The sequence below is a fragment of the Phyllobates terribilis genome, unplaced genomic scaffold (genome assembly GCF_046119375.1).
Source record: "Phyllobates terribilis strain yellow unplaced genomic scaffold, ASM4611937v1 Scaffold_5__5_contigs__length_657084704, whole genome shotgun sequence".
Taxonomy (NCBI): domain Eukaryota; kingdom Metazoa; phylum Chordata; class Amphibia; order Anura; family Dendrobatidae; genus Phyllobates; species Phyllobates terribilis.
Window position 1 is genome coordinate 379,702,859 of NW_027362765.1, and position 136,073 is coordinate 379,838,931.

At 45.3% G+C, this 136,073-nt stretch overlaps 3 protein-coding genes and 1 non-coding gene across 9 annotated transcripts; all 4 read right to left on the reverse strand.

The window, feature by feature from the left end:
- Positions 1-9,054: 9,054 nt before the first annotated feature.
- On the reverse strand, positions 9,055-43,048 carry IFFO1 (intermediate filament family orphan 1). Its single transcript, XM_073684890.1, has 9 exons — positions 42,275-43,048; positions 22,673-22,733; positions 15,598-15,693; positions 14,671-14,811; positions 13,988-14,154; positions 13,492-13,612; positions 10,918-11,013; positions 10,707-10,837; positions 9,055-10,080 (listed from the first exon to the last, which is right to left on the reverse strand). The coding sequence occupies exons 1-9, from the start codon at positions 42,844-42,846 to the stop codon at positions 9,990-9,992; spliced, it is 1,476 nt and encodes a 491-aa protein (XP_073540991.1). The 5' UTR covers positions 42,847-43,048; the 3' UTR covers positions 9,055-9,989.
- Positions 43,049-46,857: 3,809 nt separating this feature from the next.
- NOP2 (NOP2 nucleolar protein) lies at positions 46,858-78,258 on the reverse strand. 2 transcript variants are annotated; one of them, XM_073684889.1, is made up of 17 exons: positions 78,110-78,258; positions 69,098-69,247; positions 67,180-67,219; positions 67,010-67,077; positions 66,595-66,926; positions 66,447-66,496; positions 64,596-64,690; positions 64,212-64,408; positions 64,008-64,097; positions 50,957-51,044; positions 50,730-50,870; positions 50,490-50,629; positions 50,100-50,189; positions 49,736-49,858; positions 49,076-49,173; positions 48,841-48,971; positions 46,858-48,376 (listed from the first exon to the last, which is right to left on the reverse strand). In XM_073684889.1, exons 2-17 carry the CDS (start codon positions 69,204-69,206, stop codon positions 47,646-47,648), a joined length of 2,523 nt encoding a protein of 840 aa, XP_073540990.1. In that variant the 5' UTR covers positions 69,207-69,247; positions 78,110-78,258; the 3' UTR covers positions 46,858-47,645. The 2 variants fall into 2 exon arrangements, with proteins under 2 accessions (XP_073540990.1, XP_073540989.1); XM_073684888.1 differs by having other exon boundaries at positions 46,858-48,379.
- A 7,573-nt stretch (positions 78,259-85,831) lies between these two features.
- CHD4 (chromodomain helicase DNA binding protein 4) lies at positions 85,832-111,794 on the reverse strand. 5 transcript variants are annotated; one of them, XM_073684895.1, is made up of 39 exons: positions 111,636-111,794; positions 110,498-110,651; positions 104,896-105,014; positions 104,542-104,727; positions 104,069-104,187; positions 103,726-103,976; positions 103,155-103,279; positions 102,862-102,997; positions 102,586-102,764; positions 102,276-102,512; positions 96,409-96,612; positions 96,107-96,315; positions 95,688-95,819; positions 95,435-95,531; positions 95,166-95,357; positions 94,863-95,063; positions 94,630-94,767; positions 94,428-94,549; positions 94,151-94,324; positions 93,927-94,068; positions 93,707-93,838; positions 93,316-93,433; positions 92,476-92,600; positions 92,157-92,391; positions 91,897-92,069; positions 91,368-91,548; positions 91,198-91,284; positions 91,005-91,093; positions 90,359-90,492; positions 90,112-90,256; positions 89,786-89,951; positions 89,245-89,327; positions 88,932-89,148; positions 88,721-88,846; positions 87,493-87,601; positions 87,190-87,322; positions 86,796-86,991; positions 86,527-86,690; positions 85,832-86,387 (listed from the first exon to the last, which is right to left on the reverse strand). In XM_073684895.1, the coding sequence occupies exons 2-39, from the start codon at positions 110,571-110,573 to the stop codon at positions 86,373-86,375; spliced, it is 5,667 nt and encodes a 1,888-aa protein (XP_073540996.1). In that variant the 5' UTR covers positions 110,574-110,651; positions 111,636-111,794; the 3' UTR covers positions 85,832-86,372. The 5 variants fall into 5 exon arrangements, with proteins under 5 accessions (XP_073540996.1, XP_073540995.1, XP_073540994.1 ...); XM_073684894.1 differs by having other exon boundaries at positions 85,832-86,390; XM_073684893.1 differs by having other exon boundaries at positions 86,521-86,690.
- Positions 89,399-89,534, reverse strand: LOC141151334 (small Cajal body-specific RNA 11). The gene has a single exon (XR_012247021.1).
- Positions 111,795-136,073: the final 24,279 nt, after the last annotated feature.

The window sequence follows — 136,073 nt, forward strand, 5'->3', positions numbered from 1 at the left end:
ACGCCCTGCTGTCCCGCGCTGCTCCCATGTATACGCCCTGCTTTCCAGCGCTGCCCCCGCGTATACGCCCTGCTGTCCCGCGCTGCCCCAGCGTATACGCCCTGCTGTCCCGCGCTGCCCCCGCGTATACGCCCTGCTGTTCCGCGCTGCTCCCGCATATACGCCCTGCTGTCCCGCGCTGCCCCCATGTATACGCCCTGCTTTCCAGCGCTGCCCCCGCGTATACGCCCTGCTGTCCCGCGCTGCCCCCGCGTATACGCCCTGCTGTCCCGCGCTGCCCCCATGTATACGCCCTGCTTTCCAGCGCTGCCCCCGCGTATACGCCCTGCTGTCCCGCGCTGCCCCCGCGTATACGCCCTGCTGTCCCGCGCTGCCCCCATGTATACGCCCTGCTGTCCCGCGCTGCCCCCGCGTATACGCCCTGCTGTCCCGCGCTGCCCCCGCGTATACGCCCTGCTGTCCCGCGCTGCCCCAGCGTATACGCCCTGCTGTCCCGCGCTGCCCCCGCGTATACGCCCTGCTGTCCCGCGCTGCTCCCGCGTATACGCCCTGCTGTCCCGCGCTGCTCCCGCATATACGCCCTGCTGTCCCGCGCTGCCCCCATGTATACGCCCTGCTTTCCAGCGCTGCCCCCGCGTATACGCCCTGCTGTCCCGCGCTGCCCCCGCGTATACGCCCTGCTGTCCCGCGCTGCCCCCATGTATACGCCCTGCTGTCCCGCGCTGCCCCCGCGTATACGCCCTGCTGTCCCGCGCTGCCCCCGCGTATACGCCCTGCTGTCCCGCGCTGCCCCCGCGTATACGCCCTGCTGTCCCGCGCTGCCCCCATGTATACGCCCTGCTGTCCCGCACTGCCCCGCGTATACGCCCTGCTGTCCTACACCACCCCTGTGTATACACCATTATCCTTCTCTGCCCCCCTGTTTTTACGCCCTCCTGTCCTGCGCCACCCTTGTATAGGGTTAAATACACAGCTCAGCAGACAGTATCACACAGGAGAGGATTAGATACACGGCTTAGCAGTCAGTATCACACAGGATAGGATTAGATACATGGCTCAGCAGACAGTATCACACAGGATAGGATTAGATACATGGCTCAGCAGTCAGTATCACACAGGATAGGATTAGATACATGGCTCAGCAGTCAGTATCACACAGGATAGGATTAGATACATGGCTCAGCAGACAGTATCACACAGGATAGGATTAGATACAGCTCAGCAGACGGTATCACACAGGATAGGATTAGATACAGGCTCAGCAGACAGTATCACACAGGATAGGATTAGATACACAGCTCAGCAGACAGTATCACACAGGATAGGATTAGATACACAGCTCAGCAGACAGTATCACACAGGAGAGGATTAGATGCACGGCTCAGCAGACAGTATCACACAGGATAGGATTAGATACTCAGCTCCGCAGACAGTATCACACAGGAGAGGATTAGATACACAGCTCAGCAGACAGTATCACACAGGAGAGGATTAGATGCACGGCTCAGCAGACAGTATCACACAGGATAGGATTAGATACACAGCTCAGCAGACAGTATCACACAGGAGAGGATTAGATACACAGCTCAGCAGACAGTATCACACAGGATAGGATTAGATACACAGCTCAGCAGACAGTATCACACAGGAGAGGATTAGATGCACGGCTCAGCAGACAGTATCACACAGGATAGGATTAGATACTCAGCTCCGCAGACAGTATCACACAGGAGAGGATTAGATACTCAGCTCCGCAGACAGTATCACACAGGAGAGGATTAGATACACAGCTCAGCAGACAGTATCACACAGGATAGGATTAGATACACGGCTCAGCAGTCAGTATCACACAGGATAGGATTAGATACTCAGCTCCGCAGACAGTATCACACAGGATAGGATTAGATACACGGCTCAGCAGACAGTATTAGGATAGGATTAGATACAGCTCAGCAGACAGTATCACACAGGATAGGATTAGATACACAGCTCAGCAGACAGTATCACACAGGATAGGATTAGATACACAGCTCAGCAATCAGTATCACACAGGATAGGATTAGATACACAGCTCAGCAGACAGTATCACACAGGAGAGGATTAGATACATGGCTCAGCAGTCAGTATCACACAGGATAGGATTAGATACTCAGCTCCGCAGACAGTATCACACAGGATAGGATTAGATACACGGCTCAGCAGACAGTATTAGGATAGGATTAGATACAGCTCAGCAGACAGTATCACACAGGATAGGATTAGATACACAGCTCAGCAGACAGTATCACACAGGATAGGATTAGATACACAGCTCAGCAATCAGTATCACACAGGATAGGATTAGATGCACGGCTCAGCAGACGGTATCACACAGGATATTAGTAAAACATTACATGGTGACATGTGATGATTATCAAGAATCATACGAATCTCAGAAGTGAATGTGATGCAGGATCCTGATATGATATTCACCATTTACAGTCTGATATTCTGGGAAATCTTTATTTCCAGCCGTCTTGTTTGTAGTTTGTGCTGTCAGCATGACCTTCCATATCCACACCACCAGGTGGCAGCATTGTCCTGTGTGTACTGCTCTGCGCATATCTGCCACCTAGTGTGATATGACTTCTAATTATCCGCCACTCCCATAGGAAATCGCCTTATTTACCATATAGAATTAAAACCGAAGGGTTTACAGGAAAAAAAAAGTAATAAAAAACGCCAAAAAGGAAAAGGGTTTATGGCGTTTATTTGTATAAATCGCATTGCATGTAGAAGCAGGATGGCTGGTAAGAGGCCTGGTCTGCATTGTGCGCAGCAATGAGCTCACGTTCCATTACAGGCAGCCACAGCTGCAAAGTGCTGACTCCAGTCCAGCACTCCGCACACCCACTGCAGCTGGATGTAGAAAGCACCATGCGCCGTGTAGTGGCCGTTCTCTGTAACTGCAGCTCAGATTGCATTGATGTGAACCGTAGCTGAGCTGCAGTACCAGTCAAGGGCCACTATATGGTGTATGGAGCTGTGGTGATCTGGCCAATGCACCCATTGTCACCGACATTGTAAACCGGATCAGGCGCTGGACCTCCGCTAATCTGATATTGATGACTAATTCTAAGGATATGTCATTTATATCAAAGTACGAGTATCCTAAGTGTCCTTAGGATAGACATTAAAGGAGTAACTCCAACGAAAATCACGAAGGACTGGATAAAGTGGATGGCACCATTCTACTGTCACATTCCCCTCCAACCACACCTTGATGACTTATCTTAAGGGCAGGTTCATCAAAGACGTCCTGGAGAATTCAAAACCAATATATCTAGTAGCTATAGAAGTTCTCTCGGTGTATTTTCTTCACCTTCTCTTACCTTCCTTATCCCTAAAGCTCCACGATTTCTTAAGATGGCCATATACGTTAAAAAAGGATTGGAGATGTTGAAAACCAACTGCCCGCTCCTCCTTTTCCTTAATGTTGTCAGGAGATTGGCAAATTTAGGTTTTCCAAAAATTAATTTGGCACCCCTCCTATACACAGGTCAAGCGGTTAGAGTAGTCGCCATGTGACCGCTCATATGCGATTTGGACACCTAACAGTCATGTGCCGACCAGCTGCCCTTCCTAATTTTCTCATGTTCAGTGAAAATCTACAGCCCCTGCTTCCTTCAGAGAAGTATAGTCAGCACATGATGTCAATATGAAAATCACAGATGAGTGGTTATTTGATGTCCATTGGAGCCTGCAAGCAGAGCTGAATCCTGACAATGAATATATTATGTGCTGTTAAGATTTGGCACTCTACACTGCTAAATTTTATTATCAATGCTCCTAATTGTAAATACAGATATAGTAACCCTTAACTTGTCAGACGGCACAATACTTTATTAACAACTGTGTATCAAGTTATCTGACAAGTTGTGGATTGCACCACGTGAACAGGATCAGAACCAATAACAGTACACAAATACAACACCAGAACCACAATCAGTACATGAATACATCACCAGAATCACCAACAGTACATTAATACAGCACTACAACCACAATGAGTTCAGGAATACAGCACCAGAACCAGCATCAATGCATAAATGCATCACAAGAAGCACAATCAGTACAAGAATACAGCACCAGAACCCTGTTGAATACAGAACCACCAACATTACAAATCTATAGCATCACAATGACCATCAGTACAGGAATACATCACCAGAACCACCAACAATAAAGGAAAACATCACCAGAAGTGGCAACACTACAGAAATACAGCATCGCAACCACCACCAGTACATGAATGCATCACCAGAAGCACCATCAATGTTTAAATAAAGTATAAGTAGGAGAACCACCAATATTACAAAAATGGAGCATCTCAACCACCATCAGTACATGAATACATCACCATGTTTAGTGCAGCGATCAATTGCAGTGCCAAGTCAGCCCCATATACAAGTGTGTTGCATGGATCTACAACTCTCAGTGTGTCCTTAAAGGTGACCTGACAGGTCCCCCATGCCCTCCAACCCACCAGTATTTGTATATTTGTTTTTAAATACCCTGTCTAACCAGCCCTCTATAGTGTACATACACATTTAAAAAAAGTTTTTAGAAACTTTACTTTTCATATGCTAATTAGCCCTTTGATTAGTCGATGGGGCATTGTTTTTAACAGAGAAGTGGGCCATCACAGCGTGTTACCATGCCCCTGTGGGCATGATAACATGATATTCAAGAGCTGGAGTCGTCGCCAGCTCTCTGAAAATCTTGCACATGAGTGCGGCTTTCTTCGCCCGTGTCACCTCTGAAGCCGAGTGTACGCTTACAGGCTTCAGAGGAGCGCTGCACATGTCCGAAAGTGAAGAAGACGGTTTCCTCTTTCCATGGTGAGGAGATGCTGGAAGTTGTTTTTAACAACTATCATTAATCTGTGAACCATACAGGAACCACAGTACTGATGAGACGCAGGCAGTGTTACAAATACACATTTACATCCACGTACCTTGTAGATGACATCTTCTCTGATAGGAGTCGTTCTGTTTCTTTTTTTTTCTCCATCTTATCCAAACGCCATGATCACTTTTGACATCTGCAGCTCATCTCTGCAGACTTCCATCTTCTCTGGTCTTCTGCAGCACATACCGTCATGGTGTCCTTAAAAATAAATGTCAGTATAGCGCATCTCAGAAAAAATATCTGCCCTATGCAGTGCCCTGTATAGACAATTGACCCTCACTGTGCTCCTTGCACAAAATATAGCCATACACTGTCCCTCTCATGGTACATGGCCTTCACACTGTCCTCCACACTTTCCATCCTTATGAACTATCACCACCAATGTCCGCCCTAAATATCTATAACAGCCACACTGTCATTATCTTAAGTATCCTCCACCACACTGCCCCCTTTCCTTACAGGGTCCCCTTTCCCACTGTCTCTTTAAACTGTGTACCCCTACACTGCCAAGTCTCTATACTGTGCCCCCTCTGCATACTGTCCCTTCCTTGGTGTACCCTCAGTCCCCCAACATTGCCCTCTCTCTATACAGCCGCCCCATACTACCCAGTTTCCATACTGTGCCTGCTTATTTTCCCCTCATACTGTCCCCTACTCTTTTTCTCATCCATACTGTCCCTTTACACTCCCTCCACACTGTCTCCTCACACTTTTCTCCTCTATACTGTCCCCATAACATTTTTTCTCCCCATACTGTTCCCTCACACTGTTCTCTCCCCATACTGTCTCCTCAATTTCTCTACAAACTGTCCCCTCACACTTGTCTGACCCTATACTATCCCTTCACACATTTCTTCCCTCATACTGTCCCCTCAAATCTCCCCATATTGTCACCTCTGAAGATTCCAAACCCAATAAGACTCCTGTTCCTTTGGCTCCATTGGAGCGCTTGCCTTATAGCCATCCTCCTCCTCTGCTGCGCAGGAGCTGACCTGGACATGTTGCTGACGTTGCCCTGACCTGGAAGTGCTGGCAATCAGAGCTGCAATTGCACTTGCGGCTCAGAGAACGACTGATCCTACTACCATGGGGTGGCAAAAAGATGCCACCTAGGAGACACCTCGGAGCGCCACATTGGGCAGCCCAACGACGCCCCCTGCTGGCTGCACTGGTGCAAATGCCCTGCCTGCCCCTTCTGTACTTACACCCCTAGTCAAAGTAGAGTCGAATGGTCCCCATACTGTACATTAGATGGTCATCCAGTCTCACTAAAATCTGCAGGTTCAGCCAACATCAATCTAATGTGTTTGGGTAACAGAAGTCGCATACAATCCTACAACAAGTCTGTGTAACATCGAGAGGCAGTCTGTGGTATAGTAGACATAACATCCTGCCATGTCTTAAGTGTAGTTACATGTGCTCAAACAGTGGTCACCCAGACAGAAAGATACCAGGCAACCTGAGCTCACATAACTGGTAGAATACTGTAAGACCGGGACGGGGAACCTTTTTTCTGCCAAGAGCCATTTATGTATTCAGAAACTCAGTTGGGGCTGTACAAAATTATCACCTAATGTGATGGATGAGACTGCTTCTCTATGGTGTGGCTGGGATGTTAGGTGTTATGGATGCTGTTGCTACTTGCAACTGCTTTTTTTACAGATTTGTGTTGGTCTGGAGCGCAGTCGACGATTTTGCGATAAGTTTTACAAAGAACTCGCAGTACATTCTGAACACAGTTGTATATTACACTACATGTCTCCTCACAGTGGGAAATTCATCACTGCTTATGTAGCATTTAGGGAACTCAAGCAGTGAAGCTCTGCAGTATACATCACATAGGAGACACTGAGACTGCTGTATATACATCACATAGGAGACACTGAGACTGCTGTATATACATCACATAGGAGACACTGAGACTGCTGTATATACATCACAAGGAGACACTGAGACTGCAGTATATACATCACATAGGAGACACAGACTGCTGTATATACATCACATAGGAGACACTGAGACTGCTGTATATACATCACATAGGAGACACTGAGACTGCTGTATATACATCACAAGGAGACACTGAGACTGCAGTATATACATCACATAGGAGACACTGAGACTGCTGTATATACATCACATAGGAGACACTGAGACTGCAGTATATACATCACATAGGAGACACTGAGACTGCAGTATATACATCACATAGGAGACACTGAGACTGCTGTATATACATCACATAGGAGACACTGAGACTGCAGTATATACATCACATAGGAGACACTGAGACTGCAGTATATACATCACATAGGAGACACTGAGACTGCAGTATATACATCACATAGGAGACACTGAGACTGCTGTATATACATCACATAGGAGACACTGAGACTGCAGTATATACATCACATAGGAGACACAGACTGCTGTATATACATCACATAGGAGACACTGAGACTGCTGTATATACATCACATAGGAGACACTGAGACTGCTGTATATACATCACAAGGAGACACTGAGACTGCAGTATATACATCACATAGGAGACACTGAGACTGCTGTATATACATCACATAGGAGACACTGAGACTGCAGTATATACATCACATAGGAGACACTGAGACAGCTGTATATACATCACATAGGAGACACTGAGACAGCTGTATATACATCACATAGGAGACACTGAGACAGCTGTATATACATCACATAGGAGACACTGAGACAGCTGTATATACATCACATAGGAGACACTGAGACAGCTGTATATACATCACATAGGAGACACTGAGACAGCTGTATATACATCACATAGGAGACACATAGTGCTGTATATACATCACATAGGAGACACATAGTGCTGTATACACATCACATAGGAGACACTGAGACTTCTATACATTCATCACATAGGAGACACTGAGACTGATGTATATACATCACAAGGAGACACTGAGACTGCAGTATATACATCACATAGGAGACACTGAGACTGCAGTATATACATCACATAGGAGACACTGAGACTGCAGTATATACATCACATAGGAGACACTGAGACTGCAGTATATACATCACATAGGAGACACTGAGACTGCAGTATATACATCACATAGGAGACACTGAGACTGCAGTATATACATCACATAGGAGACACTGAGACTGCAGCATATACATCACATAGGAGACACTGAGACTGCAGCATATACATCACATAGGAGACACTGAGACTGCAGTATATACATCACATAGGAGACACTGAGACTGCAGTATATACATCACATAGGAGACACTGAGACTGCAGTATATACATCACATAGGAGACACTGAGACTGCAGTATATACATCACATTGGAGACACTGAGACTGCAGTATTCATCATATAGGAGACACTGAGACTCAGTATTTATCACATAGGAGACACTGAGATTGCAGTATTCATCACATAGGAGACACAAACTACTGTATACATCACATGGGTAACATCGAAACTGATGTATGTACCTGACATAGGAGACACTGAGATTGCAGTATTCATCACATAGCAGACAGAGACTACTGTATACATCACATGGGCGACATTGATACTGCTGTATATACATCACATAGAAGACACTGAAGCATATGTATCAAATAGGGGACACTGAATCTGCTGTATATTCAGATCATATAGGATGTACTGGGGGACTGGTGCATAAACATCACAAAGGAGACACTTGGGCTGAAGCATATACATCACATAAGACACCAGGGCTGGAGTATATACATCACATAGGAGAAACTAGGGTATATACATACATTACATATGAGACGCTGGGGCTGCAGTATACACATCAGATGGGAGAAGCTGGGGCTGCATCCTATACATCAAATGAGAAATGTTGGGGCTGGAGCATCTACATCACAAAGGAGACACTGGGGTGGAGCATATACATCATAAAGGAGACCCTGGGGCTGCAGCATATACATCACATGGGAGACGCTGGATTTTGCGCAGTTTAGTACAACACTTTGGGAATCTTCAGTTCTCAAAAGTAGCCAAGAATGATTTAGCTCGGCCTATGGGGTGATCACCACATAAGAAATGAACACACTGGATTTAATTACATCTTTTATTCATCCATGAACATACATGACGTTCCTCACACATCATCTCATGGCACTTCCATCACCTCGCTATCACATGTTAGTGCCCGGCCCTAACCTCATCACTCATCCATTGTCATCATTGGTTTATAATATACGTAACCCGGGGTCCATATATCTGACTTTACATCTTATATCGCCCTTCCAGAGGGGCTATGGCCTTATAATATAGATTTTTATTTAAAAAATAGTGATCCATCAAGACTTTCTTACGATATAGATCTGTATTTATAGCGATGATTATGTACAGAATTTATATAGAGAGCTCTGTGACCGTATATATAGCGGATCTATATACACATGCTGAATGTACATTACATCTGTACACATGTACGATGGTTCCCATAAAGCCTATAAAACCCTCCTCCTGATATATGTGAACCCCAATCACAGCATATATATATATACATGAGATGGACACAGGGTTTATCAAAGACCTTACGGCTTCTATAGAAATGTTACTCTATAAGTAGCCTGGAGTGCATTGCACTTCTATATGTTCCCAACATCAGTCTACTATATACAGATTACCTTCAGGCGTAGGACGGCGATGTATAATCACCTGTACATTCCCAGTATTCGTCCCAGGAGACTATAGAAAATTCATGCCTAGTACTCACCTATAGAGACGCTATCTACAGACTGTATAGCAGCTATACTCAACCAGCATCGGATAAAGTATCACACCTATATATAGACCCAGCAGCATTGCACCCCCAAAACATGGGGTATGACCAGTATTGCACCCTTTATACACCCAGAGTCTGACTAGCATTTTGTAAGATTGCGCCCCCTATGTACCGAGCCAGTTAGGTAACATATATACATCCAGAGTCATATTTCCCGAGGCAGTGGTGGCAGGTGTGGGACGGCAGGCAGGTCATATATCATCTGGCCGAGCTGTCTGAAGATGCAGCGTCACGATCTGAGTCTTCAGGGTCTTCGTTACAGACGGATTCACTACTGGGGGGTGGAGACCTGATGAAGAGAATAAATAATACATAGAGTGCTCCAGGTGACCAGAATAAGCTCATGTGTCTCTCTGAGGACCCTACTTGACTTGTATCCTGCATCTTACTCCAGTTTTTTCCTCTGCAGTACACATTTCTAATTTTCAGTTGCCTCTGGGCTAGTGGATGAAGGCTAGCTGCTAAGAAGTCTCCCCATATACAGAACGCACAGACATGAGGAGTTCCTGCTCACCTGTTTATATGCAGCACATGCTCAGAAGTAACAGCAATATGAAGGGCACTATACAACACTGTTGAGCAGTGTAGCTGTGACTGCAGCTCTGAGGTGAGATAAACACTTTCTAGAAAGCTGCAGCAGCATAGATGACTATATACAGCAGTACTTAGCAGTGTAGCTGTGATTCCAGTAATGGGGTGAGAGAAACACTTACTAAAAATAAACTGCAGCAAAGAGGAAATTATACAGCAGTACTGAGCAGTGCAGCCGTGAATCCAGTCCCAGGGTGAGATCATACACTAATGAAGTGATCATAAGAACACTTCTTCAACGTGCTGCACAGGCTTCTGGAAGTCAAATCCCTTACTCCTGGGGGAAGGGGAAAACAGACCCTAATGAATGTGGGCAGCCCTCACCTCTCCTCTGACTGGGTGATTAATCTCCGACACGTCTCCATCTGTACGTCCAGTCCTCTCTTCATGCTGCACATTTCCATGTATTCATGAAGATGACGGGTCATGTCGTCTTTAGCCGTTGCCAGTTCCAGCTGGTAAAAAAGGATGAGCTTCATCTACAAGCCCCATGATCACCGCTAGGTCTCCCTCCGAGCTTCTGCACCCATCTTACCTCTATCTGGCCTATGGTCTCCTGATATTCCTTCTCTCGACTCTTGAAGAGAGACTCCGTGTCCTTTATGACCTCTTCTAGACTATCGTCCTGGGTCTGAAGAAGAAAATACTTAGTTGACACATTTGTCTTCAAAACTGGTCCCATATGCCAGTGGACATGGTCCTGAATTTTCAGTGGATGCCAACAAGAGCCTCCCTCTCAGAGGGCTTCATTAGTGTAGATTTTGGCCTAAAACTTGACGTATTTTCCAGAAATAGTGCCACCCTTATGTTTTATCAATTAACAAGATCCAAATTGAATGAACAAAAGAGAATTCTAAATCTCATCGATATTTGGTGACCGCACTTTGCCTTCATCAGTTCTTTTAGGTTACACTTGAACAAAGTCAGGGATTTTGTAGGATTATAGTTGAGTGTTCGTATAACCAATTACACAGGTGATAACGATCATCATTTTCATATGTAGGTTGAAACAGTCATTAAATGAATCAGAAAAAGCTCTGTAGGAGGCTTGAAACTGGGTGAGGAGCAGACAAAGTTTTCTACAAAGGTGAGGTTGTGGAAGACAGCTCCATGTCACCGGTCATACATCATGGCACGAAAGAGCACAGCAACAAGATCCAAGGTAGTTATACTGCATCAGCAAGGTCTCTCCCAGGAAAAGATTTCACAGCAGACTGGGGTTTCAGGATGTGCTGTTCAAGTTATTTTGAGGAAGCACAAGAAAAAGGCAACGTTTAGGACTGTAGATGCAGTGGTCAGCCGAGGAATCTTAGTGCAGCAGATGACAGGCACATCATGTTACTTCCCTTCTAAATCAGAAGATGTCTAGCAGTGCCATCAGCTTAGAACTGGCATCAGCAATCTACTGTTTGGAGTAGACTGTCCAGAAGTGGTCTTCATGGAAGAATTGCCACCAAAACCCAAACCTTCTACATGAAAACAAGGCAAATTGATTCAATTATGCACAAAAACATATGAACCGAGCTGCAGAAAAATAACATCAGGTGCTCTGGACTGAGGAGTCAAAATCTGAAATATTCGATTGTAACAGGAGCAGATTGTTCCCAAAGGGCTGGAGAGTGGCACAATAACGCAGGTCTGCAGGAACATTGAAGCATGGTGGAGGCTCCTGTAGGTTTGGGGCTGCATTTCAGCAAAGAGCGTGAGGGATTTGGTCACGATTAATGGTGTCTTCAATGCTCAGAAATCCAGGCAGATACTTATACATCTTGTAATACCATCAGGGAGGCATTTAATTGGCTCCAAATTAATTCTGCAGCCAGGCAACGACCCCCAACATCTAGCCAACGTTATTAAGAACAAGAAGTCCTGGGGGTGATGATCCGGCCCCCACAGATCCTTGATCTCACTTCATCCAGTCTGTCTGGGATCACATGAAGAGACAAAAGAATCTACACAAGCCTCACACACAAAAGATCTGGGGTCAGTTCTCCAAGATGTTTGGAACAACCTCCTGCCGAGATCCTTCATAACCTGTGTACAAGTGATGAGAAGAAGTGATGGAGGTGACGGATGGTCAATAGATGCTGATGATGGAGGCAACGTGCGGTCACCAGATACTGATGATGGAGATGATGGGCGGTCACCAGATACTGATGATGGAGGTGACGGGCGGTCACCAGATACTGATAATGGAGGCGACAGGCGGTCACCAAATACTGATGATGGAGGCGACGGGCGGTCACCAGATACTGATGATGGAGGCGACGGGCGGTCACCAGATACTGATGATGGAGGCGACGGGCGGTCACCAGATACTGATGATGGAGGCGACGGGCGGTCACCAGATACTGATGATGGAGGCGACGGGCAGTCACCAGATACTGATGATGGAGGCGACGGGCGGTTACCAGATACTGATGATGGAGGCGACAGGCGGTCACCAGATAGTGATGCTGGAGGCGACGGGCGGTCACCAGATACTGATGATGGAGGTGACGGGCCGTTACCAGATACTGATGATGGAAGTGGCAGGTGGCCACCAGATACTGATGATGGAAGGAACAGGCGGTCACCAGATACTGATGATAGAGGTGACGGGCCGTTACCAGATACTGATGATGGAGATGATGGTCGGCCACCAGATACTGATGATGGAAGCGATGGGCAGTCATCAGATACTGATGATAGAGGTGACGGGCCGTCACCAGATACTGATGATGGAGGTGACGGGCCGTTACCAGATACTGATGATGGAAGTGGCAGGTAGCCACCAGATACTGATGATGGAGGCGATGGGCAGTCATCAGATACTGATGATAGAGGTGACGGGCGGTCACCAGATACTGATGATGGAGGCGATGGGAGGTCACCAAATATTGATAGGATTTAGATTTCTCCTTTGTTCATTCACTTTGCATTTTGTTTGAATTTCTAGTTGTGAAAAGCAAAAATTCTGCCACAATCGGCACTGTTACCCCATTAGTGATAATATTGGGGTGTTCTTTGTGATCCCTGTCATTGTGGTCAGCGCTGGATGCACTCACGTGTCTCTGGTGATTATGTAAAAGTCATCTTAAGTTATTCTTCCCCCTTCTGGAACAATTACCTCTCCTTGGTTGTCGACACCAGACATTGCGTACCCGGAAAAGTCCTCCCATAATAGCAAAGTTTCCTCCGTCTCCTCCCAAGCAAGACTGTCGCAGTCATCCTCGAAATCATAGTCCCGCCTGCCGAAGGAAGGGTGTTAACTCCGAGGGGCTGAGGAAAACGCTCATACATCTTATACATATGTTACATCTGCCATTTCAGTTAGTTGCTTCTTAAATTTATCAGAATTATTTGTGCTTGCAGTACCACTTTCCACCACTCCAAGTTCCAAATAGTCTCTATAGAGCTAACGCAACAACGCCCCCCTCCTCGACTACTGAAATCACTAAATGCAATTGAAAAAACTCTAGTCCTTCAGTAGTTGCAAAACTACAACTCCCATTGAACGCTAAATAATGCATGGATGCTGGTAATTGTAGTTTTGCAACTTTTGGAAAACAGCAGTTTTATAGTAACATCCTGTGTGATTATACTGGTAAAAGTGAAGGTCGTACAGCTGGTTGAGCATCTTCTGCATCTCCTCGTTGATGCTCAGCGCTGTACTCTCATCTTCCTCGCCCCCTCTTGCGCTCTCACTGTCGCACACAGACGAGTCATCATCACCCGCTGGTTTTCTCTCTTTTCTTCTTCCCAAAACCTTCATAGGAGAGAGGTGGACAGTCTGGAAAAAAATGGAATAAGACAAGTTCTATAAAACGTACAAGTCCTATATACCTACCGACATTTAAGAATGGCTCTCAGTACAATTCTGCCAGCAGTGCAGACTATTAAATATAATAGGGACTTTAAAAATGGCCATAAAAGCAAATAATACAATTCTTGCTTCCTGCAGTGGCCACTAGGAGGAGCTCACTGAATACAGATTCATACAGCTCCCTATGAAGTCAATGGGGGCACTATGAATACATGAGCACCCTCTAGTGGTGGTTGCCATCAATCTTTTAAGGAGATTAATGTAACTTTTATCCACAGCAACAGGTTACATCTGGCATTGATGACCTTATCGTTTACCAGACGGGGGCGCCGCCATTTTTCTAATAATATTTCAATGATTTGACATAATTTAGAAAATGTATAGAGTCTTTCATTGGGGGACACGGCATGGTTTCCTGTGCCCCCCGACGAAGGCAATGACATAGGGATTTTACGGTAGGTACCAAAAATCCTCTTTTCTGACCTGCAGCATGTTGATCATATCCTCGCAGCTGCGCTGTTGAGCCACGTCACACAGTTTGGCAGTGATGTCGATGCGCCGGCAGATGTCCATATCTACTCGCATGGCTTTCTCCTGTATCTTGGTGTCTAGGTCCGTCATGTTCTGGGGCAGAGGATGGAAAATATTTCCATTAATTTAGATAGAATTATCAATCAGGTCTTCGCCAAATCTCTATGGAAACCATCAACAAGGTGCTTTTGACGGATCTCTTATTCTTAGTATGTGTGTCCTACCATCACTGGTCGAAAAGTCTTAATTCCTTCCATCATCTTCTCCTGTAGCTCAAAGTGATTATTAGGTTGTTATATGGTAAGATGTTCCAGATAATTGTGCTGTCGGGTAAAGTCGGGCTGCCCCAGATATTTACCTAGCATAGCAGCAGTCAGCCTACTTACTGACGGTTTCCTTTATCTTGAAAAAATATTTTTTATACGTTTTCATTGTAAAGGAAAATACAAACAAAAAATAGAAAAGGAAGGTACATCCAGCACTGGATCCACATAAAAAATTCTTCTTTATTGCAAATCCATACGAAACTCCAGACAGAGTAATCGCATACGGGTTTCAGACAATTACGTCCTTAGTCATTGGATACATGGATGCAATGACTAAGGACGTAACTGTCTGAAACGCGTATGCGATTACTCTGCCTGGAGTTTTGTGCTGGATGTACCTTCCTTTTCTCTTCATTGTTCCTTGCTATACTACAAGACGTCTGTGCAGAGGAGATCCTCAGTCCATGGGTGAGCTGAATACCAGGTTACCGTAAGGTTTCCTATGACTTTCATAGAAACAAAAAAGCCCCCATAAAAAATATAAAAAAAATACATTTTACATGTATGCCTGATATATAATATAAAATATTTGACGATAAAACCAGATACTCACGTTGCTCATTAATCCCTTGAAGACAACTAGTTCCGCTTTGAGCTGCTTGACCTTCATCGCCAGTTCTTCCTGGTAAAGTGCTGACTCCTGAGCCTCCTGTGTAAGGAGAGTAGATGTGATTGCAAAATAGACAGATACACCCATAGTGGATAATAAAACATCTAAATAATTTCCATCCGCATCCGTAGATCATCCTAACATATATTTGGAGATATTTTTTTTTATGTTATTAGTTTTAATTGTAAAATACACGGACATGTAAAAGTAAAATAAAGTTTTACTTTTAGAAATATGCAGTACCGGTAATGACCACCATGTGGCAGGACTGAGCCTTTTATTGGAATGATATGATAGCCTTGTACAGGTCATATTTGCTCCTATATACGCTCTTAACCCCTTCATGACCAGGCATTTTTTTTGTATTTGTGTTTGATTTATTTTTTTCCTTCCCTACTTAGAAGAGTCAGAACTTTTTTAAACTTTTTCCACCTTTATCGTTGCCCATAATCTGTACAAATCCATTGAGAACGAAAGTGAAATCAATTTTAGGTGAAAAATAAAAATCTAAAAAACTAAAATAATGTGCTTAAATAAGTGTGAACACCTTCTTATAATTGGGGATGTGATTGTGCTCAGAATTTTTTCCACCTTTGACGTCACCCATAATCTGTACAATTCAATTGAAGATTAATAACAAATATTTTTTGGTGGAAGAAGAAAAATAAAGAAGTAAAATAATGTGGTTGCATCAATCTGCACCCCCTTAAACTAATACTATTTTTTGAAGTCTCCTTGGTGATCTTTGCCCCTTCTTACTTGCAGTAGCTCCATATCTGTTAAGATTGTGATGGTATTTCTTATGTACAGCACCCTCTTCAGGTCACAGACAGATTCTCATCTGGATTCAGGTCTGGGCTTGGGCTGGGCCATTACAAAATGGTGACCTTTTTTGGAGAAGCCTTTCTTTTGTTGATTTTGAGGTCGCTTAGGGTCGTTGTTGTGCTGGAATGTGAAATTCCTCTTCATCTGCAGCTTTTTAGCAGATGCCTAAAGTTACAAAAAGTACGTATTTAGAACTGTTCATTATCCCCTTCATCTTGACTAAAGCTCCAGTTCCAGATGCTGAAAATCAGCCTCAAAAGCACAATGCTGCCTTCACTATGCCTCACTGTGGGTATGGAGATCTTCTGGCGATGCTCAGTGTCGGCTTTGCACCTTTTGGAATTAGGACCAAAAAGTTCCACCTTGTTCTCATTAGACATACCACATTTCCCACATAATTTTGGCAGACTTGATGTAGGTTTTGGTAAACAAAAGCCAGGCTTGGATGTTTTTCTTTGTAAGAAAAAGCTTCCGTCGTGACCCGAACCCCACAGGCTGGACATATGGAGAATATGAGATATTGTTATCACATGCAGAACACAACCAGTACTTGTCAGAAATTCCAGCAGCTCCTTTAATGTTGCTGTCGGCCTCTTTGCAGCCTAACAAGCCAACTTTCTTCTTGTCTTTTCATCAATTAGGGACGTCCAGTTCTAGGTAATGTTACGGTTGTGGCAAACTTTAGCCACTTCTTGATAACGTGTTCACAATGTCCATGGTAGATCCAATACCTTGGAAATGTTTTCGCACCCTTCCCCTGACTGATAACTCACAACAATGATATCCCTTTGCTGTGTTGTAAGCTGTTTATGGACCATGGCTTTTGCTGTAAAATGCAACTAAGAAAATCCTTCTAGAAGAGAGAAACTTTCTCTGGGGTTAATCAGAATCCCTGTAAATGACAGCGGGAGTGCGCTGACTATTACGTAACATGAGGGTAAATGTGATTGGCTGATTCTGAACACAACCACATCCACAGCTATAAAAGGGTGTTCACACTTATGCAACCACATTATTTTAGTTCTGTATTTTTCTTTTTGTCCCTCAAAATGATTTCAGTTTGTTTCTCAATGGATTCGCACAGATTATTGACGACATTAAATGTGATGAAAGTTCTGAAATGTTTCATCTTGGTAGGATTTATTTTTACATGACAAAAAACTGGCATTTTAACAGGGGTGTGTAGACTTTTTATATCCACTGTATATCTGGAGTGGAATCTGTCTTAGGACTGTCTTGGAAACGGTTTGGATCAAAATCAGCATCTACCGTACATCAATATCTACCTCCTCCCCTGAATGATCTGAGTATATATGTATTTGGTCATTTCAGTCCTGATAAGGAGACATGAGATTCTCATAAAGTTGTCCACCTTTACTTTCCCGATCCCTTTAGGCATCTTTACCAAAGGGATAAAAAAAAAACAAAAAAAAAAAAACGCTGGAGTGGTAGTTTAACCCCTTAAGGGTCGGGGCGATTTTTGGATTTTGCACTTTTGTTTTTTTCTTCCCTTAGTCCAAGAGCCATAACTTTTTTATTTTTCCGTCCCCATAGCCTTATGAGGGCTTGTTTTTTGCAGGACGAGTTGTTCTTTTGAATGACACCATACATTTTATCTGGTCATTTACTGGAAAGTGGGAAAAAAATTTAAGTGCGGCAAAATAGCAAATAAAGCGCAATATGATTCTACAGGTCAGCATGATGACGCAGATACCAAACATGTATAGTTTTTGTTTTATTTAAGTGGTGAAAATAAATGTAGAAATTAAAAAAAAAAAAAAGATTTTTTGCTTGTGTCGCCATTTTCCGAGAGCCGTAACGTTTTAAATTTTCGTGATATGGGACTGTGTGAGGGCTTGTATTTTGCACCCTGAGCCGGTCATTTTCTGGGGTAGGTACAATGTTCTGACCACCTCTTGTTACGTTTTTTTGTTTTGTTCAGCGGCTGAAAAAAAAAAGAAGGAATTTTGGCGTTTTGATTTTAATTCTCGTTGTACCGTTTACCAATCGGATTAATTTATTTAGATCTGATTTTTAGGAACGCAATAATACCAAATATTTGTATTTTTTTAGTGGAGGAATGGAGGAAAAGGAGGGTGATATTTCATACATTTCAAAACATTCTTTTTTAAATTTTTCACTGTATTTGTTAGTCCCCTTAGGGGACTTGAAGCTGCGATCTTCTGATCACCTTTTTTATTTACAACTATGTCATAATATTGCAGTATATAGCAAAAATTGCGCTCTCCTATGAATGCTAGCTACGGGCTGGCTTTCACAGGAATACTGTCATGACAGGCATAGGGGTCTTCAGCAGACCCCTGGCCATCATGGCGCGCTGTAGATGCCACTCTCATAGATTGACAACCTCATTTGATAACAGCCATGGGTAGGGTATCTATCCCAGCTCCTCCTCTGATTTATGGCCAAAGACCACATCAAAGTGCAGGGAAACAAAAAGCCTGTAAAATAATAATAAGAATAATCTTTATATAGCGCCAACATATACCACAGCACTTTACAATTCAGAGGTTCATATACAACAGTCATAAGTAACATAGCTAAAGATAATACAATAATTAAAGCAAAAATAATGACGACCCTGCTCGTAAGAGCTTACAATCTACAATGAGGTGGGGGTGACATAAAGTACAATGGCTTATCTACAATGAAGGTTCAGCCATCTTGAGGGGATGAGGGATAGATAAAGGCTGCATGAGCTCGTCACCAGCCAGTATTTGTAGTGTTTTTGGGTGCGGTGGAGTTTGGTGGAAACTTATGTTTGGAGAAATAAGGGATGGGCTATAAAAATATAAAAGGACTTTGATTAGGGAACGTGATAGGCCACCCTAAACAGATGTGTTTTTAGGGAGCGCCTAAAACTGTGTAAGTTGTGGTTCGTCCTAATTTCTTGGGGTAGAGCATTCCAAAGAATAGGTGCAGCTTGGAAGAAGTCTTGCAGCTGGGAGTGGGAGGTAAGGATTAGGGTGGATGTTAGTCGAAAATCGCCTGCGGAGCGTAGAGAACGGGTAGGCAGATAAACAGAAATGAGGGAGGAGATGTAGGGGGGTGCCGCACTGTGGAGGGCTTTGTGGGTGAGAACAAGCTATTTAAATTGGATCCTATAATGTATGGGCAGCCAGTGCAATGACTGGCACAGAGCAGACGCGTCCGAGTAACGATTAGCCAGATAGATGACCCTGGCTGCAGCATTAAGGATGGACTGGAGGGGGGAAAGTCGAGTGAGGGGGAAGTCAATTAATAGAGAGTTACAGTAGTCAAGGTGGGAGTGGATCAGGGCAACAGTGAGGGTTTTTGCTGTTTCCAAGGTGAGAAAGGGGCGGATTCTAGAGATGTTCTTCAGGTGCAAGCGACAAGAGCGGGCAAGAGATTGTATATGAAAGGTGAAGGAAAGATGGGTGTCAAACACAACACCCAGACAGCGCGCCTGCTGGCTCGGTGTTATTGTGGTGCCACACAAGGAGAGGGAGATGTCAGTTTTAGGGAGGTGAGTAGAGGGTGGGAGCAGAAGAAGTTCAGTTTTGGAAAGGTTGAGTTTCAGATAGAGAGCAGACATGATGTTAGAAACTGCGGCCAGACAGTCACTGGTGTTCTGTAGTATAGTGGGGGTAAGGTCAGGGGATGACGTGTATAGTTGTGTGTCATAAGCATAAAGATGGTACTGAAAGCCAAATTTGCAGATGATCTGTCTAACTGGGGCAGTGTAGAGAGAGAAGAGGGCCAAGGACTGAACCCTGAGGAACCCCAATAGTGAGAGGAAGGGGGGAAGAAGTGGAGCCAGCGAACGATACACTGAAAGAGTGGTCAGATAGGTAGGAGAGAGCAGTGTCCTTTATGCCGATTGAGTGGAGCATAGAGAGTAGGAGATGGTGGTCAACGGTGTCGAAAGCTGCAGAGAGGTCAAGAAGAATGAGCAGAGAGTAGTCACCGTTACGTTTTGCTGTCAGAAGGTCATTGGTTACTTTGATGAGTGCAGTTTCTGTAGAATGTAGGGGATGGAAGCCGGACTGTGATGGGTTTAGAAGAGAGTGAATGGAGAGGTAACGGGTAAGTCGGGAGTAGACCAGGTGCTCCAAGAGTTTAGAGATGAAGGGGAGATTGGAGACTGGTCTGTAGTTGTTTGTGCAGGAAGGGTCAAGAGAGGGCTTTTTTAATAATGGAGTAATGATGGAGTATTTGAAGGAGGAGGGGAAGATACCAGAAGAGAGGGAGAGGTTGAAGATTTTAGTTAGGCGGGTAGTGATAACTGGAGAGAGACTGAAGTAAGTGTGAGGGAATGGGGTCAGTGGTGCATGTAGTGGGATGAGAAGAAGAGAGGAGCCTGGAGACTTCTTCTGTGACTGGGTCAAATGTGGAGAGTGATCCAGAGGGGATGTGGGGAGGGATGGGAGTCATGGCACTTGGTGGCTGGGAGCTGATTTCCTGACTGATGTTCTCTATTTTCTCTGTGAAGTAGTAGGTCAGGTCCTCAGCACAAATGTCCATGATAGGGGCCTGCGCCGTGGGACTGAGGAGGGAGTGAAATGTGTCAAAGAGTTTTTTGGGTTGTGGGATAGTGAGGAGATCAGGGTGGTGAAGTAGGACTGTTTGGCGAGGAGAAGGGCAGAGTTATAGGTTTTTAACATGCAAATTGCCTCTTCAGAGAAAAAGAGGGCTTGAACTCTATAGCGCCTCCTATTCGAAGCAGCAATCCTACAAGTCACAATATAAATTTATAGTGGATAAAGTTTTCTAGTGTGTGAGTTTTCCTCCATAAGCGTTAGGCACTCGTAAAGCATCGCTGGAGAAATCGGGTTTTGGTGTGAGCCAGGGCTGTTTTACTCTGTGTTTAGAGGTTCTGAGGATGAGGGGCGCTACTTGGTCCAGGGTGCTTCTGAGAGTGTCATTGTAGTGATTTACAGCCAGATGAGGACAGGAAAAAGAGGAGATTGGGGACAGTGATGGGTGAAGGGAGTCTGTAAGTGTATGAGGATTAGTGGCTTGTAGATTTCAGAATGTGTGATAGGTAGGAGTGTGCTGGGTGGGCGAGGATCTTGTGGTCAGAGAGGGGAAGAGGTGAGTTATCTAGGTAGGGGATTGAACAAAGCCGGACAAAGACCAGATCAAGGGTGTTTCCGCCTTTGCGTGTCTCAGAGGTTGAAAGCTGTGAGAGGCCAAGAGAAGTGGCTAGAGATAGAAGCTGCGATGCAGATGGGGAGGTGGGGCTGTTTATGGGGATGTTGAAGTCTCCCTGGATAAAGGTTGGTAATTCTGAGGACATGAATTGCGGCAGCCAGGCAGAAAAATGGTCAAGGAACTGGGTGGGTGAGCCTGGGGGACGGTATACAACCGCTACTCTGAGGGAGAGGGGATGGAAGAGCCTGATGGTGCGGATCTCAAAAGAAGGGAATGAGAGTGATGGTACTGGGGAGATGACCTGGAAAGAGCATTGTGGGGACAGGAGTAAGCCGACTCCACCACCCAGTCTGTTCGTAGGTCTCGGGGAATGGGAAAAATGCAAGCCGCCATGAGAAATAGCAGCAGGTGAGACAGTGTCAGAATCCTGAATCCAGGTTTCAGTGAGGGCCAGCAGATTGAGAGAGTTGGCCAAAAGAGAAACGATGCAAGATTGAGAGAGTTGGTAAAAGCCAAAAGGTGCAAAATCATTAATGAAACCTAATTGCAAAAATAATATTTAGCTTCAAATCTATACATACATGACCTGATAACAGGGATGTTGGGAAGTGGAGCTCGGTGGTGACCGCAGTGAGGGAGGAAGTAGCTAACTTCTCCTCCAACATGCTTTTTTTTTTAGTATGGATGTGAATCCATTCAGTAATTTATTTGAGTCTGTGGAAAAAGCTTTGGCAGAACCTGAGGCCTCGAGGCCATGGACGTCCTGACCGCCACATATCTAGGTCACATCAGATCTAATTAGTATGCCTAGCAGAACATATGCTAATCTCATCCATGCGTGAGGGACGGTCTACAGCGCCATATATTTTAATGTACATATAAAGAGATCTTTGTACCGCATAAAGTGTGACATTACCTAACCTCCCGTAACACCGTATAAAGCAGATGTGACCCCAATATCTGCCTCCCCCCATGTCACATTCACAGAGATCTGGGAAGCTGAGATGTGACGGGCTGTTTGGATGCTAGGATGATATAATGGAAGGGATTGTCTCACCTCATCCAGCTCGTTCACCCTCTGCTGCAGCTGAACGCGAGCCGTGTACTCCTCCTCCCATCTGCAAGAGAAAGATACTGGAAAATCAAGAGGAGCGTGCAATCAGGAGCAATTATTAGTATTTTCATATTCAGCTCCAATTACTGTATAGATTTGTGGTCCTGATGGGTAACCTTTAAATGATAAGACTCTGTCTACCTGCAGCCACCACTAGAGGGAGCTCAGGAGTTTACTGTATACAGTGGTGTTATATAGCATGCAGAGTGCTCCCCCTAGAGGTGGCTATAATAATAGCTAATCCGATATAAGAGAATAATAAATGTGTGGTTAGAAATACAAAAAAACAGCAGGATTCAGATGTCAGCTTTTCACATCTGATAAAAAAAATAATTCACCAAGGAAAAAATCACAGAAATATCCTTTGTGATAAGGTTCAGCAATAGGGGGTCATGTATTATTGCTTTTACAACATTTATTTGGAGTAAAATGTAATATTTTGTGATTTTTTTTTTATGTTCAACAAAATTCATGTAATCTTGTGCCTTATTTCCTTTTATTATTTTATTTTTTTTTCAAATTTAGACAAAGTTAGCATTCCAGATGTTTTTTAAGATGGATTTATCAGTTCACTTCTGACTTTTTAAAAAGTTGCAAAATCACTCCAGTAGAGGGTGGCGTAAAAACTAGAGTGATGGTTCTAGATGAAGTGTTTTGTATGAAGATGCGCTAAATTTAACAGGCATCATGGGATATTTTGTAAATTTGGTGCAAAAAACAATTAATTCAAACTTATATGTAACTAAAAAAAAGGTACTTTAAAAATGCCCCAATGTCTGGGAGTGCCGTGCAATAATTTAATGAGTAGTTTGAAAACTGACGTGTCATTACTGTCCCTTCCCTCATTTCTATACTCTTTAATATTATGTAAAAAAAAGCATTGATAAAAAGAAATACCTTTGATAATACATGACCCTTAATGTGTCTAGTTTAGGGCATTAAAGTGTATCTGTGAGCAAGGTTTTCACATATAACTTCCATGTTCACTTTATCTATCTATCTTTCCAAAATTTAGATGATCTTCTTGTGAAGCTGTTCTTTTGGCGATTTGGAGGTCGCTTAGGGTCGTTGTCATGCTGAAGAATAAAATTCCTCTTCATCTCTAGCTATTTAGTAGAGTCCGAATGGTTGTAATGCACATTGGACCCTCTACCTTGACTAAAATCCCAGCTTTCAAAAAACAGCCACAAAGTACCAAATGTTGCCTCCACCATGCAGCACTATTGGCATGGTGTTATTTTTGGCGCACCATTGGCTTTCACCAAACATACCTTCTGGAATTATGGACAAAAAGTTCAACCCTGTTCTCATCAGACATAACACGTTTTCCCACGTGCTTTTGGCAGACTTGATTGAGGTTTTGGCAAAACATAGCTGTGCTTTGAATTTTTTTCTAATAAAAGGCTTTCACCCCCCCCCCCACCCCACAGGCCAGACATATGAAGAATACAGGAGATTGTTGTCACATGCCGTACACAACCAGTACTTGCAAGAAATTCCTGCAGCTCCATTAATGTCGCAGCAGGCCTCTTGGCAGTCTACTGGATTAATTTTCTTCTTGTCTTTCATACATTTTGGAGGGATATCCCGTTCTAGGCAATGTCACGGTTGTGCTAAATTTAAAGAAGCACTCCCATTAAAGTTTTATCCTCTTAACATGTTGCAGTCATCATATTATATAGCAATTTATCATATTATATAGAAATGTGTACTTACAATTGCTCATTTTGCCTTTCTACCCAGTTAATTATTCTCTTTTCTCTGCTCTGTGTAGAAACATGAAGTCTCTTTACCCTGCGTGAGTCATCCCTGAAAAGTCCCTGGCAGAGGGGAGGATCATAGCAGCTGGGTTAGGAGTTGAAGTTCCTCATATAGGGGAAAAGAGACGTCCTGTTTCTACATAGAGCAGAGAAAAGAGAAGAATTAATTGGGTTGAACGGCAAAATAAGCAACTGTAAGTACACAGTGCTGTATAATATTATGTCTGTAATATATTAAGAGGATAAAAACTTTGAGGAGTGCTTTTTTAAGCCACTTCTTGATGACGTCTTCACACTGTTCCATGGTATATCTAATGCAATAGAAATTTTTTGCACCCTTCTCTTTACTGATAACTTTCAATAGTGAGATCCCTTTGCTGTGTTGTCAGCTGTTTACAGCTTTTACTGTAAAATGCAACTAAGAAAACGGCAGGAAAATCCTCCTAGAACAGTGAAACTTTCTATGGGGTTAATCGGAATCCCTGTAAATGACGGCGGCCGTGCACATACTACTATGTAACATGAGGGTAAATGTGATTGTCTAATTCTGAACACAATCACATCCCCAATTATAAGAGGGTGTACACACTTATGCAACCACATTATTTTAGTTTTATTATTTTTTATTTTCCCCCTCAAAAATTATTTCAATTTGTTTCTTAATGGATTTGTACAGATTATGGGCGACATTAAAGGTGGAAAATGTTCTGAAATTATTCTTCTTGGTTCAAAGTCCTGGCATATCACAGGGGTGTGTAGACTTTTATATCCAGTGTATTTATGTGAATGAAACATTAGCCTTCTCTCATTTCTCCTTATCTTGTTCCTCTGATAGTGACTCATTATAAACCCTATAAACATTCTTGAGATAAAGGGATTTTCCCACTAACAGGACAGGTGATAAACACTCTATAGCCGAGGGCCCCACATTTAGAGCCCCAGCGATCACTAGTACAGAGGGCCGGAGTCCTTGGCTCTTCTTCTCCCGCATGTCCTCGGCTGGCGGACCCCGTGCGCTGCCGTTCCGTACGTCTCTATAATCCTTTAACCCCAATTGAATTATCAATCCTTGTGAAAAAAAAACAACATGTTTTCCTAAATTCTGCGGGAATTTTAAAAAAATGCCGTTCACACTGAGTCATCCTCCTTCTGGGGGCCAGTTGTTTGCTGCGTCTGTCCCCCTCCCCAGACTTCCCCCCTCCAGGCCCAAACACTGAGCAGCTGTATTGTGTGTGACAGTTGCGCTCGGGGCTTTGTATAACATGGACGATCTGCTGAGGTAGCAGATATTCGTATACATCAGTATGGACGGGTCCCTGATAACATAACGTAGGAAAAACACTGAAACCAGTCATAATAAAAGTAAATGAATGATCTCAAGAGGAAGATTTATCAAAAGTATTGAAAAGAAAAGCAGTTTATCACAGCAGCCAATCAGATTGCAGCTTTCATTTTCAAAAGGGCCTCTGAGAAATGAGAGGTGAAATCTGATTGGTTGCTATGGGCAGCCCTTCCACTTTGCGTTAGTTACGATACATTTTCTACAATTCTGCTGCAGAGTCTGAAAGTATTTTTTTACAGGAGTGGGATCCAAAACCGGGAGTGGGTGATAAATGCAGAATTGGTGACTTGTTTCTATTATACCTTTTCTCTGATTGTTCCTCACCTGGTTTTGGCTCCTACTCCTGAGAAAAGATACTGACCGAATACTGATAGTGGGGCCGTGGCAGTAGAGATAGTAACAAGGAGGTGGAGGAAGTTGTATACAAATCTCCACAGTATGGGTAGGAGAGGAAGCATCTACAGTCTCAGGGAAGGCAGAGAAAACATACTAAAGAAAAAAGGAAAGCGATCAGTATTTTACATCAGTATTTGTATATCAAAATCAGGAGTGGAACAATTAGATAAAAAGTATAACAAAAATACATGCACCATTTCTGCATTTTTTACCCACTCCTAGTTTTGGCTTACAAATATGGATGTGAATTACTGACTAAAATACTGCAGTGTGAACATGGCCTAAGAGAGACAAACAGACCTCACATCCAGCCTATATTACTGGGAGAGACGCACAGAGCTCACATCCCGCCTATATTACTGAGATAGATGCAGAACTCACATCCAGCCTATATTACTGGGAGAGACACACAGAGCTCACATCCAGTCTATATTACTGGGAGAGACTCACAGAGCTCACATCCAGCCTATATTACTGGGAGAGATACGCAGAGCTCACATCCAGCCTATATTACTGGGAGAGACACACAGAGCTCACATCCAGTCTATATTACTGGGAGAGACACACAGAGCTCACATCCAGTCTATTACTGGGAGAGACACACAGAGCTCACATCCAGCCTATATTACTGGGAGAGACACACAGAGCTCACATCCAGTCTATATTACTGGGAGAGACACACAGAGCTCACATCCAGTCTATTACTGGGAGAGACACACAGAGCTCACATCCAGCCTATATTACTGGGAGAGACACACAGAGCTCACATCCAGCCTATATTACCGGGAGAGACACACAGAGCTCACATCCAGCCTATATTACTGGGAGAGAGACACAGAGCTCACATCCAGCCTATATTACTGGGAGAGACACACAGAGCTCACATCCAGTCTATATTACTGGGAGAGACACACAGAGCTCACATCCAGTCTATTACTGGGAGAGACACACAGAGCTCACATCCAGCCTATATTACTGGGAGAGACACACAGAGCTCACATCCAGTCTATATTACTGGGAGAGACACACAGAGCTCACATCCAGTCTATTACTGGGAGAGACACACAGAGCTCACATCCAGCCTATATTACTGGGAGAGACACACAGAGCTCACATCCAGCCTATATTACTGGGAGAGACACACAGAGCTCACATCCAGTCTATTACTGGGAGAGACACACAGAGCTCACATCCAGCCTATATTACTGGGAGAGACACACAGAGCTCACATCCAGTCTATATTACTGGGAGAGACACACAGAGCTCACATCCAGCCTATATTACTGGGAGAGACACACAGAGCTCACATCCAGCCTATATTACTGGGAGAGACACACAGAGCTCACATCCAGCCTATATTACTGGGAGAGACACACAGAGCTCACATCCAGCCTATATTACTGGGAGAGACACACAGAGCTCACATCCAGCCTATATTACCGGGAGAGACACACAGAGCTCACATCCAGCCTATATTACTGGGAGAGAGACACAGAGCTCACATCCAGCCTATATTACTGGGAGAGACACACAGAGCTCACATCCAGCCTATATTACTGGGAGAGACACACAGAGCTTACATCCAGTCTATATTACTAAGAGAAACACATATCTCACATCCAGGCTATATTACTGGGAGAGATACACAGAGCTCACATCCAGCCTATATTACTGGGAGAGACACAGAGCTCACATCCAGTCTATATTACTAAGAGAAACACAGATCTCACATCCAGCCTATATTACTGGGAGAGATACACAGAGCTCACATCCAGCCTATATTACTGGGAGAGACACACATAGCTCACATCCAGCCCATATTACTGGGAGAGACACACAGAGCTCACATCCAGCCTATATTACTAAGAGAAACACAGATCTCACATCCAGCCTATATTACTGGGAGAGACACAGAGCTCACATCCAGTCTATATTACTAAGAGAAACACAGATCTCACATCCAGCCTATATTACTGGGAGAGACACAGAGCTCACATCCAGCCTATATTATTGGGAGAAATACTCAGACCTTACATTCAGGCCATATAAGTAAGAGAGACAAACAAACCTCACAGTCAGCCTATATTATTAGGAGAGATACACAGACTTCATATCCAACCTTATATTACTGGGAGAGATACACAGACCTCACATCCTGCCTATATTATTGGGAGAGATACACAAATCTCACAAACAGGCTCTATTACTGAGAGAGATACACAGACTTTACATCTAACCTATATTAATGGGAGAGAAACACAGACCTCACATCCAGCCTATATTACTAAGAGAAACACAGAGCTCTTAGCTAGCCTATATTACTGGGAGAAATACTCATATGTTACATTCAGACTATATACGGTAAGTAAGAGAGACAAACAAACCTCACATCCAGCCTATATTACTGGGTGAGGCATACCAATCTCACAGCCAGCCTATATTACTCGGAGAGACTCACAGATCTCACATTCAGCCTATATTAACGAGAGAGATACTGGGAGAAACATACAGACCTTAAATCCATTTTATATTACTGGGAGATACAAACAGAGAGCATATCCAACTATACTACTGGGAGAGATACACAGACCTCGCATCCTGCTTATATTACTAAGAGAAATACAGACTTCAGATGAAGCCTAGGTTACTGGGAGAAACATTTAGATGTTACATCCAGACTATATTACTAAGGCCACGGCCCCACTATCCGTATTTGGTCAGTATTCGGTCAGTATATTTTTCTCAGGAGTGGAAGCCAAAATCAGGAGTGAGTGATAACTGCAGAATTGGTGACTTGTTTCTATTATACCTGTTCACTGATTGTTCCTCACCTGGTTTTGGCTCCCACTCCTGAGAAAAAATACTGACCAAATACTGATAGTGGGGTCGTGGCCTAAGAGCGACAACAGACCTCATATTCACCATATATTACTGAGAGAGATACACAGACCTCACATCCAGCCTATATTACTAGGAGAGGTACAGACCTTGGATCCAGTATATATTACTGGGTGAAACACTTAGACCTTACATCCAGACTAGATTACTAAGAGAGACAATTAGACCTAATATCCGGCCCACAATACTGTAAGAGTTACACAGACCTCATATCCAACCTATATTACTGTGAGAGAAGCACATACGTCGCACCCAGCTCATATTACTGGGAGAGACGCACACAGACCTCACATCCAGCCTACATTACTGGGAGAGACACACAGAGCTCACATCCAGCCTATATTACTGGGAGAAAAACACAGACCTCACATCCAGCCTATATTACTGGGAGAGACGCACAGAGCTCACATCCAGCCTATATTACTGGGAGAGATACAGAACTCACATCCAGCCTATATTACTGGGAGAGACACACATACCTCACATCCAGCCTATATTACTGAGAGAAAAACACAGACCTCACATCCAGCCTATATTACTGGGAGAGACACACACATACCTCACATCCAGCCTATATTACTGGGAGAGACACACAGAGCTCACATCCAGCCTATATTGCTGAGAGAGACATACAGAGCTCACCTCCAGCTTATATTACTGGAAGACACACACCGCTCACATCCAGCCTATAATACTGGGAGACACACAGAACTCACATCCAGCCTATATTACTGGGAGAGACACACACATACCTCACATCCAGCCTATATTACTGGGAGAGACACACAGAGCTCACATCCAGCCTATATTGCTGAGAGAGACATACAGAGCTCACCTCCAGCTTATATTACTGGAAGACACACACCGCTCACATCCAGCCTATAATACTGGGAGACACACAGAACTCACATCCAGCCTATATTACTGGGAGAGACACACAGACCTCACATCCAGCCTATATTACTGGGAGAGACACAGAACTCACATCCAGCCTATATTACTGGGAGAAAAACACAGATCTCACATCCAGCCTATATTACTGAGAGAGACATACAGAGCTCACATCCAGCCTATATTACTGGGAGAGACACAGAACTCACATCCAGCCTATATTACTGGGAGAGACACACAGACCTCACATCCAGCCTATATTACTGGGAGAGGCATACAGAGCTCACATCCAGCCTATATTACTGGGAGAGACACAGAGACCTCACATCTAGCCTATATTACTGGGAGAGACACACAGAGCTCACATCCAGCCTATATTACTGGGAGAAAAACACAGAGCTCACATCCAGCCTATATTACTGGGAGAGACACCCAGACCTTACATCCAGCCTATATTACTGGGAGAGACACACATACCTCACATGCAGCCTATATTACTTGGAGAAAAACACAGAGCTTACATCCAGCCTATATTACTGGGAGAGACGCACAGAGCTCACATCCAACCTATGTTACTGGGAGAAAAATACAGAGCTCACATCCAGCCTATATTACTGGGAGAGATGCAGAACTCACATCCAGCCTATATTACTGGGAGAGACACACAGACCTCACATCCAGCCTATAATACTGGGAGAGACACACAGACCTCACCTCCAGACTATATTACTGGGAGAAAAACACAGACCTCACATCCAGCCTATATTACTGGGAGAGACACACAGACCTCACATCCAGACTATATTACTGGGAGAAAAACACAGATGTCACATCTAGCCTATATTACTGAGAGAAAAACACAGACCTCACATCCAGCCTATATTACTGGGAGAGACACACATACCTCACATCCAGCCTATAATACTGGGAGAGACACACAGACCTCACCTCCAGACTATATTACTGGGAGAAAAACACAGACCTCACATCCAGCCTATATTACTGGGAGAGACACACAGACCTCACATCCAGACTATATTACTGGGAGAAAAACACAGATGTCACATCTAGCCTATATTACTGAGAGAAAAACACAGACCTCACATCCAGCCTATATTACTGGGAGAGTCATTCTCACAAGAAAAAAATCTGAAACTTTGATCAGGCTGCCAACTGCATACCAGGGGGTATGAAAAATGAACGAAGATATGAAGATTGCAGACTGAAACTTGGTATAATTTTATTACTTAAAAGTAACTATTAACCTATGGAAAATAATTTTTACCAAGTCAAAGGTGTCCATAGCATTTCATTTTTCTGTGCATAAAAGTTCCACAACTATCAGATTTTGTGTATCCATTCCTCACTATTTTCAAGATCTCTGTTTGCAGTCAATGAATGAGAAAAGTCATGCACATTCCTGGTGCAGGATGACGAAAGACTGTCTTAGGAGATGTTAGGAAAACTTCCAAATCCGCAGAAAGGAGACCACTGCCAGTTGCTTTATGATACCTCCAGCATCTCCAATGTTCAGATGACTCAGAGGTTATCCGGATAAAAGACAATTTCATGTAGATCGTTCACTCCACATATATGACCGCACATAGACTAAGACTTAAATCACTGGAATATTCCAGGATCAGCAGATAAATCTTCTTTGTATAATATTTCTACTATATCGGGGCCACAAAGGTCGACTTTACACCTATATGGGGGCATAATAAGTGGACAATGCTACTTTATGAGGGCCACGATATGGGAAATTCAACTGTTTTTGGGCACATAAGTATTACTACTGTATGGGGGTCACATAGGGGAACATCATTACAGTATTGTATTTTATTTTTGTGGATATTATTACTTTAGAATTGGGGGATAATGTGTGGAGGGTGCAACTGAAATGATCAATCATTGATGTTTGTGTTACATTTTGCAGGGACCTCAATGGAAGAAGTCATCATAGCGGTCTGCGCCGGATGGAGAAGAAAAGCAAAAATTAATTACATCAATTGGTGAGCATCTGGAATTACCTCTACTCTACCTTCCACCATAGGGTCATTGTATGAGGATAATGTTAGTGTTTGTATTTTGTTTTTTATTAATAATCAACATAGTGGTCTTATTAGGTCCTGATGTGGTGGTAATATATGGTCATGGTGTGGCGGCATTATTTGTTTCGTATATGGTATTATTGGTATATTGATCTTGCTATAGTGGACTTTGTTCTGTAACAGTATGGAAATAATATTTGTTATTGGGTAACTGTATGACTGTTATTTAGAAGTATAAATTAGAAAAACACGACCATAACATCATTATCTGTATGATTTTTATATAGTGTTAGTCTGTGTTAGCTGTGACGCTCTCAGCCCTCACCCTGGGAAGAGGGGTTACTCGGAGCCGGGTCAGATGTTGAGGGGATGCAGTCGTGGCCTAGACCCGTTCCGTGCCCAGGGCAGTTACATAAAAGATGTAATGAGCTTTCAGGGTTAAGTGGTATTTCGACTACGCCACCTACGGTTTCCGGTGATGGGCACCAGCGCTGCTTCAGTCCACTGAGGCCGGTCTTGCTGACAGCTTAGATGGGACGGCTCCCCGCAGGCGGAGCAGGCCTCAGGGCAGTGCGAGGAGGAATGGTGGGTGCAGTGCCGCGCAGGAAATGACAGGCTGAAGCGGGGTGTGAAGTCATCCAGGGTTTTTTACTCACATTAAGATGAACTTTAGCCGCAAAGCTTCCCTCTGCTCCTCGCAGCGTACTGCGGCCACCAGGAAGGGGGTTCAGCACTTTCCAGATAGATCAGGAGCACCTGTCAAGACCCCGTTGGTGTGTTCCTCTCCTTCTCCCTCTCTTTCTCCTTCTCCTCCCGCTTGTGCCCCCCTCTGGGATCCACTAAGCCGCCAGGCTTTTCCAACAGTGACGTGAAGTACACAGTCAGATATCGGGGGCCGGTCACCCCTCTTGCAGCAGGAGTCCCTCTGACTAGGTCAGAGTAAGAAATACAGGTGGCGTATGCCGCTCCGTCCATATCCCCTGGGATCCTTTTGCCTGTGGAGCTTGTCTCCTCTGCTCCCCTCCAAGGCCTTCTTAAGTAGGGATCTTGACCGGGTAGAGGCAGGGGTTAACTCAGACCCGCTCCTCGTCTCAAGGCCAGAGAATGAGGACCGTGTATCTTCAACAGGCTGCAGGTTCTAACAGAAAGCCACGTTCCATGATGAAGATCACAATCAAAGACCTTGAACTTAAGATGGCCGTTGGTTAAATATGATGCTATTAGTGCATCCTAAAAGTGTATCGTCCACCCTCACCCACTACATGGTTCCCCCTATCTTTGGTTCCCCCCATCTCCTCTATCCCGGGCCGGGGCAGCACCCAGGTGCATTTAGGCCCCCTACAGGACAGGAGTGGTGTAGTGTTGAATGGTGAAGTGGGGTCCTGAGAAATGCTCCATCCTTACCTGGAAGAGGAGATACCACACCTCTACTGAGGTGCAGTACCCCTGTGGCGACTGAACCCTCAGGGGCGCCACATTAGCCGCCCATAAAAAATGCTATCAACTCTACTGGGGCCCACACATTTGAGCAACATGCAAGTGTTGGGGGGGGATCTTTTCTAAATTTTGCCCACGGACTTTAGTCACTGCCTACAAGGTCAATTTGCTGTTATTTACCTACACAGGAACGTTAGGGCCGGGGGCCACTCTGACATTTTTGTGCAGTGACTAAATTAAAAAAGCGTGAAGAGGCGACGTTCTTGTCTGGACCCATCACATGTCACAAATATAGTAAAGAAGAAACACCATCTGAAGAATTAAACTATCTAATATTCTGATTTATATCCTCCAGGGAACTCAACGCTTTGCAAGCTTTTTTTTCTAGAGGTTGTCGGTGTCATCGCATTGTGCGCTTGTATGAACTTTGCTAATATGAAATATACTCTAAAGTCACAGAGCAGCCAAGGGCCCATGTCTGTACCTTAATAGACAATAGAGCTCAGCTTTACTGATACAGAGAATCAAATTCCCAGCTTATTTTCACACAGATATGAAAAGTTCTTGCTGTCTCCACTAGAGGAAGCTTAGGACTTATAGTTTATTGTGAGCTCCCTCTAGTGGTGGCTGCAGGCAGCAAAAATAGTATCCTGCGAGGATCACTGTATAAAAGCAAACTGTGGATTGTCTCTCAATGTTAGGGCTATAAAATGAGTTACATATTCATTTTATGATTACAGTGACTTATATGGGTGGTTTAATTTGTTTTTGTTATAATCCCTTTAATTCAGCTTTTATAGGCTTTTGTCTATACAGTAATGGCAGAAAGTGTTGGCACCCTTGAAATTGTTCCAGAAAATTAAATATTTCTCCCAGAAAATTATTGCAATTACACATGTTTTGTTATATACGTGTTTATTTCCTTTGTGTATATTGGAAAAACACAAAAACAGAGAAAAAAGGCAAATCGGACTTAATTTCACACAAAACCCCAAAAATGGGCCGGACAAAATTGTTGGCACCCTCGCCTAATATTTGGTTGCACACCCTTTGGAATAAATAATTGTAATCAATCGCTTCCTATAACTATCAATCGCTTCTTACGCCTCTCGGCTGGAGTTTTGGATGTCTCTTCTTACAAACTGCTCCAAGTCTCTCATATGTGAAGGCGTCTTCTCCCAACAGCAATTTTAAGATTTCTCCACAGGTGATCAATGGCATTTATATCCAGACACATTGCTGCCACTTCAGAACTCTCCAGCACTTTGTTTCCATCCATTTCTGAGGCTTCTTGAAGTATGTTTGGGGTCATTGTTCTGCTGGAAGGCCCATGACCTAGGACACAAACCCAGCTTTTTGACACTGGGCACTACATTGCCACCCAAAACCCGTTGATAATCTTCAGATTTCATGATGCCTTGCACACAGTCAAGACACCCAGTGCCAGAGGCAGCAAAGCAACCCCAAAACATCTTTGAACCTCCACCATATTTGACTGTAGGTACTGTGTTCTTTTCTTTATAGGCCTCATTCCATTTCAGTAAACAGTAGAATTATGTGCTTTATCAAAAAGCTCTATTTTGGTCTCATGTGTCCACAAGATGCTTTCCCAGAAGGATTTTGGTAAACTGCAGTATAGCTTTTCTATGCCTCTGTGTTAGCAGTGGGATCCTCCTAAGTCTCCTGCCATAGTGTTTCATTTCATTCAAATGTGGATGGATAGTTGGCGCTGACACTGATGTACCCTGAACCTGCAGGACACCTTGAATTTCTTTGGAACTTGATTGGGGCTGCTTATCCACCATCTGGACAATCCTGCGTTGCAACTGTTCATCAATTTTCCTCTGCCGTCCACATCCAGGGAGATTAGCTACAGTGCCATGGGTTGTAAACTTCTTGATTATGTTGCGCACTGTGGACAAAGGAACATCAAGATCTCTGGAGATGGACTTGTAACCTTGAGATTGTTGATATTGTTCAACAATTTTGGTTCTCAAGTCCTCAGACAGCACATCATCCACAGATCCCCCATAACAGCACATCATCCACAGATCCCCCATAACAGCACATCATCCAAAGATTGTCCATAACAGCGCATCATCCACAGATCCCACATAACAGGGCGTCATCCACAGATCCCTCAAAACAGTGCTCCCTCCACAGGTCCCCCATAACAGCGCGTCATCCACAGATCCCCCATAACAGGCCATCATCCACAGATCCCCATAAAAGTGCATCATCCACAGATCCCCAATAACAGTGCGTAAATCACAGATCCCCCATAACAGTGCGTCATCCACAGATCCCCCATAACAGTGCATCATCCACAGATCCCCATAACAGTGCGTCATCCACAGATCCCCCATAACAGGGCATCATCCACAGATCCCCCATAACAGTACGTCATCCACAGATCCCCCATAACAGTGCGTCATCCACAGATCCCCCATAACAGTGTGTCATCCACAGATCCCCCATAACAGTGCGTCATCCACAGATCCTCCATAACAGTGCGTCATCCACAGATCCCCCATAACAGCGCGTCATCCATAGATCCCTCATAACAGCGCGTCATCCACAGATCCCCCATAACAGCGCATCATCCATAGATGCCTCATAACAGCGCATCATCCACAGATCCCCATAACAGCGCGTCATCCACAGATCCCCCATAAAAGGGCGTCATCCACAGATCCCCCACAACAGTGCTCCCTCCACAGACCCCCATAACAGCGCATCATCCACAGATCCCCCATAACAGGGAATCATCCACAGATCCCCCATAACAGGCCATCATCCACAGATCCCCATAAAAGTGCATAATCCACAGATCCCCAATAACAGTGCGTAAATCACAGATCCCCCATAACAGTGCGTCATCCACAGATCCCCCATAACAGTGCATCATCCACAGATCCCCCATAACAGTGCGTCATCCACAGATCCCCCATAACAGGGCATCATCCACAGATCCACCATAACAGAGCGTCATCCACAGATCCCCCAAAACAGTGCTCCCTCCACAGGTCCCCCATAACAGCGCGTCATCCACAGATCCCCCATAACAGGCCATCATCTACAGATCCCCATAAAAGTGCATAATCCACAGATCCCCAATAACAGTGCGTAAATCACAGATCCCCCATAACAGTGCGTCATCCACAGATCCCCCATAACAGTGCATCATCCACAGATCCCCATAACAGTGCGTCATTCACAGATCCCCCATAACAGGGCATCATCCACAGATCCCCCATAACAGTGCGTCATCCACAGATCCCCCATAACAGGGCATCATCCACAGATCCCCCATAACAGAGCGTCATCCACAGATCCCCCATAACAGCGCGTCATCCACAGATCCCTCATAACAGCGGGTCATCCACAGATCCCCCATAACAGTGCGCCATCCACAGATCCCCCATAACAGGGCATCATCCACAGATCCCACATAACAGTGAACCATCCACAGATCCCCATAACAGACCGTCATCCACAGATCCTCCATAACAGGGTGTCATCCACATATCCCCCATAACAGTGCGTCATCCACAGATCCCCCATAACAGGGCATCATCCACAGATCCCCCATAACAGTGCGTCATCCACAGATCCCCCATAACAGCGCGCCATCCGCAGATCCCTCATAACAGCGCGCCATCTACAGATCCCTCATAACAGCGCGTCCTCCGCAGATCCCCCATAACAGCGCGCCATCCGCAGATCCCCCAAAACAGCGCGCCATCCGCAGATCCCCCATAACAGTGCTCCCTCCACAGATCCCCCATAACAGCGCGTCATCCACAGATCCCCCATAACAGCTCATCATCTACAGATCCCCCATAACAGCGCGTCATCCACAGATCCCCCATAACAGTGCGTCATCCACAGATCCCCCATAACAGGGCATCATCCATAGATCCCCCATAACAGAGCGTCATCCACAGATCCCCCATAACAGCGCGTCATCCACAGATCCCTCATAACAGCGGGTCATCCACAGATCCCCCATAACAGTGCGCCATCCACAGATCCCCCATAACAGGGCATCATCCACAGATCCCACATAACAGTGAACCATCCACAGATCCCACATAACAGTGAACCATCCACAGATCCCCATAACAGACCGTCATCCACAGATCCTCCATAACAGGGTGTCATCCACAGATCCCCCATAACAGTGCGTCATCCACAGATCCCCCATAACAGGGCATCATCCACAGATCCCCCATAACAGTGCGTCATCCACAGATCCCCCATAACAGTGCGTCATCCACAGATCCCCCATAACAGTGCGTCATCCACAAATCGCCCATAACAGCGCGCCATCCGCAGATCCCTCATAACAGCGCGCCATCTACAGATCCCTCATAACAGCGCGTCCTCCGCAGATTCCCCATAACAGCGCGCCATCCGCAGATCCCCCAAAACAGCGCGCCATCCGCAGATCCCCCATAACAGTGCTCCCTCCACAGATCCCCCATAACAGCGCGTCATCCACAGATCCCCCATAACAGCTCATCATCTACAGATCCCCCATAACAGCGCGTCATACACAGATTCCCCATAACAGCGCGTCATCCACAGATCCCCCATAACAGCGCGTCATCCACAGATCCCCCATAACAGCGCGTCATCCACAGATCCCCCATAACAGCGCGTCATCCACAGATCCCCCATAGCAGAGCGTCATCCACAGATCCCCCATAACAGTGCGTCATCCACAGATCCCCCATAGCAGAGCATCATTCACAGATCCCCCATAACAGAGCGTCATCCACAGATCCCCCATAGCAGAGCGTCATCCACAGATCCCCCATTACAGCGCGTCATCCATAGATCCCCCATAACAGAGCGTCATCCACAGATCCCCCATAACAGCGCGTCATCCACTGATCCACCATAACAGCGCGCCATCCACAGATCCCCCATAGCAGAGCGTCATCCACAGATCCCCCATAACAGTGTGTCATCCACAGATCCCCCATAGCAGAGCGTCATCCACAGATCCCCCATAACAGTGCGTCATCCACAGATCCCCCATAACAGAGCGCCATCCGCAGATCCCTCAAAACAGCGCACCATCCGCAGATCCCCCATAACAGCGTTCCCTCCACAGATCCCCCATAACAGCGCATCATCCTCAGATCCCCCATAACAGCTCATCATCCACAGATCCCCCATAACAGAGCGTCATCCACAGATCCCCCATAACAGCGCGTCATCCACAGATCCCCCATAACAGAGCGTCATCCACAGATCCCCCATAACAGAGCGTCATCCACAGATCCCCCATAACAGAGCGTCATCCACAGATCCCCCATAACAGCGCGTCATCCACAGATCCCCCATAACAGCGCGTCATCCACAGATCCCCCATAACAGCGCGTCATCCACAGATCCCCCATAGCAGAGTGTCATCCACAGATCCCCCATAACAGTGCATCATCCATAGATCCCCCATAGCAGAGCGTCATCCACAGATCCCCCATAGCAGAGCGTCATTCACAGATCCCCTATAGCAGAGCGTCATCCACAGATCCCCCATAACAGTGCGTCATCCACAGATCCCCCATAGCAGAGCGTCATCCACAGATCCCCCATAACAGAGCGTCATTCACAGATCCCCCATAGCAGCGCGTCATCCACAGATCCCCCATAGCAGAGCGTCATCCACAGATCCCCCATAGCAGAGCGTCATCCACAGATCCCCCATAACAGCGCGTCATCCACAGATCCCCCATAACAGTGCGTCATCCACAGATCCCCCATAACAGCGCGTCATCCACAGATCCCCCATAACAGCGCGTCATCCACAGATCCCCCATAGCTGAGCGTCATCCACAGATCCCCCATAACAGTGCGTCATCCACAGATCCCCCATAGCAGCGCGTCATCCACAGATCCCCCATAGCAGAGCGTCATCCACAGATCCCCCATAAGAGCGTCATCCACAGATCCCCCATAACAGCGCGTCATCCACAGATCCCCCATAGCAGAGCGTCATCCACAGATCCCCCATAGCAGAGCGTCATCCACAGATCCCCCATAAGAGCGTCATCCACAGATCCCCCATAACAGCGCGTCATCCACTGATCCCCCATAACAGCGCGTCATCCACAGATCCCCCATAGCAGAGCGTCATCCACAGATCCCCCATAACAGTGTGTCATCCACAGATCCCCCATAGCAGAGCGTCATCCACAGATCCCCCATAACAGTGCGTCATCCACAGATCCCCCATAGCAGAGCGTCATCCACAGATCCCCCATAACAGAGCGTCATTCACAGATCCCCCATAGCAGAGCGTCATCCACAGATCCCCCATAACAGTGCGTCATCCACAGATCCCCCATATGAGAGCGTCATCCACAGATCCCCCATAACAGAGCGTCATTCACAGATCCCCCATAGCAGCGCGTCATCCACAGATCCCCCATAGCAGAGCGTCATCCACAGATCCCCCATAGCAGAGCGTCATCCACAGATCCCCCATAACAGCACGTCATCCACAGATCCCCCATAACAGTGCATCATCCACAGATCCCCCATAACAGCGCGTCATCCACAGATCCCCCATAGCTGAGCGTCATCCACAGATCCCCCATAACAGTGCGTCATCCACAGATCCCCCATAGCAGAGCGTCATCCACAGATCCCCCATAGCAGAGCGTCATCCACAGATCCCCCATAAGAGCGTCATCCACAGATCCCCCATAACAGCGCGTCATCCACTGATCCCCCATAACAGCGCGTCATCCACAGATCCCCCATAGCAGAGCGTCATCCACAGATCCCCCATAACAGTGTGTCATCCACAGATCCCCCATAGCAGAGCGTCATCCACAGATCCCCCATAACAGTGCGTCATCCACAGATCCCCCATAACAGCGCGTCATCCACAGATCCCCCATAACAGTGCGTCATCCACAGATCCCCCATAACAGCGCGTCATCCACAGATCCCCCATAACAGCGCGTCATCCACAGATCCCCCATAACAGCGCGTCAGTCTTGCATTGACTAAGAAAGTTACTGCAGATCGGTGGTCGGACTTTGGAAGTCCCCAGATCCCACCGGCACTGGCAAAACACAACTATGAAGCGCATTGTCCGTGCTGAATGATGAGGTGATATTTGCACATATTGTACATTATTCTTCTATCACTTCTCTGTCCCCATCTGCACTTTTCTGCCATATTACGAGCTGTCCCCTTGTCGTCCCCTTTGTCCACGGTGCTGTCCACCAGTCAGAATCTATATTTAATGCTTGACTTATGGACGGTCTTTATGACGCCACCATATAATCACTGCTAAGTCCTCATCTCACCCCTCCCCGCTGCTCTGCGTGCTTTACGCTCCGCTGTGTGTAGAGTGTAAGCTCTGTGGCCCAGGGGTTCATAGCTGTAGGGACAATACATCGGCTCTGCTATACGGTAATGCCAGCTACTTTCCCATTTTTTGTGCCCGTGCACTGCAGCATTTCCCACAGTGGGAGTATCCTTTGGTAATGTTCATCCAGGGCCTCCTGATTCATGAACATGATGCTAAAACTACAAAGTTGGCCACAAGAGATAGAAAGAAGTGCAGGCATTTACCTATCATTGAGGGTCTCGGGAGTGCGGGTCATTTACCTGTCATTGAGGGTCTTGGAAGTGTGGGGCATTTATATAATATTGAGGGTCTCTGGAGTGCGGTGCATTTACATTTCATTGAGGGTCTCGGGAGTGCAGGGCATTCATGTGACATTGAGGGTCTCAGTCGTGCCAGGCATTAATGTGGCATTGAGGATCTTAACAGTGTGGGGCATTTATACGGCATGGAGGGTATCGAGGTTATGGGGCATTTATACGGCATGGAGGGTCTCTGAAGTGCGAGGCATTAATTTGGCATTGAGTCTTTGGAGTGCATTTACAGGGTATTGAGGGTCTCAGAAATGCAGGCCATTTATGTGGCATTGAGGGTCTCGAGGTTACGGGGCATTTATGTGGCATTGAGGGTCTCTGAAGTGCGGAGAATTCACATGGTATTGAGGGTCTCAGAAGTGCGGGCTATTTATGTGGCATTGAGGGTCTCAGAAAAGCGAGGCATTAATGTGGCATTGAGGGTCTTAGCAGTGTGGGGCATTTATGTGGCATTGAGAGTCTTGGGGTTACTGGGAATTTATGTGGCATTGAGGGTCTCTGAAGTGTGAGGCATTTATGTGGCACTGAGGGTCTTGGGGTTACGGGGCATTTATGTGGCATTGAGGGTCTCTGAAGTGTGAGGCATTTATGTGGCACTGAGGGTCTTGGGGTGACGGAGCATTTATGTGGCACTGAGGGTGTTTGGAGTCCATTTACTTGTCATTGATGGTCTTAGCAGCGTGGGGACTTTTACATGGTATTGAAGGTCTCTGAAGTGCAGGGCATTTATGTGGCATTGAGGGTCTCAGTGCATTTACATGATATTGAGGGTCTCGGTGCATTTATGTGGCACTGAGGGTCTCATAGCTGAGAACTTGTGTGTGCACGGTAATGGTGGTCATCATCTGTTGTTGGACTTTACCCGGCTCAGGCTGAGTGTAGTTTGAGGGGATGCCACCACATAATGCCCGGTGATAGTTATATGCCCAGGTTGGGTGTCAGACCTTATGGACGTTGTTATAGGCGGCCATTGGCGGTTATCACCCAGCGTATATAATATATTCATGATGGGTGAATATAATATTATGTGCCGCCCGGGACTTTTAGCAATTCTATGCACATAATGTCCCGCTCACGTCCTTACCTCAGCTTGTAGGCATCTCGCTCCCTCTTGACCTTCCCCAACACATTGTAGAGAGCTCTGATCTCGGGGGTGATGGTATCGATCTGAACTCCGACCCCGTCAGCATGACCCCAATAAGCGCTACATCCAGTGCCCACCGACCCCACGTCGGACCTGGTCACCAGCCGCCGTGCCCCATAGACCCATGGCTGAGGAGTCGGCGGAGTTGGTGATGGACGGGTGAGTCCCAAAAGAGGTGGCGGTAAAATGGGCCCCACAAAGCCCGTCTGGATAGCTTGGTCCTTGGTGACGGGCCCCGCTCCTTGGGCTCTTTCCAGCGCCCTCTCCAGAGAGCGGTTACGACGTTCCAGCTCATGCACCTTGGCCAAGAAGCAGCGAAATCTCAGGTTGAGGGTCTTCAAGACGCTGATGTTGGAACCAAAGTCATTGCGCAAAGCCGAGGCCCCCCCACCCTGAGCGTAGGGGGCCCCGAGGAATAGTGACGACTGCGGCGGTGATGGGGGGCTGTCCCCCGACTGCAGAGGGGAATCCGACGAAATCAGGAGGAGATTGGGAGTCAATAGCGGATTCATAGCCGGGGCTATTCTGAGCACTGCGGAGAGGAGGGAGAGGACCAGCAAAAGCAGGAGGATGATGGGGGTGGTGGTGGTGATGGGAGGGGAAGTCACATCATCTGTGTGTGAGGGATATTAGTGGAGGAGAGGGGGATGCAGAGCGATGATAGAGGGAAAAGGGAAGGAAGAGAAGAATATGATGACTGGAGGGAGAGGAATGGGCTGGAGGAACAAGACTCGGCTGTGACGTGGAGCAAGAGGGGGGGACATTCCTCTTTTCTTCACCGCAGGCAACACACAGACCAACTGCAGAGAGTGGGGGAGGAATAGAGAAGAGAGAGGAGAAATGGGGGGACGCAGCCTGGAGACGGGGGCAAAAAGATCAAATAGTGGAGAAATAGGATAATGAAAAGATGGGTCTTATTTACTAAAACTGCTGCAAAAGAGAAGAGGAATCAACCAATCAGAAAGCAGCTTTCATTCAAAAAATGGCCTCAGGGGAATGAGAGCTGGAAGTTTATTGGTAGCTAGGGACAATTGCTCCACTCTCATTTGATTAATTACCCCCATGATGCTCATCTACAAAGTCGCGATATCCCATAAACATTAACACAATCCCCTAAAAGTACTTAACGCCCCTAATAGAAACTGCTGCTTAAAGGGGAGGTGGTAGTTATGGGCAACTGCTTCACTGTCCCTTGATATATCACCCCTATCATGGTCATCTACAATGTGGGGGACATCCCATAAACAATAATACAATCCTATAGGAGTAATCAAAGCCCCTAATAGAGACCCCAGCTTAAAGGAGGGGGGGGGGGGGTTCTTTATATAGTAAGATTCCTTTAATCCGGCATCAATGGAGGATAAGTGTCGGACTACAGTCCGTCTTTTACTTCATACCGACATGAAGTCCAGCGGTGAAAACAAGGCCCAGATTATCAGATTTATAGGATGGGGCGGCTCCTCCAGATTAAGGGAATTTTGTTGTGTTTTTCAGTACATAAGACCCAAATGGCAGAAATCGTTTTAACGATCTAACTCTAGTGTTAAAAGTCAGGTCCTGAGCACAGACCCCCCTGATGAAGAAGTCTAAAAATGAAGCGTGAAGCAGTTGCCCATAGCAACCAAGGCCAAGCCGGCAGCCATTTTGTAAATAAAAACAGCCTAGGTTGCTGGGGGCAACTGCTAATATCCCCCCCCACCAGTCTCTTATAATGCTGCACGATAGAAAGGATAATCATCCGCAATATTGCTAGGAGGATTTACTCTTTATGAGCTATAATGGCGGCCTTGTTGGTAGTCACCCAGAGGGTCTGAAATCACGGCAGCTTGTGTGTCACCCACCTACAAGGAAAATACATATAACAATGGTCCCTTCATGGGATGTAATACCACATGCCCCTCATCTGGCACAGGAGCGCGCTTAATATAATGGGGGGCATCTACAAAACTGGGGTCGTACTGCACCCGTATACAAGCCATCAGCTTTCACACAGCGTTCAAGGGGGCCTACAGTCAATTTGCATGCCCTAAAACATGTTATTAAAGGAGTATTCTTTACTATATGAATTTAGGGTACAATTTTCAGTCACACAGTGCACCATATGGCGGAAGGTCCAAATATCATGTGCATAAGGCCTCTCCCCCTTCATCAGCACAAATAACAAATGTTGCTAGTGACGGATGACCGACATTTGTTTTGTATGACTCACAAAAAAAAAAAAATCTGAAAATAAAAAGTACAGCAAAAAAAAAAAAAAAAAAAAAAGGAAAGGAAACTCCCCGCCCCGTACTGTTACTTCTTAAAAAGTCTAATTCCAGCTTCTGTAATCGCTGGGTGGAGGAGCTGCGGAGGCAGAGAACCTGGCTGAAAAAAGTTTAAAAAAGTAATAAAAAAAGCAACCAAAAAAGAAACAACAAAAACAGTAAAAGCTGGCATTAGGTTATCGATGCTAAACTTGCAGCATTATCAGCTGGGGTTTAGTGTATGTTCTAATGGAGTATTTCCACGGTGGACCCCCCGCCCCGTTACCCACTGGTGTAAATACCTTCTTTTCAGCTACCGCCCCTATTTCCTGGCATTATGGACATCAGCGTATCCACCTTTGCATTGAAAATTGCAATTGAAGTTAATGAAATGTAGAGCAAAAAAAAAAATAAATTTTTTTTGGATTAAATCTTAGCATCGCCCCTAAATATAAGCAAAGTCTGCAAAGCGCTGATTGTCATTTTTTGAAATCTCTGGTTGCTGTCAGTGAATGGATGCACATTTTTTTTCTTTCCTTTGTCACAACCGGAACTTGAAAATCTGCTGTGATCAAGTCCAGCTGACATAGGGGCACAATTCATTACAAGAGCGCCCTCCGAAGGGTCAGGCCGCACACTATGGCTGCCGTTTAACCACAGAGGATAAGAAAAAAACACAATGATATGCAATTTAACTGCAAATGTTTTGAAGGTAGATAGCAGTATTATCTGCAAAATCTGTATGGACATTTACGTTCCCATTCACCAACAGCAAGTAGAAATCTTGAAAATGCTAAGAAATTCAAATGTGTATTGTAAGTTTCCTCGTCCGTCAGCTGCTTGACGGTAATGGGCAGACGAGGGCGGCGTGGGGAAGACGAGGGTGGCGTGGGGAAGACGAGGGCGGCGTGGGGAAGACGAGGGCGGCGTGGGGAAGACAGCAGAGATTTCTAGATTTGACCTCCGCCAACAATGGCCGCATCTGTTCCCAGCTATTATCCCCCTCCCCCAACATAAAAAAAAAATCTGCAAGAACAATGCACCACCCTTCACGTTATGGGGCTTCCTAAAAGTGAGTTCCACCTTGTATCCAATGTATTTAATCCTGAGGCCACTACATGGAGGCATTTACGCCCCTTTTTTTTTTTTTTGCACTGTTTCAGTATAATACCGCAGCTAATGAATCCTGTGGGACGGCAGAAAAATGCAAGTGATAGTGCAAAAAAAAAAAAAAAGTTTCTTGAGATAAGGGGGTTGTCTAAGATTAGAAAAACAAGGTAGCCTTCTTCCAAAAACAGCAGCCATGTTTTTCTTAAAAAAAAAAAAAACCCTCAACAAAACAAAGTGAAAAACTTTTTCCGAATATCTCACTTCTATTCTGATTGCCCAAAGACTGGGGCTGCACTACTGAGATGATAACAACATGACTGTGTGGATCTAAGTCATCAAATCCAGCACCGAGTCCCGTACACATGGCCGGGGTACACCGGGGATGGAAAATACCAAACTCATCACCTCACTTGTCTGGAAATGAAGGCGGTCGGTCCCCTGGGTCCAAGCAATCAGAAGAAGGAAAATCTTACCCAACTTCATTGTATATTTGCAGGGCCAGGCTGTCGAGGCAGACATATATATTTATATTCACACCCATGTTTGTAGCTTAAAGATGAAGACACTTAAGGCAAATTGCTTACATTGATTTTTACGCAAGTGGCTTTTAGCCTAAAGGACAAACTATTTAAACTTGGTCTATGAGACTTAGGATAGCCCATCAATGTAGGATGAGTGGAGGTCCAGCCACTGAGACCCCCACCAATCAGCACAATGAAGGGTCTGTGGCGCTCGCATACCCTATACAGGTGGCTATGCCTGGTGGCCAGAGGCCCCACTTAATGGCTTGACGTAACGTGGCACTTTTATTTATATGATGTGGGTGCCAGATCTGCACCAATCAAACATTTATGGCCATAAATATTGCAAAACTGAAAAAATAGCTTTTAAGAAAATGAACATGTTCATGAAATTGTGAATTTTCGCTTGTCTAATTGAAGCAGCCCCCGTCGTCACCGCTCCACATTTTACAAATGACGCCCCAAGAATTCCACATTCTCCAATTTCAGGCACAGCTGCTGACATCCATACATGAGGGTAAAGGAAAGCGACAGCTGCCGGGTAACACACCCCGTCTGTACTCAGTATGGACTTCTATAATCTGTGACATATGGCGGGATTAATACACAAGTGGCTGTGATGGCAGCACAAATTGCAGACACAATGGCCTCAGTATCCTGGCATAGCACTGTCTGGAAGAGGTTTAATAAAATAAAAAAATGGTGCATCTTCGTGCACCATTTCACATGCGAGAATGACATTTTTGCATGTATAACTTTGGTGTAGAGCGTCCAGCATCCAGCTGAAAAGGAGATTTGGGAGGAGCATCATGATGAAGGCGGTCCAGTGTCAGATTGTCTCAGCCAAGAAGCACTGCTTAGACCATCTCCGGTGATGCTGATTGGCTGAGGGTACTAGACTGACCAATAGAAAGATTTCTCAACTGTTCATTTTAAATGTCCTTTCCAGTTAGATGCCAGACAGCAAACAACACTACTTTATGGAGCTGTATAAGAGGTTCACTCTTATAAATGCAAATAATAAAATCTAAAATTATTTTTCCTTAGTTGATAAAAATTCCTGATACTGCGCAGAAGATCTGTCGGTGGAGAATGTCATATTTACAACACACGCAGTCATTGTTTTTTGTTTTTATACAATTTATAATAAAACGAGAAAGTCACAAATGACAAAATCAGCAGACAGTCCATGGCATAGAGTACATGCCTGCAGAGCATCTCACCCGCACTAGACAGTCCAAGCTCTTGCAAAGCATCTCTGGATCCCAGGGTCCACGTGTAGAGAACAGCTTGCACATATGGAGCCCACACGCTGGTTATATTGTGGAGTCCAGCGGGCCAGCTCGTTGCTCTCGATACATGGGTTGGAGGATTACTGATCAGGGACCAGTGCGGAACAGGAGATGATGGTTGGGGTCCGGTAGGGGCTCATTGATACTATTTACTCTTCTTTTTCTCTTTCTTCTTTTTTAATAAAAGCTTCTTTTTCTTCAGGAACATCTTCTGCTTCTTTTCATCCATTATCTCCCGTTCCTCTGTTTTTGGAGTTGACAACCCTGGTTTTGCGGGTTGCGTTTTCAGCCCAAGTTTTGCCGGAGAAGCTTTCTGCCAAGGCTTTGCCGGAGAAGCTTTCTGCCCAGGTTTTGCCGGAGAAGCTTTCTGCCCAGGTTTTGCCGGAAAAGCTGTCTGCCCAGGTTTTGCCGGAAAAGCTGTCTGCCCAGGTTTTGCTAGAGGAGCATTCTTCCCTGGTTTTGCCAGAGAAGCTTTCTGCCCAGGTTTTGCCAGAGAAGCTTTCTGCCCAGGTTTTGCTGCAGAGGCTTTCTGCCCAGGTTTTGCTGCAGAGGCTTTCTGCCCAGGTTTTGCTGCAGAGGCTTTCTGCCCAGGTTTTGCTGCAGAGGCTTTCTGCCCAGGTTTTGCTGCAGAGGCTTTCTGCCCAGGTTTTGCCGGAGAGGCTTTCTTCCCTGGTTTTGCCGGAGAGGCTTTCGGCCCAGGTTTTGCCGGAGAGGCTTTCGGCCCAGGTTTTGCCGGAGAGGCTTTCGGCCCAGGTTTTGCCGGAGAGGCTTTCTGCTGCTTCTTCTGTTCTTGGGTGGCATGTTTGGGGCTTGCGGCCTTCTGTCTGACTTCTTTCTTCTCTGGGTCACTTTGTTCAGTCTGATCAGCATCGGATTCTTCTGTCACGTTAATGGAAAAGATAAACAGGATTAGAAATTTGCACAACAAACAGAAGAACAACCGTTGCAAATGATACTCATATTCCGGATGGCATTTTAGCTTCTGTAAATTTTTCCATTTACTGACAGCAAACATGTCAGGAAAATTGCTGAAGAACTAAAAGACATGAATTAGTAATTTGCTTTGCTTTTTTTCATTACGCATTGGGTAGATCCCTGGTCGTCTCCTTGACCAGAAGGATGGAACTAAAAGTCACCAACACAATGTCCTCTATGACTGTGACTGCACTTTTGGTGGGAGAAGCAGTGATCAGACCACCATCCTAAAACCGGGCTATCAATGTAAAATCGGGGAACACGTCTTGATGCTATACTTAAATAGGCTTAAGTCTTGCTGGGAGTGGCAGTGCCACACGATCAGTGATAACTGATGGGACCAGTGATGACGGTCAGCTACTCACCTTCTTTACTAGATGGGATGGTGTTAGAAAACTTTCGAAGTTTGGCGATGAAGAACCCGTCCATGTTGTGAGTGTGAGGGTAAAATCTGCGAGACAGGCGCAGAGACTGGTGGAACCGCCTCTCCTTAAATCTAAAGGAGTCAAAAGAAAAATTATAAAATAACGGCACCACCCGATAAATTTAATCACAGACAATAAAAATCGTCCATTAAAAAAGACCCAAAAAGGCGCTTACTTCACAAATCCTTCTTTACCAAAGTCCAGACCAGTTGGTACAAGTTTCACGTTTCTTTTCTTCAGGGCATAATCCACCACACACTCGTTCTCCTCCACCTGGAGGCACAAAATGGAGAAGTTTAGAAAGAAAGGGATCAAAGGGGACATAGCGCTAAAATAAAGGGACACTAAACCTGAAGACATTTTTTTTTGGCATACTTGCCTCCCATTGCCATGCTAGAACCAGCATGGGCAGCTTTGGAGGTCAGTGCCATTCTAGAAACAATTTCTGCTCCATTTGAAAGTCATGACACCGCTGCAGCCTGTGCTTGGCTGCAGTGTTTAGGTGACAAAAATGACCTGTTCTTCTATTCACCTGACCCCGGCAGCCAATCACAGGCAGCAGCGGTGCTGTGACTTCTGATCGGAGCACACAATGCTTCTGGAACTGGCTTGGATCTCTGGATGTGAGAGTATGCCTCAGCTTATTATTTTAAAGTCATTCATGCCTAAAAAAATATTTCAGTGTTCGACAACTCCAAATGTAAGTTATTGCTGTCTGCCATCAGCCATTCTTTAGGCTAAGGGGAGGGATGATTAGTGTTTGTCAATGGGATAAGTGACAGGAAGCAAAAAACAAAAACAAGATAGTATTAGGCCAAAATGTAATGACACTTACTGTGATGGAGCAAGTACAATAGACTAGGAATCCACCGCTGGACGATTGAGCATCGAGGGAGTCGATGGCGCTCAGGATCAGCTCCTTCTGGATGTGCGCGCACCTCTGGATGTCCTGTGCATTCTGTATATAGACGATAACCATGTCAGACTATATATAAATACACACAAAGCCCAATTCACAGCCAATATCACTGATGTGCAACCTGTGGGGCTCCACCTGTTGCATACTACAACTCCTGGCATGCTGGGAGTCATAGTTCACAAAATTTGGAGACCATTGACATTTATAATGCACAGGCATTAATCTACCCAACCTATGTCTTCAATGCCCACATGAGAGCCCCTTCCCTTATGTCACCCACCTTGTTAGTTTTTACAGAGGGATCTTTGCTGATGATCCCTGTTCCGCTGCATGGAGCATCCAGAAGAACCCGATCAAATCCACCAAGAACCTGAAAAGAAAGGTAAAAAATAATCAATATATAGGAGCGGAGCACTTGTCACACCCATCGAAGTAGCTTAACTCAGCGAGGGGTGACTGTGAGCACAGGGAAATACATTCAAGGGGTTGTGGCAAGTCTGGAAGTTATCCCCTATCCATGAAAGAATAGATTCAGAGAAATAAAACCTGTGCGATCATTGTTTTCTCACCACCCGGGGACGGTATCACCTCCAGACTGGTGGAAACCCTCTTGTCTACGCCCCAATTTGGCGAGATTACAGGATTTTTCTTCCTTCTTGGATGCGCTCACCTCAGAAAGCTTCCGACCATCGTAATTGCAGATTATACAGTTGGTGACTCCGAGTCTGTGCAAGTTTCCCACCACACTACGGAGACGCTCGGCGTTCATGTCATTGGCGACAACGACCCCCGTGTTCTTCATCAGTTGGGCTGTGGAGACGGCAACATCGTCATATAACTGTGATGGCACCGAAAGAGAAGACCCCAAAATATACAACATATGAGTAACCGAGGCCCCCGCTATACTCACCCATATAACTGGTCTTCCCACCAGGAGCACAGCACATGTCCAGGACACGCTCATTTTCTTGAGGGGCTAAAGCGATGACGGGTAAGAGACTAGAGGCTCCTTGCAGCATGTAATGTCCAGCCAGATACTCCGGAGTGGCCCCTGGAAGGAACGGAAGCATTATATACCCTATATCCACCCCGAGAAGCGCCGAGCCAGGCACCGTACCCCAAACACTCAAAACTCACCAATTGGCACAGAAGAATCATAAATGACCAACCCAGTCTTTGACCATTTGCCCAAGGGGTCCAAATTAACTCCACGATTGATAAGAGCCTAAAAAAGGTAAAAAAACGGGCCGGTATTATAGTAGTTATATTCTTGTACATAGGGGGCAGTATTATAGTAGTTATATTCTTGTACATAGGGGGCAGTATTATAGTAGTTATATTCTTGTATATAGGAGCAGTATTACAGTAGCTATATTCTTGTACATAGGGGGCAGTATTATAGTAGTTATATTCTTGTACATAGGGGCAGTATTATAGTAGTTATATTCTTGTACATAGGGGCAGTATTATAGTAGTTATATTCTTGTACATAGGAGCAGTATTATAGTAGTTATATTCTTGTACATAGGGGGCAGTATTATAGTAGTTATATTCTTGTACATAGGGGGCAGTATTATAGTAGTTAGTTATATTCTTGTACATAGGGAGCAGTATTACAGTAGTTATATTCTTGTACATAGGGGGCAGTATTACAGTAGTTATATTCTTGTACATAGGGGCAGTATTATAGTAGTTATATTCTTGTACATAGGAGGCAGTATTATAGTAGTTAGTTATATTCTTGTACATAGGGAGCAGTATTACAGTAGTTATATTCTTGTACATAGGGGCAGTATTATAGTAGTTATATTCTTGTACATAGGGGGCAGTATTATAGTAGTTAGTTATATTCTTGTACATAGGGAGCAGTATTACAGTAGTTATATTCTTGTACATAGGGGGCAGTATTACAGTAGTTATATTCTTGTACATAGGGGGCAGTATTATAGTAGTTATATTCTTGTACATAGGAGCAGTATTATAGTAGTTATATTCTTGTACATAGGGGCAGTATTATAGTAGTTATATTCTTGTACATAGGGGGCAGTATTATAGTAGTTATATTCTTGTACATAGGGGCAGTATTATAGTAGTTATATTCTTGTACATAGGGGGCAGTATTATAGTAGTTAGTTATATTCTTGTACATAGGGAGCAGTATTACAGTAGTTATATTCTTGTACATAGGGGGCAGTATTACAGTAGTTATATTCTTGTACATAGGGGCAGTATTATAGTAGTTAGTTATATTCTTGTACATAGGGAGCAGTATTACAGTAGTTATATTCTTGTACATAGGGGCAGTATTATAGTAGTTATATTCTTGTACATAGGGGGCAGTATTACAGTAGTTATATTCTTGTACATAGGGAGCAGTATTACAGTAGTTATATTCTTGTACATAGGGGCAGTATTATAGTAGTTATATTCTTGTACATAGGGAGCAGTATTACAGTAGTTATATTCTTGTACATAGGGGGCAGTATTACAGTAGTTATATTCTTGTACATAGGGGGCAGTATTATAGTAGTTATATTCTTGTACATAGGGGCAGTATTATAGTAGTTATATTCTTGTACATAGGGGGCAGTATTATAGTAGTTATATTCTTGTACATAGGGGCAGTATTATAGTAGTTATATTCTTGTACATAGGGGCAGTATTATAGTAGTTATATTCTTGTACATAGGGGGCAGTATTATAGTAGTTAGTTATATTCTTGTACATAGGGAGCAGTATTACAGTAGTTATATTCTTGTACATAGGGGGCAGTATTACAGTAGTTATATTCTTGTACATAGGGGCAGTATTATAGTAGTTATATTCTTGTACATAGGGGGCAGTATTATAGTAGTTATATTCTTGTACATAGGGGCAGTATTATAGTAGTTATATTCTTGTACATAGGGGCAGTATTATAGTAGTTATATTCTTGTACATAGGGGGCAGTATTATAGTAGTTAGTTATATTCTTGTACATAGGGAGCAGTATTACAGTAGTTATATTCTTGTACATAGGGGCAGTATTATAGTAGTTATATTCTTGTACATAGGGGGCAGTATTATAGTAGTTAGTTATATTCTTGTACATAGGGAGCAGTATTACAGTAGTTATATTCTTGTACATAGGGGCAGTATTATAGTAGTTATATTCTTGTACATAGGGAGCAGTATTACAGTAGTTATATTCTTGTACATAGGAGGCAGTATTATAGTAGTTAGTTATATTCTTGTACATAGGGGGCAGTATTACAGTAGTTATATTCTTGTACATAGGGGGCAGTATTATAGTAGTTATATTCTTGTACATAGGGGCAGTATTATAGTAGTTATATTCTTGTACATAGGGGGCAGTATTATAGTAGTTAGTTATATTCTTGTACATAGGGAGCAGTATTACAGTAGTTATATTCTTGTACATAGGGGGCAGTATTACAGTAGTTATATTCTTGTACATAGGGGGCAGTATTATAGTAGTTATATTCTTGTACATAGGGGCAGTATTATAGTAGTTATATTCTTGTACATAGGGGGCAGTATTATAGTCGTTATATTCTTGTACATAGGGGCAGTATTATAGCATTTATATTCTTGTACATAGGAGCAGTATTATAGCATTTATATTCTTGCACATAGGGGGCAGTATTATAGTAGTTATATTCTTGTACATAGGGGGCAGTATTATAGTAGTTATATTCTTATACATAGGGGCAGTATTATAGTAGTTATATTCTTGTACATAGGAGCAGTATTATAGTAGTTATATTCTTGTACATAGGGGCTGTATTATAGTAGTTATATTCTTGTACATAGGGGCAGTATTATAGTAGTTAGTTATATTCTTGTACATAGGGAGCAGTATTACAGTAGTTATATTCTTGTACATAGGGGGCAGTATTACAGTAGTTATATTCTTGTACATAGGGGCAGTATTATAGTAGTTATATTCTTGTACATAGGAGGCAGTATTATAGTAGTTATATTCTTGTACATAGGAGGCAGTATTATAGTAGTTAGTTATATTCTTGTACATAGGGAGCAGTATTACAGTAGTTATATTCTTGTACATAGGGGCAGTATTATAGTAGTTATATTCTTGTACATAGGGGGCAGTATTATAGTAGTTATATTCTTGTACATAGGGGGCAGTATTATAGTAGTTAGTTATATTCTTGTACATAGGGGGCAGTATTACAGTAGTTATATTCTTGTACATAGGGGCAGTATTATAGTAGTTATATTCTTGTACATAGGAGGCAGTATTATAGTAGTTATATTCTTGTACATAGGAGGCAGTATTATAGTAGTTAGTTATATTCTTGTACATAGGGAGCAGTATTACAGTAGTTATATTCTTGTACATAGGGGGCAGTATTACAGTAGTTATATTCTTGTACATAGGGGGCAGTATTATAGTAGTTATATTCTTGTACATAGGGGCAGTATTATAGTAGTTATATTCTTGTACATAGGGGGCAGTATTATAGTAGTTATATTCTTGTACATAGGGGCAGTATTATAGTAGTTATATTCTTGTACATAGGGGCAGTATTATAGTAGTTATATTCTTGTACATAGGGGGCAGTATTATAGTAGTTAGTTATATTCTTGTACATAGGGAGCAGTATTACAGTAGTTATATTCTTGTACATAGGGGGCAGTATTACAGTAGTTATATTCTTGTACATAGGGGCAGTATTATAGTAGTTATATTCTTGTACATAGGGGGCAGTATTATAGTAGTTATATTCTTGTACATAGGGGCAGTATTATAGTAGTTATATTCTTGTACATAGGGGGCAGTATTATAGTAGTTAGTTATATTCTTGTACATAGGGAGCAGTATTACAGTAGTTATATTCTTGTACATAGGGGGCAGTATTACAGTAGTTATATTCTTGTACATAGGGGCAGTATTATAGTAGTTATATTCTTGTACATAGGAGGCAGTATTATAGTAGTTAGTTATATTCTTGTACATAGGGAGCAGTATTACAGTAGTTATATTCTTGTACATAGGGGCAGTATTATAGTAGTTCTATTCTTGTACATAGGGGGCAGTATTATAGTAGTTAGTTATATTCTTGTACATAGGGAGCAGTATTACAGTAGTTATATTCTTGTACATAGGGGGCAGTATTACAGTAGTTATATTCTTGTACATAGGGGGCAGTATTATAGTAGTTATATTCTTGTACATAGGGGCAGTATTATAGTAGTTATATTCTTGTACATAGGGGCAGTATTATAGTAGTTATATTCTTGTACATAGGAGCAGTATTATAGTAGTTATATTCTTGTACATAGGGGCTGTATTATAGTAGTTATATTCTTGTACATAGGGGCAGTATTATAGTAGTTATATTCTTGTACATAGGGGGCAGTATTATAGTAGTTATATTCTTGTACATAGGGGGCAGTATTATAGTCGTTATATTCTTGTACATAGGGGGCAGTATTATAGTCGTTATATTCTTGTACATAGGGGGCAGTATTATAGTAGTTATATTCTTGTATATAGGAGCAGTATTACAGTAGCTATATTCTTGTACATAGGGGGCAGTATTATAGTAGTTATATTCTTGTACATAGGGGCAGTATTATAGTAGTTATATTCTTGTACATAGGGGCAGTATTATAGTAGTTATATTCTTGTACATAGGGAGCAGTATTACAGTAGTTATATTCTTGTACATAGGGGGCAGTATTACAGTAGTTATATTCTTGTACATAGGGGGCAGTATTATAGTAGTTATATTCTTGTACATAGGGGCAGTATTATAGTAGTTATATTCTTGTACATAGGGGGCAGTATTATAGTAGTTATATTCTTGTACATAGGGGCAGTATTATAGTAGTTATATTCTTGTACATAGGGGCAGTATTATAGTAGTTATATTCTTGTACATAGGGGGCAGTATTATAGTAGTTAGTTATATTCTTGTACATAGGGAGCAGTATTACAGTAGTTATATTCTTGTACATAGGGGGCAGTATTACAGTAGTTATATTCTTGTACATAGGGGGCAGTATTACAGTAGTTATATTCTTGTACATAGGGGCAGTATTATAGTAGTTATATTCTTGTACATAGGGGGCAGTATTATAGTAGTTATATTCTTGTACATAGGGGCAGTATTATAGTAGTTATATTCTTGTACATAGGGGGCAGTATTATAGTAGTTAGTTATATTCTTGTACATAGGGAGCAGTATTACAGTAGTTATATTCTTGTACATAGGGGGCAGTATTACAGTAGTTATATTCTTGTACATAGGGGCAGTATTATAGTAGTTATATTCTTGTACATAGGAGGCAGTATTATAGTAGTTAGTTATATTCTTGTACATAGGGAGCAGTATTACAGTAGTTATATTCTTGTACATAGGGGCAGTATTATAGTAGTTATATTCTTGTACATAGGGGGCAGTATTATAGTAGTTAGTTATATTCTTGTACATAGGGAGCAGTATTACAGTAGTTATATTCTTGTACATAGGGGGCAGTATTACAGTAGTTATATTCTTGTACATAGGGGGCAGTATTATAGTAGTTATATTCTTGTACATAGGGGCAGTATTATAGTAGTTATATTCTTGTACATAGGGGCAGTATTATAGTAGTTATATTCTTGTACATAGGAGCAGTATTATAGTAGTTATATTCTTGTACATAGGGGCTGTATTATAGTAGTTATATTCTTGTACATAGGGGCAGTATTATAGTAGTTATATTCTTGTACATAGGGGGCAGTATTATAGTAGTTATATTCTTGTACATAGGGGGCAGTATTATAGTCGTTATATTCTTGTACATAGGGGGCAGTATTATAGTCGTTATATTCTTGTACATAGGGGGCAGTATTATAGTAGTTATATTCTTGTATATAGGAGCAGTATTACAGTAGCTATATTCTTGTACATAGGGGGCAGTATTATAGTAGTTATATTCTTGTACATAGGGGCAGTATTATAGTAGTTATATTCTTGTACATAGGGGCAGTATTATAGTAGTTATATTCTTGTACATAGGGGGCAGTATTACAGTAGTTATATTCTTGTACATAGGGGGCAGTATTACAGTAGTTATATTCTTGTACATAGGGGCAGTATTATAGTAGTTATATTCTTGTACATAGGGGGCAGTATTATAGTCGTTATATTCTTGTACATAGGGGCAGTATTATAGCATTTATATTCTTGTACATAGGAGCAGTATTATAGCATTTATATTCTTGTACATAGGAGCAGTATTATAGCATTTATATTCTTGCACATAGGGGGCAGTATTATAGTAGTTATATTCTTGTACATAGGGGGCAGTATTATAGTAGTTATATTCTTGTACATAGGGGGCAGTATTATAGTAGTTATATTCTTGTACATAGGGGGCAGTATTATAGTAGTTATATTCTTGTATATAGGAGCAGTATTACAGTAGCTATATTCTTGTACATAGGGGGCAGTATTATAGTAGTTATATTCTTGTACATAGGGGGCAGTATTATAGTAGTTATATTCTTGTATATAGGAGCAGTATTACAGTAGCTATATTCTTGTACATAGGGGGCAGTATTATAGTAGTTATATTCTTGTACATAGGGGCAGTATTATAGTAGTTATATTCTTGTACATAGGGGCAGTATTATAGTAGTTATATTCTTGTACATAGGAGCAGTATTATAGTAGTTATATTCTTGTACATAGGGGGCAGTATTATAGTAGTTATATTCTTGTACATAGGGGGCAGTATTATAGTAGTTAGTTATATTCTTGTACATAGGGAGCAGTATTACAGTAGTTATATTCTTGTACATAGGGGGCAGTATTACAGTAGTTATATTCTTGTACATAGGGGCAGTATTATAGTAGTTATATTCTTGTACATAGGAGGCAGTATTATAGTAGTTAGTTATATTCTTGTACATAGGGAGCAGTATTACAGTAGTTATATTCTTGTACATAGGGGCAGTATTATAGTAGTTATATTCTTGTACATAGGGGGCAGTATTATAGTAGTTAGTTATATTCTTGTACATAGGGAGCAGTATTACAGTAGTTATATTCTTGTACATAGGGGGCAGTATTACAGTAGTTATATTCTTGTACATAGGGGGCAGTATTATAGTAGTTATATTCTTGTACATAGGAGCAGTATTATAGTAGTTATATTCTTGTACATAGGGGCAGTATTATAGTAGTTATATTCTTGTACATAGGGGGCAGTATTATAGTAGTTATATTCTTGTACATAGGGGCAGTATTATAGTAGTTATATTCTTGTACATAGGGGGCAGTATTATAGTAGTTAGTTATATTCTTGTACATAGGGAGCAGTATTACAGTAGTTATATTCTTGTACATAGGGGGCAGTATTACAGTAGTTATATTCTTGTACATAGGGGCAGTATTATAGTAGTTAGTTATATTCTTGTACATAGGGAGCAGTATTACAGTAGTTATATTCTTGTACATAGGGGCAGTATTATAGTAGTTATATTCTTGTACATAGGGGGCAGTATTACAGTAGTTATATTCTTGTACATAGGGAGCAGTATTACAGTAGTTATATTCTTGTACATAGGGGCAGTATTATAGTAGTTATATTCTTGTACATAGGGAGCAGTATTACAGTAGTTATATTCTTGTACATAGGGGGCAGTATTACAGTAGTTATATTCTTGTACATAGGGGGCAGTATTATAGTAGTTATATTCTTGTACATAGGGGCAGTATTATAGTAGTTATATTCTTGTACATAGGGGGCAGTATTATAGTAGTTATATTCTTGTACATAGGGGCAGTATTATAGTAGTTATATTCTTGTACATAGGGGCAGTATTATAGTAGTTATATTCTTGTACATAGGGGGCAGTATTATAGTAGTTAGTTATATTCTTGTACATAGGGAGCAGTATTACAGTAGTTATATTCTTGTACATAGGGGGCAGTATTACAGTAGTTATATTCTTGTACATAGGGGCAGTATTATAGTAGTTATATTCTTGTACATAGGGGGCAGTATTATAGTAGTTATATTCTTGTACATAGGGGGCAGTATTATAGTAGTTATATTCTTGTACATAGGGGCAGTATTATAGTAGTTATATTCTTGTACATAGGGGCAGTATTATAGTAGTTATATTCTTGTACATAGGGGGCAGTATTATAGTAGTTAGTTATATTCTTGTACATAGGGAGCAGTATTACAGTAGTTATATTCTTGTACATAGGGGCAGTATTATAGTAGTTATATTCTTGTACATAGGGGGCAGTATTATAGTAGTTAGTTATATTCTTGTACATAGGGAGCAGTATTACAGTAGTTATATTCTTGTACATAGGGGCAGTATTATAGTAGTTATATTCTTGTACATAGGGAGCAGTATTACAGTAGTTATATTCTTGTACATAGGAGGCAGTATTATAGTAGTTAGTTATATTCTTGTACATAGGGAGCAGTATTACAGTAGTTATATTCTTGTACATAGGGGCAGTATTATAGTAGTTATATTCTTGTACATAGGGGGCAGTATTATAGTAGTTAGTTATATTCTTGTACATAGGGAGCAGTATTACAGTAGTTATATTCTTGTACATAGGGGGCAGTATTACAGTAGTTATATTCTTGTACATAGGGGGCAGTATTATAGTAGTTATATTCTTGTACATAGGGGCAGTATTATAGTAGTTATATTCTTGTACATAGGAGGCAGTATTATAGTAGTTAGTTATATTCTTGTACATAGGGAGCAGTATTACAGTAGTTATATTCTTGTACATAGGGGGCAGTATTACAGTAGTTATATTCTTGTACATAGGGGGCAGTATTATAGTAGTTATATTCTTGTACATAGGGGCAGTATTATAGTAGTTATATTCTTGTACATAGGGGGCAGTATTATAGTCGTTATATTCTTGTACATAGGGGCAGTATTATAGCATTTATATTCTTGTACATAGGAGCAGTATTATAGCATTTATATTCTTGCACATAGGGGGCAGTATTATAGTAGTTATATTCTTGTACATAGGGGGCAGTATTATAGTAGTTATATTCTTATACATAGGGGCAGTATTATAGTAGTTATATTCTTGTACATAGGAGCAGTATTATAGTAGTTATATTCTTGTACATAGGGGCTGTATTATAGTAGTTATATTCTTGTACATAGGGGCAGTATTATAGTAGTTAGTTATATTCTTGTACATAGGGAGCAGTATTACAGTAGTTATATTCTTGTACATAGGGGGCAGTATTACAGTAGTTATATTCTTGTACATAGGGGCAGTATTATAGTAGTTATATTCTTGTACATAGGAGGCAGTATTATAGTAGTTATATTCTTGTACATAGGAGGCAGTATTATAGTAGTTAGTTATATTCTTGTACATAGGGAGCAGTATTACAGTAGTTATATTCTTGTACATAGGGGCAGTATTATAGTAGTTATATTCTTGTACATAGGGGGCAGTATTATAGTAGTTATATTCTTGTACATAGGGGGCAGTATTATAGTAGTTAGTTATATTCTTGTACATAGGGGGCAGTATTATAGTAGTTATATTCTTGTACATAGGAGGCAGTATTATAGTAGTTATATTCTTGTACATAGGAGGCAGTATTATAGTAGTTAGTTATATTCTTGTACATAGGGAGCAGTATTACAGTAGTTATATTCTTGTACATAGGGGCAGTATTATAGTAGTTATATTCTTGTACATAGGGGGCAGTATTATAGTAGTTATATTCTTGTACATAGGGGGCAGTATTATAGTAGTTAGTTATATTCTTGTACATAGGGGGCAGTATTACAGTAGTTATATTCTTGTACATAGGGGCAGTATTATAGTAGTTATATTCTTGTACATAGGAGGCAGTATTATAGTAGTTATATTCTTGTACATAGGAGGCAGTATTATAGTAGTTAGTTATATTCTTGTACATAGGGAGCAGTATTACAGTAGTTATATTCTTGTACATAGGGGGCAGTATTACAGTAGTTATATTCTTGTACATAGGGGGCAGTATTATAGTAGTTATATTCTTGTACATAGGGGCAGTATTATAGTAGTTATATTCTTGTACATAGGGGGCAGTATTATAGTAGTTATATTCTTGTACATAGGGGCAGTATTATAGTAGTTATATTCTTGTACATAGGGGCAGTATTATAGTAGTTATATTCTTGTACATAGGGGGCAGTATTATAGTAGTTAGTTATATTCTTGTACATAGGGAGCAGTATTACAGTAGTTATATTCTTGTACATAGGGGGCAGTATTACAGTAGTTATATTCTTGTACATAGGGGCAGTATTATAGTAGTTATATTCTTGTACATAGGGGGCAGTATTATAGTAGTTATATTCTTGTACATAGGGGCAGTATTATAGTAGTTATATTCTTGTACATAGGGGGCAGTATTATAGTAGTTAGTTATATTCTTGTACATAGGGAGCAGTATTACAGTAGTTATATTCTTGTACATAGGGGGCAGTATTACAGTAGTTATATTCTTGTACATAGGGGCAGTATTATAGTAGTTATATTCTTGTACATAGGAGGCAGTATTATAGTAGTTAGTTATATTCTTGTACATAGGGAGCAGTATTACAGTAGTTATATTCTTGTACATAGGGGCAGTATTATAGTAGTTATATTCTTGTACATAGGGGGCAGTATTATAGTAGTTAGTTATATTCTTGTACATAGGGAGCAGTATTACAGTAGTTATATTCTTGTACATAGGGGGCAGTATTACAGTAGTTATATTCTTGTACATAGGGGGCAGTATTATAGTAGTTATATTCTTGTACATAGGGGCAGTATTATAGTAGTTATATTCTTGTACATAGGGGCAGTATTATAGTAGTTATATTCTTGTACATAGGAGCAGTATTATAGTAGTTATATTCTTGTACATAGGGGCTGTATTATAGTAGTTATATTCTTGTACATAGGGGCAGTATTATAGTAGTTATATTCTTGTACATAGGGGGCAGTATTACAGTAGTTATATTCTTGTACATAGGGGGCAGTATTACAGTAGTTATATTCTTGTACATAGGGGCAGTATTATAGTAGTTATATTCTTGTACATAGGGGGCAGTATTATAGTCGTTATATTCTTGTACATAGGGGCAGTATTATAGCATTTATATTCTTGTACATAGGAGCAGTATTATAGCATTTATATTCTTGTACATAGGAGCAGTATTATAGCATTTATATTCTTGCACATAGGGGGCAGTATTATAGTAGTTATATTCTTGTACATAGGGGGCAGTATTATAGTAGTTATATTCTTGTACATAGGGGGCAGTATTATAGTAGTTATATTCTTGTATATAGGAGCAGTATTACAGTAGCTATATTCTTGTACATAGGGGGCAGTATTATAGTAGTTATATTCTTGTACATAGGGGGCAGTATTATAGTAGTTATATTCTTGTATATAGGAGCAGTATTACAGTAGCTATATTCTTGTACATAGGGGGCAGTATTACAGTAGTTATATTCTTGTACATAGGGGCAGTATTATAGTAGTTATATTCTTGTACATAGGGGCAGTATTATAGTAGTTATATTCTTGTACATAGGGGCAGTATTATAGTAGTTATATTCTTGTACATAGGGGCAGTATTATAGTAGTTATATTCTTGTACATAGGGGCAGTATTATAGTAGTTATATTCTTGTACATAGGGGCAGTATTATAGTAGTTATATTCTTGTACATAGGGGCAGTATTATAGTAGTTATATTCTTGTACATAGGGGGCAGTATTATAGTAGTTATATTCTTGTACATAGGGGCAGTATTATAGTAGTTATATTCTTGTACATAGGAGCAGTATTATAGTAGTTATATTCTTGTACATAGGGGGCAGTATTATAGTAGTTATATTCTTGTACATAGGGGCAGTATTATAGTAGTTATATTCTTGTACATAGGAGGCAGTATTATAGTAGTTAGTTATATTCTTGTACATAGGGAGCAGTATTACAGTAGTTATATTCTTGTACATAGGGGGCAGTATTACAGTAGTTATATTCTTGTACATAGGGGCAGTATTATAGTCGCTATATTCTTGTACATAGGGGGCAGTATTATAGTCGTTATATTCTTGTACATAGGGGCAGTATTATAGCATTTATATTCTTGTACATAGGAGCAGTATTATAGCATTTATATTCTTGCACATAGGGGGCAGTATTATAGTAGTTATATTCTTGTACATAGGGGGCAGTATTATAGTAGTTATATTCTTATACATAGGGGCAGTATTATAGTAGTTATATTCTTGTACATAGGAGCAGTATTATAGTAGTTATATTCTTGTACATAGGAGCAGTATTATAGTAGTTATATTCTTGTACATAGGAGCAGTATTATAGTAGTTATATTCTTGTACATAGGGGCAGTATTATAGTAGTTATATTCTTGTACATAGGGGCAGTATTATAGCATTTATATTCTTGTACATAGGAGCAGTATTATAGCATTTATATTCTTGCACATAGGGGGCAGTATTATAGTAGTTATATTCTTGCACATAGGGGGCAGTATTATAGTAGTTATATTCTTGCACATAGGGGGCAGTATTATAGTAGTTATATTCTTGTACATAGGGGGCAGTATTATAGTAGTTATATTCTTATACATAGGGGCAGTATTATAGTAGTTATATTCTTGTACATAGGGGCAGTATTATAGTATATTCTTGTACATAGGGGCAGTATTATAGTATATTCTTGTACATAGGGGCAGTATTATAGTATATTCTTGTACATAGGGGGGCAGTATTATAGTAGTTATATTCTTGTACATAGGGGGCAGTATTATAGTAGTTATATTCTTGTACATAGGGGCAGTATTATTGTAGTTATATTCTTGTACATAGGAGTAGTATTATAGTAGTTATATTCTTGTACATAGGAGCAGTATTATTGTAGTTATATTCTTGTACATAGGAGTAGTATTATAGTAGTTATATTCTTGTACATAGGAGTAGTATTATAGTAGTTATATTCTTGTACATAGGGGCAGTATTATTGTAGTTATATTCTTGTACATAGGGGGCAGTATTATAGCAGTTATATTCTTGTACATAGGGGCAGTATTATAGTAGTAGATATGTAGAGGATACAAGATAAATGTTACGAATGAGATAAGGAGGTTGTTATACCTGTGCCAGGTCACGTCTTCTTGTCTTTAACGTGTTGGTTCTGATGGTTACTGGACGTTGAACCTCACAAGACTCCAGAAAATCCACTAACTTTAAAAGACAAAAGAGAGAAGTAATGTTCGGTGTAGAAGACATTGTGAAGGACATCACTTCTTGCATTTTACAGCATTTCTATATAAATAAATCTTAAATGGTAATTCTCACCTCTGATACTGGAAACAGGTCACTGAGCATTTCGATCATGTAGTCGCCATAACTGTAGTAGGTGGCGAGATCCCGCCGCAGCACAGTAATGTATTCCTGCCTCGTATGTTGTCTCCCCCGCTTGGCAAAATCTTGCAAAACAGCTACGATATCCTTAATCCGTTCTTGCACACTGGTGAGGTCCAGATGTGTGGAGACTGAATAGTGATGTAAGGAGGTGGACACGACATAGGCGGCATACTAGACTTATGTGTATGACGGAGGGGATGACATACCGCAGAATAAAACCCCAATATGGAGGTGACTAACAAGCTTTTAGCTCTTTATGAAAACCCCCCATTAAAAACTACACCCCATAATAGAGACCATGACAAACAAGGATACGTTGTTGCTCCATTTCCTCTGCAGTTGGAAGAGTAAAATGCTCATCACCGTCCACGTTGAGCTGGATGTCTTCTTCATCCTCTGTCTCCTTCTCCCTGTAAGGAACAAGACAATTTTATAAGTAAATTTATGGTTTGGTGGTTGAGTAACACCATGGAGGAGGGGGAAGAGAAGGAAGGACAGGGAGGATCACTATGGAGCAGGAGGAAGAGAAGGAAGGACAGGGAGGATCACTATGGAGCAGGGGGAAGAGAAGGAAGGACAGGGAGGATCACTATGGAGCAGGGGGAAGAGAAGGAAGGACAGGGAGGATCACTATGGAGCAGGAGGAAGAGAAGGAAGGACAGGGAGGATCACTACGGAGCAGGGGGAAGAGAAGGAAGGACAGGGAGGATCACTACGGAGCAGGGGGAAGAGAAGGAAGGACAGGGAGGATCACTATGGAGCAGGGGGAAGAGAAGGAAGGACAGGGAGGATCACTATGGAGCAGGAGGAAGAGAAGGAAGGACAGGGAGGATCACTATGGAGCAGGGGGAAGAGAAGGAAGGACAGGGAGGATCACTATGGAGCAGGGGGAAGAGAAGGAAGGACAGGGAGGATCACTACGGAGCAGGAGGAAGAGAAGGAAGGACAGGGAGGATCACTACGGAGCAGGAGGAAGAGAAGGAAGGACAGGGAGGATCACTATGGAGCAGGGGGAAGAGAAGGAAGGACAGTGAGGATCACTATGGAGCAGGGGGAAGAGAAGGAAGGACAAGGAGGATCACTATGGAGCAGGGGGAAGAGAAGGAAGGACAGGGAGGATCACTACGGAGCAGGGGGAAGAGAAGGAAGGACAAGGAGGATCACTATGGAGCAGGGGGAAGAGAAGGAAGGAAAGGGAGGATCACTACGGAGCAGGGGGAAGAGAAGGAAGGACAGGGAGGATCACTACGGAGCAGGGGGAAGAGAAGGAAGGACAGGGAGGATCACTATGGAGCAGGAGGAAGAGAAGGAAGGACAGGGAGGATCACTACGGAGCAGGGGGAAGAGAAGGAAGGACAGGGAGGATCACTATGGAGTAGGAGGAAGAGAAGGAAGGACAGTGAGGATCACTATGGAGCAGGAGGAAGAGAAGGAAGGACAGGGAGGATCACTATGGAGCAGGGGGAAGAGAAGGAAGGACAGGGAGGATCACTATGGAGCAGGAGGAAGAGAAGGAAGGACAGGGAGGATCACTATGGAGCAGGAGGAAGAGAAGGAAGGACAGGGAGGATCACTATGGAGCAGGAGGAAGAGAAGGAAGGACAAGGAGGATCACTATAGAGCAGGAGGAAGAGAAGGAAGGACGGGGAGGATCACTATGGAGCAGGAGGAAGAGAAGGAAGGACAGGGAGGATCACTATGGAGCAGGAGGAAGAGAAGGAAGGACAGGGAGGATCACTATGGAGCAGGGGGAAGAGAAGGAAGGACAGGGAGGATCACTACGGAGCAGGGGGAAGAGAAGGAAGGACAGGGAGGATCACTATGGAGCAGGGGGAAGAGAAGGAAGGACAGGGAGGATCACTATAGAGCAGGAGGAAGAGAAGGAAGGACAGGGAGCATCACTACGGAGCAGGAGGAAGAGAAGGAAGAGCAGAGAGCATCACTACGGAGCAGGGGGAAGGGAAAGAAGGGCAGGGAGCATTACTACAGAGCAGAGGGAAGAGAAGGAAGCATCACTACGGAGCATGGGGAAAAGAAGGAAGGGCAGGTAGCATCACTACGGAGCGGAGGGAAGAGAGGGAAGGGCAGGGAGCCTCAGTACGGAGCAGAGGGAAGAGAAGTGAGCAGCACTAAAAGTCAGAAGGTTACCTAATTTCCTATTTTTACCTTTTACTCTTTTTCTTCTGTTTTTCAGCAGCTTTCTCAATTGGGAGAAGCTATGACAAGAAGAGAAATGACAGAGTGAATATATGTAATACAAATGAACATATAAAGAGTAAAGCAGGTGGAGAATACAAGATGCTGAAGGACCTACATCACCACCATCATCATCATCATCCTCCTCCTCATCTTCCGAGGAAGCACCATAGTCATCCTGTAAGTCATCATCACTGTCGGAAAGCTCCAGCTCTTCAGCAGGTTCATCATTTCCACTCTCTTCCTCTTCATCATCATCCCCTACTAGTTTTACAGGTTTCTCATCTCCGCTGTCTATCTCTTGGTCACTGAAATCGTCATCCTCCTCCTCCTCATCATCATCATCATCTTCCTCCTTCCTTGCTCTCTTGACAGGTTTTAGCCACTCTGCGTTCTCATCGCTGAATCCTGACAGTTTTTTCTTTCCTTTCTGGACGGCTTGTGCATTACCTGAGAAACAATGAGATGTAAGCGGAGATAACGTGTAAGACGCGAGTGCAGCTGGTGACGCAGCCGGAGACGTCTCTTCTTACCGTTCTGCTTTGCTTCTGGTTTACTCGGCTTTACTTTCTGTTCTTCCACTTGCCGCCTTTTTGCTGCTCTGTGATGGGGTTTAGAATAAGATGAATAATCAATCTAATTAAAAAGGATCACAAGTCGCGCGCGGCAGACCCCCAACAAGTCGCGCGCGGCAGACCCCCACCTCTTTCTGCTGCGGCTGGACAGGCGTTTTACTTCGGAGTCTGTTTAAAAAAAAATATATAATAAGGAATAAAATGGAAATAAATTTACTTTATCAATAACAGAAAACGCTTAAAAAAGTGTGTTGGGCTCGCACCGATCTGATATTAATGTCCTATCCATCAATTTCTAAGTCCTGGTCAACACCTTTAATAAAGGTACAGCACAGGCTTGACGCACCAGTACGATAGTCCTAATGTGGGCATATAGTAGATTTCCCCCGGCACCCGCTTACTCCTAACACATACACACGTGCTCAAAATTGTTGTTACCCCTCGTTTAATGAAAGAAAAACCCACAATGGTCACAGAAATAACTTGAATCTGACAAAAGTAATAATGAATTAAAAATCTATGAAAATGAACAAATGAAGGTCAGACATTGCTTTTCTGCTACCACAGAATTTAAAAAAAAATTAACCTCATGAAATCGGCCTGGACAGAAATGATGGTTCTTCTTAACTTAATATTTTGTTGAACAACCTTTTGAGGCAATCACTGCAATCAAACGATTCCTGTAACTGTCAATGAGACTTCTACACCTCTCGACAGGTATTTTGGCCACTCCTCATGAGCAAACTGCTCCAGTTGTCTCGTGTTTGAAGGTTGCCTTTTCCAGACGGCAGGTTTCAGCTCTTTCCAAAGATGCTCAATAGGATTTAGGTCAGGGCTCATAGAAGCCACATCAGAATAGTCCAATGTTTTCCTCTTAGCCATTCTTGGGTGTTTTTAGCTGTGTGTTCTGGGTCATTATCCTGTTGCAAGACCTGCGACTGAGACCAAGCTTTCTGACACCCGGCAGCACATTTCTCTCTAGAATCCTTTGATAGTCTTGAGATTTCATTGTACCCTGCACAGATTCAAGACACCCTGTGCCAGATGTAGTAAAGCAGCCCCAGAACATAACAGAGCTTCCACCATGTTTCACAGTAGGGACAGTGTTCTTTTCTTGATATACTTCATTTTTCCATCTGTGAACATAGAGCTGATGTGCCTTGCCAAAAACTTCCATTTTTATCTCATCTGTCCATAGAACATACTCCCAGAAGCTTTGTGGCTTGTCAACATGTAGTTTGGCAAATTCCAGTCTGGCTTTTTCATGATTTTTTTTCAACAATGGTGTTCTCCTTGGTCATCTCCCATGAAGTCCACTTTGGATCAAACAACGACGGACGGTGCAATCTGACACTGATGTTCCTTGAGCTTGAAGTTCACCTTTAATCTCTTTAGAAGTTATCTTGGGCTCTTTTGTTACCATTAGTATTTTCCGTCTCTTTGATTTGTCATCAATTTTCCTCCTGCGGCCACGTCCAGGGAGGTTGACTACAGTCCCATGGATCTTACATTTCTGAATAATATGTGCAACTGTAGTCACAGGAACATCAAGCTTCTTGGAGATGGTCTTATAACCTTTACCTTTAACATGCTTGTCTATAATTTTCTTTCTAATCTCCTGAGACAACTCTTTCCTTTGCTTCCTCTGGTCCATGTTGAGTGTGGTACACACCATGTCACTAAACAGCACAGTGAGTATCTGTAGCCCTATATACAGGCCCGCTGACTGATTACAAGATTGTAGACACCTGTGATGCTAATTAGTGGACTTGATTTAACATGTCCCTTTTGTCACATTATTCTCAGGGGTACTATCATTTCTGTCCAGGTCTATTTCATGAGTTTAATTTTTTTTAAATTCTGTGGAAACAGAAAAGCAATGTCTGACTTTCATTTGTTAATTTTCATAGATTTTTAATTTATTATTACTTTTGTCAGATTCAAGTTATTTCTGTGACCATTGTGGGTTTTTCTTTCATTAAACGAGGGGTAACAACAATTTTGACCACTTGTGCACTAGTTATGTCGACCACATGTGGCACTTACCACCGTCGCTCAGGATCTTGCTCAGCTCATTTTCAGCTCCCGGCTGCTTTCTTGATTTCCTGCCGGGTCCTCGGGGCACTTTCTTGAGCGGGTCTAACTTCCTACCCATGATGAAATTTCAGGGATACAGCAGAGGTGTTTTATAAGCGACTGTAAGAGGAACAGAGAACGAATATCAGGTCAAAGCAACAGTAAAAATAACATCTTTATTGGGTTTTTATTAACCCCTTCCGGGGAGCTTCCAATTGCTGCTGTAAGCCCCTTAAAATGCACGTTACTTTCTGGCATTGACAATAAAGGCATGTGGTACAGATGCCTATTGCCCACCCGCAGAGCGACCGCGGGGAGCCAAAGGGTTGCCACAGACTGGGCTTCATAGGAGACTGTACTGCACTGTAGTATATAGAACAAGTCATCAAATAATCATAGGCTCAAATCTTCTAAGGGGGCTTAAAAAAGATTAAAAAAATAAATAAATATATATGTACAGTACAGACCAAAAGTTTGGACACACCTTCTCATTTAAAGATTTTTCTGTATTTTCATGACTATGAAAATTGTACATTCACACTGAAGGCATCAAAACTATGAATTAACACATGTGGAATTATATACTTAACAAAAAAGTGTGAAACAACTGAAAATATGTCTTATATTCTAGGTTCTTCAAAGTAGCCACCTTTTGCTTTGATGACTGCTTTGCACACTCTTGGCATTCTCTTGATGAGCTTCAAGAGGTAGTCACCGTAAATGGTTTTCACTTCACAGGTGAGCCCTGTCAGGTTTAATAAGTGGGATTTCTTGCCTTATAAATGGGGTTGGGACCATCAGTTGTGTTGTGCAGAAGTCTGGTGGATACACAGCTGATAGTCCTACTGAATAGACTGTTAGAATTTGTATTATGGTAAGAAAAAGCAGCTAAGTAAAGAAAAACGAGTGGCCATCATTACTTTAAGAAATGAAGGTCAGTGCGAAAAATTGGGAAAACTTTGAAAGTGTCCCCAAGTGCAGTTGCAAAAAACATCAAGCGCTACAAAGAAACTGGCTCACATGAGGACCACCCCAGGAAAGGAAGACCAAGAGTCACCTCTGCTTCTGAGGATAAGTTTATCCGAGTTACCAGCCTCAGAAATCGCAGGTTAACAGCAGCTCAGATTAGAGACCAGGTCAATGCCACACAGAGTTCTAGCAGCAGACACATCTCTACAACAACTGTTAAGAGGAGACTTTGTGCAGCAGGCCTTCATGGTAAAATAGCTGTTAGGAAACCACTGCTAAGGACAGGCAACAAGCAGAAGAGACTTGTTTGGGCTAAAGAACACAAGGAATGGACATTAGACCAGTGGAAATCTTTGCTTTGGTCTGATGAGTCCAAATTTGAGATCTTTGGTTCCAACCACCGTGTCTTTGTGCGACGCAGAAAAGGTGAACGGATGGACTCTACATGCCTGGTTCCCACTGTGAAGCATGGAGGAGGAGGTGTGATGGTGTGGGGGTGCTTTGCTGGTGACACTGTTGGGGATTTATTCAAAATTAAAGGCATACTGAACCAGCATGGCTACCACAGCATCTTGCAGCGGCATGCTATTCCATCCGGTTTGCGTTTAGTTGGACCATCATTTATTTTTCAACAGGACAATGACCCCAAACACCCCTCCAGGCTGTGTAAGGGCTATTTGACCAAGAAGGAGAGTGATGGGGTGCTACGCCAGATGACCTGGCCTCCACAGTCACCAGACCTGAACCCAATCGAGATGGTTTGGGGTGAGCTGGACCGCAGAGTGAAGGCAAAAGGGGCAACAAGTGCTAAGCATCTCTGGGAACTCCTTCAAGATTGTTGGAAGACCATTTCCGGTGACTACCTCTTGAAGCTCATCAAGAGAATACCAAGAGTGTGCAAAGCAGTCATCAAAGCAAAAGGTGGCTACTTTGAAGAACCTAGAATATAAGACATATTTTCAGTTGTTTCACACTTTTTTGTTAAGTATATAATTCCACATGTGTTAATTCATAGTTTTGATGCCTTCAGTGTGAATGTACAATTTTCATAGTCATGAAAATACAGAAAAATCTTTATATGAGAAGGTGTGTCCAAACTTTTGGTCTGTACTGTATATACACAGGGTGGTCCAAAAGTAGGTGCACAGAAAGTGTAATAAGGTTATGAAGGGGGAGATTCATCAAACACTAAATTGCAGCCGCCTGTCTGGATCATCCTCCAATAAACCATGACTTAGATGTGGACGATCAGCTTCCACCCAATAGATTTCAGGATTCTCATGATAGAAGCTCGTGAAATTCCCAATTCCAGAGAGGCTCTTCTTCTGGGGACTTTTTTGGACTCTGAACAAATGTTTCAGCAACAAGTTGTTCATTATCTTCTGTACAGACGGTTTTGGGTCGAGCAGTTTTTGGAGCATTAAGGATTGAGCCCGTGGCGGTGAATTTGTCACCAATGCGGTAAATGGTTTGTCTCTTTGGGGCTCGAGTACCAAATGTTTACACCCAATTTGCTCTAACGGTTTCAGCATTTTGAGATTTCCAATACTCTGTTAAAATCCATTTTCTTTGATCTGTATTTAAAATTATTTGCCATTATGTGTTATCTGAATTATCTGAAAAGAAAACAGATTTGGGGGAGATCTATCTGTGAAAACTAGATCTGTGAAACTGGCTCAGTTGCCCTTAGCAACCAATCAGATTCCACCTTTCATTTTCCAAAGAGTCTGTGAGGAATGAAAAGTGGAATCTGATTGGTTGCTAAGGGCAACTGAGCCAGTTTCACTTTACACGAGGATCAGCAATGTAATGTATGTACACAGTGACTGCACCAGCAGAATAGTGAGTGCAGCTCTGGAGTATAATACAGGATGTAACTCAGGATCAGTAATGTAATGTATGTACACAGTGACTGCACCAGCAGAATAGTGAGTGCAGCTCTGGAGTATAATACAGGAGGTAACTCAGGATCAGTAATGTAATGGATGTACACAGTGACTGCACCAGCAGAATAGTGAGTGCAGCTCTGGAGTATAATACAGGATGTAACTCAGGATCAGTAATGTAATGGATGTACACAGTGACTGCACCAGCAGAATAGTGAGTGCAGCTCTGGAGTATAATACTGGATGTACCTCAGGATCAGTAATGTATGTACACAGTGACTGCACCAGCAGAATAGTGAGTGCAGATCTGGAGGATAATACAGGATGTAACTCAGGATAAGTAATGTAATGTATGTACACAGTGACTCCACCAGCAGAATAGTGAGTGCAGCTCTGGAGTATAATACAGGATGTAACTCAGGATAAGTAATGTAATGTATGTACACAGTGACTGCACCAGCAGAATAGTGAGTGCAGCTCTGGAGTATAATACTGGATGTACCTCAGCATCAGTAATGTAATGGATGTACACAGTGACTGCACCAGCAGAATAGTGAGAGCAGCTCTGGAGTATAATACTGGATGCAACTCAGGATCAGTACAGGATCAGTAATGTAATGTATGTACACAGTGACTCCACCAGCAGAATAGTGAGCGCAGCTCTGGGGTATAATACAGGATGTAACTCAGGATCAGTAATGTAATGTATGTACACAGTGACTGCACCAGCAGAATAGTGAGTGCTGCTCTGGGGTATAATACAGGATGTAACTCAGGATCAGTACAGGATCAGTAATGTAATGTATGTACACAGTGACTGCACCAGTTGAATAGTGAGTGCAGCTCTGGAGTATAATACAGGATGTAACTCAGGATCAGTAATGTAACGTATGTACACAGTGACTGCACCAGCAGAATAGTGAGTGCAGCTCTGGAGTATAATATAGGATGTAACTCAGGATCACTACAGGATCAGTAATGTAATGTATGTACACAGTGACTGCACCAGCAGAATAGTGAGTGCAGCTCTGGAGTATAATGCAGGATGTAACTCAGGATCAGTACAGGATCAGTAATGTATGTACACAGTGACTGCACCAGCAGAATAGTGAGTGCAGCTCTGGAGTATAATATAGGATATACCTCAGAATCAGTAATGTACTGTATGTACACAGTTACTGCACCAGCAGAATACCGAGTGCAGCTCTGGAGTATAATATAGGATGTAACTCAGGATCAGTAATGTATGTACACAGTGACTCCACCAGCAGAATAGCGAGTGCAGCTCTGGGGTATAATACAGGATGTAACTCAGGATCAGTAATGTAATGTATGTACACAGTGACTGCACCAGCAGAATAGTGAGTGCAGCTCTGGAGTATAATATAGGATATAACTCAGGATCAGTAATGTAATGTATGTACACAGTGACTCCACCAGCAGAATAGTGAGTGCAGCTCTGGAGTATAATACAGGATGTAACTTAGGATCAGTAATGTATGTACACTGTGACTGCACCAGCAGAATAGTGAGTGAAGCTCTGGAGTATAATATAGGATATAACTCCGGATCAGTAATGTAATGTATGTACACAGTGACTGCACCAGCAGAATAGTGAGTGCAGCTCTGGAGTATAATATAGGATATAACTCAGGATCAGTAATGTATGTACACAGTGACTCCACCAGCAGAATAGTGAGTGCAGCTCTGGGGTATAATACAGGATGTAACTCAGGATCAGTAATGTAATGTATGTACACAGTGACTGCACCAGCAGAATAGTGAGTGCAGCTCTGGAGTATAATATAGGATATACCTCAGAATCAGTAATGTATGTACACAGTTACTGCACCAGCAGAATACCGAGTGCAGCTCTGGAGTATAATATAGGATGTAACTCAGGATCAGTACAGGATCAGTAATGTATGTACACAGTGACTCCACCAGCAGAATAGTGAGTGCAGCTCTGGGGTATAATACAGGATGTAACTCAGGATCAGTAATGTATGTACACAGTGACTGCACCAGCAGAATAGTGAGTGCAGCTCTGGAGTATAATACTGTATGTAACTCAGGATCAGTACAGGATCAGTAATGTAATGTATGCACACAGTGACTCCACCAGCAGAATAGTGAGTGCAGCTCTGGAGTATAATATAGGATATACCTCAGAATCAGTAATGTATGTACACAGTTACTGCACCAGCAGAATACCGAGTGCAGCTCTGGAGTATAATATAGGATGTAACTCAGGATCAGTACAGGATCAGTAATGTATGTACACAGTGACTCCACCAGCAGAATAGTGAGTGCAGCTCTGGGGTATAATACAGGATGTAACTCAGGATCAGTAATGTAATGTATGTACACAGTGACTGCACCAGCAGAATAGTGAGTGCAGCTCTGGGGTATAATACAGGATGTAACTCAGGATCAGTAATGTAATGTATGTACACAGTGACTGCACCAGCAGAATAGTGAGTGCAGCTCTGGAGTATAATACAGGATGTAACTTAGGATCAGTAATTTAATGTATGTACACAGTGACTGCACCAGCAGAATAGTGAGTGAAGCTCTGGAGTTTAATATAGGATATAACTCAGGATCAGTAATGTAATGTATGCACACAGTGACTGCACCAGCAGAATAGTGAGTGCAGCTCTGGAGTATAATAAAGGATATAACTCAGGATCAGTAATGTAATGTATGTACACAGTGACTGCACCAGCAGAATAGTGAGTGCAGCTCTGGAGTATAATACTGGATTTAACTGAGGATCAGTACAGGATCAGTAATGTAATGTATGTACACAGTGACTGCACCAGCAGAATAGTGAGTGCAGCTCTGGAGTATAATACAGGAAGTAACTCAGGATCAGTACAGGATCAGTAATGTAATGTATGTACACAGTGACTGCACCAGCAGAATAGTGAGTGCAGCTCTGGAGTATAATACTGGATGTAACTCAGGATCAGTAATGTATGTACACAGTGACTGCACCAGCAGAATAGTGAGTGCAGCTCTGGAGTATAATACAGGATGTAACTCAGGATCAGCAATGTAATGTATGTACACAGTGACTGCGCCAGCAGAATAGTGAGTGCAGCTCTGGAGTATAATACAGGATGTAACTCAGGATCAGTACAGGATCAGTAATGTAATGTATGTACACAGTGACTGCACCAGCAGAATAGTGCGTGCAGCTCTGGAGTATAATACAGGATGTAACTCAGGATCAGTACAGGATCAGTAATGTAATGTATGTACACAGTGACTGCACCAGCAGAATAGAGAGTGCAGCTCTGGAGTATAATACAGGATGTAACTCAGGATCAGTACAGGATCAGTAATGTAATGTATGTACACAGTGACTGCACCAGCAGAATAGTGCGTGCAGCTCTGGAGTATAATACAGGATGTAACTCAGGATCAGTAATGTAATGTATGTACACAGTGACTGCACCAGCAGAATAGTGAGTGCAGCTCTGGAGTATAATACTGTATGTAACTCAGGATCAGTACAGGATCAGTAATGTAATGTATGCACACAGTGACTCCACCAGCAGAATAGTGAGTGCAGCTCTGGAGTATAATATAGGATATACCTCAGAATCAGTAATGTATGTACACAGTTACTGCACCAGCAGAATACCGAGTGCAGCTCTGGAGTATAATATAGGATGTAACTCAGGATCAGTACAGGATCAGTAATGTATGTACACAGTGACTCCACCAGCAGAATAGTGAGTGCAGCTCTGGGGTATAATACAGGATGTAACTCAGGATCAGTAATGTAATGTATGTACACAGTGACTGCACCAGCAGAATAGTGAGTGCAGCTCTGGGGTATAATACAGGATGTAACTCAGGATCAGTAATGTAATGTATGTACACAGTGACTGCACCAGCAGAATAGTGAGTGCAGCTCTGGAGTATAATACAGGATGTAACTTAGGATCAGTAATTTAATGTATGTACACAGTGACTGCACCAGCAGAATAGTGAGTGAAGCTCTGGAGTTTAATATAGGATATAACTCAGGATCAGTAATGTAATGTATGCACACAGTGACTGCACCAGCAGAATAGTGAGTGCAGCTCTGGAGTATAATAAAGGATATAACTCAGGATCAGTAATGTAATGTATGTACACAGTGACTGCACCAGCAGAATAGTGAGTGCAGCTCTGGAGTATAATACTGGATTTAACTGAGGATCAGTACAGGATCAGTAATGTAATGTATGTACACAGTGACTGCACCAGCAGAATAGTGAGTGCAGCTCTGGAGTATAATACAGGAAGTAACTCAGGATCAGTACAGGATCAGTAATGTAATGTATGTACACAGTGACTGCACCAGCAGAATAGTGAGTGCAGCTCTGGAGTATAATACTGGATGTAACTCAGGATCAGTAATGTATGTACACAGTGACTGCACCAGCAGAATAGTGAGTGCAGCTCTGGAGTATAATACAGGATGTAACTCAGGATCAGCAATGTAATGTATGTACACAGTGACTGCGCCAGCAGAATAGTGAGTGCAGCTCTGGAGTATAATACAGGATGTAACTCAGGATCAGTACAGGATCAGTAATGTAATGTATGTACACAGTGACTGCACCAGCAGAATAGTGCGTGCAGCTCTGGAGTATAATACAGGATGTAACTCAGGATCAGTAATGTAATGTATGTACACAGTGACTGCACCAGCAGAATAGAGAGTGCAGCTCTGGAGTATAATACAGGATGTAACTCAGGATCAGTAATGTAATGTATGTACACAGTGACTGCACCAGCAGAATAGTGCGTGCAGCTCTGGAGTATAATACAGGATGTAACTCAGGATCAGTACAGGATCAGTAATGTAATGTATGTGCACAGTGACTGCACCAGCAGAATAGTGCGTGCAGCTCTGGAGTATAATACAGGATGTAACTCAGGATCAGTACAGGATCAGTAATGTAATGTATGTACACAGTGACTGCACCAGCAGAATAGTGCGTGCAGCTCTGGAGTATAATACAGGATGTAACTCAGGATCAGTACAGGATCAGTAATGTAAGTAGTGTAATGCAACTGGCATGGATTTATATAGTGTGACCAAGTTAGTTAAAAAGAAACAAAAAAAAAACATTATACTTACCTTCCGATGGCCCCGGTCTCCTTATCCGATGCCTCGCAGTTGCATAAAAGGACCTTTCATGACGTCATTTAGTCATGTGACTGGTCATGCAACCGCCGACGTCAGCGAGCTGCCGGGAAGCCAGGACGCATCGCTATGGAGACCGGGGGACATCGGAAGGTACATATAAATGTATTTTTTTTATTTTAATTCTTTTCTTTTTTTTACAGGTTCTATGGTACCCGGGTCTGGATGAGAGTCTCCTCTTCTCCAGACCCGGGTACCATCCGCACATTGAATCGCTTAATATCCGCATGTGCACATGTAGTCATGTGGATATTGAGCGATTCAATGCAAGTCAATGGCGGTGAAAATGCCGCGATTACGCAAAATAATTGGTAGTGCTGCGTTTTTTTAAGCAATGATAATCCGCAGCGGAAATTTCCGCAGCATGTGCACAGCACATGCGGATTATCATTGGGGAACATGGCAGACCCTCTACCAAGCGTTTTTTAAGCGTTTCTGCAGCGTTTTTGCCGCTGCGGAAACGCTTAAAAAAAGCATCGTGGGCACACAGCCTATCTCTCGCCTCCTTCTTATAACATTTGACCTCACAGATATCCCATCCGGCAGATGTCTCCATACAGGGGGGTAATAATGGGGGGGTGCAGAGGCTATAATGGCAGCGGCGGTCTAAATCACCCCCGCACTAGATGAGCAGAGCGCACTAGAAAGGACTGTGCAGCAGGAGCGACGCCTCGTCCACAGGAACATTTACTTACATTACAGAAATAAAACAAAAATGCAAATAAAGTTTTTAATAAAAAAAAAAAAGTGAAGTTTTTTAATTAAAAAAAAATACAGAGCCACCTCAAAAAGTTAATTTTCAAGGATCAGACCCTGATACACCTTCTAAATAAACAGAAGTCCTGTATAAGGGTCTCTACAGCAGGCCGGCCGGCGCCCCCCAATAATCAGACAGAATCACACTGCCCCTACCCTCACCTGATACCCGCAGCCCGGCTCGTCGCTCCTGCTCCCTCACGTGTTGGAAGAAAGTCGTCTGCTGATGACGTCAATGCCCACGTTCCTTCCACAGGGGTGACGCGTACGATCACATGACTGAGGAAAGGCAAAACGCGGTGCAAAATGTCTCTCTTCGGGAGCCGTAAACTCCGGTCTCCAGGAAAATGGCGGCGGCGTAAAATCAAATAGGAACAGTCCGACCTCTAGTGTTGAATCTGATGGTGGGACGTCTCTGGGTGACGTGCCTCTATTAACCTCTTTGCTCCCTTATCGCTGTTTAGATTAATTCTTTTACAATCTTGTTGTCCAATTAGGTCGTAACAATTTTTTTTTTCATTAATTGGTTTCTTTTCAGTTTTTTTTTTTAACACCTGTTTTTTTTTTTGTTGCTTTTTTTATTTTTTTGAATTGAGAAGCGGGGGTGACGGGGGATTTAGACTTTTTCATGTTTTGTAATATTTTTTTAAATATATATTTTTATTCATTTTTTGAGTCGCCTCCAGGGGCCGTGAACCTGCGATCGATTGTTCGGGTCTGATCGTTCGCTCTGTTGACTGAAAATGACATTAACTAATGGCCGGGCTTCACCGCGGGACCAAGATGGAGGTGACGGGGACTTCAGCAGATCCCCCGCTGCAATGGTAATCCATCGGGCACCCAGTGATCACATCACTCTGGATGGGCGGAGGGTTGACAGTGGCATGTAAGCGGTTAAACAGCCGCGATCGGCGCTTGCTCAGGTCATTGCTGCAGCATTAGACCTTATGGCTTTGACGTAGTTATGTCAGAGTGCGCAGAGAGGGTTACACCGTTTGGGACCGTGAACACCTGCTGTGAGCTCATACTTAAAGGGGATGTCCAATACTTGATGCCGTATCCTATAACTTACTGATCAGCGCGACACTACCCCCCCCCCCTCCCATTAGCAGTGCAGGTGTGGCGCCCATGTCTGTAGCCCCACAAAGTACCTGCATGTGTAATCTGGGTTAGCTGTATTGCCAGCAATGGTGAGGGATAAGTTCCCTGCTGTTTTCATTACATAGTCACATTGTTACCCGATCCCTCAGAGAGGGGAGGAGGTGCTTGAGTTATAGTAGTGTGAGGAAGAAATGAGTAGCATCATGGAGGTCCTGGGGCAAGGGAGAGCAGTCTGCTCTCTGCATGTACAAGCTGCACGAGGCTGGGTCCAGTCCCCAGAGCACAGAGACTTCCAGAGTCTGTGCTAAACTGTGAGCCTGCTCAGTCTTCATATAACGAGCAGTGAAGTGCTTTTTTTCCCAGGAGCTCAGCAACTGCATGGAGTCACAGACACTGCTACAAGAGAAAGTGAGTGTTCTGACCAGATTCATGTTTCATGTTGCCTGCTCGCTGGAAGGGATCACAGATCCAGTAACTGTTCACCTTGGACCCCTGGGGATCCAAGGAATCGTCTAACAGAGGTAAAATTAGCAGCAGGAAGGCGACACAACCTCACAGCAGAGAATCTGAACCCTCACCATGCAGGCCTGACCAAAACCCTGTATGTGAACTGTACAGAAGCTTCTGGAACTGTTTGCAGAACTCCAGTAAAAGGTACAAACTGGTTATCACCCTGTCTAATGCTAATTATTTTCTGCTGTGCCATTCCTGCACCATCTCCCCTGGGAGCCAGCCCTGGATGGGAAGGGTTAATAATCTGGCACTGTTCATCACCACCTTATTCCTAGGGGCCCTCATCAGTGCCCAGCCAAACATCCCAACTGGCATCACAAACCCTTTTTATTATTAACTCCCACAATTGATAAAGACTGATGCATGCCCCCAGTTGGGGCATACTAGCACGCGGACCACCGTGCACCAGTACCGTGACCGCAGCGGCCGGGGCGGCACAGACTCTTTCCTAGCATCACAAACAGGATCCTGTGCGCCTAAGGACCCTAACTCTTTTAAGGAACAGCTGTTTTGTTTCCCTGCAGCGGCAAGGGAGTTCCAGTGATCGGCTGTGCATGCAGTGGCGGGACGCGCGGTGGGTGGAGCACTGCTAGCTCACACCGCTTGATGTCCGGCTACCCAGGATCCCACTGGAAAGCACATCAGCGGAGTAAAGACCTGCAGCAACAGGATTGAGATTCCTCACATGCATAGAGTGGAATAACTCCTGAAATGGCCAAGATGGCGGCCACTAGAAGTCACAAGATGGCGTTGAGCGCCGACAACAAGGTATCAGTGAGTGGTGCGGAGGCTGGCAATAGCTCCGCCCATCGTGGGCATATTGAGATAGATTTTTGCACCATTTCCATCTGGTATGGGCGTTGCCCTGAGCTCAGGTTGCAGGCCTCTGTGATCAGTGCCCGCCCATCATGGGTACGACAAAGGAAGAAGAAACCCCGCCTGTTAATGATGATCCCTAAATTGCCTAGCCTTCCTATTTTGCGCAAATCACAGCGTAGTACACAGGGACAGACCCCATCTCACTATAGGAATGATTCATAGAACAAGGAAGACCAATAAGTAGATTCAATTTGTATTTGAACTATGTTTATGTAACGTTAATGAAAATGTTGAAAAAGATGATGTCCCCACATGGACTAATGTGAGATTTCAGCAACCATTACACTTTCTTTTACTACAAGAACTCTTGTAAGGACTTATGAACTGAAAGGAGCTCGGTACATCGTGCCTTTGTTAAGGAGACATCCAAAACGGCCATAGCAGTGAATTCTATATCATGGTCTGTGTGCCCCGCAGCTGCACTCGGGGACGATCAGGAGTGGTTTTGGGCTTTAATCCATGACCATATTAATGATTGTTTATATATGTTCAGGTTAATAATATTTTGTTTTATTATGGACTGCCTATCGGCTAAGTAGCCCGAGGACGTGCTACTCTTCACTAGGGGGGAATATGGCGCCCATGTCTGTAGCGTCACAAAATGCCTGCATGCGTAATCTGGGTTAGCTGTATTGCCAGCAATGGTGAGGGATAAGTTCTCTGCTGTTTTCATTACATACACACATTGTTACCCGATCCCTCAGAGAGGGGAGGAGGTGCTTGAGCATCATGGAGGTCCTGGGGCAAGGGAGAGCAGTCTGCTCTCTGCATGTACAAGCTGCACGAGGCTGGGTCCAGTCCCCAGAGCCTTCCTGAGTCTGTGCTAAACTGTGAGCCTGCTCAGTCTTCATATAACGAGCAGTGAAGTGGTTTTTCCCAGGAGCTCAGTAACCGCATGGAGTCGCAGATACTGCTACAAGAGAAAATGAGTGTTCTGACCGGATTCATGTTGCCTGCACGCTGGAAGGGATCACAGATCCAGTAACTGTTCACCTTGGACTCCTGGGGATCCAAGGAATTGTCTAATAGAGGTAAAATTAGCAGCAGAAAGGCGACACAACCTCACAGCAGAGAATCTGAACCCTCACCATGCAGGGCTGTCCAGAAGCTTCTGGAACTGTGTGCTGAATTCCAATAAAAGGTACAAACTGGTTATCACCCTGTCTAATGCTAATTATTTTCTGCTGCGCCATTCCTGCCCCAACTCTCCTGGGAGCCAGCCCTGGATGGGAAGGGTAATCATCTGGCACTGTTCATCTCCACCTTATTCCTAGGGGCCCTCATCAGTGCCCGGCCAAACATCCCAACTGGCATCACAAACCCTTATTATTAACTCCCACAATTGATAAAGACTGGTGCGCGCCCCCAGTCAGACCATACCAGCACGCAGACCACCGTGCACCAGTACCGTGACCACAGCAGTCCGGCCTAGCCGGCAAACAGGCGCTCCACTCATGATCTGTGGCTTTTTTTCCCGCCAGCTTCGTAGAGACTGGAGCGGCGGTCGTGCGTCTGACCTACTGTTCCATTGCACACCGAGCATAAAAGTTCCTTGTTTTGCTGATAGGTGCAGGTCCCAGCTGCCGCCCCCTAGTGACCAGCAAGTTACCACATCACATCCTGTGATTTTTCACCCCTTTAGGCCACAGCCCCACTAGCAGTATTTGGTCAGTATTTTTTTTTTTTCTCAGGAGTTGGGAGACAAACCCAGGAGTGGGTGCTAAATGCAGAATTGGTGACTTGTTTCTATTATACCTTTACTCTGATGTTTTGTCTCCCACTCCTGAGAAAAAGTACTGACCGAATAGTGATAGTGGGGCCGTGGCCTTTAGGTGATAAGGGCTCTTGGTGCAAATGTTTTGCCTATAACCACGCCCCCTATCCAGAAGCCACACCCCTTCCAAAATTTACACTTGGAATCTAGAGCTCCGTCTCGTTTTGGATCTTCCCACCGTTGCATACAACAAACTTTCTGGAAGTTTTCCCAACACTTCCTCTTCAAACTTCCCAGATTTTTCGGGAGAGTTGGTACGCGCGCACACACACACGATGGAGGTGCTCGCTTCTAACATCTTGTCAACTTTTAAAACTTATCCCAGAGACACAGACTGCAGCACAGTGGTGGCCGTTTCCTGTAAATGCCAACCTTTCTGGCTGAATATCAGCTTTGCAATTGGGTTTCATTAAACACAATTGCACCTTTAGGCTTTTACAGGCCATTTCCCTACCCATATATGTGATCTGTGGTTTAAAAAAAAAAAAAAAAGCTGAGAACACAGGAGGAAAAAAAAAAAAAAAAGTTACACATTTCAAATCACTGTCAGAATGAGCTCACTGATGGGTACTCAGTTAACTCGTTTTGAAGCCAGTAACTGTGCTAAACAGAGGCCATAGGACGCAAACCCAATTGCAAAAAATAGTTTTTAGCTCCAAATGCATGTACACTTGCAAAAGAAAAAAAAAAGTCCTAAATGTGAACGAGCACTTAATGCTCCACAGGCACAGTAGTATTTTCTATACAGCACTGAACCTCTAGCTGAAGTAAAGAGATTATCTTTACTTCATTTTTTTTATTTCTTTTATTTATTGAAAATGAATCCATCTTTGCAGTCTTCATTTAGATGGCTCTCACTGCATTGCTGGGGGCGATAGCTGTAGACACAACTGCAGGAGACATCATTCAACAGAGAGGGGGGCGCTATGGAGTCAGTGCAGGGACGCCTGACAAATTCCATTTAACACTTATACAATAAGAAGGCGTCAACTATTTGCAAAAAAAAAAAAAAAGTGTCAATTTCACAGGTGACGTCTTCCCTTCTTTGCCCATTTTACACAATTATTAGGAAGATTAGGCTGATGATTAAAAGGGAACCAGTCAGCTGAAAAAAACGCCATTAACCTGCAGCTATGGGGTTAACAGCGTTCTGAACCTGCCCTGTGCTTATACTTTTGATTCCCCAGCAGTCATGGTGGCGCCGCGGCTTTAGTCACTGCTCTGTGTATAGAGCGCGGTGGCTGTAATGCTGCTCTATGCTCAGCTGCTGTTAGGCTATGTGCCCACGATGCAGAAATGCTGCTGATTTTTTACGCTTCTCCCAGGTAGGAAAAATGCATGTGTTTTTCACATGCGTTTTTCCTGCCAGGTAGAAGCGTTTGTGAAGCGTTTTTGCAGCATTTCGGCATGCGGGTTATCAAGCGCTTTCCAAGCGATTTTAGCACCACTTGGAAAAGTGCTTGACAACTTGTTCACACTATATAAATCATTCCGGTGTTATCTCTGCTCCGTCCGGTGTCTTGCACTGCTCGCACTGTTGTGAAGGACCTGCGGTGACATCATTGAGTCATGTGATGGGTCACATGACTCAGTGACATCATGGCAGGTCCTTCACAACAGCACGAGCAGTGCAAGAGACCGGACAAAACACCGGGAGGCGAGTATAAACTTTATTTTTTATTTTAAATTCTTTTTTTGACAGTTTCTATGGTACCCAGGTCTGGATGAGAGTCTCATCTCCTCCAGACTTGGGTACCATCCGCACATAGAAATGCATAGTATCCGTGTGTACAAATGTGCGGACACGGATATTATGCGTTTCAATGCAAGTCAATGGCGGCGATTACGCTGCGTGTCCGCAAAATTAATGGACATGCTGCGGATTTTTGAGCGCAGAAATCCGCAGCATGGGCATTGACATTGCGGCTTGTCATTGGGGACCATGGGGGGCGGATTACCAAGCGTTTCTGCTGCAGAAATTCCGCAGCATAAACGCTTGGAAAATGCATAGTGGGCACACAGCCTTAGAGTCGGGGGCGCAGTTAAAGGAGCCGCTCTCTATACAGAGCGGTGACTGATCCAATGCCAGCACCGCCCCTACGACTGGAACCCAAACGCTACCGGGAGGAATAAGGTTCATTTCCTCCCCCCCGCAGCAGGCGCTCGGCACATTCGGCACATTCAGAACGCTATCAACTTGCAGTTTAACAGCAGGTTTTTTTTTTTTTTTTTGAGGTGACCGCTTCCCTATAAACACGTTCAGGCTACAAGAAAGCCAGGCAGCCACAACTACTCCCATTATCACAGCTCCGGCGGCATCACCTACTGCTCGTCTCATTCACAAGGCGCCTTTCAGACGTCAGTGTTTTGAGTACATGTGGTGACGGGTCCCACACGTACCAGAGACACCGACACACGTAGATCCATTCAAATGAATGGGTCTGTGCACATGGCAGTGCGTTTCCACAAACCCCGTGTCTGTGGGCAAAACACACTGACCTGTCTGTTTTCTCGCAGTATGGGCCACAAAACATCCCTCTCACATAGACCCTGATGACATCCGTGTGTCAATGTGACACATAGCATCGCCTGGCTATCAGCGGTACAGTTCGTTCTGTTCCCAAGCGCCGGATGCTGAACGCTGCCCTCATAATTGTCCCCTGCTTGCGCTGCAATCAGCACCAGCAAGGGACAATGTTGAGAGTAGTATTCTGCTCCCGCTGTGTCCAAAACCTGTAAAAAATAAAATAAAAAAGATATTTACTCACCTGCTTTAAGTGACCCCCCCCGTTGTAGCCCCGAACACGCCGAGGAGAATGACTCGCTGCATTGAGCGGGCCCCTGAACTGTGCTGAGCTCAGTGAGTGACAGGACACCGCTCGCTGTAGCGAGTCATTCTCCCCGGTGTGTGTCATCACATGGATTACAGCAGAGGTCACTTAGGACAGGCAAGTATAGGTATTTTTTTTTTTTTAAAAATTTTATTCCTATTTTTACAGGTTTTGGAGACCGTGGGAGCAGACTACTACTGTCAACATTGTCCCCTGCTGGTGCTGATCACAGCGCCGGCAGGGGACAATGATGAGGGCAACATTCAGCATCCGGCACTTGGGAACAGCGCTAACTGTACCACCGATTCCCAGGTGCTAGTACGTGTGATCCTGATGCAGCACATGGACACCTCGGGTACCGGAAATATCCGGACCTGTGAAAGAGGCATAGGACCGAGCTGCAAATCACTGACAACCTGTGGAGAAAAGGTCCCTAAACTGGAAGCAAAGTCGTCTGGATGTGGAGGAAGGCCGGATTGGCTCGCAGTCTGTATCCTTGACTTCCAAGGAAGCTTCTATTACCAGGGGACACTGCTGACATTGTTATTCCAGTCTAATCCTGGACAAACCCTTTAAGTTTTTCAGTCGCAGACTTTAACTTCCCCCAAATTTTAACATCGTGTACAAGGTTTTTATTTTTGCTTTTATCCAATACAAAACCCTTTTTTCTCTCCTGTGTTGGAAGGAGAGGGGTCGTTTCTCTGTACAAACCAAATATCTTGTTTTTTTTTTTTCCTCCAAGAACTCTCCTCTCTCCCGACATACAGAACTCAGAAAGAATCTCAATAGTGTTTTGTGTTTTATTATACGACAACGCGTTCTGTATTAAAAAGGATGGAGGTAGGGTGTCTGTCCTGGGTGACACCCCTCCGGCCCCCCTTGGGCAGCGCGAGGGGATTAGAGCAAATAAAATTAAAAGACTAAGAAAAAAAAAACAAAACAAAAAATTTCCTTCTGAAACCAGGATACAATTTTGCTCCTGTGCGCAGGGCGAGTTTCTTGTCTTCGGGGGCATTTGGTGCAACCCTGAACACCCCCCCGGATGGACGGGGGTGGACCCCATTTTATGAAGCAGCAGCACCATAAGATCTGCCCTCGGACTCGTGCGGTCACAGCGACGCCTTGTAGGATCAGGATTCCTTTGTCCTTCCCCCTTCGTTAATTGTTCCTGGGGTGGGGTGTGGGGGTTTCAGCTCTGCTGAGTCGTCTCCCTGGATGTCGATTTGGTGAACAGGTCCGGTTGCTCTTCCCCGGGTCGTCTGCTCTTAGGTGGGAATGTATGGGGTGGGCGGACGCTTTGTCCTCCTGACCAGAGGAGGGGGGATTGTTATTGCTGAGCCATCTGCTGCAAGAGAAAGATACAAGAAATATTTAAAAAAAAAAAAAAAAAAAAAAAAAGCCACCAAATATTTCAAGGAATACTCCACAAAAATGAAAAAAAAAAAAAAAAAAAGTGAAATTGCAGATTTACTCACACGTACCTGCTGGGGTTGAGGTTCGCCGCTCCTGCTCGCCAGTCGGCTTAAAATGTTGCGTTCTGACATTTGTAACCTGACGGCCACAGGAGGGATTCGGGCAATGGTGGCTGGAAGTCGGGTGACGTCGGCTTTCATATCGCTCAATAGTTCTTCCAACTGTTTAAGTACTGAGGGAGATGGAAGAGAAAAAAACAGGACGCGTCAGGAGAAAAACGGATGAAGCGCTCGTCATGGGGCATTGCGACACGGGTGCGCGGACTGACTGTTCCTACCTTTGTGTAACACGGCGTTGGCCGGTTTGTTCCCTGCCATAGATTCTTTAGATAAGTGCTGGTGACTTTCGGCCAAACACTCCACCTCTGCAAATCGAGTATTCAGAGCCATAGAGGGGTGCGAGGGGTCTTCAGACATGTTCAGGTAAGCGGCTCGTCTCAGCTGCTCTTCTATGACAAGCGCCTGCTCTAAAAGCTGGATGGAAAGATGGGAGATCAACAATGCGGACGATTATATCCTACAAGACCGCACCACTCCTGTCCATATTGTACTGCACAATGTCAGACATCAGTTACCCCGTGTGCTAAAACCATATAGAAAGAGGCAAAATGTAACTCAGCCCGTGTACAACGTCCCCCGAGACCCCGATAAAGGCAGTGACGTCGTGCTAACCTTAAACCGTCTTGCCAGAAACTTGTTTTTGATCTCCAGGAAGTTTCCTCTGTTCACTTCCCCCTTGAAAGGTTCGTTGAGGATGGCGTACCGCACGTCGTTCTGAATGTCTTGCCAGCGGGCATAGCCGTGGCTGAAAGAGGACGCTAAGGAAAGGGTCCGATACAAGAACATTACATTTTACACATGACACAAGCCTATCCCGCGAGGCTGGTGTGCTGGGGGCCAATCTAATCTCCATGCTCCACAAACTAAACCAACCCACGTAAAGTCAGAAGTATTATTCTACGTTTGAAAGGATACTTGATGATGCCAGACAGCAGCCAGTAGTCGTGCCTCCGGTGCCAGATCTCATACGTTTTCTTTGTAACTGTGGCTGCTCGCTCTTCATTCTGCCACAATGAGTGTAATTCTGTGGGAAGAGAAAACGAGAGACAGATTGCTATATATGGAATACATTGAGAGTTTAGGCTCTGTTCACACTGGCGTCATTGCTTCTCAGTTACAGGATCCATGACTGGAAAGTGGTCAGCGAGTATCTGGGTTGCGCCACCCCCCTGTGAAGCCTCAGTCTGCGCCTCCCCCCCCCCCCCTGTGCCCGTGAAGCTTCCGTCAGCCCCCCCGCACCCATGAAGCCATCTTCTCCCCCACCCTTGTGCCCGTGAAGCCTCCGTCTGCCCCCTCTCTCTCTCTCTACCTGTGAAGCCTCCGTCTGCCCCCTCTCTCTCTCTCTACCTGTGAAGCCTCCGTCTGCCCCCTCTCTCTCTGTGAAGCCTCCGTCTGCCCCCTCTCTCTCTGTGAAGCCTCCGTCTGCCCCCTCTCTCTCTACATGTGAAGCCTCCGTCTGCCCCCTCTCTCTCTCTACCTGTGAAGCCTCCGTCTGCCCCCTCTCTCTCTCTCTACCTGTGAAGCCTCCGTCTGCCCCCTCTCTCTCTCTGTACCTGTGAAGCCTCCGTCTGCCCCCTCTCTCTGTACCTGTGAAGCCTCAGTCTGCCCCCTCTCTCTCTCTCTGTACCTGTGAAGCCTCAGTCTGCTCCCTCTCTCTCTGTGTACCTGTGAAGCCTCAGTCTGCCCCCTCTCTCTCTACCTGTGAAGCCTCCGTCTGCCCCCTCTCTCTCTCTGTACCTGTGAAGCCTCAGTCTGCCCCCTCTCTCTCTGTACCTGTGAAGCCTCCGTCTGCCCCCTCTCTCTCTACATGTGAAGCCTCCGTCTGCCCCCTCTCTCTCTCTACCTGTGAAGCCTCCGTCTGCCCCCTCTCTCTCTCTGTACCTGTGAAGCCTCCGTCTGCCCCCTCTCTCTCTGTACCTGTGAAGCCTCAGTCTGCCCCCTCTCTCTCTCTCTGTACCTGTGAAGCCTCAGTCTGCCCCCTCTCTCTCTGTGTACCTGTGAAGCCTCAGTCTGCCCCCTCTCTCTCTCTCTACCTGTGAAGCCTCCGTCTGCCCCCTCTCTCTCTCTGTACCTGTGAAGCCTCCATCTGCCCCCTCTCTCTCTGTACCTGTGAAGCCTCAGTCTGCCCCCTCTCTCTCTGTACCTGTGAAGCCTCCATCTGCAATGTTAAACATGAATCTCTGCTTGGTGGCCGCAGCCTTTTTCTTTATCTCCTCTGTGGTCTCTTTGGGCGTCTCTCCATTCTGTAATGTTACCGGCTGGACGTCATCTATAAAAGGAAGCAGGTAGAAGAAGTGTGAGACACTAGTCGTCCGCGTACTTTGCTGCCAGCTAAGAGGAGAAGTCGTACGAACCCTTCTTATCATCCAGAGTAATAACATCATCATTGGCTTTGTCTGGTTCTGGCTTCGGCTCTGGCTTGAGCTCTGCCTTCAGTTCTGGTTTCGGCTCGGTCACCTCCATGGGCTCAGCGGCGGGCGGCTTCTCCTGGTTCTCAGGCTCCTCTGCCTTCACCTCCGCAGGGGTGGTCTCTGGCTGAGCGCGCGGCTCTGCCGCAGCAGGTTGTGAGCTCTGGAGAATAATAGCGATAGAAATTCACAATTAAAAAGTAACCAGTTTATAAGGCTTTCTATGAATATCATAATGCAGCCGCCGGCTGACGCTCACCTCATTGTTCTCCTCGGGTGGTTTGGATTCTGGTTGTGCATTTTCCTCTTTCACAGGCGCCTCCTCGCTTTTTACACCTTCCTCTGCAGAGAGAAATAATAGATTAACACAAAAGCCACCCCCAAAAAAAAAAAAAAACACCCAAAAAACTTAAGCTGTCCTGTCGAGCCTTTAAGGGAGTGCGCCTTTCTGTGTGCAGCCCTCCTAAACAGACAGGGTTAATGTACGTCCGGCCATCGGTCTCCGTATCATAGATGTGACATAAGGAGCTCAGTTACACGGCCAGACAACAGGAAAGATTTAGGTCACCTTTAAGGTCGTTCAGGTTTATGGTACCTAGAATAAAAGGGTTGTCCAGTGCCGATCACTACCACAAAGTGATCAATGAACGTCTTCACATACTCGCCAAGACCTGTGCACCATGGAGAGGTATCACACACAACATGGCAGTAATATGCAGACTGCAGCGACGCTGGACATCCCCCCCCCCCCCTTTGCGAGTTAGATGCCAGGATAGATATGACACCCAGTCTCATCATACCGTTGGCTACAGCTGGGGCTGGGGTATTGGGCTGTGTATCCCCCGGTGTGGATGGGGTGGGAGTTTTCGGAGATGGAGAATCTACAGGAGAGGTCTTCTTGTTCTCTTCTTGTTCAGCGAGCTCTGGCATACTCCAGCGTCCGTTCACGTGCTCAAACTCTTGAACCTGGTGGGGACAATACAGGTTTGTAAACCCAAATGATACCAGAAATGTCAGGCATTTTCTGTAGATACCAACAGCCGATGTTCCTGTATAGCCTACAGGCGACCCTCCTCTATGTCCCGTTACATAATCCCACAATACAGAGCAGCAGGAAGATTCGCACCTTCTTACGGATGAGCGACATGACTCCGATTCTCGTTAGCACGTGCTGGCGAGAGAGCCCTTCCCTCGGGACTCCATCTGCGAAGGTCTCTGCTCCATCTGCACCCGGCTCACAGAGATGGCGCATGAACAAGGACACGTATGCTCTAGAGAATGAAGGGGAACAATGTGAGAAGACCGGCACAAACACCACAGCCGGGAAAATAAGGATTGGGAAATAGAGAGGAAAAAATATATATATCTCTTACTTAAATTCCTTTTCAGATTTTCCACGCAAGTCTCTGACAAGCCACTGGGTGGTGAAGGCATCCTGCGGTGGCATCCCATATCGCATGATGGCATTCAGGAAAGCCTTTCGTTGACGGGCATTGAAACCCAACACCTGGGGAGACAAAAACCCACTTTGACCGATGCACTACAATACCAATAGGTTTAGCCACCTTTGTTTCCAATTGCATCTAACATGAAAAATGAAGCAACTTTGCAAATGGTCCGAATTAGAAATCTATCGTTTTGTGTCCACAGCTCCTGTGCTGACATATGGTTAACTGTCTACAAGCAAACTCCGCAAGTAGGATCCTGCAGTCGTAAACAATCACCTTTTCCTTCCTCCTTGATAACCTACCTAATATAATAGAAGGGGTGTAGACAAAACAGTAGATTTGGGGGTTAAGTCTAATATCAGCACCCCCAAAGTGGCTGGACGTACACCGTGCACAGAGAAGGAGCAACTAAAGCTCTGTACACAGTGTAGGGGGCGCTCTCGGATACGGCAGCTCAGCTCACATTGTAGTAGATAAGATCTGAAGCGTTTATGAAAGGTGGTAACGTCATTAAGAACGTCTTCACCAGTGCTAACAAGATTGCGGCACCGCACACATTAAAAAGTCTTACCTCAATGTTGCCTCCCACACGAGCCAGCAGAGGTGGTAATGGTTTATCTTTATCATTCCTCAAGCCTTTCCTGTTTGGTCGACGAGCCGCTGGAAAAAAAAAAGAAAAAAAAAAAAAGAAAATTAAAACATAAGTACTAGCAGAGACACTGAGGGTATGGACATAACCAGGAGAGAATAGATCAGCAGCTCACCTTCTGACCGCTCATCGAAGTCTTCATCTCCTTCCTCGGAAGCCACGGAATAATCAGACTGGTTATCGGACTGATCGTCCTGCCAATCTGAGGGCGGAAGGGAAGGTTTAAAGACTGAGAAAGCCACAAGATGATCACCTCGTATATCGGGACACGTAGCAGGGACTCACCTCTGTCCTCCTGGCTGCCGTCATTATAGTTAACCTGTTTCCGGATTCGCTTTCCTTTGCCCAGATTACGAGCCAAGTCTTCCTGCTGCTGCTCGTAATGGTGTCTGAGGAGTTTCTCCCAGTAATCTGGATCCACGCTCTCCTCCTGCTTGATAATTTCACGGACAACTTCCTCTTCATCCTAGAAACAAGAAACCCAGAAACACTTGGATTAGCCTTAAACTCCAGACAATTACAACTTCAGAAATACATGCACAATGTTTATTTCTACTAGTAGAACGAACAAGAAACCCATGTTCACATCTGTGTTTGGTGTAAAAACAAGGAGTCCATCGGGCGCCACCGGAGTCCATCGGGCGATGGACTTGGCATTGCATGTCGACTTCAGTTTAAAGTGGAAAATACAATGCAAATATGCATTGTCAACCTGTTCAGTCAAACCTAAAAGTGCACACTGCTGTGTTCATCCTCCTAAATAATCCAAATAGTGAAGAAAAAAAAAGTGGCAGTCTCTGCCAGGTTCACTCACCCCCATCTCTTCTTCGCGGACCACGTATTGCGCCACTTTAAAGGAGCTCAGATACTCGTTCATTCCTTGAATCTCTGTGTCTTCAATCTCGTCTTGGTTCCTGTCCAGTAGTCTGGCTATGGCTTTATCATCGTAGTGAATTACGCTGATGTCGTCGCCTTCCTTGTTCTCACCTGTGGTGATAAACCATAAGATTAATGCAGCAATGGCATCAGAGCGGTGAATTACTAAAGTTCTGCTGATTCTGAACGACCCTCTACCTTCTGTCGCTCCATCTTTAAAAAGTTCTTCAGTACCAAACTTCAGGATGTCATCCAGTTCCTGCTTGGACATTGAACCCGTCTTGGAGCCAAGACCTGGCCTGACCACCAGATGGGTAAGCATCATCTTTTTCTTTGCTACCTGAGTAATCCTTTCCTCCACAGAAGCTCTAGTTACAAAACGGTAAATCATCACCTTCTTGTTCTGTCCAATACGATGGGCTCTGCTGAAAGCCTATTGTGCAAGGGAAAAAAAATAAGAATCAAAAAGTGCACAAGAAAGCAAGACCAAGGCGAACGATATTCTCCCTGCCTTTACCTGAATATCATTGTGAGGGTTCCAGTCTGAATCATAGATGATCACGGTGTCGGCTGTGGCGAGATTAATTCCCAAACCTCCAGCTCGAGTTGACAGAAGGAAACAGAACTGCTGAGCGCCCGGCGCTGGAACACAAGAAGGGGGAAAATCTTAGCTCAATATGACGATAATCTCCTGGATCTGAAGGGTAAAACCTTGACCATATTGGTTTCAGCCCTAGTACCAAGCATGGCGGACCAGGGCTAAGATATTGCAGGACGTTTCCTGTAGTGATGGCTGCTGGGCAAGAGAGCCTTGTATAATTTTTTTTTAGTTTCATCTGATTTTTCAACTTTGCAATTCATTTCGAATTAAAAATACTTTATTCTTATAAAGGCCATTACTGAGCTTAGCAGCACTGCCTGAGTTGATGGTGCAAACCGCTCAGAGCTGCTGAGCTCAGTTATTGGCTGCAGTCCTGTCGATGGACCCGGGGAGGGTGGGAAAGGTTAAAAAAAAACAAAAAAACACAACAACAACAACCCACACTTTAGCTATGGGACAGGAGTTTTCTAGAGAAAACAGACTTTTAGAAGGCTGTGTATGAACAGTGTTCTTCCAAGTCAGGGATGCACAACTCCAGTGGGCCACCAACAGTGCATGTTTTCAGGATTTCCTTAGCATTGCACAAGGTGTAGGAATCATCACCGGTACAGGTGATTAAATTACCACTACCACCACTGTTGGTGGTCCTTGAGGACTGGAGTTGTACACCCCTGTTCTAAGACAACCCCTTTAAGGCCAAGGTAAGGACTAGTGTGTGAAAGAGTTCTCCGTTGCACAAAACCTCAAGAAACTTACCGTTAAAGCGATCGATGGCTTCCTGCCGCATATTTCCAGTGATTCCTCCATCTATTCTCTCATACTTATAACCCTCATGTTCAAGGAAGTCTTCCAGCAAGTCCAACATCTTGGTCATCTGAAGCAAGAGGATAGAGGTCAGTACAGGTGCAATACTGGGCTTTTAACCAGTGGAATAATTGATAATTACACTAAGAAATCATCAGCTGATAAGAGAATCTGAGTTATAACTTGCGGTACATATTTGCAGACAATGTAGACGACCAGAGGCCCATAAAAGACAAGTAAATTAAAAAGGATGGCTTCTGGAAGCATAAAAGTGAAGCAGGATCTCGCTTCCTTCTCAGTTTCATAATAAGTCAAACAAAAATCCAGAAGACGGATCTCTAACCTGGGAGAATATAAGTACTCTGTGCCCATCATCCTTTAGTTTTCTCAACATCTTCTGCAGAAGTAGTAACTTTCCAGCTCCCTTGATGAGGGCGCTGCCATCATACATCCCATTGGGCATCTTGGGAGCCTCCTGCAGAACACAGATAAGTATACATTTATATACATCCTGTAAACATATATTGCTATGAAGATTGTATATTAAGCTTGTGTCCTCTTACCATGGCAGCTACTGGGAAGAGGTACGGATGGTTGCAGCATTTTTTCAGGTCCATCACTACGTTCAGTAGAGATACTTGGTTACCACCTCCTCGAGTATTAAGAGCCTCGAAATTTCTAGTAAGGATGAACTTGTAGTATTTTCTGAAAAGAGAAGAGCGGATGAGTACAAAGAGTCGACAGGATGAAAAGAGAAAACAAGAGCGAGCCATCTGCCATCACTCACTTCTGCATGGGGCTCAGTTCGACACGAACAATGAGCTCAGTCTTGGAAGGCATGTTCTTGAAGACATCAGCCTTTAATCTTCTCAACATGTGAGGTCCCAACATGTCATGGAGCTTCTTGATTTGATCTTCCTTCGCAATATCTGCAAATTCTTCCAGGAAACCTTCCAGGTTACTGCATGGAAGCGACATGTTTACTTAAAAAGCAGAAATGCAAAACTTTTTACATACAAGAAAAGGAAATGTGTTACAGCCAAATAGGTCTTAGGACTACGTACTTAAACCGCTCTGGTGTTAGGAAGTTCAGTAAATGGAACAATTCCTCAAGGTTGTTCTGTAACGGGGTTCCTGTTAGGAGCAGCTTGTGCTGAAGGCTGTATCCATTAAGAACCCTGAAAAACTAAAAAATAAATAATGTATGAGCTATTGCAAAACTGTACAGCTCAACCCAAGCAAGGGACATGGAAAGCGGTTTCTTACCTTGGACTGATTATTTTTCAGACGATGAGCTTCATCTACCACCAAGCAGGCCCAATCGATGGAGCCCAGAACGGCCATGTCAATGGTGATCAGCTCATATGAAGTTAGCAAAACGTGGAACTTCACAGACGCCTCTTTCTATATGGGGAGGTAAAGGAATAGGATGGGATAAGATGCACATTTACAAATGAAAACCGTTTAAATCCCCCTAAAATAAGGCAAACATAACGAACCTTCATGCGCGATGCTTTCTTGCCCCCCCGTATAGCATTGTCCTCGAACGAGAACTCGTTTTCTCGGATGACGGCACGGCTGTCCTTATCTCCTACGTATGTGACTACGTACATGTCGGGTGCCCACATTTCAAACTCTCGCTCCCAGTTAATGATGGTGGAAAGTGGAGCGCTGACCAGAAATGGACCTTTCGAGTGACCCTAAAAAAAAAAAAAAAAACCATAAAAGGAAAAAAATCAGCTATGTCTAAGATCTTACTAAAAGATTATATAACATTTCTTTCTGAATTGCCAGACACTCACCTCTTTATACAGAGAGTACAAGAAAACTGCTGTCTGGACAGTCTTTCCCAGGCCCATTTCATCTGCTAGTATGGTGTCGGTGCCTTGTGCCCATGAAAAACGCAACCAGTTCAGACCTTCCAACTGGTACGGGTGAAGTGTACCTCCGGTGGTATCCAAATAGTCGGGCTGGCGGTCATACTTTACTGTAGGCTGTGAGACACACGGGGCTGTAAGCATCATTGCAGAAAACATCTCCAGAAAGCGGAGACAAATAGTAGGTGACTTACATCGACCGCTGGAGTCTCGGGTGGTCTCTCAAGTTTTTTAAGTCTGATTTTCTTCACTTTTTTCCCAGGGCGGCCTTCATCGCCACACATCAGCTCCCTGTACACAACAGTAGAGAAAGTTTTAGTTGTGCTAAAAGTTAAAGAAAGTTATAAAAGAGGTTGTCTCATGCCACATAGATGTCTATTAGACGCGTGGACAGTTCGGCAGTCATTTACAATCCCTCTGCTATTAGTTGCGCGCCCGTCCGCTTACCTGTGATTCCAGTACGCTTGTTTGTACGTGTCAAAATCTTGAACATCCGAGTCTTCCAATTCCCAGGAGGCCTGGTCATACGCAAGGTCTCTCCACTTGATCAAGTAATGGACGTTCTGCTTCTTGTCCACACTGAGAGGAGAGTAGAAGGGATTTGGTTAACAATTGAAATAAACTGCGGAAAAATGACAACTGATATAACAATTACCGAGACACCAGTCTTAATGCCCCCATACACATTAGACTAAAGCTGACAAACTGCGGATATCAGCCGACAAGCTAATGTGTATGGGAGCCTCGATAAAACAGGACATTCGATAAAACAGCAAACATTATCAGCACCACCTGCTCTCCTGAAGATTACAGCACTTTCTTTCAAAAAAATCAAAGACTCTTTGTGGCATCCCCGCCTAGCTTACCTGTGATTTAGGATTCTGTGAATCATCATCCATTCTGGTTTGATACCATAACGATAAAATTTCTCCTCCATTTCTAAATATTTTGGATCTTTGTTTTTTCTTTTGCGGCTTTTCTCTTCTTCATCTACCCCATACTCGCCGGCGGGAGGTTCGTCCATGTCATTCTTTCTCTGGTAGTTCCTAAACATCACCTGGCAGTGCATCTCCAGCTGTAGAAAAAAAAAAGACAAAAGATGAGCCATGACGTCTTCACAACATCTGACAACCGCAGAAACGTATGCAAAAGGTTGTCAGTCACGTACCTGCAGTTCTGACACCCAGGAACAGTGCAGGTAAGACATCCCTTGCCACTTGACAAAAAACTCCCGCTCTGCACGTCCTTCCAAAGGTTTGGGTGGAGGAGCGCCAGGATCCACGTTGGCTGGTTTTGGTACAGATGTAGGAGGTGGTGGCTGACCCCATTTCCATATCAATATTTTTTGGATTTTACCTTTAAGCGGAGGACACTATCGAGGGGGGAAAAAAAAAAAAATATTTCATATAAAATTAAATATAATATATACGCGCACACGGTATATCACAATCACAGAAGTGAGTACACCCCTCACGTTATTCTATCTTTTTATGGGACAGAATAAGATATGGCACTTTGATACAATGTAAAGTAGTCAGTGTACAGCTTGTATAAGTGTAAATTTGGTGCGCTCTCTAAATAACACACAGCCATTAAAGGCTGGCAACAAAAGCGAGCACACCAAGTGAAAATGGCTAAATTGTGACAATAAGGCATTCTCCCTCCCCGGTGTCACAGTGTTACAAGGCCTCAGGTGTGGCAAATGGTTATCACTCTCACACTGGTCACTGGAAGTCCAACATGGCTCCTCATGGCAAAGAACTCGGGATCTGAATAAAAGAATTGTTGCTCTACATAAAGATGGCAGATTGTTTTAAGATGATTGCTGATACCCTGACACTGAGCTGCAGGACGGTGGCCAAGACCAGACAGCAGTGTAACAAGACAGGGTCCACTCACAACTCGCCTCGTCATGGTCAACCAAAGAGGTTGAGTGCCCGCGCGCAGCGTCATAGGTGGTCTTCTCAAAATAGACGCATGAGTGATGCCAGCATTGCTACAGAGGTTACAGGGGTGGAGGGGGGTCCGCCTGTCAGTGCTCAGACCATACACATTGCTGCAGAGGTTACAGGGGTGGGGGGGGCCGCCTGTCAGTGCTCAGACCATACACATTGCTACAGAGGTTACAGGGGTGGGGGGGTCCGCCTGTCAGTGCTCAGACCATACACATTGCTACAGAGGTTACGGGGGGGGGGGGGGGGGGGGTCCGCCTGTCAGTGCTCAGACCATACATATTGCTGCAGAGGTTACAGAGGTGGGGGGGGCCGCCTGTCAATGCTCAGACCATACACATTGCTGCAGAGGTTACAGGGGGGGGGGGCCGCCTGTCAGTGCTCAGACCATACACATTGCTACAGAGGTTACAGGGGTGGGGGGGGGGGTCCGCCTGTCAGTGCTCAGACCATACATATTGCTGCAGAGGTTACAGGGGGGGGGGGGGTCCGCCTGTCAGTGCTCAGACCATACACATTGCTGCAGAGGTTACAGGGGTGGGGGGGGGGGGGGTCCGCCTGTCAGTGCTCAGACCATACATATTGCTGCAGAGGTTACAGAGGTGGGGGGGGCCGCCTGTCAATGCTCAGACCATACACATTGCTGCAGAGGTTACAGGGGTGGGGGGGGTCCGCCTGTCAGTGCTCAGACCATACATATTGCTGCAGAGGTTACAGAGGTGGGGGGGGCCGCCTGTCAGTGCTCAGACCATACACATTGCTGCAGAGGTTACAGGGGTGGGGGGGGTCCGCCTGTCAGTGCTCAGACCATACATATTGCTGCAGAGGTTACAGAGGTGGGGGGGGCCGCCTGTCAATGCTCAGACCATACACATTGCTGCAGAGGTTACAGAGGTGGAGGGTCCGCCTGTCAGTGCTCAGACCATACATATTGCTGCAGAGGTTACAGAGGGGGGGGGTCCGCCTGTCAGTGCTCAGACCATACATATTGCTGCAGAGGTTACAGAGGGGGGGGGTCCGCCTGTCAGTGCTCAGACCATACATATTGCTGCAGAGGTTACAGGGGGGGGGGGTCCGCCTGTCAGTGCTCAGACCATACATATTGCTGCAGAGGTTACAGAGGGGGGGGGTCCGCCTGTCAGTGCTCAGACCATACATATTGCTGCAGAGGTTACAGAGGGGGGGGGGGTCCGCCTGTCAGTGCTCAGACCATACATATTGCTGCAGAGGTTACAGGGGTGGGGGGGGGGGTCCGCCTGTCAGTGCTCAGACCATACATATTGCTGCAGAGGTTACAGAGGTGGGGGGGGGCCGCCTGTCAATGCTCAGACCATACACATTGCTGCAGAGGTTACAGAGGTGGAGGGTCCGCCTGTCAGTGCTCAGACCATACATATTGCTGCAGAGGTTACAGAGGTGGAGGGTCCGCCTGTCAGTGCTCAGACCATACATATTGCTGCAGAGGTTACAGGGGTGGGGGTGGGGTCCGCCTGTCAGTGCTCAGACCATACATATTGCTGCAGAGGTGGGGGGGGCCGCCTGTCAGTGCTCAGACCATACACATTGCTGCAGAGGTTACAGGGGTGGGGGGTCCGCCTGTCAGTGCTCAGACCATACACATTGCTGCAGAGGTTACAGGAGTGGGGTGGGGGGGGGGGGGAGGTCCGCCTGTCAGTGCTCAGACCATACATATTGCTGCAGAGGTTACAGAGGTGGGGGGGGCCGCCTGTCAATGCTCAGACCATACACATTGCTGCAGAGGTTACAGGGGTGGGGGGGGGGTCCGCCTGTCAGTGCTCAGACCATACATATTGCTGCAGAGGTTACAGAGGTGGGGGGGGCCGCCTGTCAGTGCTCAGACCATACATATTGCTGCAGAGGTTACAGGGGTGGGGGTGGGGGGGGGCCGCCTGTCAGTGCTCAGACCATACACATTGCTGCAGAGGTTACAGGAGTGGGGTGGGGGGGGGTGTCCGCCTGTCAGTGCTCAGACCATACACATTGCTGCAGAGGTTACAGGGGTGGGGGGGGTCCGCCTGTCAGTGCTCAGACCATACATATTGCTGCAGAGGTTACAGAGGTGGGGGGGGCCGCCTGTCAATGCTCAGACCATACACATTGCTGCAGAGGTTACAGAGGTGGAGGGTCCGCCTGTCAGTGCTCAGACCATACATATTGCTGCAGAGGTTACAGAGGGGGGGGGGTCCGCCTGTCAGTGCTCAGACCATACATATTGCTGCAGAGGTTACAGAGGGGGGGGGTCCGCCTGTCAGTGCTCAGACCATACATATTGCTGCAGAGGTTACAGAGGGGGGGGGGTCCACCTGTCAGTGCTCAGACCATACATATTGCTGCAGAGGTTACAGAGGGGGGGGGTCCGCCTGTCAGTGCTCAGACCATACATATTGCTGCAGAGGTTACAGAGGGGGGGGGTCCGCCTGTCAGTGCTCAGACCATACATATTGCTGCAGAGGTTACAGAGGGGGGGGGTCCGCCTGTCAGTGCTCAGACCATACACATTGCTACAGAGGTTACAGGGGTGGGGGGGGGGGTCCGCCTGTCAGTGCTCAGACCATACATATTGCTGCAGAGGTTACAGAGGTGGGGGGGGGCCGCCTGTCAATGCTCAGACCATACACATTGCTGCAGAGGTTACAGAGGTGGAGGGTCCGCCTGTCAGTGCTCAGACCATACACATTGCTGCAGAGGTTACAGAGGTGGAGGGTCCGCCTGTCAGTGCTCAGACCATACATATTGCTGCAGAGGTTACAGAGGTGGAGGGTCCGCCTGTCAGTGCTCAGACCATACATATTGCTGCAGAGGTTACAGGGGTGGGGGTGGGGTCCGCCTGTCAGTGCTCAGACCATACATATTGCTGCAGAGGTTACAGGGGTGGGGGTGGGGTCCGCCTGTCAGTGCTCAGACCATACATATTGCTGCAGAGGTGGGGGGGGCCGCCTGTCAGTGCTCAGACCATACACATTGCTGCAGAGGTTACAGGGGTGGGGGGTCCGCCTGTCAGTGCTCAGACCATACATATTGCTGCAGAGGTTACAGAGGTGGGGGGGGCCGCCTGTCAGTGCTCAGACCATACACATTGCTGCAGAGGTTACAGAGGTGGGGGGTCCGCCTGTCAGTGCTCAGACCATACATATTGCTGCAGAGGTTACAGGGGGGGGGGGGGCCGCCTGTCAGTGCTCAGACCATACATATTGCTGCAGAGGTTACAGGGGTGGGGGTGGGGGGGGCCGCCTGTCAGTGCTCAGACCATACACATTGCTGCAGAGGTTACAGGGGTCTGCCTGTCAGTGCGCAAACCAAACGCCGCACACTGCATCAAATAGGTCTGCATTGCTGTCATCCCAGAAGGAAGCCTCTTCTAAAGATGATGCACAATAAAGCTGCAAACAGTTAGCTGAAGACAAGCAGACTAAGGACATGGATTACTGGAACAGTGTCCTGCGGTCTGATGAGACCAAGATAAACTTATTTGGTTGAGATGGTGTCAAGAGTGTGTGGTGACAACCAGGTGAGGAGTACAAAGACAAATGTGTCCTGCCTACAGTCAAGCATGGTGGCGGGAGTGTCAGGTTTGTGACTGTATGAGTCTAGCCGGTTGTGAAGAGCTACAGGTCATTGAGGGAACCATGAATGCCAACATGTACTGTGAAATACTGAAGCAGAGCATGATCCCCTCTCTTCAGAAACTGGGCCGCAGGGCAGTATGTCAACATCATAACGACCCCGAACATCTCCAAGACCACCATTGACTTGCTAAAGAAACTGAGGGTTAGGGTATGTGCACACGATGCAGAAATGCTCAGGATTTTTTCCTGAGCGTTTCTGCATCTCTCTGGCAGGAAAAAACGCATGTGGATTGTACATGCGGTTTCCTGCCAGGGACATGCGGATGTGAAGCGTTCTTCACTTGCATTTCCGCATGCGGGTTGACAAGCGCTTACCAAGCGATTTTAGCATCACTTGGAAAGTGCTTGTCAGCTTTACACTATATAAATCCATGCAGCCGGCATGGATTTATATAGTGTGTGAATGTCAAAAAATAAATATATACTTTACCCTCTGATGGCCCCCGGTGTCCGGCTTCGCTCGGTCCCGGCTGCCGGCAGTGAAGACTTTAGGACCTTCCGACGTCAGCGTCACGTGACCCGTCACATGACTGACGTCAGCGAAGGTCCTTCTTCATTCAACCCCGAAGTGCCGCGAACCAAGCAGGAGCGCTGCGCGGGCCGTCAGAAGGTGAGAATATATATATTTTTTATTTTATTCTTTTTTTTTTTTAATGGTACCTAGGTCTGGATGAGAGTCCTCTCCTCCACACCCGGGTACCATCCGCACATTAGACCGCATGAAAAGCGCATCAACATATACAGTGATGCGGATTCCATGCGGTCTAATGCAAGTCAATGGCGGCAAAAGAGCAGCGTTTCCGCAAAATTAATTGACATGTTGCGGATTTTTGACCGCAGCGTTTACGCTGCGGAAAAATCCGCATCATGGGCACAGCACATGCGGATTTCAATTGGGGAACATTGCTGCCCTTCTACCATGCGTTTTTCATGCGTTTACGCAACTGCAAAAACGCCGCGGAAAAGCATTAAATACGCATCGTGTGAACTCAGCCTAAAGGTGCTGAACTGGCCAAGCATGTCTCCAGATCTAAACCCTATTGAGAATCTTTGAGGCCTCTTCAAACAGCAGGTGGAGGAGCGCTAGGTCTCCAACATCCACCAGTTCCGTGACGTCATCATGGAGGAGGTAAGAGGCTCCATGGCCCAAGAGAGTTAAGGTAGAAAATTATGGTGGCCACACAAAATATTCACACTTTAGGCACAATTTGGCCATATTCACTTAGGTGGGTACTTACTTTTGTTGCCAGCGATTTAGACATTAATAGCTGTGCGCTGAGTTATTTAGAGGTCACCAAACTTACACTGTTATACAAACTGTACAAGGACTGCTTAATAAAATATTTCCAAAAATGTGAAGGGTGTACATTATATATACACACCCACACAAAAACCTGACCCCAAGTGGATCACAAAAAGTGAATGTATGCACTTACTGTGCATCTAGGGCACAACCACTCTCCATTGGGTATTTCTGGTAGCGGTGGATTTAGACAGTGAATGTGGTAGGAAGAAGGGCAGGCGTCACAACATAGGAGCTCTCCTCCATCCTTACAAACACGGCAAAACTCCATGTGGTGATCTTCTTCCTCTGGGTCACCCACAGTCTCATCTAAATCATCGTCAATCTCTGAATTGTCTTCCTTAGCTTCCCATTGTACTCCTTCCTTCTCCTGTAATATAAATATCAATTAATTAAAAAAAAACAGGGATAATGAAGACCCCCAAACATAGCACGTCACTTACGCAGTGAGGGCAGCTCCATTTGCCCTCGGGTGCTTTGTCCATGTCTGGATCCAAGCAAACCATGTGGTAAGCGCGTGGGCACGTGTCGCACAAGATGATCTCTCCTCCTTGTTGGCAAACCTCACAGTAGTCCTGGTGGTCTGTCTCGTAGCCATCAACGGCACCTACTGTGCCATCGTCTGCCAAGATTAGAGCTCATCATTAAAAAAAAAAAAAAAAAAAAAACATTGTACCTATAACAGACCAGCGCCAATGTCTGTGCAATTTAATATTTACCTTTCTTTTTCTTCTTGACGGCTTTAAGTTTCTTACGGCTTCGGCTGCTCTTGCTGGTGGAGCCGTCAGATACAGACATGCTATTCATGCTGCCTTCGTCATAATCTGAGTCCACGTCAAGGTCCTCCTCCTCACTCTGGAGAGAAATGCAAGACAGAAGAATGAAGTCAAAACAATATATCTATCTATCTATCTATCTATCTATATATAAAATCATTTACAAAACAAATGCCCAGAAACGTAAAAGAAAAAAAAAATACAAAACCCTAAATCCTAGTTTATGTATTACTCACAGAAGAGCGCTTGCGTTTTGAACCAAAACCCCCCAGCTTGATCTTCAGAGGGGCCACTTTCTTGGCTTTGGTTTTCTTATTTTCTGGTGGACGGACAATCTTTGGTTTCTTTCTGGCATTGGGTCCTTTAAAAGTAAAGAAAAGAGCATTATAGAGTTTTCTCAAAACAAAGTGAAATGTTACAGTCTGGACTTAAAGGGATGGTCTCAGCACAACCCGTTTAATGCAACGGGCACTGCGGACCCCCACCTTCTCCCTGGAAATAGCTTCTTTGTCAGAGAAATGGTGCCGTCAGCTACTTATTTTTTCTGCACCAGCCGATACATAGAAAAAAAAATATCGCATTGCATCTGGCCATTTAAATGAACAACCATCTCTAACTCATGGGGCTGACAGAACTTTTCCTCATACTCAGGCTCATAAATGTGGAAATCTAAGCAGAGGATAAACCCCCAATGATGTTGTAAGTCTTCATAGGGAATAGGGCTTGCAGAAAGTAGTCAGCCCCCTAATTCTCTGTCTCGTGTCTCCACGGTTTTCTACTAAAGTTTCAAAAACAACACTTATTCACCTTTTCCTTCCTTGGTCTTTGCTTTGCGCAGGGGAACCTCAACAGGTGGTGGCGGCGGCAGCGGTGCAACAGTCTCTGTGGGAGCGACCATGCTTTCCACCACGGCCACAGCAGCGGCGGCGGCAGCAGCGACGGACGCACCGGAGCTTCCCTTCAATGGATTGTTGGTACTGAACTCTCTCCACTTTGCTCCGAGTACCATCATCATCTTAGAGACAGCAATTTTGGGATTCTTGGCAGCTATAAGTGGCCTAAAAAGGAAGGAAACAAAATAGACTCGTCAAAAAGGACAGAAACTTAAAAAGGATCTCAGTCTTTGGTATCAAATAAAGAAAGTACAAACCTGACGAACTGACTGAAAGCTTTATAATTGGTCAGCGTTCTGTAATCATCCTCTGTGAACACGTGATCAATGTCCTCCATGCCCCAGTCTTCCAGGAGCTGACCTGAAGACTTGGGTTCCTATTAACAAACAAGTATAAATCTTAAAATGTGAGCGGGACTACAATAATTGTAAAAAATTAACCACAGGTCTGTTTGCTGTATGAAGGTAATTCAAGAATGTGACCTGCAGTAATCAGACGATCGCAGGGAAAAGTGGGGCGGCCATGTTTGAGGATTTAGAAGGATGTAAAGCCCTCGAGACCGGGGGTGAACCCAATAACGCTTTATATTTCCATGTAGGAAGAAGAGGACTTATTGTGACGTGTGAAAAGACCAAAGGGTATTACGCAGCAATCCTGTGTTGTGTGGACACTGTAGGGATTGTCAGACCAATGTGGTGCATCCCTGGGGTAAACATCTCCAATGTCGCACCTTAGAATCATCGTCATCATCGTCTTCCTCTTCGCGCTTCGGCTTGGCTTTCTTTTCTTTCTTCTGCGTCAGCTTTTTCTTTTTTTTCTTCCCGGGAGTGTAATCGCTGCCTTCACTGTCTGATCGAACAAGGCCACCATCGTCCTCTCCAAAGTCATTGCCTTCACCAGAGCTGTCATCCAGTTCCTGGAAGAAAAAAAAAAAAAAAAAGACGGGAAACGTCTCTAAAGCATCTGTCTGAATGCTGGGCACTCACATCGAGCTGGACTTGGCATCCCATACCCACGGCCTACCCACGCGCTTTTTTGCTTAGATTAGGGAGAAATCTGCTCTGTCTGGTTGTTTTTCGCTCACCTCCTTCTTCTGTCTCTTCCCTTTAGGAGTCTTGGTTTCCCGTGGCTTTTTAGGTTTCTTCTTCTTCTTGACTTTAGGAGTTTCCACCTCTGATAGGTCTTCATCCAGATCATCGTCATCTGTAAGGGAATAATGCAGTGTTCAATAGATTAGAGGGTGTTTTTTTTTTTCTCCCCCAAGATTTCTGTGGGGAGGGCTTTAGGACATGGAGACTACGAGAGCGATCCAGTAATCACATAGCTGAAATTGTCTGGATAATCAAAGGATCACCTCGATGTAAGAGGAAGGGGGGGGGGGGGGAGTGGGTGAACAAGACGGGGTGGGGGTGGGGCACGACGACATTATGAAGTAGCATTATGCACAGAGAATATATTCTGGCGTTGGCAGATAACCCGATCTGCAGCTTGTGCTGTAATTGGACACGCAGGACGCTGGTTGGGGGCATTTCCTTGGAGCTCCGCAGCCATTTTGTTCATGTGATTTACTAGCCTGGGCTGCGTGGACCTGGCAGGAATCACCAGTGCGGATGGCAGAGCTGCACTAGGCAATGTCATCTTTTTTTTTTTTTTTGCAGGGCACAAAGAAAATCCCTGCTGTGTACGGCTGGAGCGGCGACCATATGCAACAGTATACGTGCACTACATAGATACAGATAGCCTAAATATGGGTTACTTCTTGTAGAGATTAAGAAAATTAATCCTGACTGAACGTCATGGTCTCGACCCGCAAACATCACTGCTCAAGGCCACACACAGAGCGGTGGGCACGAGCCCCTCCGATCCACGACAACGGCCAGCTCTGTAGCCGGCAGAGATCACATATCCCCCCCATAATCACTCCAGGTACAATTTACACTGAAAGATCATCGTGAAGGCGTTTTCCTAGGGACGCTCGTGACACCATCATCTTGATCATGATTGAGGAAAATGCTCGTTCGCTGGGTGAAATTTTTATCCTTTCTTAAAAAATCATCGTTTTTGCTAGCACATCGTCTTGTGCTGCCGAATCCAGCCGCGGCCTGTGCACACAACCATCGTATACATATCCTTCAGGTCTAAACACACTGAAATATTTACTAATAGGCGGTGCTTTACCGATCAGCCAAAACTTAGTAATTGGACCCTTACATGTATCTAATGCAAGCAAAGAAGTAATTCAACATTAATTACACAACCAGCCATCAAAACCAACAAGTTATTCTCCAGTGACCATTTCCTGAAGCCCCCCATGTGGGGTATCACTGCACTATGAGGGGGTATAACAGCACAATGGGGGACGTAGACACCCAGCATAAAGGGATGTCATTATGGTCGACAAACGTCAGAAGACGGTGTCCTCAGAAAAGCACAAGAGACAGAAAACAACAACTTTAAGCGCCACCCTAAATCATTCATTTGGGCAGGTCTGGTCACCGGAGGTCATCATTATAGATGTGCGCCATCTTCATTCATGGAGGCATAGCCAGCGACCAGTCACATAAGAGACCAGGTAAGCGCAGGCACAATGCAGGGTCAGCACTGGCCAATGAAGGCATGGGTGGTCCCGTGGCCATGACTGGTGCCCGCTCAACCATGGGGAATAGCAGGCCTGTATTAACCATGTAAGCCTCTTCTAATTTTGTCTCTCAGACAGCTCTCTGCCGTCCCGTCCCCCCAACATACACTGTCCAGTAGGGGGAAAAAAAAAAAAAAAAAAAAAGTGCTAAGCCACTGGAAGACCCCCTCGCACAGCTCATCCCCCAAAAACACAATGATCAGGCAGATGAAAGTCAACTGCCTTATACATATTAGGTGGCTGTCTGGGTCTTCTATGGTTCAGTCATGATGACAGTCACTTTTCAGGATAATCCTTTGCTATTTTGGTGGCATTTCTGGTTGAATCTGCAACAGAGGCATCAACCCATATGTGCACAGCGCCTTAGTGGGGTGACAAGCAGCGATATGTAGAGATGCAGTTACTGACCTACTCCGTGTATATCTCTGGCTATATGGTCTTACACATCTACTCGCCTCACAGCGGACACATGAGCACTAGTCACATTGCAGGATTCATGTAGGAGCTGCATATGCAGCGGCCGTCACATGTGACAGCCCTCAGGTCACCGATCAGTTGCTGGGTAGGAGAACAAAAGCCCGGGAAAGGCAGGAACTGTGGCTCACATGTGGGAGGAGGGCTGAGCGTGGCATGAGCGAGGAGGAGGAGGCAGAACGGACAGATACCGGAGAGCCTGCCGGGCAGCGCAGGGCACAAGCCGCACAGCAGGGGACGAGGCACAGATCCAGGCCTGTGGCCTAGGGTCGCTTATGGAGAAGTAAAAAAAGCTTCCACATGGGAGGTGGGGGCTTCCCCATGTCTGACAGCCCCCTCCCGCCCACGCTGCACACGCAGATCTGCAGGGGGAGGGGTGGGGGGGGGGGGTGAGCTTTTGTTTCTTTAGGACAGGACAGTTAATGGCTGCTTTACTTTCTGACTTTGACAAGATGGCAGCACCCCAAACATCCACGCTGCACCTCATTGAGGCTGGGGGTGCTCAGGACAGGCCGGTCCCCGTCTCAGTGACATTACTACATCACCTGGCCCTGTGGGATTGTGGACGAGATAGTTTCCAAAACACCAAAGTAGATGAGATCAGGGGCGATGTAAAGCAGTCATGTCTCCTTACAGATGCAGGACGGGAGCAGCCAACGCCAGGATATACAAAAGCCGGCCGTACGTCCTGAGATCGCAGTGTGTACAGGAATGACAGCAGGGAACGTCCATAGACAGAGCTGCACAGCTACAGAAGACTAAAAACCACACGATCCAGTGTCCGGATCCAGAAGGACCTCACCGAGAAAATACAGAAAAATAGCAGAATTGGGACAGAAGTGACGCCATGGAGCAACTGTTAAGACAGTGTTCACATCATGTTAGTCACGTACAGCAGGAGGCTCTCGGCATACAGTTTACCCATAGTGCACCATTTACTCGGGTCCATATGGCCTCTGTCGGACCAGTAGAGCCAATATATTTTTACAATGGGACCATAGGGATGAAGAATCTCACTGTGTGACTGTACAAGAGGGATAGGCCATAAGTATAGATTGATGGAATATTCCCAGCGTAAGTGTCAAGCAACCACCTCGTTATGTGAACAGGGCCAAACATATTTAGGGTCTCGCTTATGGTCGTACTGATGTCTATTTCATTAATCTGAACGTCAGCATCGTCAGGTTACAATCTGAACGCGGCCCAAATGCTGACGTCACATAGGGGTGTTAGGTACAGATGGAGTAAGAAGCATTAAAATAAGACGAAATCCACAAAAAGCCGACCAGAAATCCACCTGTGAGAATGGGGACGGCATAAAGGATCACACACACCACTACTAAATGATGCCCAGAGTCTGGCAGCAGTGACTATCACTTGCATCAAGTCCTGACTCAGTGACCTGATGTCTCACCTGAGCCGGTGAGACCACAGCATCATGTATGGGAATATTGCATCCGATACCCATCAGTAATGCCAAGAACACTACAGAGGATGGTAATAGCATGAGCAAGAAAATAATATGGTAAAGTATGACGAGAAACAGATGAGAAGTGACAGAGCCGGTGGGGTCTCACATATGTCCAGATGAGGAGCAGACAAGAACAGGTAAATATCCGGCTGACGGCAGGAAAATACAAGCGATGCTGCGAGTATTCATGTTCTTTAGAGCGTACGGGACTGGGTGTACCAGCTAATAAAATGGAATCAGACCCAACCAGGGGGAAGAAGGGGGCCTTCACCTAAAGGGACGGTCACTTCTACCTATGCATAGGAAATATGGCATCAAACCCTTCGCCCCTTATACATCAATACAACCATGGACACATCAGCTGCCGTAAAATATACAAAGCTATCGGGGGAACTTGTGGCCAGTCCTTACTCCCCCTCATATACATGCTCACTCAGCTGAGAGGGCAATAAGCTGACTCCAGACCTGTCCGATGGGAACTTGCCTCCAGAGCACAAAAGATCAGCCATGTTGAAATCCAACAGCCCCATCCTTCTTCCACTTTCCCCACCGGCAGGGGAAAGGTAGGACATCCTTATGCAAGTTAGCTTGAATTGTTTAAGCTATTACTGTGTTGATTATCCAGTACTCCATCATAATCCACCTAGTTAGTGCTCCCCAACCTGTTTCATCTTTCCAAATAGGAAACTCTGAACACATCTAGCAATACCCTTCTGAACGTTTAAAAGGGCTTCTCCACAATGATCTGATACCACCGTCGTGGCAGAAGTAAGCGAGGTGACCAGTCCTGGATACGTCCAGTTCAGATCTCCGCACACCCTGTAAGGGCACATTTACCTGCGGACAAATTCCCGCACATCTACTCTATAGCCACAAATTAAATCTGTAGTAAAATACACACTTTAACGCCTACATAATTCTATAGGATGCAGTCATGAACAGGCCGCAACTGAGCATAACATATCCAGGGTGGACATAGGCCCTTTGCTTCAGGCTGCGCTCATACGCTTTACAGTTTATCCGCAACGTGTGAACGGCTCAGGAATTATACAGACGTGTCACTTTCGACTAGTTTTTTAACCAAATGAAATAAGAGTTTTCCAGGGCGATTGATGAATAGGTAAGACGTCCAGATCACCTCTACCATAAATCACGTACCTGCTGGATCTACAATCTATACATAATGCAGATGAAGAGACAACTATGAAACAAAATGACCTGAATGACTATGAAAATCTTCACTCAGGAATCAGCCGTATATCATGATAAATAAGTATATGGCAACTGAGCTTCACTATTTTCTGGCAAAAAAAAACTCTGACTGTTTGTTGTCAGTGAATGGGAACATTTTTTGTGAAAAGGAGAAGAAAACCTGCACAGGCCTCATCCTTCTCACAGCTGAGGGTTTGTTTTAATGGTTTCCAGTCCAGACATTCCTCCATGAACTAAAGCCAGGATCAAGGGACTTGGCCAGCAGCAGTCAGGGCATGCTGGGAGTTGTAGTTTCACATCAGCTGGAATACCCAGAAAACTGGCTTATAGTGTGATTCTGGTGCATTTAGTGCAAAAAGAATTGTCTAGAATGGATACAATTGTACCAAACCTTTAACCGGGGAAAAAAATGTTACAATTGTATCTGTCAATTCTGATCTCCTCTAGTTCACAAAAGTGGACTTGAGCAAATGAGAAAAAAATAAAAAACAAACACAAAAAAACAATGTGGTTGCAGAGCCCTGCAAATCCTTATCCTGTGGACCCCGGGGACCAGAGCCCTGCAAGCCACTTTTTACCTGCTGGCATCCCAGACGCCTCTTCTGACTGGTAGGCAGCACCACAATGATGATGTCACCACGATGATGACATCACATGGCACCTACTAATCAGAAGAGGCGCCGGGGATGCCGACAGATAGGAAGAGGTTTGCATCGCTCCAGTCCAGGGGCTGCGGACTGCAACTTTACTGATCAGGTTTGCAGCCTCGGGGTGTACAGGAGATGTTCCCGCTCACTGACAGGAAGCAGAGATGTTAGCGATACATTTTAACACAGAATACTAGGAAGAAGCAGAACTTTTTTTCCTTTGTACATAAGGATCATCTCTTACCTTGATGGTGGCTGTTCAGCATGACCTCGATTTCACCGTCACTACCTGGCGAGGAGGGTCCCATTCCAGAAGCCATATTGTTAACGGGGCCACGAGGCGAAAGCTAATATCCAAGGAATGTCGGGGCGGCCGCTTGCTGGCACAGGAGAGGAGGCTGTAATGTGGGATTAGAGAAGAAAAATTAAAATAAAATCAACGTCGATGTATAAAATGTTTATCAGCCCATCACCCGTCCTGATGAGAATCGTGGCTGCCCAGCTGCTGCAAAACTACAACTCCCATCATGCCCTGATAACCTCAGCCTAGCAGGGCATGATGGGAGATGTAGTGTTGCACGGTTGGGGGGGGGGGGGGGACACTGGGCACAATCACTTCTGCCGAGTCTCTTATCTCCGCCGTTGCCCGTGTCCTCTGGCCGCCAGGTGACCGGATACATAAATACTGTCCGTCAGATGCACACGACATAAAGCACACGGCCGCCGCCGCCATCCACCAATAATCTCCCCATCGAACACCACTGCATCCAGGCGCAGGCTAAAGTTCAAAGCCGCGGCAACGAGCACATTAATACTGCTGCCAGTGGCTACCAGGCGAAATGCAGCTTCCGCTCCGGATGAGCCCTTTGTCAGGCCGGCTGCTGGGGGTTGTAGTCCCCTGGAAAGAGCTGCATATTGGGTGGGAGGAGGAGGAAGGAGGAGGAGGAGCGGTGGCCAGCAGGGGACAAGAAGGTGCCTGGGTGACTATAATGACCCAAGGGTGAAAAGAAAGGGGGGGGGGCGGCAAAACAATGACCACAATGCATCTACTACACCCCCCAGGAGAGGTAGAGGTGTCTATATACAGTCACTACCTATATATACACAGTCAGTACCTATATATACAGTCAGTAGCTATATATACATAGACGCGGTGCGTCTACACAGACATTCATGGAATATATCCCTGTGTGGGAGTAACGCTGCGTGTGTACACGCACATGCCCGGCATTGCCGCAGCAGGCCGCACACGCAGGACTCCGGCTCCCCGCGCACAATAGGTCGTCACAGGCCGGTGTCCCCGCAGCCCTCCACTCGCCCCCCGCTGCCTCCTCTCCCGGTCCCCGGCCTCCCTGGGCCTCCTCCCCGCCGTCCTCGCTCACCCGGGCCGGTACACGCACTGTCCAGACGCCTCCACGTTCCCTCCTTGTCGGTACACACTCCCGCTCCTCTCTCCTGTACACCGGCAGTGATGGTGGAGACCACACCCCTTCCCTCGTCCCGCCCCGTTACCATGACCACCAGCGTGTTGCCCTAGAGATGGGCCGGCCTGACATCCCATAATAAACCTGAGGGAGTCTGACATCCCATAATTCCCTCCTCCTCCACCACCGGCCCCCCCTTTTTTTTCCACCAGCCATCCCATAATCATCATCATTACACACCAGCAAAAGTGTGACATCCCATAATAGTCCCAAAGCCTGGACATCCCATAATAAGTCTCCCTCACAGTTGAGAGAGATTGACATCCCATAATAGTGCAGTGCACAGTGACATCCCATAATAACTTTAGGGAAAGCCTGGCATCCCATAATAAGTGTGGTGTGAGGGAGAGAGAGAACATGACATCCCATAATAGTTCCTCCTGACAGCAGCCCATAATGAAGTATCAGACTGACAGGACCTGAGAGTGCCAGGTGCCATGGTGACAGCAGTGGCACGCATCACCTGAGGGCCACCGTCCTCCTGCCATATTTTTATGGTGGCCACCCAGCTTTCCCAGAATCCTGAGCGGTCGCCTCTCAGCCACCAATCACAACAGCTGTTTGGGAGCCCTCACGGCGGCCATATTTGTACTCACCCAGCTTTTCCGCAGGGAATTTTTGCGTAATCTGACAGGAATATATCGCGATACTCCCTGCTGTATAATAAAATATATCGTGATAATTCACAACCATTCATCCACCGCGATATCAAACATTTAATACGGCCATTTTTACGGTGAGTGTAGCATCCCTATATGTCCACGACACCCCCGCCATTGTATTGGATCGATCTTAAATCCCTATTAAACCCTATGGGGGGTCAAAGTTCTGTGAACTATTGGGAGGGGTGGGGGGGAATTATAGCCGACCAACCAAAAATATGGATGAAAAAATATATTTTTTTTTGCTCACACAGGGGGTCTCCTCTGTCAGTAATGACCCCCCCTTTCATATTATTGTGGTGAATAAAAACGTAAAACATGTTTGAGGCGAATGAACCCTACGTATTTTACTTGTATACGGGGCAGGCGGACATCTTGGATGTCCACTTTATAGGTACGTAGGCCTCAGTGCGCTGCGGGATGATGTAAAGGCTGTAATAGAGGTGGTCCCCCAAATAGACAAACAGTGATGTGGCGGACCACCGGTCTCTGTGTGTGCCTTGTGTAGACCCCTGCTTGCTGCCAGTGAATGGAAACGGTCTTGTTTTCATCCAGACGGCCTAAAACCTGTCCTGACCTAGGTGTTTTCCTCACAGATACATTGCAGGAAACCATCAGGACAGCAGGGAGATTCCTTCCGCTGATGAAACGAGAATGTTCCTATTCACTTACAGCAGGCAGAGATCTTGAAAATGGTGAAGAATTGAAACACTGAGTATTTATACCTCGCCCTTTGGCCCGCTAGTTTTTTTCTACATTTTGCTGAAATCCAACAGTAAAAAATTAATAAAAGCTAAAAAAAATTATTATAACTATTTTTTGTCCTCTAGACCTAAACCTTACCCTAGTCATAGCCTTAGCCCTAACCATAGCCCTGACCCTAGCCCAAGCCCTAACCCTAGCTGTAAGTCTAGCCCTAAACTTATCCTTAGCCCCAGTCATAAGCTTAACCTAAACCCTAATCCTAGCCCCAGCACTAACCGTAGCCCCCAACCCCAGTTAAAGGCCATAACAGAGGAGGTCCCTCAACTAGCCCCCTTCTAGACAAACAGTGATGTGGTCGACCCCCAGGCTCTGTGCTTCCCCTGCATATATCACAAATCCCCAGCCCTAACCCTACTCCAAACAAATAACAAAGGACTGACTGTCAATTCCCAACCTTAGCGCCAGACCTAACACTAGCTCTAACCTTAGTCTCAGTCCTAATCCTAGTCCCAGCCCTAGCCCAAACCTTAACCTTAACCCAACCCCTACCTTAGCCTTAACTTTAATCAAAGCCTTAACCTCAACCCTAGCACCTGCCCTAACCTTATTCCCAGCCCTAATACTAGCCCTACCTAACTAGCCTCAGTTCTATTTCTAGCTCCAGCCCTAACCCTAGCCCAAACTCTAGCCCCTGCCCTAAACTTATCTCCAGCACTAACCTTATTTGCAGCCCTAACACTAACCCTAGCACTATTTCCAGCCCTAACACTAGCCCTAACTTTAGCACTAGCTCTAACCTTATCTCCCGCCCTAACACTAGCCCTAACTTTAGCACTAGCTCTAACCTTATCTCCCGCCCTAACACTAGGCCTAACCTTAACCTTATCTCCAGCCTTAACACTTGCCCTAACCCTAACCTTATCTCCAGCCCTAACACTACCCCTAACCTTAACCCTATATCCAGCCCTAACACTAGCCCTAACCCTTACCATATCTGCAGCCCTAACACTAGCCATAACCCTAACCTTAGCTGCAGCACTAACACTAACCCTAACCTTAACCCTATATCCAGCCCTAACACTTGCCCTAACCCTAACCTTATCTGCAGCCCTAACACTAGCCATAACCCTATCTGCAGCCCTAACCCTAACCTTATCTCCCTCCCTAACACTAGCCCCAACCCTAACCTTATCTCCAGCCCTAACACTACCCCTAACCTTAACCCTATCACTACCCCTAACCTTATTTCCAGCCCTAATCCTAACCCTATCTCCAGCCCTAACACTAGCCCTAACCCTATTTCCAGCCCTAACACTAGCCCTAACTTTAACCTTATGGCCAGCCCTAACACTAGCCCTAACCTTAGCCCCAGTTCTAACCCTAGCTCTAAACCTAACCCTCTATCATCTCACTAATTTACAATTGAGAGGAAAGGTGGAGAGTACAGAGCAGTGCACATGTCTTACTCAGCCTCTGCCATCTCAGTGGCTGCCTATGCAGAGCGCAGCGGCTGGGTACAAATTAATCTCCGCCGCTGCACTCTGCATAGGAAGTGGCAGCAGCATCCAAGATGAAAAAGATGCTGCTGGCCGCTTACAGCTGCCATGGTGCCTCTAGAATGAACCCCTCAAACTGCACATTTTTTGCAAGGGTCTCCCCCTATGACAGCCCCCTCAGGCAGGAGCCCATGAATGCAGCGATCAGCTCAATCACTGCAGGGACCATATGGCACAATTCACATTTTGCTTCAAGGTAAATCGAGCACTGGATCAGTGGTCACCATGGATTGCATAGCAGTGATACATATACTGTGGGACATGTAGGGGTCCTCCTGTAGGACCCCCTTCCTCTATGACGACCGCCGCTCTTGATGACTGAGATGGGACACGTATTGACCTAATCCCCCATAATGTCATATACTGGAATATTCTGCCGCTTTCTGTTATACTTTGTGCTCCAATTCTTCACTTTTGTAAGATCTCAGCCTGCTGTAAGTGAATGGAAACGTCCTTGTTCACCAGCAGCAGAACAGATCCCTCTCCCTCCTGTCCTGATGGTTTCCTACAATGTATCAGTACAGATGAAATGTATCTGTGATCTCCAGACTGGATACAATTGTAGCAAACTTTCAGCTGTGAGAAGCATTAGGTCAGGGGAAGCTTTTACCCTCCGGAAGCCATAGAAGAAGGTTTCCATTCACTGACAGCAAGAAGAGATGATGAAAATGATGTAAAAGGAAACTCCTGTTATATCAGAAAGTTACAGAATTAGAATGTTTGGCACCAGGAACAGAGATACTGTCACTATGGGCTGTCAGGAGAACCTATTATGGGATGTCATGTTCTCTCTTTCTCTCTTACACCACACTTATTATGGGATGTCAGACTTCCCCATTATTATGGGATGCCAGCATTCACTATTATGGGCTGTCGATCTCGCTCTCGCTGTCTGGCTCATTATGGGATGTCAGTCTATTGCTCACCTTCTGGTTCATTATGGGATGTCTGTGTGGAGACTATTATGGGATGTCCAATTCCCCTCATGTTATTTCTGTGGGCTGTGAGGAGAGACTTATTATGGGATGTCTGCGTAATGACTATGGGATAGCTGGTGGAAGCGGGGGCAGCATGCAGATGATGTTTGAATAATGCACGGGGGTCCAGCAAATCTCCGCAGCAGCTCCTTGCTCTGGCTAAAAGACCCCTCAATTATCTCGATAAACCAGCATATGGAAAGGTTATCAAAAGCAGATGACCCCGTTACATCATTTTGTGAGAGGGGCCTACGGGGCGAAGCGTATGCACTGTACCCCTGCAGTGGACGTCCGCTAGCTCGCTAAACGATCTTACTTAGGGTTACAGCGAAGAGAGAGGTCCCTCCCATAAGAGCTGAGACCCTACAGGAGAGAGGCCCCTGTGCACAGGAGCCGACACTCTACAGGAGAGAGGCCCCTGTGCACAGGAGCTGGCACTCTACAGGAGAGAGGCCCCTGTGCTCAGGAGCTGGCACTCTACAGGAGAGAGGCCCCTGTGCTCAGGAGCTGGCACTCTACAGGAGAGAGGACCCTGCCCATAAGAGCTGAGACCCTACAGGAGAGAGGCCCCTGTGCTCAGGAGCTGGCACTCTACAGGAGAGAGGCCCCTGTGCTCAGGAGCTGGCACTCTACAGGAGAGAGGTCCCTCCCATAAGAGCTGAGACCCTACAGGAGAGAGGCCCCTGTGCACAGGAGCTGGCACTCTACAGGCGAGAGGCCCCTGTGCACAGGAGCTGGCACTCTACAGGAGAGAGGCCCCTGTGCACAGGAGCTGACAATCTACAGGCGAGAGGACCCTGCCCATAAGAGCTGACACTCCACAGGCGAGAGGCCCCTGTGCATAGGAGCTGGCACTCTACAGGAGAGAGGCCCCTGTGCACAGGAGCTGACACTCTACAGGCGAGAGGACCCTGCCCATAAGAGCTGACACTCCACAGGCGAGAGGCCCCTGTGCATAGGAGCTGGCACTCTACAGGCGAGAGGTCCCTCCCATAAGAGCTGAGACCCTACAGGAGAGAGGCCCCTGTGCATAGGAGCTGACACTCTACAGGCGAGAGGTCCCTCCCATAAGAGCTGACACCCTACAGGAGAGAGGCCCCTGTGCATAGGAGCTGACACTCTACAGGCGAGAGGTCCCTCCCATAAGAGCTGACACCCTACAGGAGAGAGGCCCCTGTGCACAGGAGCTGACACTCTACAGGAGAGAGGCCCCTGTGCACAGGAGCTGACACTCTACAGGAGAGAGGCCCCTGTGCTCAGGAGCTGGCACTCTACAGGAGATAGGTCCCTCCCATAAGAGCTGAGACCCTACAGGAGAGAGGCCCCTGTGCACAGGAGCTGGCACTCTACAGGAGAGAGGCCCCTGTGCTCAGGAGCTGGCACTCTACAGGAGAGAGGACCCTGCCCATAAGAGCTGAGACCCTACAGGAGAGAGGCCCCTGTGCACAGGAGCTGACACTCTACAGGCGAGAGGACCCTGCCCATAAGAGCTGACACTCCACAGGCGAGAGGCCCCTGTGCATAGGAGCTGGCACTCTACAGGCGAGAGGTCCCTCCCATAAGAGCTGAGACCCTACAGGAGAGAGGCCCCTGTGCATAGGAGCTGACACTCTACAGGCGAGAGGTCCCTCCCATAAGAGCTGACACCCTACAGGAGAGAGGCCCCTGTGCATAGGAGCTGACACTCTACAGGCGAGAGGTCCCTCCCATAAGAGCTGACACCCTACAGGAGAGAGGCCCCTGTGCACAGGAGCTGACACTCTACAGGAGAGAGGCCCTTGTGCACAGGAGCTGACACTTTACAGGAGAGAGGCCCCTGTGCTCAGGAGCTGGCACTCTACAGGAGAGAGGTCCCTCCCATAAGAGCTGAGACCCTACAGGAGAGAGGCCCCTGTGCACAGGAGCTGACACTCTACAGGAGAGAGGCCCCTGTGCACAGGAGCTGACACTCTACAGGAGAGAGGCCCCTGTGCTCAGGAGCTGGCACTCTACAGGAGAGAGGTCCCTCCCATAAGAGCTGAGACCCTACAGGAGAGAGGCCCCTGTGCACAGGAGCTGGCACTCTACAGGAGAGAGGCCCCTGTGCTCAGGAGCTGGCACTCTACAGGAGAGAGGACCCTGCCCATAAGAGCTGAGACCCTACAGGAGAGAGGCCCCTGTGCACAGGAGCTGACACTCTACAGGCGAGAGGACCCTGCCCATAAGAGCTGACACTCCACAGGCGAGAGGCCCCTGTGCATAGGAGCTGGCACTCTACAGGCGAGAGGTCCCTCCCATAAGAGCTGAGACCCTACAGGAGAGAGGCCCCTGTGCATAGGAGCTGACACTCTACAGGCGAGAGGTCCCTCCCATAAGAGCTGACACCCTACAGGAGAGAGGCCCCTGTGCATAGGAGCTGACACTCTACAGGCGAGAGGTCCCTCCCATAAGAGCTGACACCCTACAGGAGAGAGGCCCCTGTGCACAGGAGCTGACACTCTACAGGAGAGAGGCCCCTGTGCACAGGAGCTGACACTTTACAGGAGAGAGGCCCCTGTGCTCAGGAGCTGGCACTCTACAGGAGAGAGGTCCCTCCCATAAGAGCTGAGACCCTACAGGAGAGAGGCCCCTGTGCACAGGAGCTGGCACTCTACAGGAGAGAGGCCCCTGTGCTCAGGAGCTGGCACTCTACAGGAGAGAGGACCCTGCCCATAAGAGCTGAGACCCTACAGGAGAGAGGCCCCTGTGCTCAGGAGCTGGCACTCTACAGGAGAGAGGCCCCTGTGCTCAGGAGCTGGCACTCTACAGGAGAGAGGTCCCTCCCATAAGAGCTGAGACCCTACAGGAGAGAGGCCCCTGTGCACAGGAGCTGGCACTCTACAGGCGAGAGGCCCCTGTGCACAGGAGCTGGCACTCTACAGGAGAGAGGCCCCTGTGCACAGGAGCTGACACTCTACAGGCGAGAGGACCCTGCCCATAAGAGCTGACACTCCACAGGCGAGAGGCCCCTGTGCATAGGAGCTGGCACTCTACAGGAGAGAGGCCCCTGTGCACAGGAGCTGACACTCTACAGGCGAGAGGACCCTGCCCATAAGAGCTGACACTCCACAGGCGAGAGGCCCCTGTGCATAGGAGCTGGCACTCTACAGGCGAGAGGTCCCTCCCATAAGAGCTGAGACCCTACAGGAGAGAGGCCCCTGTGCATAGGAGCTGACACTCTACAGGCGAGAGGTCCCTCCCATAAGAGCTGACACCCTACAGGAGAGAGGCCCCTGTGCATAGGAGCTGACACTCTACAGGCGAGAGGTCCCTCCCATAAGAGCTGACACCCTACAGGAGAGAGGCCCCTGTGCACAGGAGCTGACACTCTACAGGAGAGAGGCCCCTGTGCACAGGAGCTGACACTCTACAGGAGAGAGGCCCCTGTGCACAGGAGCTGGCACTGTACAGGCGAGAGGACCCTGCCCATAAGAGCTGACACTCTACAGGGGAGAGGCCCCTGTGCACAGGAGCTGATACTCTACAGGCGAGAGGACCCTGCCCATAAGAGCTGACACTCTACAGGCGAGAGGACCCTGCCCATAAGAGCTGAAACTCTACAGGCGAGAGGCCCCTGTGCACAGGAGCTGATACTCTACAGGCGAGAGGACCCTGCCCATAAGAGCTGTCACTCTACAGGAGAGAGGTCCCTGTGCACAGGAGCTGGCACTCTACAGGCGAGAGGACCCTGCCCATAAGAGCTGTCACTCTACAGGAGAGAGGTCCCTGTGCACAGGAGCTGGCACTCTACAGGCGAGAGGACCCTGCCCATAAGAGCTGTCACTCTACAGGAGAGAGGCCCCTGTGCACAGGAGCTGACACTCTACAGGAGAGAGGCCCCTGTGCACAGGAGCTGACACTCTACAAGAGAGAGGCCCCTGTGCACAGGAGCTGACACCCTACAGGAGAGAGGCCCCTGTGCACAGGAGCTGACACTCTACAGGAGAGAGGCCCCTGTGCACAGGAGCTGACACTCTACAGGAGAGAGGCCCTTGTGCACAGGAGCTGACACTCTACAGGAGAGAGGCAACTGTGCACAGTAGCTGACACTTTACAGGAGAGAGATTCCTGCCCATAAGAACTGACATCCTACAGAAGAGAGGTCCCAGCACCGGAGCTGACACTCTACAGGAGAGAGGACCTTGCCCATAAGAGCTGACACTCTATAGAAGAGAGGCCCCAGTGCAAAGGAGCTGATACTCTACAGGAGAGAGGTCCCAGCACAGGAGCTGACACTCTACAGGAGAGAGGTCCCAGCACAGGAGCTGACATCCTACATGAGAGAGGCCCCCGTGCACAGGAGCTGACACTCTACAGGCGAGAGGACCCTGCCCATAAGAGCTGTCACTCTACAGGAGAGAGGACCCTGTGCACAGGAGCTGACACTCTACAGGAGAGAGATTCCTGCCCATAAGAGCTGACACTCTACAGGAGAGAGGTCCTAGCACATAAGAGCTGACACTCTATAGAAGAGAGGCCCCAGCACATAAGAGCTGACACTCTACTGGAGAGAGGACCCTGCGCATAAGAGCTGACACTCTATAGAAGAGAGGCCCCAGTGCACAGGAGCTGACACTCTACAGGAGAGAGGTCCCAGCACAGGAGCTGACACTCTACAGGAGAGAGGTCCCAGCACAGGAGCTGACACCCTACAGGAGAGAGGCCCTTGTGCACAGGAGCTGGCACTCTACAGGAGAGAGGCCCCTGTGAACAGGAGCTGACACTCTACAGGCGAGAGGACCCTGCCCATAAGAGCTGACACTCTATAGGAGAAAGGTCCCAGCACATAAGAGCTGACACTCTACAGGATAGACGACCGTGACCATAAGAGCTGACACTCTACAGGAGAGAGGACCCTGCCCATTAGAGCTGACAATTTACAGGAGAGAGAGAAGTCCCAGCACATAAGAGCTGACATTCTACAGGAAAGAGGTCACAGCACATAAGAGCTGACACTCTACAGGAGAGAAGACCCTGACCATAAGAACTGACACTATATAGAAGAGAAGCCCCAGTGCACATGAGCTGACACTCTACAGGAGAGAGGTCCTAGCACATAAGAGCTGATACTGTACAGGTAAGAGGTCCCAGCACATAAGAGCTGACACTCTACAGGAGAGAGGACCCAGCACATAAGAGCTGACGCTCTACATGAGAGAGGTTCCAGCACATAAGAGCTGACACTCTACAGGAGAGCAGACCCTGACCATAAGAGCTGACACTTTATAGAAGAGAAGCCCCAGTGCACAGGAGCTGACACTCTACAGGAGAGAGGTTCCAGCACATAAGAGCTGACACTCTACAGGAGAAAGGTCCCAGAACAAAAGAGCTGACACTCTACCGGAGAGAGGTTCCATCACATAAGAGCTGAAACTATACAGGTGAGAAGACCCTGCCTATATGAACTGACACTGTATAGAAGAGAGGTCCCTGGACACAGGAGCTGACACTCTACAAGAGAGAGAGGTCCCTGCCTATAAGAGCTGACACTCTATAAATGAGAGGCCCCTGTGCACAGGAGTGTCACGGGTGTATCAGGTTTGACAGACAGTCATTCTGGATCCGGCTGTAGAAGGTCTCTGCACTTGGCCTTGCAGACACCTTCTTGATCCTTTCATCATCCCTCCCTCTCTAGGACCCAGTGGTGATCTCCACCTTCTGCTGCTAATTAACACACCCTTGCTGGATTTTTAAATACCCTCAGTTTCTCCAGAGACTTGCTGGTGATAGAGTAAATTCCTCTGTCCAGTTCTGAATTCTAGTAATCGGCTAGTTTCTTCTTGGAGTTCCTTGGTGGATTGTTGTCGTGATCTCTCTGGTGTCTTCTCAAAGCTAAGTGTATCCCCTTGTCTGTTTCCCTTGTTAGTCTTTAGTTGCAGTGGGGCTGACTAGTGATCAGCCCTCCCCTTCCCTTCCTAGAGCCTAGCTCTAGGGACAGCCAGGGCTAAGGTATCCTGCTCGGCGATAGGTGCGGAACCTATTTAGGGACGATAGGGGAGTCAGGGTGTTGTTAGATCTGCCTAGGGGTCTCCACTCTCCTTTTCCCTAGTTCCTGGGCTTCCCCCCTTTTCCCATCGTCATACGCTGGGTCCTTCCTATACCTGGCATGACCAGGAGCTGACGCTCTAGAGGAGAGAGAAGTCCCTGTCCATATGAGCTGACACTGTATAGAAGAGAGGCCCCTGTGCACAGGAGCTGATGCTCTACAGGAGAGAGGTCCCTGCCCTTAAGAGCTGACACTCTACAGGAGAGAGGACCCTGTGCACAGGAGCTGACGCTCTACAGGAGAGAGATGTCCCATTACATAAGAGCTGACACTCTACAAGGGAGAGAGGACCCTGCCCATAAGAGCTGACACTCTACAGGACAGAGAGGTCCCAGCACATGAGAGCTGACACTCTACAGGACAGAGAGGTCCCAGCACATGAGAGCTGACACTCTATAAAAGAGAGACTATCCTGCCCATAAGGGTTGACACTCTACAAGAGAGAGGATCCAGCATATAAGAGCTGACACTCTACAAGAGAGAGGACCCTGCCAATAAGAGCTGACACTATACAAGAGAGTTGTCCCTGGGCATAAGAGCTAACACTCAACAGGAGAGAAGGAACCATGCCCATAAGAGCTGACACTCTACAGGAGAGAGGACCCTGCCTATAAGAGCTGACACTCTACAGGACAGAGGACACTGCCTATAAGAGCTGACACTCTACAGGAGAGAGAACCCTACCCATAAGAACTGACACTCTACAGGAGAGAGGACCCTGCCTATAAGAGCTGACACTCTACAGGACAGAGGACACTGCCTATAAGAGCTGACACTCTACAGGAGAGAGGACTCTGCCCATAAGAGCTGACACTCTACAGGAAAGAGAGAGGACCCTGCCCATAAGAGCTGACACTCTACAGGAAAGAGAGAGGACCCTGCCTATAAGAGCTGACACTCTACTACAGGAGAAAGAGGACCCAGCATATACTGTAAGAGCTGACACTAGACAGGAGAGAGGACGCTGCCCATAAGAGCTGACACTCTAAAATAATTGGTGGAGTAACACAATAGGTATACAGCGTTATTTCAGCCTAGGGGACTGACCGCTTCTGTTGCATGTTGGTTGCATATAGAGCATGGGCTCGTCACCAGTCAGTTTTTGAACCAACAAGGATATACAGTTTAGAGTGATGCATTGTGGGTAGCTAGTTGAGGACAAGACCTCACAGGTAATATGGGGCAGTGAGTTCCACAGAATGAGGGCAGCACAGGAGAAGACCTGTAGATGGAATGACAGGATGTAATAAGGGCGGATGGATGGTAAATGGAGATGTATGATGGTCCAGCGGTGTGGAGAAGTTTGTAGACTAGAAGATGAGTTTTTAATTACCACATTCAATGCATTTGACCATCACCCAGTGAACATATGACCCCTTCTTATGATAACTTTTTGATCATTGGTGGCCTAACCGCAGTGAACCGGCACAAATCCCAAAAATCGGGCTCAGCAGAGCCTGTTCTTGAATGGAGCAGAGGTGCAGTTGTCCTCTTCTTGTCTGATGTCGGATTCTTGCTGCTCCACAGTTGGGGGTCTTTGCAGGATTTGTTGTTGCATAATGAGCCAAATGTTTTCTATTGGTGTCAGGTCTGGCCCGCAGGCGGCCGGACAATCCCCCAAACTTTTCTACTGTGACATTATGATGTTGTGATGGAAGCAGTCTGTGGTTTACCATTGTCTTGCTGAAATATACAAGGCCTTTCCTGAAATAGACATTGTCTGGATGGAGCAGATGCTGTTCTAGCACCTCTATATAATGCTCAGCCTCGATGGCGCCCTTCATCTGTGCGCTGCCCCTGTTATAGGCTCTAATGCCCCCCATACATCAGAGATGCAGGAACTGTGCGCTGATAACAAGCTGGATGGTCCCTCTCCTTGATAACAAGCTGGATGATCCCTCTCCTCGATAACAAGTTGGATGGTCCCTTTCCTCGAAAACAAGCTGGATGGTCCCTCTCCTCGATAACAAGCGGATGGTCCCTCTCCTCCATAACAAGCTGGATGGTCCCTCTCCTCAATAACAAGCTGGATGGTCTCTCTCTTCGATAACAAACTGGATGGTCCCTCTCTTCATTAACAAGCTGGATGGTCCCTCTCCTTGATAACAAGCTGGATGGTCCCTCTCCTCGATAACAAGCTGGATGGTCCCTCTCCTCGATAACGAGCTGGATGGTCCCTCTCCTCGATTACAAGCTGGATGGTCCGTCTCCTCGATAACAAGCTGGATGGTACCTCTCCTCACGGCATCTATGGTTGCCATAAAGAATTTGACATTTTGATTCCTCCGATCACAGAACATTTTCCATTTTGCCTCCGTCCATTATAAATGAGCTTTGGCCCCGAGAAGACGGCAGCTTTTTTGGATTGTGCTGATATTTGGCTTCTTCTTTACATGATGAAGCTGTAACTTGCATTTGTGGATTGCACAAACTGTGAACACAGGCGATGATTTATCGAAGTTTTCCTGAGTTCGTCCAGTGATTTGTAGAATGAATCAGGTCTGGATTTAATGCAATGAGACCTGAGGGTCCACAGATCATGAATCATCTAATATTGACCGTCGGCCTTGTCCCTTTGTGCACATGGATTTCTCCAGAATCTCTGAATCTTCAGATGATATTATGTCCTGTAGATGGAGGATATTCAAAGTCTTAGCAATTTTCCATTGAGGAACATTTTTCTGAAGTTATTGCATTTGTTCACAGATTGGTGACCTCCGACCATCTTTGCTTCTGTGAGACTCTGCCTCTCTACCATTCTATTTTTATACAGTCGTGATTTAGTTATAAATTGACCCTGTGGCTGTTTTTCCTTAGTATCACTTACTTCTCCAGCCTTTTGTTAACCCTGACCTAACTATTTTTTGTAATTTGTTGCTGTCATCAATTTCTAAATGAGTTTTTTTCAAATGAAATGGAGAAATGTCCAACGTTCAACTTCTGATCTGTACTATGTTCTGCTGTGAATAAAATATGGCGATAAGAGATTCCCAAATCTTTGCTTTCTTGTTTCCTTTCCCTTTACAGTGTCCGAACTTTATTTTAATTAGGGCTGCATTACTAAAGTAATCGTTGTTACCTGAACTTTAGTGAGCAGATGAATTCTTATTGCGATGAATATAATTTACATATTTAAGAATGTGAACACAACATAATATTCCACAAAATAGATTTAGTGCAGCCTACATGTCAATCAACAGAAACAGCCAATCAGAAAAGGAATGGTAGAAAGCCTCCCATAATTCACTATTGGACCACCTAAGCTGTCAATCAAACACTCCTCCTGTCTGTGGGGGAATTACATAAATGATTGTACAATTCCTCCTGCAGTTTCCGCTTCCTCTAAAGTGTAAAAAAACAAGTGATGTGAACGAGACAGTCCAAACGTGACACATATGGGCAGTAACTCAAGTTCTGCTATCACCAGTTTTCTGTTTTCCATCTTCATAAAGAGGTGACTGCCGCCGTGCAAAGTGGAGGCTCAGTAATTCATATTGGAGAATTGCATATATTGCAATTCCATAATGCACATAGTATCAGTGCCAGAGTTAGTGTCTCCTAATAGAGTGTAAACTACACATCCCCATTAACAAAACCAACCATGGTGCTCCTGTAAGAAAGAGAAATTACAGTGTCCTCATAACAATACCCTTATTCCAAAGCTATGGCGCCCTCATAACAGTACCTATATTCTGCTGCCAATGACAGTGCACTCTTAACAGTGTCCTTATCCCATGGCCAGATTGCACTCATAACAGTGCAATTATTCCACACACAGCAACAGTGCCCTCATAACAGTGCCCATATTCCATGACCAGCCACAGTGCCCTCATAACAGTACCTATATTCTACTGCCAATGACAAGGCCCTCATAACAGTGCCTTTATTCCATATTTAGTAACAAAGCCCTCATAACCATGCCTCTATCCCACTGCCAGCAGCAGGGCACTTTTAGCAATGAATTTATTCCACAGCCAGTCACAGTGCTCTCTTAACTGTGCTGTTATTTGACAAACAGTCACAGTGCCCCCATAACAGTGCTTAAATCCCACAGTTATAGTGGGCTCATAACCTATATTCTGCAGCCAATGACAGTGCCCTCATAACAATGCCTTTATTCCATATTTAGCCACAATGCCCTCAAAACAGTGCCCATATTTTATATTTAGCCACAGTGCCCTTATTCTATTGCCAGCCACAGTGCACTCATAAATATGCCATTATTGAACAGCCAGCCTTAGTGCCAACATAAAAGTGGCCATCTTTCATATTTAGTAACACAGCCCTCATAACCATGCCCCCAGTGCACTTTTACCAATGCCTTTATTCCACAGCCAGTCACAGTGCTCTCTTAACAGTGCCATTATTTGACAACCAGTCAGTGTCCCCATAACAGTTTCCATACACCATATTTAGCCTCAGTGCCCTCATAATAGTGATCTTATTCCACCGCCAGTCGCAGTGCACTCATAAAAATGCCTTTATTCCACAGCCAGTCACAGTGCCTACATAACAGTGCCCATGTTCCATGTTTAGTAACACAGCCCTCATCAGCATCCGACTATTCCACCGCCAGCCACAGTGCACTTTTAACAATTCCTTTATTCCATTGCCAATCACAGTGCCCTCTTAACAGTGTCGTTATTTGTCAACCAGTTACAGTGCCCCCATAACAGTGCCTAAATCCCACAGTTATAGTGCGCTTATAACAGTACCTATATTCTGCAGCCAATGACAGTGCCCTCATATCAGTGCCTTTATTCCATATTTAGCCACAATGCCCTCATAATAGTGTCAATACTCCATATTTAGCCTAAGTGCCCTCATAGTCATGCCCCTATTCCACCGCCAGCCACAGTGCACTTTTAACAATGCCTCTATTTCACAGTCAGTGACAGTGCCCTCCTAACAATGACTATATTAAGCAACCAATGACATTGCCATCATAACAGTGACCTTATTCCACAGCCAGCCACATTGCTTTCCTTCCATATTTAGCCTCAGGGCCCTCACAACAGTGACGTTATTCCACAGCTTGTTACAGTGGCAGTTCTCCTACTCCCATTTCCTGTAGGGGGCAGCACTGGAGAGGCCCACATTGTGGAGCTGTGCTCTGCCTGATCAGTTCGGCCAACATAGTGGCGAGTGATTATGGGACAGTGTCATACCCGGCCATGTTTGTCATATCCGGTCATGCCCATTGATTCTGGGACATTTGCCAGCTCTGAATACTATGTATTTTTCATTTAAAAACTAATCCCACAGTCCTGAACTAATTTAGAAATGATGTCACCAATAGTACCAAATACCTACTAAAACAATGTGAAAGTTTCTATCCGGGTGGGGGAGGGGGACAATTATCCTTGCTGAGGAGGGTGACGTATTTCCCTTCCCCCACAACTGTTCTGGGTAAACTTCCTGTTGTAAAGGTGTCGTATGGGCGGGAACAGTTCCTTTTATCAAGGAGCAATCTGGATAAAATGCGATTGCTGAATAAAAAAATCCAAAACAGCATTTGATGAACTATCGTAGGTCCGACGCATATGCTGTCCACAGTTCCTAATGAGGAGAGGGTGAATATACGGCTGCAAAAAAAAAAATGTTTGGTCCGAAGCCATCTTATCCACTTTGGAAATGTGTTCTTGTCTGAATCATAGGACCAGGGCTGTCCTTAAAGGGTTATTGCCATCTTCATAGATGGATATTGTCAGACAGAGCTTGTAAAAACTAGGACTTTTGTCATTTACTGCTTGCTAAAATTTTCAGCCGTTCTTGAGATATTAATACTTTTGTTTGCAGCTCGTTGCCTAGGAGACCGACCACCGCTGCTGTCTATCTTGTAATCACTGCACTGAATCTGGTTTAGAAGGTAACAGTGCGCTCCAGCAATCCTGGCCAGCTTCAAAACAGTGCTACGAGCTCACTAGAAAAGTACATGTAAGCACTGCTCACGTTCTGCTGTCTAGCAGCGGTGGTCGGTGTCCAAGGTAATGAGTTGTAAATAAAAGTGTTGATATCTCAAGAACGGATGAAAATTTTAATAAGCAGCAAATTACAAAATTATTTGTATTTACAATCTCTATCGGACAATATACAATTTGTGAAAATGGGAATAACCCCTTGTGACAAAGTCACTGGCAAAGTCCTGGAGGGGAAATATGTAGCACTGAGATTGTTTGCTCCAGTAATTAAACATAGGATAAATCCCAGCCTTTTAGAGCATTAGGATGTGGGATGTGGGGTGGGCCTGTAGGTGGAAGCTCTGAGCTGTTTTGTCATGTGAAGCAAAGACAAACCTTGGCTTGTTTTGTTCCTGAAGCAGGCGTTTACCCGTAACAACAAGGACTGTGCCATACATTATGTTTTGTTTTTCCTTTTAGGCTGGAAAGGCCGTGTTTGTTTTTGCTAACATTGCTGTGGTTTATGCAGCACTCTTAATAAACCCAGCAGAAGATTTAAAGAGACAGTGTTCCTGCGTACCTCTCTGTGCAACCAAGTGAGCCAATCTATTACAGTTGGTGTTAAAAGTGCGGGCAAGATCCCCAGGAGGCAAATGTGACTGCTGTGGGCAGACTGCATGTCCTGGGTGAAGGCAGCTATGAGCATGGAACAGTGGTCAGATAAAATGGAGGAGCCGATCAAGCACCTGGTCCAAAGCCAGCAGCTGCAGCAGCATCAGGAGCAGCAGCAACAGCTGGCACAACAGGAGACAAGTAAGCTGCTTATGCAACAGCTGCAACAGCAACGGCCCCAGCAGCAGCTCCAACAGCAGCAGCAACAGAGTCGACAACAGCAGCAGATTGATTTACTCACAGAGGCGGTTAGTGGCACTGCAGCTGATGATTTCTCTGTCTGGAAGGTGGTGAGGAGAGCCTTGCAGAAAATTACCCTGGGTGATGACATAGAGGCCTTTTTAACCGTTTTTGAAAGGCTCGCCGATAGAGAGAAACTCTTGCCAGAGCAGTGGGTGGAAGTCCTGGCGCCATACTTAACGGGGGAGCCACAAAAGGCCTACTATGATTTGGCTTTACAGGACGCCAAAAAATATGAAAAATTGAAAACAGAAATTTTGGCGCGCTTGGGGGTGACAATGTCTGTCAGGGCACAATGGGTCCACCACTGGGTATATCACAGTGACAAACCCCCTCACTCCTAAATGTGTGATCTTCTGCACCTTTTCCAAAAGTGGTTACAGCCGGAAACCTCTACCCCAGCGCAGATGGTGGAGCAAGTTGTAATGGATTGGTTTTTTGCACTCCCTTCCAATCCCGATGCAGACTTGGGTTGCCCAGGGAGATCCCCGGACTGCCGATGACTTGGTCAGACTGGTCGAAGGGTATCAGGCGGTCAACGGGTCTGTTGGGAGGCAACCCATTACATATTGGGGGGTGGAGGTTAAAAAGTGGGTGGAGCGTCCAAGGGGGCGGCAGAGGTCATGCCAGGGGCCTCATCGGGGGATGTAATTTGGTGGAGATGTCAGGTCCAGGTCATATAGCTGCCCATTGTCCCCTGACCACCGAGCAAATGGACTGCAGCATGGGACGCCGGTGTTCATTCTACGCATATCCAACTTGCAGTTTGGACTGTCCCCTGGCTAGGGGCCCCAAGCTTGTCCTGTAATAGTGAATGGCCTGCAAATGACTGGACTACTAGACTCAGGGAGTTTGGTGACCCTTGTGAGGGCCAAACTCCCTCTCCAATTGATCCCTGGGAATAAAGTGAGCATCCGCTGCATTCACGGGGATGCTAAAGACTACCCGATGGCCAGAGTGGTCATCGAGACAGCCTGAGGAACTGAGTCCCATGAGGTCGGCGTCATCCAGGATTTGTTGCAGCCAATTATCATAGGTCGGGACTTTGTGTTGTTTTGGGACTTGTGGGGTAGGGGCGGAGACCTCAATTGCTCGGGTAAGAAACGGGTTGTCCCTAAAAAAGTCCCACCAACCTCAGAGTCGGACGAGTTTCACTTCTGTGTACTGTTTGAAGAGGAGAAGATAGCATCCCCTGAGGTAGACCGTCCTGAGATAGGGGTGACCAGAGAAAATTTTGGGTTCACCCAATGTAGGGACCTAACTCTAAAAGAGGCATTCAATAAGGTAACAGTCAGAAACGGAATAGCACAGGAGTCGGGGGCTGACACCTATTTTATGTTGAGTGGGGGCTTATTATTAGATGAGGGAGGAGATAATGGAGCAATTATTGGTACCAGGACCCTATAGACAAAGTGTTTTGGACAAGGCCCATTCACATGTCTTGGGTGGCCATCTGGGGCTGGAGAAAACTCAACAACGGGTCACCGTGAAATCCAAAAATATTGCAAGTCTTGTCCCACCTGCCAGTTAACCACTACCACCTCTCTATTCCAAAATCCTTTCGTGCCGCTAACCGTCAAGGCAGGGCAACAGAGCAACCAAGTGGAAACTCAATGTGGGCTGGACAGACCAGAAGGTGACACTAAGGATGTCACTGTGGCAGAGACACATTTAAAGAGACAGTGTTCTTGTGTACATCTCTCTGCAACCAAGTGAGCCGATCTACCACACCTTTAAAGCGGTTTTCCAGGAATCAAACCTTTGCTCCAGCGCTGCTGTTCATTGTCTACTGAATCAAAGCAGATGACGTCATGACCACCCGTGACCTGACTGCATTAATCGCAGCATCAGGTGACTGGTGGTCGGGATGTCATCTCTTTTGGTGCAGCAGACGGCAGATTCCAGCGAGAAGTACACTGTACACCTTCTTTGTTTCTTCTAGTTTAGGCAAAAATGGAAAACTCCTTTAAGGTGGCCATTCACTTTCAATAGCTCTTCCTCCTGACTATGCTACCTAATATAATATATCACTAGCTTTAATGAACAGGCCTGGGAAAATCTTAATCACCATTTTTTTTTTGCATTTTTGCCTCTCCACTTTTCATCTGCTGTAACTTTTTTTTATTTTTTTTTTCACTAGCGTAGATGTATGGGGCCATATTTTATGTAAAAGAACTTTTATTACTTTATAGCACTGTTTGGGGGTTCGTATAAATTGTTGAAAATATATAAAAAAATTTGAATTAATTAAAAATATATTGAATTAAATGAATACATAACTTTGTTTTTTTTTTTTTTTTTTTTATATATATACTGTTCATTTTTCTAAATAACTTATTGAATTAATCAAGTTATTATAGTCTTGTGAATACATAATACAGTGGGGAAAATAAGTATTTGATATACTGCTCATTTTGCAAGTTTTCCCACCAGCAAAGAATGGAGAGGGCTGTAATTTTTATCATAGGTATACTTCATCTGTGAGAGACAGAATCTAAAAATAAAAAAACAGAACATCACATTGTATGATTTTTTACATAATTTGCATTGTATTGCATGAAATAAGTATTTGATCACGGACCAACCAGCAAGAATTCTGGCTCTCACAGACCTGTTAGTTTTTCTTTAAGAAGCCCTTCTACTCTGCACTCATTACCTGTATTATTTGTACCTATTTGAACTCATTACCTGTATAAAAGACACCTGACCACACACTCAATCAATCACACTCCAACCTCTCCACCATGGCCAAGACCAAAGAGCTGTCTAAGGACACCAGGGACAAAATTGTAGACCTGCACAAGGCTGGGATGGGCTACAGGACAATAGGGAAGCAGCTATGTGAGAAGGCAACAACTGTTGGCACAATTATTAGAAAATGGAAGAAACACAAGATGACTGTCAATCTTCCTCGGTCTGGGGCTCCAGACAGTATCTCGCCTCATGGGGTAAGGATGATTCTGAGAAAGGTCAGGAATCAGCCCAGAACTACACGGAAGGAACTGGTTACTGACCTGAAGAGAGCTGGGACCACAGTCTCAAACATTACTGTTAGTAACACTCTACGCCGTCATGGATTAAAATCCTACAGGGCACGCAAGGTCCCCCTGCTCACGCCAGCACATGTCCAGGCCCATTTGAAGTTCGCCAATGACCATCTGGATGATCCAGAGGAGGCATGGGAGAAGGTCATGTGGTCAGATGAGACCAAAATAGAACTTTTTGGTATCAACTCCACTTGCCATGTTTGGAGGAAGAAAAAGAATGAGCACAACCCCAAGAACACCGTACCAACCGTGAAGCATGGTGGGTGAACATCATACTTTTGGGTTCTTTTCTGCGAAGGGGAAAAGACGACTGCACCGTATTGAAGGGAGAATGGATGGGGTCATGTATCATGAGATTTTGGCCAACAACCTCCTTCCCACAGAAAGAGCATTGAAGACGAGTCGTGATTGGGTCTTGCAGCATGACAATAACCCAAAACACACAGCCAGGGCAACTTAGGAGTGAGTCTGTAAGAAGCATTTCAATGTCCTGGAGTGGCCTAGCCAGTCTCCAGACCTGAACGCAAGAGAAAATCTGTGGAACTCAATGTCACCCAGCGACAGCCCCAAAATCTGAAGATCTGGAGAAGATCTGTATGGAGGAGGAGGCCAAAATCCCTGCTGCAGTGTGTGCAAACCTGGTCAAGAACTACAGGAAACATCTGACCTCTGTAATTGCAAACAAAGGTTTCTGTACCAAATATTAACTTCTGTTTTTCTATTGTATCAAATACTTATTTCATGCCATAAAATGCAAATTAATTATGTAAAAATCATACAATGTGATTTTCATTTTTTTTTTTTTTTTTTTTTAAGATAAATGTTATAAATCTTCAGCTTTTTTTCATTTTTCTTGGAGGGGATTATTTTTTTACATTTATTACATTTTATATAGAATTATATTTCTTATATAATATGTCTGCAGCAGAGGACATCAAAGATCTCTGGGGACATTGAATTTGTATTGTTCAGGTTTTCACGATGATAATCGGCCAACAAGTGTTAGTAGAAACGCCTGATTATCTGCGGGAGTACATATGCCGCCACTCACCCCGTGAAAGAACAATATGGCCATCACTGTGGCATCAGGAGGAGATATCATGATAAACTACCAAGGGTCAAGGATTCACTCTATATTTGTAAGGCTACAAGTAACATCCACAGCTCCCTATACACAGCACAACACCTTCACAGCCACCAATATAGTATGACGACTCCCACAGTCCCCCCACTAAATAGTATTATGCTCAACACAATCTCACCCACAATAGGATGCCTCCAGCCTACAACACACAGTAAAATATCCTCACAGCTCCCCATACACAGTATGATGCCCCCACAGCTCCCTATACACAGTACAACACCCTTACAGCCACCAACACAGTATGAGGACCCCCACAGTCCTCCAACTAAATAGTATAATTCCCAACACATTCTTCCTCACAATAGGATGCCCCCACAGCCTACAACACACAGTAAAATGTCCTCACAGCTCCCCAAATACAATATGATGCTCCCACAGCTCCCTATACACAGCACAACACCTTCACAGCCACCAATATAGTATGACGACTCCCACAGTTCCCCCACTAAATAGTATTATGCTCAACACAATCTACCCCACAATAGGATGCCTCCAGCCTACAACACACAGTAAAATATCCTCACAGCTTCCCATACATAGTATGATGCCCCCGCAGATCCCTATACACAGTGCAACACTCTCACAGCCACCAACACAGTATGACAACCCCCACAGTCCCCCAACTGAATAGTATAATGGCCCACACAATCTCCCCCACAATAGGATGCCCCTACAGCCTACCACACACAGTAAAATGTCCTCACAGCTCCATACACAGTATGATGCCCCCACAGCTCCCTATACACAGTACAACACCCTCACAGCCACCAATATAGTATGTCGAACCCCACAGTCCCCCAATCAAATAGTATGATGCCCTACACAATCTCTCCCACAATATGTTGTCTCCACAGCCTACCACACACAGTAAGATGTCCTCACAGCCCCTTACATAGTATAAGGTCTCCACAGTACATTCCCCTCACATAGTATGAGGCTTCCACAGTAACCCCAAACAGTATGATGCCCACACACACAAAATGATAGCCCCCAAATTCCACCATGCAGTATGCATGAATCCCCTCAGTGTCCAACATACAGTATGATGCCCCAACAAAGGCATCCCACTTGCCCGTGTGTCCTGCTTCTCTGGTCTCTGCTTCTAGTCACGTGACCTGAAGGCCCTTGTGCTGTAGGTCTTTCAGTATGTACCCGTAATGAAACAGCGGAGCAAGGAGCTGTCAGCTCCCTCCTCCATTGTTACATTTAACTGTATCTGTGTCCTCAGGACATACTGCCGACCTCCCAGGACAGTTCCCCATTTCTTATCACCACCAAAACTAATTGCCTCACCAAGAAGATAAAGTCTTGGAATGATGTAAATCACAGGATGGATAGACATGTTAATGATATGAAAATGATAAAAAAAAATGAAAACGAAATGTTAAAAACATCTGGATTTATTCAGTATGGAGTATGAGCGCCATGTGCAGAAATCCTGGCACCTCCAGCCTCGGCTGCAATCAGTGAGGTTATTATTGGTCGTCTGAGGAAGGTTCTGCTGCTGAATGCACTTGGGCAAATCATCAAGATCTGCTGCTGCCAGCTCCAGTGTAATCACCGACTAATGATTTCCCTGATGTGCTTGATGGGGGACAAGTCCGGAGACTCTGCAGCTGCTCACAGTAGCAGAAGTGACATGCAGCCTGGAGTTATTGAAAAATGACTCCTGGGACACTCACTTCTGAAGGTCACTTCATGGCGTTGCCCTTATGGTCTCCAGACCAATCTCCGGCTATGATTGCATTTAAGACAAAAGCAAGACTCATCACTGAAGAGGACAGACCTGCATTCTAATCTCCATTACTATTTTGGGATAATGGTTTGGGTGGCATAATGTACGGTATCCGGACCCTTCTAGTCTCCATTCCAGGTGCAATAACAGCTCGGCGCTACATTGATTTGGCTGTGGAACCAGCGGTGCGGCCATTTCGCTAAAGTGTGCCAGGAACCATTTTCAAAACAATAACACCAGCTCGCATGTTGCTTGTGCTACTGTGAGCCTCCTGCATGGCCTAAACCTGCTCCCATGGCTGCAGCATCTCCAGACTTGTCTCCATCGAGCACAAATGGGACGTCATTGGTCACTGATTACTGGCAGCAGTGGATCTTGATGATTTTCATGCCCAGGTGCATTCAGTGGCAGAACCTTCCTCAGATGACCATTAATAACCTCACTGACAGCAGCCGAGGCTGAAAGAGCCGGGATTTCTTTTCGTGACGCTCAGACTCTAGACTGAAGAAAGTTCTTTTAAAGTTTTGTCTCCGTTTTTTCATCGTTAGTAGATCAGTAACGTCTCCATCCGGTGATTTACAGAATTCCATGACTTTTTCGTGTTGGAATTTCAATGTTGAAGAGTGTAAATTTGTGCTGAAATAATGGCAATATTCAGTGACCAAATAACAACGCCAATATGTTAATCCATCCAAGATCTGGAAACCATCCTGGCCCCGAGTAGATGCGGCTCTTTTGGGCACCTAAGAGGCCTAATACCTCCCTCCTGTGTCCGGCTGCATCTGATACGTTTCGTGGGGGTTGTGTTCACACTCGATAATGGTCCTTTATGGGGTCTGCGTGATTGCAAAGGCTGCGTCACCCAACCCTGCATTAAGGGGGTCTGGGCAGTTATGACGGCCAGATGGCCGGCTGGAGGGGCCGGCAAGCATAGTCGGTCCGGTTCATGGTTTTGGGAACTGGGGTCAGTGAGGCCGAGCTCATGATATGTTATAAACCTTATTAAAGCTCAGCATAAGATCCTGTGGACGGCGGCTTTCCAGGCAGCTTACAGACGCTTGCACCAATGTGTAAAGATGTTGGGTTGCTGCTCTTTCCTGTCGCCTCACGTTAGCTCCAACGTGTGCTCTCCTCTTCCTCGTCTGTGTGAAGCCCCCACAGCATATGTGGCTTTGGCACGAAGCCTGACCTCATTTTTTTTTTTTTCCTTTGTTGCTTGCGATCGGGTGCTAAATGCGCACATGCACATAGGACGGGTGTGTCTAGCCTGTATTGTCAGCAGGGCCATGCAAATCGGGTGGGGTCACAATGACTCACAGACCTTTATAGGTGGCTCCACCAAAAATAGATAAATTCCTCAATTATTTTTTATTATATCCAAACTTTAACTCTGCAGGTTTCTAAAAAAAAAAAATAATTCCACTAACGGCGTCTCGTCCTTTAGGCCAAATACACTCTCAGTTCTATTATATTTCCTACTAATTTTGGTTCCGATCATGTCCTATACTCCAATCACATCCAGAGCTGCATTCACCAATCTGCCGGTTGGCCAGACAGCAATTTGGCTCCACCCCCACTCACAGACATGTGACCTAACAGCTTAGCTTTCATTGGGCAATAGTTTCATAGGAAAC

Excerpts from the sequence above, each read along its gene's own strand:
- IFFO1 (XM_073684890.1), bottom strand. The coding sequence starts at position 42,846 with ATGAATCCGCTATTGACTCCCAATCTCCTCCTGATTTCGTCGGATTCC. Across the intron at positions 15,694-22,672 it reads GGGTGAACGAGCTGGATGAG|GAGGCTCAGGAGTCAGCACT; the intron begins GTGAGACAATCC and ends CTCCTTACACAG. Across the intron at positions 10,081-10,706 it reads ATCACCCAGTCAGAGGAGAG|GTCTCCACCCCCCAGTAGTG; the intron begins GTGAGGGCTGCC and ends TCTCTTCATCAG.
- NOP2 (XM_073684888.1), bottom strand. The coding sequence starts at position 69,206 with ATGGGTAGGAAGTTAGACCCGCTCAAGAAAGTGCCCCGAGGACCCGGC. Across the intron at positions 67,220-69,097 it reads CAAGATCCTGAGCGACGGTG|ACTCCGAAGTAAAACGCCTG; the intron begins GTAAGTGCCACA and ends TTTTTTAAACAG. Across the intron at positions 49,859-50,099 it reads CCTCTGTAAAAACTAACAAG|AATGCACAGGACATCCAGAG; the intron begins GTGGGTGACATA and ends GTCTATATACAG.
- CHD4 (XM_073684891.1), bottom strand. The coding sequence starts at position 110,573 with ATGGCTTCTGGAATGGGACCCTCCTCGCCAGGTAGTGACGGTGAAATC. Across the intron at positions 102,513-102,585 it reads AATGGAGCTGCCCTCACTGC|GAGAAGGAAGGAGTACAATG; the intron begins GTAAGTGACGTG and ends TTTATATTACAG. Across the intron at positions 94,550-94,629 it reads TGAAAAATAATCAGTCCAAG|TTTTTCAGGGTTCTTAATGG; the intron begins GTAAGAAACCGC and ends TTTATTTTTTAG.